A 113,899-nucleotide genomic window follows, 5' to 3' on the forward strand; every position below is an offset into this window, starting at 1 on the left:
CCTCATCTGTTAAATGGCGGGGCGTGGGGGGGGGGTGCGGAGGCAGGCCCTCAGGCCCACATAGTTAATATTTTGAGAGGCCCAAAGGAGAAGACAGCAGGCTCAGTCCTTTCCCTGCCTGGCCAGCAGGTGCAGCCTGAGTTGGGGCCTGGGTCCACAGCGGTGGGATGCGGGGAGATCGTGCCCACCAGTCTGAGGCCAGGCTGTGGACCCCTGTCTCAGGAGTCTCTCTTTCTGGGCCCTCCTCCCTCCCAGCCCCTTTGGATGGGGATTAAAAAAAGAAACGGGGCTTCCCTGGTGGCGCAGTGGTTGAGAGTCTGCCTGCCGATGCAGGGGACACGGGTTCGTGCCCCAGTCTGGGAAGATCCCACATGCCGCGGAGCGGCTGGGCCCGTGAGTGCCCGCTGAGCGCATCTGGAGCCTGTGCTCCGCAACGGGAGAGGCCACGACAGTGAGAGGTCCACGTACCGCAAAAAAAAAAAAAAAGAAAGAAACGAAAGAAATGGTCCTCCCACCACCTGGCAGGCGTGCCCACGATGAGAAATGCCTCTCTGCTGAGCCCTCGCTACCACTCAACCCTACCTGTCCTGATCTTCTGGCTGCCCGCCCCCTGCCTGACTGCGGGAGGGGTGGAAAAGGCATCCCTCACGGTGGGCTGGGGACTCGGAGCCTAGGTGTCAGGGCAAGGAGGACAGAGCGGGGAGAGGGGAGCCCTAGGACCAGCTTGACGCCGGTCCTTCTTCCCTTCCTGGTTTATAGGGAGAGCGTGGGGAGGGAGTGGAGTCCACGACCAGCAGACACACCGAGCCTGGCTCAATTCCCGGAAAGCCTGGGCCCCCATGAAGGGCTTAACAAGCTTATGGAATCAGACTGGCAGGGTCAGGGGGGACATCAGAAATGGTCTCATCCAATAAATGGGAAACCTGAGGCCCAGAGAGAGGCCAGGGCTTCTCCAAGGCAACACAGCAAGTTAAAGGAGGCAGATACAGGACTAGAACTTGGGGCTTCTGAGTCCTGTCCCAGGGCTGGGACCAGCGGCGGGGAAGGAAAGCAGGGTCACCTTGAGGACTGTGACAAAGCCAGGCCAAGCTGCTGCAGGGTCAGGATCCAAGCCTGACCATGGCTTCAATGCCTCCCCTATGCTGAAAAGGTTTGTCCATAGGTGGGCTGGGTTCCTGTCCCACCAACTGGGTTGCAATAGGAGGGAGATAAGGAATTCGTGCTTAGATCTTCCGAGAAGCCAAACTTCCAGACCTTTTGACATTCCAGAATTACAGAAATGCTGGAAGGAACCTTCTGGATCACCTATGGATGAGGGAGCTGAGGCCCAGGGAGGGGAAAACTGTCCCAAAGCCCAGACCCCAATGAGTGGCCAATGCATGTCTTCTGACTTCTAGTCCAGCCTCTCCTGGTATATCAGTGGTTAAGAGGCCAGGCTGTGGGTGGAGTGTGACAGACCTGGGCTCGAACGCCTGCTCTGCCACTCACTGGCTGTGGGACCTCCCTTCAATCCCTAGTCTCTCTGAGCCTCAGTTTCTCCATCTGTAAACTGGGGATAGCAGTACTGACCACATAGGGTGCTCTAAGGATTTAATGCAATGACACGAGCCACACAAGGGTAGACCTGGCCTCATTCGCCACTGTGTTCCCAGCACCCAGAACGATACCTGACCCACAGCAGGCCCTCGGGAAAAGGGAACGCTTATCATCACTGTGCGCCATGCTACTTCTGGCTGACGCCTTCAACTCCCAAGTCCCCGGAAGGAAAGTGGAGGAATCTGGCTGCTGTAGAGGGAAGCAGCCAGCGTCCTAGAAAGAACGGCAGTGCGTCCTTAGGCAAGTCCCATGCTCTTTCTGTTTGGTTTCTCCCCACGGTACAGGGTGGGCATTGCCAAGTGATGACTGAAGTCCTCCAGGTCCAGGAACTGTTCCTGCACCTTGTGCCATGGCCTTGCCTAAGGGCACTGACCCTTACCCTCTGGGGTACCTGGAGGGGGCGCCGAGGGGCAGGGCTGGACACGAGGGATGGGAATGAGGCAGTAGCCCATCTGCGAGGCTCCTGGGAGCCTGGGCTCTATTAGGCTGCCTGCTTGCAGGACACGTGAGTGATCAGGACAGCCAGGCATCAGCCCGGCCTGAGAGCCAAGCTGATGGTGGATGCCGCCTGGTTCATTACAGGGGTGAGGGGCAGGGCCAGGGCCTTGCTGAGCACCTCATAGGCTCCCACTCCCACGTCAGCCTTACCAGCACCTGGCACTCAGCAGCTCCCTTCCCACCAGGCATTGGGGAACGTAAGGAACATTGGGGATCTCATAACAGACTACAGAGTCCACTCTGGAGATTAGCACTCGCTCCGTGCAGGCCCCCGTGAGGGTGTCTACCTCCGGATTACAGGGGGTTGGGAGGATGAGTGAAATTCCAGGAGCAAGAGGCCCCAGCTGGGCATGGCGGAGCAGGTCCCCATGCCAGGGCTGTGAGCCCCCGCCTAGGGATGCCAGCTCCCATCCCAAGGTCTTTCCCTAGGGTGTTACCCCCATGAATCCTCCTATCCCCTCCCTCCATACACACACACATACACACACACACACACACACACACACACACACACACACACCCATGCCCTTAGCAGAATGCCCTGCATCACAGCCTCAGAGGAGGGGCTAGCCAGTGGGCTATTTTCTAGGGGTCCCAAAGGCCCACATCTGGAAGTCTGCAAGTCTAGAAAACTCTGGGCTCTGGAGAGAGAAAGCAACGTTCTGTCCTGACCCCTTGGAGGAAATGGCCTCCAGGGGCCAGGGAGGAAAAACAGGAAGGGCCAGGCTGGGCAGGAAGTCCTGGGGGTGGTGCCAGGCCAGAGGAAGAGGCGCCAGGAAATGGCCAGTGTGGCCCTGGCTGAGGGCTGAGTTAGGGACTGTCATGGGCTGCGCTGACGGCGGGGGGGGGGGGGGTCCGTCCCCAGTTGGCCGCCGCCCACCTGAGAGCTGCGTCAGGGCCCCCAGCTCACATGGTGGGAGCTGGCCACAGGATGGGGGGTGGAGTCCTCTGTCAGCAGGGGGACACAGACCTGACAGCTGCCCTCTTCTCCCCACTCCTTGGCAGGCAGGGGGCCAGAGCAAACTCCCCTCCCATCAGTCACGCCTTCACTCTTCATCCACTGAGCCCTCCTTTGTGCCAATCAACAACTCTTACTATTGCCCCTAATTCACAGATGAGAAAACTGAGGCACGGGGACAAGAAAACACTTGTCCAAGTTTACACAGCAAGTGAGTCATGGAAGAGAATTCAAACGCTGGCTGCCTGATTGCACAGCCCCTGCTGGAAACGGGAATGCTTAGGAAGAGACCCTCTCCTGGCGGAAACAGGGCAGTAAACTCCTAAAATTCAGTGGAGCTGGGGAGCCCGAGGAGCCGGGAGGTTGGCAGCTGACCTGGGCGGGCGGCAGGAAGGCTCTCTGCCGAAGATCCCTTCACAACTACCACCCCCTGCTCGAGGGGGAATATTTCTCACGATCTCCTCTCCTCACACCCACCCCTGCCTCCCCCACCCTCACTCTCAGCTGTGACCTTGTTTCCCACTCCCCGAAGACAATCCAGCCTCTCAGAAGTGCTTCCAGATCCACAGGGGCACATCCGCCCCCACCAGCATCTGTACCCACTCGCCCGGCCTCCCTCGTCCTGGGAGACACGACTACCCACGCTCCCGCCGCCACTGCCGCTCGGAGCCCAGCCTCTGCTCCGCTCAAGGACGTCACTCCAGCAAGTCTCCCCGGCCTTCGAGCTCGCTGCTCTCCCTCGCTCCCGCATCACCAGTTTTGCCCTCCCCACCAGATCTTTCCGGTCGGTCGGTGGACAAACTCGCTGTTCTTCCTCCCATCTTTTTTTTTTTTGTCATTTATTTATTTTTTTAACATCTTTATTGGAGTATAATTGCTTTACAATGGTGTGTTAGTTTCTGCTTTATAACAAAGTGAATCAGCTATACATATACATATGTTCCCATATCTCCTCCCTCTTGCGTCTCCCTCCCTCCCACCCTCCCTATCCCACCCCTCTAGGTGGTCACAAAGCACCGAGCTGATCTCCTGTGCCATGCGGCTGCTTCCCACCAGCTATCTATTTTACGTTTGGTAGTGTATATATGTCCATGCCACTCTCTCACTTTGACCCAGCTTACCCCATCTGAAACAAACCTGTCTTGATACCACTCCCCCGCCGCCAGCTACCACCATTCCCCTGCTCCCCTCTGCAGGGGAACCCCTCAGAGTTGTCCGTATCCACTATCATCCATGTCTCTCTTCCTGTTTCTCTCAGAGCCACCTCAATCTGGCCTTCCCGCACCCCACTGCATCGGAAGTGCTCCTGTCCAGATCGCCAGTGGCCTCCCCATGGCAAAATCCAGGGGTCAGTTCAGTGTGTGCACTGGCGCTCCTCGCAGCACCGGACGGTTGGGCACCACTCCCCCTGCTGTTGTGCTCCCCTGTTTTCTTCCAGCTTCTCTGGACCGTTCTTCCTTGGTCTCCTCTGCTGGTTCTTTCTCTTCTCCCAGACCTTGGTACCCCAAGCCCAGCCTCCAGTCCTGGTCTCTCTCAGTACTCACTCCCCTGGGCCATCCTACCCAACTCACTGCTTTACACCAACCACCTCTATGCCGATGACTCCCAAACCCATTCCTCCAGCCTGGACCTCAAATGCCCAACTGTCTCTTGGACAACCCCCCGCCCCCCACCGGCAGAGACAGCTTGAACCCATCAGGTGCCAGTGCCATTCTCACTCATGCAACTTGCTTTAACACACACATTCTGCCTGGGGGCGCCATCTCCCCTAAGAGGGCGAAAATTGCTTTTGGGGGGGTGGGGGGCAAAAACTTTTAGCTATTGCAATGGGGAACTATTTCTCACCATCTCCTCTCCTCACACTTAGCTATTGCAATGGTTTGTGACTCTCCAAAGGGCCAAAGTACATAAACGTATATACCCCACAGCTGTGGAATTAAAATTTCATAGGGAGGGGGTGATAGACGAAAAAAGTCTAAAAAGGCTCCTTGGGGGTGGGTGATAATTTTTAAAAAGGCTGAGAAGCAGTGTTGCTCTAACACAGATTTCTCATTCCAGTGGATGGCAAGCTTCCTTCCATCGCTCAGGCCAAAACCTTGGAAGTGATGTTGCCTGTTCCCTTTTTGTCACAACCCACATCCAATCCATCAGGAAATCCGGTTGCTTCTGCCTTCAAAATAGATCCAGAATCCAACCACTTCCCTCCCTGCTACCCCCACAGAATCTACCCTGGTCTGAGCTGCCTCATTTCTCGCCTGGATTATTTCTCGTCTCCCTGCCGCTCCTCCCTTGACACACAGCCAGAGCGATCCTTTTACAGTGTAAGTCAGCTCACGTCCCTCCTCACCTAACACTGCAGAAGCTCCCATCTCCCAAAGTTCTCACAATGGTCCTCCCTCCCCACTCCCCGTTCCTCTCCTGAGCCCTCTGCTATCCCTCTCTCCCTCACTCACTTTGCTCCAGCCCCACAAGCCTCCTAGCAAAGCCTCCAGGCACAGTTCCACCTCAGGGCCTTTGCACTAGCTGTACCCGATCCCCGGTACACTGTTACCCAGACAGCCACAACCCTCACCTCTCACCAGCCTTTGCTCTGATGCAACCTTGTCAACAAGGCCCGCCCCGACCACCCTGTCTCAAGGTTGCAATCCGTCCCCAGCGTTCCAGATCACCCTTAGTTCTCCAGACCCTTCATTTTCCCACAGCACACGTCACCTTATAGCATCCCATGACATTCACTTGCTCTGCTGATTGCTGATTGCCCGTCTCCCCCTGCTAGATGCCAGCTCCCCAGGGGGCTCTCTGTTTGGTCACTGCTGTCCACTAGCATGAGGTGAGGGTTGGCACATAGTAGGAGTGTCTGATACCCCCTGGACACCCACCCCAGGAGGGTTTCGGACTTTTCCCCCACTGGGCTCCATCACATCTCCCACCTTTGCACTTGTTTGCTTTCTCTGAAATGTACCCTCCCCTATACCCATCCACACACACACACACACACACACACACACACACACACACAGACACACCCCCCGAGACACTATCCGTTACTCAGAACCCTCTCAAAGAGCACTTTATCTCTTGTTAGGTCAGGAAGGGCCCTGCCTGTCAGGCAGGGAGTGAGCTTTTCTCCAAGAGCAATGGGAATTCATGGAAGGGATTTGAGCTTCATGGTCACATATGGGCTTTGATGCCCATAGATGGTGGGTGGGAGGGGAACCAGCTGGAGGCAGAGGAGGGGACCCAGGGAGGAAGCTGGTGAGAGGCGAGAGGACCCGCTGGCAGTGGAGGAGGGACGGGGGGGAGGCCAAGGAGGACTGGAGAGGTAGCCAGGAGCAGGGAAAGACCAGGCCTTGCCACCAATTCGGGGTGATAGGAACACAGCCGAGGTGTCTGATCCACAGGGCTGGATGGGGTGACGAGCTGGCCAAGCACAGGGAATGGGCAGGGATCACACTTCGCAGGGCAAAGGAGGTTCACAGAACAAGCTTCTCTCTCCCCCAGCTCCAGCCTCCATGCCGTTTCACTGGGGCATCTTGTACCCCAACACTTCTGGCCATCAAGGGGGCAGCCCATGGGGATTTGGAGACGGATGGGGTTTCCCCAGAGGAATCCAGACCTTGGACCTGGGATGACAGGGAGGGCCCCACAAAGGGGGCTTTTTCAGAACACAGGCCTGAAGCCTGTGCCCCTAAATTTACAGGAGAACGTCCGGCCAGAAAGTCCACACTTGCCTCACTTTCTGCCTGGCCTTGTTTGAGCAGACAGACAAATAGGACAGGCAGTGGCCTTTGTGACATCACAGGGACCCTTGAGCTCTCAGCCCAGCGTGTGGAGGATAGCAGAGGCCAGAGGGCATCTCCTGGTCAGACACAGCTGTCCGACAGAGCATCTCCTTGGAGGAGCCAGATATTCAAAACCACCTCATCTCACATCCTCATGTTGCAGATGGGGAAACTGAGGCCCAGAGGGAGAAGCGAGTTGTTGTAGGGTACGTCTGGTTTTCCCAGAGGGAAACTGAGGCTTCCTGGAGAGAAGGACTTACTGCTCTGATGGGGATAGACTAATAATATCGACATATATATAACTCATTTCTTCCCGAGAGTTCAGAGTGGGGCATATCTGTGATCTCATTTGTCCGCAAGACATCCCACTGGGACGGGTCGCAGGGCCACTCCGTGCAGATGTTGCGAAAATGCTCCGTCATCGCCCTCCCCCCCATAGCCTTCCTTTTCTTCTTCAGCCTCTATTATTTCCTTTCTTCTCCGATCCAATTTAATTCAGCAAAGATTTAAGAGGCCCCCCACTTGGTGCAAGGACTGGGCATTTGAGAAGCTTCTGGATTTCCCCAGGGCCAAAGTCATTGCTCTGTTTTCTGTGGTCTCAGAGCACTTTGTTCAAACCTGCATCTGTGCACATGTCATCGTCTTTCTATAGATCAACAGTCCTGGAGGGCGGGCTTGGTCTTATTCAAGCTTGCTTTCTCCCATAGTGTCTAGGCCAGGGCCTGGCATTCGGGAGCCTGGAGACATTCTTGCCCAGGGCATGCTTGCCCGAAGCATCTCTCCATTAGTGTACTTGTCCCACTGAATGCCAGTTACCCAGGGGATGAGTCCAGGTGGGGGTTGTGAATATGCAGAACCCAGCATACAGTAGCATAATGTCGGCTGAAGGGATCAATTAAAAAATGAAAGAAGGAAGACGAAGATGGATAGGAATGGGCTCTCCTTGCCGCATCTGTTCCATGGGTGGGGAAGGTGGGTAGACAGCAGGGCTGGAGAGGTGTACAAACACTAATAAAGTAGACAATTCCAGCGGAGTAGAGATGAAGAAGTACCGTGGGCCTACAGAGGAGGAGAATCACCTGGAAGAATCAGGGACGGCTCCCTGGAGGAAGTGGAATTTGAGATGGGCCTTGAAGGGTGGAAACACAGGGCAGAAACTCAGGAACAGTTTTTAGCTGAAGGCAGGGCACTGGGCAAGACAAGGACGGCAAGGTCCTCAGACGGGGGCTACTCTGTGTCAGGCAAAGTTGCTCGTACCTGACTCTGCAGGCAGTGGGGAGCCATTGAAGTCCTCGGGGTCAGAGGTCAGCATGATCAGATGACCAGAAAATCAGTGAGGAGGACCCTGGACTGGAATGGAGGAGGCAGTCAACGGATCAGGAGCCACTGCTGAGGCGGGGGGTGAGGGGATGAGTGTCTGACTTAGGCAGGCAGCCACCAAGTTTGCAATGAGGGTGTGAGAGGCTCCACAGAGAAAGGGTCTGAAGGATCTGGAAGCCCATTAGATGTGAGGGCAGGGCAGGTGAGGCTCTGGGGAAGTGATCTGGAGTTTGGGAGAGTGATGGGGCCTTAACAGGCATGGTGTGATCCCAGGGAGGGGCTGCTTCCCGAGGAGGTAATGGGTGGAGATCCTTCATTAGGAAGGCAGATGCCAGCTTGGGAGGGAGGTCAGGGCCCCAGAGACAGGGCTGGGAGTCGGGCTGAAGCAAAAGCCGAGGCCCTGGGAGTGGATGAGCTCATGCAGGAGAGAGTGTGGAGTGAGAAAGAAAATGGGGCTGAGAACAGAGCCTTGGAGGACTCTCACAGTTGTGGGAGGACAGCAGCAGGAAGAGAAGGGAGCCAGGAGGAAACGGAGCCGCCAGAGAGATGGGGGTGGTTCCCCCATCTTCTCTCTCTTTTCCAGGGCTGCCCCACCTCTGCTCCCCCCTCACCTCTCAAGAGCGGGGCTGGAGGGACCCTGGTGCCTGCCCAGCCTCCGGAAGGCTCCAAGGTGAAAGGCGGTGAAGCCAGCGATTGGAGTACTTGGGCTCTAGAACTGGTCGGAGCCAGGGAGGTGGGGGAGGGGGGAATGTCCCCTCCCTCACCCTTCCTGGCTGTGTGACCTCAGACGTGCGCCACACCCCCTCTGTTCCTCAGCCTCTTGGCCTTCCCGAGGGGATCACAACAGGACTTCTTCATCGGGCTATTAAGTGGGATACTGCATGTTATGCACTTGGCACTTGGGCCTGGCAGGCCCTCAGAGCTCAATAAACGGTGGCTGCTGCTATAATGATTATTACAGGGCCGGGACTGGATTCTGGCGCTCGGTCTGGCCGGGCCAAGGAGCCCAGCAGCCCCCGGAGCCTTTAGCGAGGAAGGGAGCCTGGCAACGTTAACTCTCCCAGCTCCCGGAGCGCTGAGGCCCCTTCTGTTACCCTCCCAAGCGCAGAGCCAGGCATCGTGGAACTGGGGCAGTCACAGCTCTCTGGGCGCGGATAACCCTTTCACCTGCTGAGAAAGGGGACCCCACACCCACTGCAGTCTTCAACTCCAGATGGGGCGCGGGGTTGGGGGCCTCAGACCCCGGGCGGGCGTATCGTGTCCCCAGCTCGGCGCACCCGCGTCTCCGGCGCCTCCTCCTTCGGGGCGGACGCGGACGGCGGACGCCTCCTCTCCCGTACGCGGTAATCCACCAGCTCACGCGGGCTCCGCGGCGCCCCCTCCGCGCACGCGCATCCCCGCCTCGGCCCCCGCCCGGCCCGAGACTCAGCTCCGGGCGCTCCGGGTGGGTCCGTCCAAGTTGACGAGAAGGACAGCCGCGCTGGGGGCGCCCGTCGCGGGGGCTGATGGCCCTGATCCTGATGCCTCGTCCCCCGCCCCTCACGGATTCCGCAGCCGGGGCCCACCCCCAGCGCGCCTTCTGCGCAGCCCTGCAGGAACCGGAGCGCGGAGGGGCGAGTGGCGCCGGCTGTGCTGGGGGCTTGCAGAGCGGGCGAAGGTCTTGAGTCGGTGGGTGCCGGCTCTTGTCCCCTCACGCACCGAGACCCGTACCTGAGACTTTTCAAAGCCTCATTTTCCCCTTCTCAGCTTCAGGCTAAGGGATCTCTTACTGGACCCTGGAAACAGGTTAATCGATCCCTTGGGCCGCGTGCCCGTCTATGCAGCCTCAGTAGGGAGGGGAGAAGAGGCGTGTTCCGCCGGAGTCTGGGGGATACTTACTCCGACCCCAGCCTTATCTGGACCGGGTGGGGGCTCCCTGGGAGGGGCGGGGGTTGACTGAACTGGCCCCTCTACCAGCGGGGCTCGGGTCTGGGGTCCCACCGCTGCAGGCAGAGCCGTCTAACGCTGGGTAGCCCCCATTAACTAGGCCACTGCTGGGGGTGGGCGGTGGCGGCTGGAGCTGACAGGCTTGGGTCTCTGGGGGAGGTGGCCCCAAGGGCCAGGACTTTGAACAAACCACAGAAGGTTTCTGCAATATCAAAAGAGCTCTTAGTCACTAATCTATGGTGGGGAGGGGGGCCGTTGGTGAAAGCGCCTCTCCTTGGTTCCCATCAGCGGAGGATCAAAAAGCATTTGGTCAAAAAACCTTTAAATACCTTGAAAGGCAGGTGAAGCCTGTTCGGTAGGCTCCAGGAGGTACTGAAATATTAGTCTGAGCTGCCGGCAAGCTGGCTCCAGCCACAGCGAGTGCTGGGGGAGGGGCCGCTGAGGCAGGAGGGAGAAATGGTGGGGATAGACCACCAGCCCTGCCCCACCATGACCCAGGAATCACCGTGGGGAGGGTGAGTAGGGCAGAGAACTGGGCTCAGACTCTCAGAGCTGGAAGAGACCTTGTAAATCTCTGGGTCAGGGTTTTTGTTTGTTTGTTTGGGGTTTTATTTGCCAAGCTGCGCTGCACGTGGGATCTTAGTTCCCAGACATGGGACCCAATCCGTGCCCCCTGCAGTGGGAGCACAGAGTCTTAACCACTGGACTGCCAGGGAAGTTCTGGGTCTGGGATTTTTATCTGGAACCTGTAGGACTCTCTCTCACCCAATTATGGACAGAATGTTGTGTCTGTATTTGAATATGTGTTTTTCTAGGGAACAGAGGTCCCTGGGGTTCACTAGATTCCCAGAGGAGTCCAAGGCTAAATTAAGACTAAAAATCAACATCCTTGTTGTACAGACTGGTAAACTGAGGCTTGGAAGGATGGAATCACTTACCTCAGGTCACTCAGCTTGTCATCGGCAAGCCAAGGTGATTCCACAATGCACCCTGATAAGGGCATCTCACTAGCCCCCATATCTCTGTCTGTCTCAGGGGCCCAGAGTTGCCTGAAACTAAGGTAGGGGTGTCTCAAAACAGAGGCCTAAGGCCAAGATTCTGACTGAGGGCGGGGCTGTGACCAGCAGGAACTGGCAAGGAGAAAAGGCAATAGCTTCCATCTTTTGGGGTGATGGGGGTTTGAGCTGCTGAGCCCAGCCCTCAAGGGTGTCAGGGTGACCATGGAGAGAGAGAGAGACTCAGAGCCAGAATCTGGAAGGGGAGGAGGTTACGGGGAGAAAGGATGTGGATGGGGCTGGGAGTGGGGAAGGGGTTTCTGGCAAGAGAATGTTTCAGGCCCTACGACATGACCCGAGGATGTGGAATGGGGACCCAGGGCTATGAGAGGTCAGTTTGGAGCAGGGTCTTTGGTCCCTGGGGCACCCCCCAGGGAACTAAGAAAAACACCTAGCCCTTGCCTTGCCATCTCCCCAGTGTATTCTCACAGACCTACATGGTGCAACTATTAGCCCCATTTTATGGATGAGAAAAGTGAGGCCCAAAGGTGTCAAGTAACTGGCCGAGGCCAAACAGCTGGGTAGTGGCAGAGGCAGGACCAGAATTTAAGTCTAGGACTCTTCCCTGGATGCTGTGGGCCAGACCCTGCCTCTTTAGTATCAGGCCTCCAAAGCAGGACCCAGCAGAAGTGTGGGCCCCCGGGTAGACCTCTGAGATGCGCGGGTTACTGGGTCTCCACTGTGAGGAGGTGGGCAGAGAGAGGGCTGCAGCTGCCTTCTAGGGGTTTGCCGTCGCGTCCTTTCTGGGGAGATAACGTCGGTTAATGTGCTTTTACCTTGTCCAGACTCTTGTCCTCTGTCGATGAGGAAGGGGAAGCCTGGGGCGGGGGTAGCTGCGGGGTTGGGGGCAGGGTGGCAGGACAGGTTGCTCCTGGTCTGGCCCATCCGCAGGCTCTGCTGCTGCCCTGCACGGCTGCCTACTGGCCCATCTCTGAGCCTGCCCCTCCTACATCAAGAGGATGCTGAGCCTGAGTCTCTTGCTACATGGATGGTGGCGAGGAGAGAGGTGTGTTTGTTCTGTCACGTGAGCTGCACAATCAGCTTCCTCAGCATTTTATTAATAATTCAGCCCATGTCCAAGGAAGCGGGGTAGGGGGGACAGGAGCTGTGGGGAGATAGCAGCACTGGAGACCATGGCAGATGGAGGCCAGAGGGGAACCCAGGAGCCCTGCCTGCTGCCGTGACCTAGCAACAGAGCCAGGTGGCCTCAGGGGCCCTGTTTAGGAGAGTGCAGGCCTGGCATCTGCTTCTGTGGGACAGAACGTCCCTCCCTGCTTCGCACCCCTCCCAAAGCGGACCCAGGACACCTGGACCCTGAAGACAGCACCAGATCAGAAGCAGGCCTGAGGGGTCCACAGCAAGCACCGTGACAGTCCTTGGAGAACCAGGTGCTGCCAACATTTCCTGCCACGACATGGAACCCAGGACACAGGGGCCAGCAGCGTCAGAGAATGAGAGTGGGATGGGAAGGGGAGAGGGCAAATCCCCAGGCCCTCCTCTGGGAGGGACCGGGCAGAACAGGGGTGATTCACACGCTCTGATCTCCTTTCTCAGAGGGACCTGTTCACTCCCCCAGGCTTCATTTCCTGCTTGTGCCCAGCCCTTTGTGAGTGCTCAGAAGACAGGAACTCACAGCTGGCTTGGCTGTCAATGATGCTCCAGCAGGAGAGAAGAGCCTTCAAATTCAAGAGAATGGTTCAAGGTTAGACATCTAGAAGAACTTCCCTGACAGGCGAAACATGGGAATTGGGCGTGTCCCTGTTAAGGGTAAAGTAATGACAGTAAATGGCATTCAAAATCGATCAGGGATAAGTTCTGTGCTCCAAGTACAGAACTTGGTGGGGGGGGAGGGATGAACTAGCTGCTCTTCACTAGGGCAGGGAGAGAGGCAGCTGGGGGTACAAGCAAGAGCAAGGCGAGCCTGGGGACCCTGGAGTCCCAGCCTGTTGGCCTGGCTCTCTGGGGTTTGCCAAAAAGGGGTGTGTGGATAGTGCCTGAACTCTTGGCTACTCGTGGATGAGACTGGCTGCAGGGCGTGTGAAACATAATGGCCCTTGACCAGGGGATGAGGAGCTGAGATTTCTGGCCACTGAGGAATTATGGGCTAGAACCCACAGTTGACTTTTTCCCTTCCCTATTTAATTAGAACATTCAATCCAAGGAAATCTGTCCTCCACCGGAACAGTCTACATGGAGGTTTGCTTGGGGGAATTTCCTTGTCTGTTTCTCAACCAGAAAAGCTGTGGGTGGAGGTGAATGTGTGTGTGTGTGCGTGTGTGTGTGTGTAAGAGGCTCCATGTGAGTTCAAGGCGATGGTTTGTGTATGTCAGTGTGTTGAGGGAGACTTGAGATGGAGGCTTGCCCCTGTGGAGGCTGTGGGAAGGTGGAGGTGTGGCTGGGTGTGAGCTGAGCAGTACAGAGTCTGCTTCTCGAGGTGACAGTAAGAACCCTTGACTCTGGAAAGCCTGGTTCACCTGTGAACTGCATTCTCAGTGGAGGGGAGGGGAGGATGCTGTGGCAGGCCCAGGGCTTTTGCCCCCCTGCTTATTCCCTTCAGTTCAGGGTAGGGGCATGCCCTGTATTGTGTGAGCCTTCAGCGTCCGTATCTCGTTGTGTAGGAGGTTTATTTGTGTACCTGTGTGTGTGTGTGTGTGTGTGAGGAGGGGGTGTACCTGAAACCACCAATGGTTCAGTTCCAGGCTTTTAAAAGCCCTGGGATACGGGCCCCTTCTCCTCCCTCCCCCAGAATCAAACAGTTCCAATTCTGTAGAGGAAGGAGAATTAGGGTTCACCTGATTTGGACTGTGCTGAGCTGACAGAGGGACAGAGAGGGCCAAGTGAGCCCCAGGGTTGGAAGGGGAAGGAGGCCTTTCTTTCTTACCCCCTGAAGTTCTGAGGTCAAGGAAAAGGAGGGGGGCACTGGAGGAGTGGAGCGCGAGAAGCAGGGGCAGAGGCTAAAAGGTCTGTTTTCTTCTATTGTGCGGCTGGGTTAAGTGGGGAGGGTCACTAGGCCTAGTCCCTCATAGAGGGTGGAGCTCCTAGACTCCAGCTGTGCGCAAGCTCTGGGGATGGCCAGAGTGGTGGACCCAGGCTCAGCGCTGGCAAAATTCCACTCCTGGTTTTTACACACGCCAGCTCCCCTTCCCGGGACGCCGCGCTGTCGAGTCCGGGGCTGACGCCCTGCAGCCGCCACCGAGCGGAAAACCCGGAGTGGATTTCCACGCCTTTTGGAACGGAGTCAAAGGGCACCTCGGAGGAGGTGGCCGGCTCCGCCGCCCTGCGGGGTTCGAAGCCGCTGCCATCAGGGGCGCACAGGCGGGGTGGGTCGATCAGTGCGGCGGGACCCGCAGGCCCAAAGAGCCCAGCCGGCGGGCTCCGTGCCCTCCCTGCGGGGGCTGCGGGCGGGGCGTGGGGCGGCGGTGGTGCCCTCGGGGCGGCGGCGGGCGCGGGCTGCAGTGCGGCGCGCGGCCAGCAGCGGGCAGCAGGCGGTGGCTGAGGCGCTCGACAGCGGGCGGGCGGCGCCGGCGGTGCCCAGGGCGCGCTCACACACGAGCTCACACACACATACACACGGCCTCGTACACACTCACACACGCTCCGGCGCGCACACGCGGCGCGCAGGCAGGAGGGAGGAGGCTCGGCGCGGCTCGGCGGCGGCTGCAGCGTGCTCGGCGGGCGGGCGGGAGGGCTGGCGGGCGGCCCCCGCTACCCGGCTCGGCGGCTCGGTGCAGCCCGCGCGGCCCCCGCCCTCGGACCCGCCCCCGGGGGTCGCCCGGCCCCATGTCCTGCAGCGGCGGCGGAGCAGCGCGCGGCCACGGGCGGCTCTGAAGAGCCCGGAGGGAGCCGGCGACGAGGGGACCATGTACCGGGACCCGGAGGCGGCCAGCCCAGGTAAGCGCGGCCCCGCGCGGGCTGGGGCGACCCGAACCGGCGGGCAGGACGGCGGCAGCGCCGGGAGCCGTCTCGGAGCCCCAGCCCGGGGCTACTGTCCGCCGGAGCCGCACGGACTCCCCCCGCCCAGGGTCATCCCACACCGGGGGCGCGGGCTTGAGCGGCAGCAGCTCGGACCCCGGCCCCCCGCAGTTCGGGCACTGCCGAGCTTGATGCCGGGCGCCGGCTTTGCAGTGTCCCCACAAGGACCTCCCCCCCCACCCCCAGCAGCCCAAGGACAACGTGTGTGGCGGAGCGAGGAGCCGCTGCCCCCGCAGTGCCCTCAGAGGCACCCCCGGGTCCCCAGCCCCAGTGCCTCCCGGGTGCCAGTGCTAGGGGACCCCAGAACAAGGATCCCGGGCAGCTTTTAGCCAAGGTTGTGGGCACCGGGAAGCAGAGTGACATCGGCGGTGCCAACTGTGAATTGAGAGGGTGCCAGGGGGCAAGTGGGCATCTGGTGCAGCAGCAGGGGAGGGGGGCTTCTAGAGGGTGGTGAGCCACAGGAGCGTTGAGGAGGGAGGTAGGGGTACCTGAAGGGAAAGAGAGCACGGATTGATGAGAATAGGGGTACCAGGGGAATGTTCTCCTGGGCTTGGGGAGGGGGGAAGCAAAGAACCCCAAACTCACTCCCGTCCTGTCAGGGTTGGCAGGGGGAGGGGCCGTGCTCCCTTGCATTTCTCCTGAGCCCAAGCCGGGGAGTGGCCTGGGAGCCCACGTCTGCCTGGTATCCTGGAAGCCAGGCCAAGGAATCCTTCCACCTTCCCCGGGAAATTGCTCTGCCATTTCCTCCTTGGCTCCGGACGCCTCCTCACACAGCGCCCACCTGTAGGCAGGTCCCCTGCAGCTCCTGCCCAGTCGCAGGCTCAGCTCCCACCTGGGGTGCCCCACCCCTGACCCAGCACCCGCAGTCTGCCAGTTCTGGTAGCAGGGTCTCCGCTTCTGGGTTTCTGTCTGATGCTGAAAGCACGACACCTCAGCCTGAGGACTTGCTCCCAGACGAAGAGCCTCTAGGCTTACTCCTGCTAACCTCTGGGGGTTGGCTGGGCGTCCTGGGGGAAGGGAGAGCTCTAAGGCCCTCCCCAGAAGGGGCCTAGGGCCCCAAGGCTTTCGAAGGCAGTCCAGTGGGCGCCGGCTTTGTCCACTCTTGCCCCAGCCCCACATCTGCTCTTTCCCTCTAGGGGCAGCCTCAGCCTGTCCCTGCATCCATTCTTACCCTCATCAAGCCATGGCAGCCCGAGCCCCCTGAGGAGGACCTCCTGGGTGCCAGGCATTGCACTCATTCAGCGCTTGCGTATATGGGTGAAAGAGACTCAGTCTCCCTCTCTGGAACCTCATGCCCATCTATGAATGTCCTCTAGGTAATGGCAGAAGGGACATTGCCTTTGGAGACCCCTCCCTTCATCTCTCTGGACCCAGGTCACCTACCCTGGCATCTTTCCCCAAGACACTGCCAGCTTCCAGCACTTGGACCAAAGACAGAGGTGTTCTCTTGCTTGGATCACCCTCTCAGAATTAGTTCAGAGACCAGCTCCAGGGTATGAAGATGGAAGGGGGGATGCAGTGAGGACACTCCCCTCCCCTGCCCTGCCAGGCTGGCAGCCTCCCCTTTCCTGTTGTTAGGCCAGTGACCTGGGGCCCTGCCCTCGTCCCCTCTCCCTCCCTCCGTTTTCCTCCCACGCCTGGGCACCATGACATCACCACTCCTCCAAGCACCTCTGCCCTCTCCATGGAGGCCAACTTGATGTGCTTGGCATCTTCTGGGCAAAGGGCCTGGAACCCAGTGCTGCCCCTGGTGTGCTGGCGGCCCCCAGACTTTTCCCTCTCCCCCTTGAATGGGCCTTGCTGTCTGGGCTGGAGACCTGTCTTGCCCACTCTGGCTGCAGGACCCACTAGTCCTGTGGCAGGGGCAATTCTGACCGGGAAACAGACCAGCCTTACGTTTACTTCTCTCTGATGTGGACAGTGGCTGGATGGGGTCAGACATAGGCTGGAGAGGGCAGAATTTGCTTTTAATCCTAGTCCACTGGGGATCTCTGAGGGGCCGGGGGGTTGGGGGGCCTCAATCTGGCCTCTGTGCCCTCTGGCATCCCTGCCCACCTCCTATAATCCCTACAGCTTCAAGCCAGACTTCCCACCACCACCCCTCCACCCCAGCTCACCCCAGGCTCCCCAGACCCTGCTCCCCTAGGCAGGGTATATGTCCCCCAAGGCAGGCACCAGGTGGGAGTAAGATATGCAAATTAATTCCCGTGTGATTCAGGCCCATCCATCTGGTCCCCCAAAGGCCAGTACCATTTACATCCTCATCCCCTCATCCCACTGCCTGGAACACCTGTGGCCCAGTCCTTTAAAAAAAATCTTAATCTCCTGTCTTCTTGTCCCAGGATGGTTCCAGAAGGTCCCTGTGTACCCCCTCCTTCAGCCCATGCGCTCTGCAAGTCCCCACAGGGCTCAGTCTGCTGCTAAGACCCTTATCCTGACAGGGGACAGGAGCAGTTCCCTCCCCTTGTGGGCCCCTAGCCTCCAGGCAATTCTCTTCCTGATCTTTTGTGGCTGAAGCAAGGGACTGTGGGGAAAAGCCACAGCCCAGTGAAGAACGAAGACCAGCCCCCCCCCCACCGCCCTCGCTTCTGCTCCAAACTCTGCCTCGCCTCCCCCCAGCCATGCCTGCAATCTCCCCTCTGTCCCCTCCAATAGACATGCGGCCCTCTCCCCGCCCTCAGCCTCCATCCTCTGTCCATCCCAAAGCTGGCCTGGCCAGGCCTCCCTGTGTCCCTGTCCCCCGGCAGGGCAGGACCTCGGTAGGCCCGCAGGGGTCAGTGTTGCAGTGGGCAGGCAGGACGGCAGCAGGGAGAGAGGGAGGGAGAGGTGACCTTGCGGGTGAGCAAGGCCAGAGAGGCAAAGTCTGGGCTGGTGCAGCGGCTCTGGGAGAGGGTTCAGGTCCTGAGGACTGCCAGCCCTGCCCCCAGCCCTCTATGAACTTGTCCTTGGGGATAGCAGTGCTTGACGTCTTCTCTGTCTGTCCCACCTGTTAGTGGGCTCTGCCCCCTACAGCAACTCTTCCAGGCAGGTCGTTCCTAGGGAGTGTGGGGGACCCTCTGCATGGGCCAGGGGGCCTTGGCACATAGGGTCTTCTCTCTCAATGCAGGAGGATCCACACGATTGTCCAGGCCAACCCTCCACCCACTGGGCACAGGTTAGGGACAGAGGCTGTTGCGTGGCGTGTGGCGCAGGAATCGGGGCTGAAAGGGCAGATCAGCGGTGTACGCTGTGAGGGCCGTCAAGTTTAGGGAGAGGGGCTGGGGTGTGGGACTGTCCAAGGAGGCCTGACTGACCATTTCACTGACAAACCCTGCCCCCACCCCCAGCTCCCCCACCTGCACGGGCCCAGACCTCCCTGGCCTGCCTCCTGGGCTTGGCTCACAGGCTGGGACTGAAGATCAAGTGACCTCCCAGCGGGCCATGGCTGTGAGGGGGACTTGGGACAGAATAGGTCCAAACGCAGGGCTGGGCATATGACTTCTGCCGGGTTTGGGTCAGGGTAGCCAGTGCCCCCAAGCTGTAGCGTTTCCAGGGAGACAGGACTTCCCCCTGCCCCTTGGCCTCCGATCATGCTGTCCAGTGGCCTTGTGGGGACAGTTTGACTGATAGGCTGGGTGCTCAGGACTGGGGGATGGTGGAGAGGGAGAGAGCCTCAAAGCGCCTCCTGGTTGGGGAAGAGGGGCTAGAGCAGGCTGGACTGGGGTGGGAACCCACAGGCCAGCAGGTGACAGGTGAGGGACAGCTGGAAGGCAGAGGAACAGGTGGGTGTCAGGCGAACAAAGACAGGCCCCGGACAGCTGGGCCCTGCCCCTGGCTGACCCCAAGCTCAGGCCCAGGGGGCACTGCAGGTAACATCGAGTGACAGTGGAGGACTGTCCCCTTCTTACCCCCTCCAGCCCTGCCTGAGGGGCAGGCAGAGGAGGAGTGTGTGGGCCCCCCCTTCCCACTCCTCCGTTCCCCACCCGCACTCCCCGCCCACCCACCCCCATTCTCTCAGGGGCTTTGAATCTTTATTGAATCTGATGGACCGTTCTCAGTAACTGCTTCCCGCAGGGGAGTGAGGCTGGGATCAGCAGGGAGAGGAGTGGTAAGGGGGGCCTCGTGGTGTGTGGGGGGGGGGCTCGGGGTCGGGGGGGGGCGTGCGGGAGGCAGGATCCTGAGCGGAGGACTCTTGGCTGGACAGGCTTCTCGGAGGCACGGAGGCATCTCAGGTAGGTGCCCTGCGTGGAGCCGGCGCCCTGTCCCCTGGGCCGTGCCGGGCAGGTGGAACATGCCGCCAGTAAGGTCAGTGCTCTCTGTAGAGGCTGTCACTGGTCTGGCCAGGTGCCAGAGCCAGCCTGCGCCAGGCCAGCCCGGGAGCCCACCTGCCTTGCCAGGGGACCCCAGCCAGTGCTGCCAGGTGGACCTTGCCAGTTCCACGGACGTGGATGTCCCTGACCTTCCGGGCAGCAGGGGCAGGCTTGCTGGGCCCTGTCCAACTTGTGTCTGGAGGGCAGGACTTCAGTCTCACCCAGCAGAATTCCCCAGGGGTTGGAATGGAGTTGGCAGGCAGCATGGGACCTGTGGAAGGGGCTGGACGGCGCCCAGAGCCTGTGCCTGGGACTCTGGGCCCGGTTGGTCAGAACGTGGGCTGGCATGTCGGGCCTGCCCTGGGGGGCTCTGCAGCTTCTGGTTGGAGGAGCCCCTTGGAAGAGGTGTGTCGCCTGTGAGGCTGGGCTGGGGGCCGACTACTATGGTGAGCTGGGACATCTGGGGAGTTGACATGTCCGAGGGGTTGAGTGTGTGGGGCTGCAGCACCCGGGGAGCGGGAGGGCGGGGCCGGTGCCCAGAAGCGCTGCGCTGCGTGTGTACCTGTGCGCGCGCGGGTAGCAGCTGGACGGCCGTACTCGCTGTGCTCGCCTGAGCTCTGTACCCGCTGTAAACAGCAGCTAATGAGTGGACTTGTAGCGAGGTGCGTCGAGGTGCCCAGGGAGCTGTGACGGAAAGCGTTGGGGGACGGCAGCTCCCCTGGCCCTGTACCCAGCCAGGCGGGGCCTGTGCCCTCCAGGGGCCCTGCCTGCCCCCTGCCACACCCTCCCACCTGCCAGCTTGGCCACCTCTGAGGGCTCCATCTGCTGGGAGCAGGGCCTCACCTGGCTGTGTGGCGTGCATGGGCATGGATGGGGGTGGTGGGGGGGGTGGAGCTTTGGCCTGTACAGATACAGGCATGTCCACAATAGCATGTGGGTCTGTCCGTGTGTGTGTGTGTGTGTGTGTGTGTGTGTGTGTGTGTGTGTAACTGGGCATGCATGTGTCTGATTCAGTGTGTGTGTGTGTGTGTGTGTGTGTGTGCGCGTGTGTGTGTGTGCACCCCTTCCCAGAGCCCTAAGAGAACTGCCCACCCAACCCCAATCTTGGTAGTGGCCCTGCTTCTTCGATGCCCTTCCTGGAGTGCAGGAAGTTGGAGTTCTCCAGCTGGCTCGGGGAGAAAAGGGGTGACTCTTTCTGCCCATCGGAGGAGGCAGGCGGGAGAGGTCTGAGCCCCAGCTGGGAGTTGCTGGTTGCATCAGAGAAAGGGGAGAACTTTGGGCCTAGAGAACCCCCAAACCCCAGCCCTGTGGTTCTAGGTCCCTCAGGAAGCCCCCAAAATGAGAGAGGTGGGGTGCCAGGGGGTCCGTCCTAGCAGGTCCGTCTCACAGTGCTAGCTGGCGAAGCGAGCACCCTGCTTCCAGCCAGGTGGGGCGGTGGGTGTGGGAGGCCCCGAGGGGTGGCTGCTTGAGTCCCTCCACGAGGGGAGCAGAGGACAGAGCTGTGTGGCTAATGTGTCCAATTAAATTACTTCAAACCCTGCCGTGGCAGATGCTCCCGGCGGGGCCCTGGGTACAAATTGGATCCGTCTTGTTACCACGGGGTGGTGTCAGTGGAGCCAGAGAGTGGTGTCCAGATCAACCAGTAGCGCGGCAGGCCCTCTCCTGCTCTGCCCAACCTGGGCCTGCCGTGAACCCCTCGCGCACTCACTCACTCCAGCCTCCCTCAGGTTCCTCAGGTCCACCGGGTCCAGGTATCGGGGCTCCCTGTACAAATCCTTGCCATCCCAACCCCAGTCCCTGGCAGCCCAAGGGTCCCTCTGAGCCCTCACTTTCTTTCTCCAGGAAAACGGGAGTCCCCTGCTTTATAGGGGGTTCAGCCTAAGGAAGCCCCTCTTAGGTCACCCAGCATACCCTGTTCCCTCCCCTGATAATAACGATAGGACAATAATAACAAGTCCTCATTTGTGGAGCACGCAGTACGTGCTGCGCACTTTACCTCCGCGAAGCAGGGGACGGCTTGCTTCAGCTAGGTCTCCGGGGTCAAAGAGCCTCTGGCAGAGACATTTGCGGCTGTGTCCCTGAAGCAAGTTACTCACCACCCTGGCCTCCGTTTCCTCCTCTGTTAAATGGGTATGAGGATGGTTCTTACCTCCCATGGGATTGGAGGATGAGATAAGGCAGAAAACATCTTTAGCAGAAAGCCCTGCACGTAGTAAACACTCAGTCAACGGCAGCTGTTATCAACATCGCCCTGCACCGAGCGATCGATGTGTGGGACGAGGGTTCCGGAAGCTCCGAGGAGGATAGGCCTGCCTCAGCCCTGGTGGAGGAGGCCTGGGGAGGGCTTCACCGAGGCAGAGTCTGTCAGTTACCATCAAGACAGCAAAGGTGTGTGGCGCGTTCCATAGGTGCCACGACGTACGTTAGCTCTTCCATCCTCAGACCACCCTGGGACGGGGGCATTTGCGGGTAGAAGTTGATTTGGGATTCCAGCCACACCACCAGACCCAGGAGCGTGAGCGTTGGGTCCGGGGCTTTGGGTGTTGCAGGAAGAATAAGAGCTTGCCATGTGAGCAGGCAGGGAGGAGGCATTCTGCGTGATGGGGACAGCACATGCAATGGCCCGGAGGTGTGACGGGTCTTGGCCAGTCGAGGCAGCAGTGAGTGTCTGAGCGTGGGGGGCTGGAAGGGAGTCCTTTGGGGGGCAATAGCAGGAGTTGAGGGTTGGGAAAGGTGGGCTGGGCCAGATTATGAAGGTCCTGGCATTCTGAAATAGGAAGGCTGGGCTTTATTTATTTATTTTTTTAAATTAGGGCAATGGTGGGCCGTGGATGGCTTTCAAGCATATCTCTATAAAGAACTTTAACTCGGTGGCAGTGTGGAGGGTGGAAGCCTGGAGACAGGCCCATATCTGGAGCTGGAGGCCCAGCCATTAACATATCTGTTCCCACCTCTGCCCAGACCCTCCTCAGTCCCTCACCTGCACAGGACTGTGTCCCAAGCAATCATACCAGGTGGTCTGGGACCCTGGCCTTCGAAAGCTTGTGGTGTGTAATGGGCAGTCAAGGGGACAGCCTGGCGCAGGTGGGCACGGATTTCCCCTCCCCACCGGGGGCTTACCTAGGGGGCTGGGGTATCAGAGAAAGCCTCCCAGAGGTGGACAGGCCCAAGGCCCAGCGAACGCGGTTACGGTTCCAGAGAACCGCTCTGCACCCGCCGCCCCCACCGTGGGCATCAGGGTCCAGCCCTGGAGGAGCCGCACAGCTCAGGTTCCAGCTGCCAGGCCTGAGCTCCAGAGCCCCGCCGGAGGCAACCCGTCTCCACAGCAACTAGGCAGGCCACCCCGCTCCCCGTGCCCACGGCCCCTGGCACAGGGGCCCATTCACAGCAGGGCCTGGGTACATCTTCCCACTTCCTAGGGGGCCACCCCAGAGCAAACGCTCTCACACCCAGGCACTGGCAGCGTGCGAGCATGTTGGCGTTTGGGTCCGTGTGTGCACGTGGTGTGTATGTGTGCCCCGCGGCAGGACGCGGCGGGGTGGGGATGGTCTACGTTTTCTAACCACCTTAGCTGGGGATATATTCCCCTGCGGGAGAGGGTCCAGCAGGCGCCAAAGGGCCAGGCTGAACTGTGGGCTCTCAGGGATCATGGCAAGGAGGCAGCCCAGAGAAGAGACAGTTAGGAGGATTTGCCGCTAAGGGAAAGCAGCGAAGGAGACTCTCTTAGCAGTGCCTGGTGGGTCCACAGACCGTCTTGTTCTTCACCTACATCTTCCATTTAATCTTCACGGCAGTCCCTCAGGGAGAGCTCATTACCACTGTTGGACAGATAAGGAAACTGAGGCCCAGAGAGGTGGAGTGTCTCACCACGTCACTCAGCAGAGCAGGGATGAGATTGCAAGTCAGCCTCACTCCCAAACCTAGGTCTTAACCACTGGGCGACACTGTCCAGTGCCTCCCTTATCCCACTAGGATCTGAGCCAGCCTGTCTCTCGGCCCATCCCTCGGAAGGGAGGGCTGGGAATCGGTACTGGCCCCAGCGCCTGCTTTAGCACTCCGTGTCCCCTAAAGCTTTGTTCTCAGGTCCCTGGAGTGGGGCGGAGCCTCCTTCCCATCCTGTCTCCTCTCCCTCTCTCCAGGCCCCATGGAAGGATCCTCTCACTCAAGGGGAGGCACCCCTTACTCCCTGCTTGGCACCTGCCAGCCCTGGAGGAGCCTGATGAATCGGCTGGGTGTGTACCCCCCGCACACAGAACCCCATTCCTCCCTCTCCAGCCCCCGCCTGGTTAGGGAGGTGTGAAGGGAGCGATTTCACAGCCTGTCAGCTGGGGCCTAAAAATACCCAGAACTCTGAGATGCCTGGGCAGAGGGAGGAGAGAGCAGGGACCAGGGATGGGGTTGCAGGGGCGCAGCGGTAACATGGGCAGAGAAGCCCTCTCGGCACCACAGTCCTGCTCGGGAGCGATGGGCAGAGCCACTGCCCCCGGGTCCCCCGTCTGGCTCCGTGTCTGGCGATGCAGAGGGGAGCTGGCATCTCTAGGGTCTTGAGAGCTCAGCTCTGGCGCTCAGACCTAAGGGAGGGCTTAGTCTCAGACAGGAACCGTGAACCTCGGGCCCCCAGAGCCTCCGATCGATGCCTCTTTCTCCCTCTCCGCCCCCAGGTTGGCTGGCATCTTTGGGCTGTGGGAGCCAGGCTGGGCGTGTGCCTGCTTCCTTCCTGGAGAAGGTGCCCGCTTCTGTTGGGGAGCCGTGTGAGGAAGGCACCGTGGATGGGGGTGCCGGCAGGTGCGGGATGTGACGTGCGAGCCACCCAGGCACCGGAGGGGGGCAGAGGAGAAGGGGCGTGGCGGCCCACATCGCTACCGCGTGGCCATATGCTGCAGCCTGGCACACGGCTTCCGCGAGTCAGCCCAGAAAAGGGGGCCGTCCGTGTGTATGCGTGCATGTGGGCCTGCCGGAGCTGGCCTGTTCTTGTGGACATGGATGGCCGTGTGTGGCTATTCCAGACAGAAACTGGGTGGAAGCACAGGAGCGGGCGTGGAAGCGTGAGCAAACGCGTGGCGTGTCATGCAGACACGTGACAGTGTGTGTGCTTCCCATGTGGAAATATGATGGCATGTGTGCCTGTGCAGAGGGACATAGGCAGATCTCTCTGGGGCACCAAGCAGGGGCTGAGAGAGTCCTTAGGGAAACAGTGCAGAGTAGCAGGCAGAGCAGGGGCTCTGTGTCAAAAGCAATGGGGTGCGAATCCCAGATCGGCCACGTATTGATTAGCTTTGTGGCCTCGGGCAAGTTACTTAACCTTTCGTTGCCTCATTTCCCCGTCTGTAAAGTGGAGACAGTAATAGCTCCTGCTTCAGAGGGCTGCTGGGAGGTTCACTGAGTTAATGTCCATACATTGCCTGGAACGGTGCCTGTCACAGAGTTAGCACAGTGCATACTAGCTCTTGTTATCTGGTCCTACCCTTTGATGATATAGGTGGGAGCGCCAGGCCAGAGAGGGCAAATGACATGCCCAAGGTCACACCGTATGTTAGTGGCAGAGCCAGGACTAGAACCCAGACTCCAGCACCTTAAGACAGGGCTTGTTCAAGTCTGAGACCTCCTTTGGGCCACAAGAAGCCTCCACAACACAGAACTGTAACCCCATTGGCATTTGGGGCCTAGATTCCGCCAGGGCTGGGCTGGGATCTTGGGAACTCTGGGATCTGAGCATCTTCAGATAGCGCTGGGGTAGAGAGGTCCTCAAAGTAGTGGCCAGCCACCTGAGTTAGAACCAGGCCACTGGTTAGTCTGCGGACTTTGCCAATTACTCAACCCTGAGTCTCAGTTTCTTCCCTGTAATAGAATAATAGTAATACATACTCTATAGGGTTACCCTGGGGATTAAATGAGATCTGCATGTAATGTCTTAAGTGGTGGGAACACTGTACCTAATAAGTGCAATAATGTTAGCTGCAGTTGTAACCCTTGCAGAACCCTCCCACCCAGTGCTCTATAAATGGTGACTTCCTTTGCTTCCCTTCCAGCCCCTGGCAACCCTCACTCCCTTCTGCCTGCCACCCCACACTCCACAGAGCTTAGACTGATCAGGGGCTGACTTGCTGGCGACCAAGACCTGTGTTGTCTCCCGTTATTGGCTTTGCCGAGGAGGGAACAGGACCCACCACTGCAGCTTAGCCCCTGCTCCCTTTTCACCTGGCCTTAGCACTCACTTGCTCTGTGACCTTGGACAAGCAGTCTTTCCTCTCTGGACCTTGATCCTGCCTCTGTAAAGCGGAGGGGCTAGACCACACGGCCCCAGAGCCCCTTGGCCATGCTGTTTTGTGACACCCAGGAGGGTCCTGGCTTAGCCTGCTGGAGGGGGTGGCAGGTTGGCAGGAAGGGAAGTCGGCTGGCTGCCTTGGGCGAGTGGAGCATCTGGGGCCTGAGCCGGCTGGTGGCCTGCCATCATGCCCGCCCACACCTGTGGCTGCGTAGGAGGGCGTGCAGGCCCGACGGGCTGGGCACTGACATTGGGGGAGGCTCAAGGACAATGATGTAGAGAGAGCCCTTCTTGGGGCCCTGGGAGCTGCCACTCCAGCTGTCCTCCCCCCCCCCTCCCCTTCTCCCCAGGGATTTCCTTTAGCAATTCCTCCTTCCTGTCTCCTTCCCCTTTCTGGAGTCTCCCAGTATCTCCCCGCCTCTACCTCTTCCACTTCTGTAATCTTGACCATTTTCCGGGGTGCCTTCTTTCCTCCCTCTGCAGAAGGGAGATCTCTCCCTCCTCTTCTGTCTCCCTGCTTCCTGAGATGCCTCCTTTTGCCTCCCTATGATGTGTCCCCGTTTCTCTGGATCCTCCCGGCTCCCCCTGCTTCTCCTGAGCCTAGGTCTCTCTCTTACTCTGCATGGCACGTCCAGGCTCCTTCCAGCTTCTTGTCCCCTGGCTCTCTTCCACTGCAGAGTCCCTCCCCCCTCAGCATCCCCAGCTCCCTTCTTCCCGTTCCTTGGAGCCTCTGACTCCACCACCAGTCCCCCTGCGCTCAGAAGTTTCCTGGCCTCCTTCCAATGATGGGGCCGATGCAGGCAGTTCCTGTGGATGCTGCTGCTACCCAGCACCTCAAGAACCCCCCACCCCTGTGAGTTGAGTAAAGGGGTCAGCCCAGGGCCCAGGGACTGTCAATCTTGCCTCCTAATTAGCAGGAAGTAATTGCCTGGAAAAAAATTTCATTTAGAATGAGACTTGGAGACTCCAAGTTAGAGCTGAGCCAACTGATGCTCCCCTAGGGAGCAGGAGAAGGGAAGCGGCTCAGGTCAGGGCCTCAGGAAGCCTGACCGGAGACGAAAGCCCTTAAGACCCACTTCCGGCTTGCCTGCAGGACCTCAGCCTTGAAGAAGTGGCAAGAGAGAGCTCTGGGCTGGGAGTCCCACCATCTTCATCTGACTTGTGGCTCCACTGCTCATCGTGTGACTTGGGACAAAACTTATTCCTTTGAGCCTTAGTTTTTTCTCTCCTGTAAAATCAAAGGAGGGCCTCCGCGCCATGAGGGCTGATTTGGACGGTGGCTATGAAAGCAATGTGCAGGCTGCAAAGTGCTGTGGGAGTGTGAGGTGCTACTGTCTTCCTCCGTGTGGCTCTCAGCTGAGACGTGAGGATCGTGGAGTGGTGGGGTAGCCCTGGAAACACGTAAGTGGCACTGAGGTTTCCCGAAGAACATGGAAGGATGGTGAGGTAGACCCAGCTGAGCTGCAAGATTAAGGGCAGACGGATGTGGTTTCCCATGCCAGTCTCAATACTTGCACCACCCTGAGTGGTCACCTCACCTCTCTGAGCTCCACTTTCCTGATCTGTAGGATGCGGATCCTGATGCTTTCCTGGGAGAGGGAGGTTGGTAAGGCTAAATGTGATAATGTTCGCAGAGCTCTTAGCACAGTGCTTGGCCTACAGTACGTGCTCAGCATTTGATATTAGCAATATCTACTGTAATTAAAGGATATTATCTTTACTCCATGCCTGGATCCAGAGAAGCTGATTTGGGGTGTTGTCTTCAGGTGGTTTTGTTTTGCTGTTTGTTTTTGGAAGAGGGGAATTTCTACACCCGTTGAGGCTAACCAAGCAGATCTTCTCAAAGTGCCCCTACCCGTGGGGTGCGAGGAGAGGAGTGGGCTGCAGCTGTGGGCTTCTCCCCCAACGCACACTTCTTCCTAGGCAAGAGCCGTGGGCAAGTTTCTTATGTGGGTGGGTGTGAGGTAGAGAGCCTCTGCCCTGGTGGAGGGGTGTTACGGGTCTGTGTGTTCATCTCGTTAGGACTGGCCCAGCAGCGGGAGAAAAGGTTGTGTTTGTTTAAACAGGTCTACCCCACCCACCTTGGAGGAGGGAACAGGAAGTTCCACCTGGTAGGGTCCAGCAATGTGGGTTGAGTCTTTGCTGTGAATGGGGCAGCATGGTACCCCAGGGTGGCTGGAAAACAGTCAGACAGCCTGGAGCTTTTGGGTGTTGGGCAGCACTGCAAGCTCAGAGCTCCAGATTGCCCCGGGAGGGTTGAGGGGGCGGCGAGGGCCCGGCGGTCTGCCGCTCCTTCCCCACACGCCCAGCGCCACCGCTGGGGACCTTCTGTGTTCCTGATCTGAGCGCAGTACCCGCGCCAGCCGCCAGGAGGCAGTGCGGCGGGGTCCCCTGAGGGAATGGGTTGCGGCATTTACATTAGAGGGGGAATTCTTTTTGTCTGGAGTAGGGCTGCTGACTGGAGTTCTTGGTATCTGCGGACCTCATCCAAGAAAGGGGGTTCTTGAGGTCGGGCTGCTCACTGCTGTGGCTTCAACTTCGGACTTATCACGGAGTGATTAGCAGAGTAAGGTAGGACCGCTACGCTGCAGTCCTGAAAAAGCTTCTGGTTTCCTGAATTCCGCTCGCCCGGGGCAATGCACGGGGTGGCCTGGAGGAGGGGGCAGTCTCGGGACTGAGTTTCTGTTTCAGAACCAAGGACAGAGGCCGTGGGCCGATCGTTGTTTCAGCACCGCGGACAGAGTTCAGAGCAGCGGGCTCTGTGGATCCATCCAAATATTTGCGGTGCAAACGATACCCCCAGAATATGGAAGAATGGCACCTCCAAGAGGGAGTCTCGGATACCTTATATTCCAACGAGGAGACTTGGGGCCAGGCAGTTGAGTTAGTGGACTAAGGTCACACAGCCAGTGACAGTGGGTGGCAGAACTGGGTTCAGATCCACAGTGGTCTCTCTCCAGCCACCTCTCCCACACCTGGATTCCCACTGGTTATATCCCTCCTTCCTGACCATCTCTGAGAGCAGCTTCACATTATGTTGCGTCCCCGAGAGCCCTTGAGCTGGTGAAGATTAAGTGGACCCCCCGCCACCACCAAAAGCTCAAGAATCTGAATCCCAGGATAGAAGATTCCTAGACCCTGTGGCTTTCATGGCTCCAAGCTTCAGATGGGAGGGTGTCAGGGCAGGACAGGTGCCCCGTCCTGTAAGGAAGCCTGTGACTTGGGGAGGTAGTGTTGAGTCATCAGCATGAGGGACTCTTAAGTGCTCTGAGATCCTCAGATAAAATGCCGCACACCATTCCAACCCCGGCTTCTTTGCAGCCGTGTATTATTAATAACAGTAAGATGCTGATTTAGGCCAAAGCACAACAATGCATTATTCATAAGAGTAACTAGTGGTCAAGGCCTGCGCTTAATCATCACACGTCCCTAATCCTGCCGCCGCTCCACAGTCCTGGTGGAGAGACCCTCCGACTGAGCTCCTCCTTTTCCTGGGGTCCTGCTGCCCTGATGGACATGATCATTTTCATGGCTGCCCAGGCAGCTCATCAACTTTGGGATCAGGGTGGGTGGCATGTTCCGGGCTAACTTCTGGCTGGACACCCTTCAGTCTGGGCTCCCTGCTCAGAGCTGGCACCTGGCCCTGTCTGTCCTGAATGGCTTTGACCCTGATGACTTCCATACTCTGCAGCTCTCTGGGGTCTACAGATGGCCTATTACCCCGCACCCCCTCTTTTGAGGCTGAAGACTGAAGGCAGATGCACCAGGCTTTCCTAAGCCAGGAATTGTGGGAGTTGTTTTTGGGGGGGTGGCTGTGGTGAGAGGAGGGGCTCACCGGGCAGAAGATACCCCCACCACCTCCATTAAATATGACCATGGATTCAAAACCCTCGGTAGACGCTGGAGTACTTTGTAAACTGTTGTGCACTGAACAAGCCTGAGCCATTATTACCAAGGCCACACTCTCTGCTGGAAGAGACAGCAGAGGTGGAGAAGGTGTGGGTGAGACCCTCGCAGCTCACCAGGCCCCGCTCCCTGGTGAGAAGTCGGAGTGCTTGTGGATCCTGACATGTCCCCGGCCAATGTCTTGCTGGAACGGCTCCTGGCCCATCCGGATAATCCTTCATTCGCTGTTTACTCACTTGGCATCTCCTCTGAATTCTAAACCGTCTGCATCCAGGCGGCCTCTGCGGCCCCTGCCAGCACCCTCTCCCTAGCTCACTCACACATTATCTGTTTTTGTTACAGTCAAGGTTGAGGAGGCTTGCTCTCCCTAAGCCCCTATTTTCAGCTACTTGTAACTTTCCGAAACAGTTCCCCGCAGGCCTCCTCTTTTGCCAGCCTTGTTCCCGCCCCAGGTGAGGCCGACATTGCTTTCGAGGCCTGGAGCTTTGCCTAGCTGTCTGGGGTTCAGAGTTTAGCTCATTGGTTTTCTGTTGCTTTCTCCCACACGCTGCCTTTTTCTGGCTTTCTTGTGTGTGTCAGGTTGAGAAGAGGAAGGGAGGTGGGATAGGCACCAGAAATGTTCCCTTCCGGTGCTCAAATAGCCCTGGGGCTGGTAGGCTCTGCCCTTGCCCTCCCACCTTCCCCCATTTCCATCTGCTCTCCGTGCACGTGGAGGGGTGCTTCCTGTGGAAACCTGTGACTCCAGCTTTCGCTGTTTTCCACCTCGAACGTCATCCCGCAGCCACCGGAGGATGGTGGGGGGAGGCGCTGGGGCATGATGCACTGTCGTGCGGAATCAAGTGGGAGGAGGCAGGACCAGGATGGGGATGTGATCCGCAGCAACACTGCTTTATCTCTGGAATAGTGGTTGCACCCTAGTCCGTACCAGAGACACGGCCCTGGGAAAGTCCTCAGGTACCCCACCTGCCCCTTCTTCCTGCTCCTGCCCGGCCCCAGGCACCCAACCCCCAACCTGTTCTGAGACTTTGAGAACATCTGAGCATCTGTCCAATGAGGCTGCTTTACTGAAGCCAAGGGCTGGGGCAGTGGAGGTGGGAAGGAGCCGTGGCAAAGGTGTGTGGGTAAGAGGGGTCGTTGAAGTGCTTGCGGGAGTTCGTGGGGAAGTGGAAGCCCTTTCCCCGGCTGCTCTTTGTTTTGTGTTCACTCCATTTCTTTCTTCCCTTCCGTCTATACTCGGAGCAACTTGTTTTAAGGCTTAGTGCCCGTGGGGCACAGAGTTGAGGTCTTCCAGACTCCAGGCTCAATCCAGGCTTTGTCTCTCTTCTGCTGTGTGGGCAAGTGCTGACCCCTTCTGAGCCTCAGTTTCCTTCTTTGGAAAATGAGGATAAGAGGATTTACCTTCAGAGGGTGCTAAGGACTGTGAACATGATTCAGTTCTGAGCATACCTTAGTTACTATGGCTAAAGGCACTTGGTGAGGAAAGCAAGGGCCTGGGATCTGAGGATGACTCCAGGACGTTAGGAGGGTGTGGGGGTGATGGGACAACTTTGGACTGGCTAGATGTGGGGAGTGTGTGTGTCACCATCTGAGAGTGTCAGAGCAAGTGAATTCTGGGGAAAAGAGCCTATGTGCTCAGATCTCCAGCATGTCCGATGGCTCCTCTATATCGTGTCCTGGACTATGGGCTGTCGGAGACACCGAGCAATGAGGAGAACCTCTTAGCCCTGCTTGGAGGACAGGCCTACTCCCAAGAAAAGGAGGCTGGACAGAAGGCAGTTCATTCAAGTTTGGAGACTGCTGTGAACGCTTGTCATCAGGGAGGGCTTCCTGGAGGAGGAAGGCTCACGTGGACCTTGAATAATTTCATGCATTTGTTTAGCACATATTTATCCAGCCTCTCCAGTGTACCAGACCTTGGGCTACAGAGATGAGTGATCTGGGGGGTCTCAGCCCTCCAAGTGTTCCCAGTGGGGGAAAGACATACAAAATGCTAATTATTAACCCACAGTGATGAATTGTCATAGTTACGGGGGCAACAGAAAGGAATGTGTGAGGGAATGAAGACCATCTTTGTCTAGGGATCTTGAGAATAGAAAGAAGAGAATAGAAGGGAGGGCATTCCAGGCAGAGGGGAGAGCTTACGTGAAGTCTCAAGTGTGAAAGAGGTTGGCCTTCTTGAAGGAAGGAGGGAAGTGGGGTGTGGCTGGGTCACGCAGTGTAGCATGTTACAGAGTGCTGTCACGTGCTTCACCTCAGAGGGGGACAGCCATAGCAGGGTCAAGGACAAGTTCAAGTTGCCTTAATTCCCCACACCTGTTTTTTCCTCTGCGAAATGGGAATAATAATTTTAAAGGTTGCAGAGAGCGCATGAGATGGTGCCTATAGACTTCCTGGCACGGTGTCTACCACAAAAGGCACGTGCTCAATGAACGTTAGCTATTATTTGATCCTGACAACACCCCAGCAGGGCAGGGCAGGGGTTCTTATCATCGTTTGAAGGTAAAACACTGAGGCCCAGAATGGGACTCGCCCTGGGTCACTGGCTGGGAGCAGAGGTGGGACTTGAACCCAAGTCATTTGCAAGTCTACTGCCTGTCCCACTGCTCTGCTCCAGAGGACAGATATGCATGGGGGGAGAATTCCAGGCCAGAGGAAGTGCATGAACATTTAGACCTCGTGGACAGCAGAGTGGTCCAGGCATCTGTTCGTGACCGTGACCGTGACCGTGACCGTGGGTGTGTGTGCGTGTTTGTGTGTGAGTGTGAGCATGGGTGTCCATTCAAGGGGTGAGTCAGCATGGCTTGTGTGTGTGTGCACGCACGCGCGTGTTTATATGCGGGAGGCGGGCATAGGCGTCTGTGCCGAGGGTGAGTCTCCGTGGCTCGTGTGTGTGAGCCATGGGTGTCCACGGCTCTGGCCTGTAGGTGCGCACCTGCTCCCCCTCCCCTCCTGCTCCACCCTGGGCAGCTGGTGAGCTTGCCCTCAGAAGTCCGTTCCCTCTCTGGCAGCTCCTCAGCAGCCAGCGGCCCTGTTTGATTCTGTTCATCTATAAATCATGGCTTGCTGAGGAGATGAGAAGGAGTTGGGAGTGGGAGCAGAGCCCTGGCAAGGGACGGGGTCATTTCTGCAGTTCACACCTGAAGCCCAGCCTGGCTTCCAGCTGTTGCCCACCCTCACCCCCCAGCCCCATGCCTCAGCCCTCCCCATTCCTTGCCATAGGTGTTCACTGATACTTGCTCTTGGTTAAGCCCTGGGCCAGGTCCTGGGGCAGGGATCAGGGGTGCACGAGATCGAATAAGACGTGACCCCTGGCTTCCACTATCCTGTGGGGAAAACTGAATGTGTATTCAGTATTTCACACAACACATTGAGGGCCAACTCCCTGCCTCAGATGTCTCTAATGCAGGGTTCGACGTGGTAATGCTACGATAATAGCTAGCATTTACTGCCTACTTATTCCGTGTCAGGCACTGTGCTAAGTGCATTCTTTGTGCTAATTCCTTTCAACCTCACAGTAGGGCTACGGGGCCTGTACTATCCCTGTTTACAGATGGGGAAACCAAGGCACACAGAGATGAGGTCACACAGCTTGGAAGAATAAGAATCCGAATTGCCTGACAGTCTGGCTCCAGAGCCCTGGCACTTAGTCACTGCACCTTAAAAGAAGGGTGCAGGCACAGTGTGATGGGAGCTCTGTGAAATTAATTCCCACTGGGGAGATTATGGAGGGCTTCCTGGAGGAGGTGCTTTTCATCTGGGTCTAGAAAAATCAGGACTTGTCAGTCAAAGATGGGCATGGGGGAAGACCAGAAGGGATCCTGGGGTGTGTGTGTGTGTGTGTGTGTGTGTGTGTGTGTGTGTGTGTGTGTGTGTGTGTGTGTGTGTGTGTGTGTGTGTGTGTGTGTGTGTTTAAAGGAGAGAGGCTCTCAAACTCTGTCACTGCAGCCCGTCCCATCTTTTCTATCCCGTCTTGTTTGGGTGACAAGTGAGATAACGTATGCAAGCACTGGACAGTCAACAAATATTTACTGAGCACCTCCTGTGGGTTTGCCTGTCACAGAGGTTATCAGAATGAACAAAGCAGGTACAGCCCCTACCTTCATAGTCTGGTACACAGTAGGCACTTAATAAATGGTAGCCTCTATTACTATCATTCCTAGAGGCTTGGGATTCCTCCTCATTCATTCAACAAGCATTTATTGGACACCTACTATATGCCTGGCTCTGTCCTTGGTGCTGAGAAGACAACGGTGAACACGAGATTGAGCCATGCCCTCATGGAGTTGATGTTCTAGAAGGGAAGGCTGTGTGTGGGCATCTTGTCCACCTGCAAAATGGGTCCACCTCCTCAAGCACACAGGTTTTATTTACCCTGAGAGCTCCCGGTGGGGTGGCATGGTCAGAACCATGGGCTATGCCCACAGCACCTGGCAAAGCCTACAGGACTCTACTGGATTGTCATTAATCCTGGGCTCTAATTGGTTGACATGGCCACCAAAGGCCTGGGCAGAAGGTCAGGGACATGCCTGAGTTTACATCTCACATCCTGGCACTCTTGGGACTGGACCCCAGAGGCCTAGCTCTCCTTGTTCCTGGCTCACCCAGCCTCCCAAGTCTCCCGATGTCATCTGTCTGCCCTTGTCTGTGTCTCATCCCTGGGACCCAGATGTCTCCTCTGCCCACGGATAGGTCGTGGAACTCAGCTCTGTCAAAAGGCTGACTAGGGCTGCAATATTTTCTTTCCCCAAATGTTAATATGCTGACGCTAAGGGGACTTGAAACCATGTATGTCATCGGAGGAAGGGTTAGAAGGGCTGGGGCAGCTTTGCCTGGAGAAGACTGGAAGGGGACATGAGAGCTGTCAGCAGGGATTTGGAGGCCTGTCATGTGGCAGTGGGAGCTGGTTCGTTCCCGGCAGCTCCAGAGGACAAGCTTAGGACCTTGGGGGGAAGTTCCAGGGAGCCAGATTGAGCTCAGCTCAAGACACAGCAGCCCTAGCTACCAACGCCCATTTGTGGAGGGTCTGCATCCTGCAGAAGCAGCTTCCTGCCCCTGACAGGGCTGCCCAGGGCGTGCGTTCATTGATGAGGCCTGACTTCCAAGGTCCCTTGCAGCCCGAGACATAGTGACTCCGTGTTCTGGGAATGGTTTCGCCCTGGCTGGCAGGCAAGAACAGGCTTGCCCCCCTTGATGGCAATGTCACGTGCAGGCCGAGGACATCGGGTCACTTTTGTTCACAGCATCGATGCAATTTGCACTGGCAAGGATTTGTTTTACCGTGGATTCAAGGGCTGTCCAAGGGTTGCTTGGGGTGGGGGGCAGGGAATCTTTGGGAATCTTTGGGGGAGGGGTCAGCTGCCTGGAAGATGACAGCATCCGTTCATGCTGCAGGGGTTCCTAGGGTCACTGATCCAGGAGGGTTCAACTTTCCTTAGTAACACATCCCTTTCCTCAAATGGAACTTTCTGTGGAAGCCCAAGATGTGAAACAGGGAAACCATGCTGCTTTCGTTGAACAGGGCTTGAGGGGACACAGCCCCATCTACTCAGCATCCATCTCTGTGGCCCCTGAGAAATTCCTGGGAACCCTAGGTGTTCCAAAGGACACACCTGGAAAACCACTGGCCACTCGCCTCTGTAGTGGGTGTGATGTCAAGACAAAGAATGTAGACTGTGAGTCAGACTGCCTGGGTTCGAACCCTGGCTCCACCGCCTACTAGCTGAATGACCTTGGGCAAAGTACTTGGCCCCTCCGTACCTCAGTTTCCCCATCTGTAAGATGGGGACAGTCTTAATGCTCACCTCGGTTATTGTTGTGAAGACGAATTTGTTGCTGCATGTGGAACACCTAGAACCCCTGCTTCTCATCAGAGTGAGGAAGGATCAGCTCTCCACACATGAAGGCACCGATTCCAAGAGGTCGCCTTGCTCGTGGCCACACAGCTGGTTAGTGGCCAGAATAAGGCCTCAGCCTCATTCTCCTAGACTCCAATTAGCCCAGTGCTAATTCTCCATGCCCACAGAATACTCATTGCTTAAGATGGGCATTCCCTGGGTCTCTGGGGACCACTGGCTTTTGGGATTGACAGCCTCTGTCCTCAGGGGCTCTCCAGCCTAGAGCAGGGCTTGAAGAGCAGTTTTTGATAAGGACCTTGTTTGGCAAAGAGAGGAAGAGGCTCCAGGGAGGTAATCCCTTGGAGAATTGCCCCATGGCCAGAGATACGTGGGGGAGGGTTCATGCAGAAAGGGCACGGGGGCAGAGGAATCACCTGGACTCTGGCCTCCTGCCACAGCTCCCAGCTCGTGAGCTCGCTGACTCGCCCTCTGATCCTGCCCCTCCCCTGCTCAAAAACCTTCCATGGCTCCTACGGCCTACTAACACAGGAAGCCCCTCGGCCTGGAAGACAAAGCCCCTCGCCATCGGGCCCTACTCTCATTCCCAGCCTGGTTCGCCACTTCACTCCCCATAACCTAGTCCAGCTCCTCAAGCAACACGCCTGACCCTTCTTCCCCTCTCATGCCTTTGCTCTCGCCGTTCCCTCTGCCCAGATTGTCCTACCCTCACCTCACATCCCTCTCCCAGACCACACCAAATACCGCCTCCTCAGGAAAGCCTTCCCAGATAGCTCCCTAGTCCAGCAACCACTTCATCTGTGTTTCCAGAGCTCTCTGTACACCTGAGTGGGAACTAACCCAACAACCTTAATAATAATCCGTATCTACTGAGTACTACCACGGGGTGACTGCCATTATTATCTTCACTTTGTTTCTTTTAATGTAGGGTTTGTTTGTTTTTTATAAATTTATGTATATTTTATTTATTTATTTTTGGCTGCGTTGAGTCTCTGTTGCTGCGTGGGGGCTTCCTCTAGCTGCGGCGAGTGGGGGGTCAGGGGTGGGGGGCTACTCTTCGTTGCGGTGCGCGGGCTTCTCACTGCGGTGGCTTCTCTTGTTGCGGAGCACAGGCTCTAGGCATGCGGGCTTCAGTAGTTGTGGCTCTCGGGCTCTAGAGCGCAGGCTCAGTAGTTGTGGCGCACGGGTTTAGGTGCTCCGTGGCATGTGGGATCTTCCCGGACCAGGGATCGATAGCGCCCCGCCCCCCAGACCCTCCCCGTGGGGCAGGGGCAGCTTCCATGAAGAGAGTTAGAAAAAGCCCGGCCTCATTCTCAGAAGGTGTGTTCGCACACCTCTTTACCACAGGCCTGGGTCTGGGGGCCCTGGTGGTGTGCCCTGTGGTATTATGCACCCCCCATCCCCAGAAGCCTGGAGGTTAAAGATGGAGGCCTCCCATTTGGCCTGAGAACTGTGACAAATGTGGCCCCTTCAGCCTTGCAGAGCTGCGCTCCTCCACCCGAGGGAGGGAAAGGCAGGACCAGTTCCTCGGTGTCTGTGGGCTGTCCGGATCAGAGCTCCCTGGTGCTGTGGGCCCTGAGGTTGACAGTGAACTGGTGCAGTGGCTTCCTGGGGACCAAGGCTGTGGACCTGGGATGGGAGGAAGCTTAGTTGGCCTGGCAGGTGGACAGGAGGCGCCCAGCAAGGGTGGCTTTTTCCCACAGCTCGGCGGCTCCGGAGGTTGGGGAGGGAGGGGTGGGGCCCAATCAGGATTCTGGGGAGAGCGGGCAGCAGACTGGCTGCCCAGGGCACTGGAGTGGTGGTGGGAGGCGGCCCGAGGGCCCTGAGAACAGGGGATGACCGCCTGGCCCTCCTTCATGAGGCCCCGCAGCAAAGCATGAGACACCGGACGCCAGAAGCTAAAACCAAAGGAACCGGGACCAGACAGATCTTGTCAACTCTTAATTACCACCATCGCTGAAACCGAAAGCCTAAGCAGGCTCCTCTGTAAATAAACAGCATCCCCTTGACTTTTAGACGCGTCCCCGCCGTACACACATTTACAGAGCACGAGTGATCTATGCCGGTCTCTGTCGACTCACTCCCCCACAGGACGATTTCTGGTCAAGTTTTGCCTTCCTTACCTTTGCTCTGGGCTCGTGTTTACGAGCCACCTGTGAGGAGGGAGGGAGGAGGTTTAATCCGCATTTCCAGGGGCGGGGGGAGGAACTGAGCTGTTAGGTGACTAAAGCCACACAGCTAGCAAGTGGTGGGATTTACACAGAAACCCGGGGTTTTGCTCCCAGGGCAAGTCCATCAAGGTTTCCACTCTGAAAGCACAGGACCCCTAGCTGTTAGAATGGAAGCTGTGGGGCAGCCCCTGGGGAACATTAAGGACATTGCCAGCCAACAAAGCGGGGGCTGAGCCGATGGGGTGGGAGGACTGGAGGCGAGCTCAGGGGCTAGGGCATGGGAGGACAGGGTGTGCAGAGGCCAGCTGGGTAGACTTGCAGCCCAGAAAAAGCTGAGCCAAAGGGGATGAGGATGGGTCAGAGCGTTCCAGAGATTCCCTCTTTGACTATACATGTAGCTGTTGAGTCTTGGGCAACACTTAAGAGGGTCTGTCAGTGCCTGTGGGGCAGATGTCGTCAGAGGGACTACGGGAACTAACGCTTTGGGCAAATTCCGCTGGAGCTGTGGCTCCGGGTATGGGGGGGCGGCGGGCGGGGGTGGAATCATGCCACACAGAAGCGGTGGCTCTTTTAGAGGCATTTGAAAGCCCGGTGGGTGAGGCCTGGCCAGGCCAAGGGCACACTTGGCCTCTCCCTTCGAGGGTGCGAAGTTTGGGGGATGGTGCGGACCCCATGCAGGGCTCGTGCCGTGAGGGACTGGGAGAGACCTGCCCGGAGACTCCCATTTTACAGATGAGGAAAGTGAGATGCAGAGAGAGGAAGAGACTTCCCAGGGTCAGCCAGCAAGGCAGAGCTGGGAGGAGAACTTGGGGCACAGAGCTCCCAGCGTGGCTAGGGTGGTTGTTCCGGGGGGCTCTGGGCTGAGGGAGGGTAGCTGGCCCTGGCCAGTGAGGGTCTGACCTGTGTGTGTCCTCTCCAGGGGCGCCCACCCGCGATGTCCTGCTGGTCTCGGCCATCATCACCGTCAGCCTTAGCGTCACTGTCGTCCTCTGCGGCCTCTGCCACTGGTGTCAACGCAAACTGGTGAGGCTCCCAAGGGCCCCGGGGACGGGGCCTGGCCCTGCCCCCACCCCCACTCAATTACAGGCTCGTGAACGCTCTCAAGGGCGCGTGCAGATGACCCACTTGCCCACATAGGCACACTTCCGTGGAAACTCACACCACACGCACGCACGCGCAGACTGAGAATCGAGGCCCCCTCCCACACAGCTCTGAGCGCCCCGTGCCCTCCGCCCACGGCCCCCAGCACAGGGCTGGGCGTGGCCGAGCTGGGCCTCCTGTCCAATGAGGAGGCTCCGCCTGACCCGGCCCGCCCCCCCCCCGCCCCCCTGGGCGCCCGCACATCCATCCTGGTTCTGGGGGTTTGTACAAGCACAAACGGCTTCTTTTCATTTTTAACGAGGGCTGGGAAATTAACGAGCAGGATTAGGCCATCAGTAAGTAACGAGACCATCAGGAGGGACATTCATCACCGGAGGGCGCCGGGAGGAGGAGGAGCCAGGCTGAGCCGCCCTCCCTGCGCCCCGGCCGCTCCCAGAGTGGGGCTGAGCCTCGAGAACCCTACTCATGCCCCGTCCTGCTGCCCCAGCTCAGAAGTGCGATGGGGACTTTGGGGACTGCAGGGAGGACCCCCGAAGGTGGGCCCAGAGGTGTCCCAGGTGTGGGGCCTTTCCAGGCTTAGGTGAAGAAGGGTCCCTGGCAGGCACCTTCCATGCCCCACGGTGGGAGGGAGGGCAGGGTGCCGCATCTGGGAGCCCCATTCTCTCCCTGCCCGCCACAGAGGGGCGGGGGGCACGGTGGGGGGAAGGGCTGTGGCCACGGGTGCTGTGTGGGCGGGGGCTCAATGCCTTAGTCCTAACGAAGAGAAGGGGCAGATGCTCCTGGGGAGGGCCCAAGAGGCCCATAACCCAGCGTGCTTCCTTCAGGAAAGGCGAACCCGGGAGATGGGAGTCATTCTTCATCCCGGGATGTTCAGCTTCAGGAAGCTCCTTTCCCTGGAGAGGAGCCAGGGAGAAGGCCAGCCCTGCCCCACGTGTGAGTGTGTGCGAGTGTGTGTGTGACTCGGGCCCACTCCTTGCATGCAGGTGCCAGACTGGCTGCCCTGCATTGTTCCTGGATTTCCTGTCTCTCTGTCTGTCTCAGAATTTCAGGGGAGGTGGAGGAGGGGCTTGGCCACGTGCTCGGGTGTGCGAACGTCCTCCGAGGCTGGGGAGTGGCTCGCACGCACTGCAGCCCTGTGCGCCTCGCTGCAGGGCCCGTCCGGCTGTCTGTCTGTCTGTCTGTATTTGAAGGCAGGGGAGGGTTGTATGAACAGGCGCTGCTGGTGACCTTGAGCGGGGGTCTTTTGTGCTAAGGGTGTCGACTTTGAGGGCATTGGTACAGTGTGTGTGTGTGTGTGTGTGTGTGTGTTTCTCTGTGTTCGTTAAGAGCCCTACCCCCACTCACCTGGAGACAGGAGTTCAGAGATGACAGCTTTTGTAGCAGGTGGGGGCCTGTCAGTGCAGTAAGTGCCTCGGGAAGCTGAGAGCTGTGGAACCTTCCCTGGCCCAGCCCCTCCTCCCAGCCTCCAGCCAGAGCTTCCTCAGGGGTCTCAGGGGTCCGGACCGCAGTGTGTCCCTCTTGACTTGTCCCTCTGAGCTGCTGATAGAACGTTCCTTCGCCTAGGACCCCCCAATCCTGCCACCCCCTTCCAACCCCTGGTCTCAGAAGCCAGGGAGCTTTTTGTCCAGGCTGTCTCCATGCTCCATGGAAGGGGCTTTACAATGCTCCCCCTGCACAGTTGCTGGGCTCTCCTTGCCTGCCTGTCCCCTCAGCAGCAGTGACGTGATACCTGACAGCCCAGATCCCATTTCCAAACATTAATAACTTCCTTAATCTCCAACTGGCTTTTTCCGGATCAGCCTGGCCAACCCCCTCCCTGATAAGCAGGCTTGGGGGATTGGGCTCCTTTGGAGCTGTTTTATGTCTCCTGTACCCACCTGGGGTTCCTATCGTCGCCCCATTAACTTCCCCTGACCCCCAAGGCAAGTCCTGCCCTGGTTTCTGTCCCCCATGTGCCCCAGCTCCTCTGCAAAAGGGTCCTTGCAGCTGGAGGGGAAGCCTCTCTGAGCTGTGGAAGGAAGAGGGACAGGCAGAAGCTCCCAGAGTGCCTTGGGTGAACCAGGTGCCGGGCCTTGGGGAAGGGGCAACGGACCAGCCTTCGAAGAGGGTGCGGACCAGAGCAAGTTCCCTGAAGACTAGGAAGAAAGGGGAGAAGGGGTGAGGGGTGGGACGGGGGGGCTCTCGGCAGGGTGCTGCCTGCCCCACGCTGCCGCAACTGCTGGAGAACGGGGGGCGGGGCTCCTGCCTGAGGGTCCTGCCCAAGAAGGGCCCTTGGCCACCAGGGAGGGGCTCCAGGCTCCTGATCTGCCCAGTTGGAACTAGGAATTGTTTGGGATTTGAACTTCTGGGTAATGATGGGAGGGACCGGAGTTGAGCTGAGAGAGGGCAGCTTTTGTGGACCCAGGGGATCCAGCAGCTCTGTTTTTTAACTCTTAAAGTTCTGGCTCAGAGGCAACGGCCTGAGGCTTGGACCCCTGGGTGGGTGGGGCTTCCAGTTAATGGATTTGGGGAACTGCCGGGTACCAGGTTCCACACCAAGTACCAGAGCCCATACAGTCCCTGCCACTGGGGACTATGTTCCCTGGGGTGGGAGCTGAAGTAGGTAAACAGAGTAATAATGATAATCATAATATCTGTGATGAGAAGCTTGAAGGGTGAGGGACCCAGGGCTGATCCAGTGACATCACACCATTTCAGACAGGAGGGGAAAGGGGGGCTGGAGAGGGCACGGGACGTGAGCAGGGTGACATGAAGAATGTGGGGCACTGCTGGGACAGGACCCTGGCACCCCTGAGGCATAGGCATACTGGAGGTGGCGTGAGGGCCCTCCCCCCACCTCCACCCCCTTCCTGGGAGCTCCGCTGTCGTTCTCCCAAAGCAGGCGGCTCCAGTCCCCGGAAGGGGCTGCAGCTGGCGGGAGCGTCGGGGAACGCGGCCGTGTGGCTTTTATTTTGCTTCAGGGAGGATGCAGTAATTGACTGATGTGGCTGTGGTCTTGGCTCACATGACGGGATGTTGGAGGAATGTGTGCCTGCGTGTGCGTGTGCGTGTGCGTGTGCGTGTGCGTGTGTCCCCGACCCCACTCGGCTGGGCAGGGGCAGGCCGGTGCCCAGTGGGAGACAGCTCCGGCCCCTGCACAGCCCCCCTCCCCCGCCCAGGCCCGTGGCCCCTGGGTGTGCGTGAGGACATTTGGTGGCAGCCAGGAATGTTAATGGTGCCGGGCTCTGTGTGAGCTAAATTTAGAAACCCAAACCAAAGAGGTGAACGGTGCTCACCTTCCTGGCAGCAGGCCCTGTCACCGCTGCAGCCCTTCCTCTAGCCAGGGGACCTGGCATGCCCACCCCGTCATCCTGCCCTGCCCCTCCCTCCACCCGTGCTGGCTGAGGAAGAGCCAGGCTGCCCCCGGCCCCAGCGTCAGTGGGCAGCCTCGCTTCCCAAGGCTGCCTTCCTGTGAAGGAGGGTGCTCAGGCCCTGCCCTGCCTCACAGGCCCGGGGCAGGAGGGACCCCCAGGGAGCCCCCAGACAGTGACGGACATGGCCCCGGCAGGACTGGGCACGGGCCCTCTCCCTGCCCCTGCCACTCACGTCACTGGCCACTGCCAACCTTGCCCTGCAGGATGCCACCCCACCATCTGGGGGCAGTGACGTGGCCAGTGGGACGTGGCCAGGCGCCTGAGAGCCGTCTGTCCACGGCAGAGGGAGATATGCTTCTGGGAGCCGAGCCAGAGCCCCAGGAGACAGGCAGATGGGAGGGACCTCATCCCTAGGGGTCAGGGATGGGGTGCAGGTCAAGGGGGCGGGCCAAGTCCTAGAGCCCGATGGGGCCCAGGAGTTGCCCACCAGGGATCAGGGATTGGTAGGGCTGGCACCCCAAGGTGGTGACACCCTCACACGTTGGCCCCAGACCTTGTTGCCGAGGCTGGGCTCCAGTGTACTCCCCTCCCCCCAGGGCCCCGTTCTGGGGAGGCAGGGAGAGTCCAGCCCTGTCTCCCAGGAGTGACCCTGGTGCTGTCTCCACAGGGCAAACGCTACAAGAACTCCTTGGAGACGGTGGGCACGCCAGACTCAGGGCGTGGGCGCAGTGAGAAGAAGGCCATCAAGTAGGTGCCAGGCTTCGAGTTTGGGGTGGGGCACGCAGGCAGCCCAAGTGGGAGGACCACCCCCCCAGATCTGGCCACACACACATTCAGTTTCCCCCTCACAACCTGGTGCCTTGCTCTCTCCCCAGCCCAGTCCCATACACCCACTCCCAGCACCTCAGGGTGGCCCGGGGCTCCGCCTTTCCTGCCTGTGCCTCCCAGACCCTCAGTGTTCCAGGGCCCCCAGCCCCGTGTTCTGGCTGGTCTCCCTCCCAGCACTGTCCGCCTCTTCCCTCGACCCCAGGCGCTGCTTCCTCCTTCCAACCCTCACGTCACACACACGCTGTCCCCAAGCCCTGCCTAACTCCCCTGCACCTCCAAGCTCCTCCCCCAGCCCTGGGGCTGGGGAGCCCCTCTCTGGGGGTGGGTGGTGGCGGCTCAGACTCTTTCCTCAGACCCCACCAATGTTCTGAGGGTAACCTGGAAGAAGGACGGACAAAAACCCTGGGGACCCCAGCAGGACCCAGTGTTGGTCTGCTCAGGGAAAGCAGAGCGATGGGGAGAGACTCTCCCCTCCCCCGTCACGCCCGGTCCCCACTGCACATCTTGCTGCCTCTGGCTCACCCCAGTTTCCGCATTTGGCTCTGAGATCCGTCTTCAAGTCGGCAGGTCTGCCGTGCACTGCAGACCCTCTGCAGACCCCTGCTGAGGGTCACTGGGAGACGCTGGGAGAAGGTTCTCACCTGGTTGGGGGCTCTGGGAACAGGGCAGTAGGGGTGGGGCTCTCCCTAGAGGGCTCTGTACCCTTTGGCCAGTGCCTGGCCCTTTCCTCTCTGCTTCTTGGCCTAGGCCTTCACGGGGAGGCTGCGGGACGCCCCTCCATCTTAGCCTGCCAGCCAATGGCTCCACCTGGAAGCGGGGCCTCCCCCAGCCCTTCCTGCCCCACCCTGCCTCCTTCAACTCAAGGCCCCAGCCGCGCCTGCCCACGCCTTCCCTCCTGCCCTTCCCCTGGTCTATCTTCCTGTCTTCCTACTTCCCTCCTTCCTCTCCCCTTCTCCTGAGGGCTTCTTCCCTGCCCCTCGTCGGCCCCCCTCCTCTTTTTGCATCTCTTGCTCTGACCCTGTTTGGGGCCTTCGCAGAAGCTGTGGGTGTGTGTCTGCTGGGGGGCGGGTAAGTGAAGGGGTGGGCCAGGCCGAGGCTGGGCTTGGGAGGAGGCCGCGGGGAGCCTTTGAAGCTGGGTTTGGTTGCATGCTCTCCAGTCTTCAAAGCCGAGAGCTGGCAGAGCCCAGGCCCCAGGCTTTCTGAAGAGGGGAGGGACCACATGGCGGGAGCACGGGGCCAGCCCGGCACCTGCCACCTCCAGGCCAGGCCTCTAACCGAGTTTGCAGCCACGGTCTGGGCCAGAGAGCTTGTCTCTGCCAGCTGACCATCAGCTTCCTGGGCAAGGCTGTGTGTGTACTAGATGGACCTAAAAAGGGCCCACAAGAGAAGCGGAGAGGGGGCAGTGGGGCGGGGAGCAGGCTCTGCGGGCTCTCTAAGGCAAAGTGAGGGCAACAGTGGGTCGTCCCCTGCCTCTCTGTGGCCCTGCAGTCCCTGCCCCCTCCCACCCGGCTGAGCTCTCAGACCCTCTGCCCCAGGGGGAGGAAGCCACCTTTCTTGTCTACATGCCCCCAGGTTCCTAGGCCTTTGCCTCTTTCCTGGGCCCAAAGCCAGTTGAGTGGCAGGAAGCAGGGTTTACCTGCTGCACAATCTCCCCCTGGGCTGAGGACCTCCTCCCAAAGGATCGTGTTATCAAGGATTCTGGGAAGCTGCATTCTTTAATACTGTTTCTCAAACTGTGTTCCTCAGAGCGCTTGTGCCCCATAAAAGATTAATAGTGATCCCATGCATCAAGGGTTCCATGACCAACTAAGTTTGGGAAACACTGCTATTCACTGGCACATTAAAGGCTCTGAGAAGTCCTGCAGTACAGGAATCAGTGTTTCATAAACTTCTTTAAAGATCCTCTTTTCTGGTACCACAGTGCACAACCCAAAGGGCCCTGGAGCTCCTTGGAGCACAGGGTGGGAGACCAGCCTGGCAGTGATGACCCTGGGTGGATCCTTCTCTCCAGGACCTAGGGTTGGATGGCCCTCGATTTTGGAGATCTGGAGGGGGCAGGGGGAGCGAGGCCTTCCAACTGCTCCATCTCTCTGTTACACTAGGGGAGGGGGCCAAAGGATGTCTCTGGTGGGAATAGGGAATAGGCTCTTCTGTGGAGGGAGACTCCCCCCCCCCGCCGGTCGGGTTCCATCCCAGTGGACTGTTCTGCCTCTCCCACCTCCGGCACCCACTGCCCCTGTGAGCTGGCTCAGGGCTTTGGCCTTGGACCCTGTGCACAGAGTCTCCTGTGAGATGTTTCCAAGGTGTTCTCTGGACTGGCAGAGACTGACCACACCAGGGAGGCCCAAGGAGGCCCTGCCCACCCTCAGCCCAGGGCCACTGTCTCCTCCTGGCCTGTGGGGACAGCTCAGCTTCTCTCCCTCTTTCTCTCCTTTGTTCCCGAGGCTAAGGTTGAGAACCAAGGTTAAGAACCAAGGTTGAGGTCAAACTCTGGGGGTGGTGTGGGGGAGAAGCAGGTCCCCCAAGAACACGTTTCCTCCATCCTCAGGGGGTGTGCCTCCCGACAGTGCCCTCCCTGCAGCGGGGCTCTCACCTCGGCCTGGAGCAGTGGCGTGGCCTCAGCACATGCCAGGCCCACCCCTGACTCTCCTCCCCGAGCCCCTTCCCGTAGACACATTCCTGAGGGCTCAGGCATGGCTCCTTTCCGGAATGTTCCTTTGGCCTGGGAGTTGCCCTCCTTTCCCTGTGCTCCCAGTTCTGCTCTTTGGGGTCCCAGGAGCCTGACGAGCTGGTGAAGCCCCTGGTCCTCCTGGGGTTTCCAGGCCATGCCTTCTGCTGAGGCTTCTGTTGCCCTCCTCCAGGGGAGGTCCCTGCCTTCTCTGTGCTTCTAGCATATCTGCTTCTTCGGTAGGACATGTCACAGCACAGGAGCGGGTGGGGAGACTGGGGTACACGTTCCCTTCCAGACCCAGGAGCTCCAGTTTGGAAAAGGACAGGGGCAGGCCAGGTACATGCCAAGGGCTGGAGGCTGAGTCTGCCCATCTGTCCCCCCATAGAAGGGCAGGCTTCCTCCGCACAGGCCCAGGCCTCCACGTGAAGGGCCCCACTGCAGGGTGACCTGCAGACAACCACCATGTCAGAGGCCTGGAGACGCTTCCCTTTGCTGGGGTGACCCAGCCACCACTTTTGCAATGAGCAGAGAATGCCTTCCGTTCAGCTGAGATCTGGCCGGTCTCCTGTGAAGCCTGCATCCCAGGCTTTCCCGAGGCCGGGAGAGAACAGAGGAGGCCATGGGGACCTCAGGCCAGTGGGAGGAGGAGAGACTGGCAGAGAGCTGGGCCTGTCCCAAGAGTGGCTCCGTTAGGTAGCTGGAAGGGGGGAGAACTCCCGGTCTTCCAGAACTGGGGCCTCAACCCCGGCATGGGAGAGCGGATGGCTCAGCGGTTACAGCCAGCCTTAGAGTTCGACAGGCAGGGAGACTGAGGCCCAGCACGTGGGCAGCAGGGTTTGATCTACCTTTCAGCAATCTCCAGCCAGAAGCCAGCACCCTGTCCTCCGCCCACTGCCCACGCCATCGCCATCCCAGCCCAGGCCGTGTCCCCGGCCCCCCCTCCCCCTTCCCTCCCCTTCCCCTCCCCCTCCCCTCCTCTCTCACCATCTTTCTCTCTCCCACCAGCTTCCCGGGTGCGAGGCTCCAGTCTGCCCGCCTGCGGCTCGCCTCCTTGCACGCGGCTTCTCCCGCCCTGGAGCGTGTGCGGGTGTGTGTGTGCGCGTGCGCCTGTGCGTGTGCCACCCGCCTCTCTTCCCCTCACAGGAGCCGACCCCGGCCCGCCCCACCCTCCCCCTCTGCCCGCCGCACAGGACTTGCAGTTCTTGTTTCTTCTTGTATCTCCCTGTTTTCTCCCCTCTCTCTCTGCCCCTCCAGTGATCTAGACAGAGACTTTTGGAATAACAATGAGAGCACAGTGCAGCAGAAATGGAGCTCCTACCCTCCCAAGGAGTTTATTCTAAACATTTCACCCTACGCCCCTTATGGCGACCCACGACTGTCCCTCAAGTGAGTGACTTTACCTGGTTTGATCATATGTACCGAGTATCCGAGTATCCGCGCACGCCCTCCTTCCCCCCGTCCCCCCCGGCCCCTCACTTCTCCTGCTCCTGCCCCCTCCCCACCCGTGCACCCCATGGGCAGGCTGACCATGGAGACGAGCAACCCCTCCTGACCCCCCGGCCTGCCTGCCCCTCCCCGTCCCCGCCCCCAGGGCTAGCCCCCAGCTGGTCCCCGCGGCCCCGGCCCCCTCTGTGCAGTCAGGATGGGGTTGCCCGTTTTTGGTCCCTCCCTCTCGGTGTGGCTGCTTCCTCCTCCCTGCTGTGTGCCGCTGCCCTGGCTGCTCTGGCGGTGGTCGGTGGTCGGTGGTCGTGGCGGTGGTGGCGGTGATGGTGGTGGTGCTGATGAACTCTGACTAACACGGCTTTCTCTCTCTCCCTGCCTTGGGGCCTCCTGGCCTGGACAGCCCGCTCTTCCTCCGTCGTTAACCCTTCGTTGTCCTGTGGGATAGACTTGGAGGTGGCTGTCCTCCCCCCACCCCCGCCGCCCCAGCCCCAGGCGGTGGGGAGGGGCCCCCCTCCACTGTCGTGGTGCGTTGTTCTCCGACCCAGCCCGCCCGGTCCCCTCTCTCCTCTCTGCAGGCTCCGCTGGTGACCCATCTGCAGTGCTGATGTCTCTCTCTCTCTCTCTCCCTCTCTCTCTCTCTCTGTCGTCTCTTGTCCGTCTGTCTCTCTCCTCCTCCTCTCTCACTGTCTCTTTCTTCCTTTTATCTGTCGTTGTTTTTCCCCCTCTTACCACCCCATCCCCACCCCCACGTGTGGCCTGCCCTCTGTCCCCCCACCGCCACCCCCGGTGCCCCTCTGGACCGGCTGCCTCCTGGTGCCTCCAGTGGCACCCTCCTGGCTGGCGCCAAAGTGGCCGCCGCTGCGGGGCTGGCAGTGGAGCGGGAAGGCCGGCTGGGGGAGAAGCCAGCGCCGGCGCCGCCACCCGGAGAGGACGCCTTGAGAAGCGGCGGCGCTGCCCCCAGCGAGCCGGGCAGCGGCGGCAAGGCGGGGAGAGGCCGCTGGCGGACGGTGCAGAGCCACCTGGCCGCCGGGAAGCTCAACTTGTCCAAGTGAGTGATGGCCCCACGGCCGCCGGAGCCGTGAGCTCAGGCCTGCCCCCGCCAGTGTGGACAGCAGGACCCCTGGCATGCCCGCTGCTGCCCCCAGAGGCGCCGTCCTCGGCCCCTGGCTCATCCCATCCCTTCATGAGACCCCCATCATCCTTGCCATCGGGCACGACTAACTCAGCCATGCACTGTGCATCTCAGCCTCCGGCTGCTGCCCCATCAGTTTCTTTCTTTGCCGGTGACCAGGTCATTCCATTTTCTGCCCCCGGGGCAGCTTCATTTCAGTCCTTGGGTCATCCCATCCTCTTTGATTGGCCGCTCCATCTCAGCCTCCATGGGCATCAGGCTGCAGCTGTTAGCCATTGGACCATCCATCCCTGGGGAGCTGGCCCGCTCTCAGCCTGTTTCCTGCCACTCATCTGCCACCGGGCTTTCCCTCTTGCAGCCAGCAGGTGGCTCTAGACCCAGGGGTTAAGCCATTTCATTCTGACTCTCAGGCGACTCCATTGGCTTGTCCCAGTCTTGCTTGCACTGTGACACCATCTGTTCCACAGGCCAGCCCTGAGCAGCCGGGACGTCCCCACTGGCTCATCCTCATCTCGGCCATCCCCATCGGCTGTCCCAGTCTTGGTCAGTGCGCGGTCCCACTCTCAGCTGTTGGGATTGTGTGTTCTTGGAGGTTGGGTTGTTGAGCCCTAGCTAACTTCTCTTTTCTGACGAAGGTGGTCTGGACATCAGACAGAAGAGCTGTTTCCTTTTTAATAACTGTCTGAGCCGGCCAGTCAGTCCCTCCCTGGGAGCAGCAGACATAGGGCTAGCTCCTGTTCTCAGCAGACAGTATGTTCTCCCCTCCCACCATGGGGCAGCCTTATTCTCATCTTGGCTCTTAGAACCTTCTATTTCCCCATAGCTGAGCCTTCCGGGCTCTAAATCCTTTGAACTACGACCGTTCTCACCCATTGGGATATAGGTTCCATTTTCAGCTTTTAGAACTGCCTCGTTCCCAGCTAATGGAGCAGCCTCTCACTTAGAAGGCCAACAGCCCTGACCCCTTCTTAGCGGCTGGGCTGGTTCTCTTAGAAAGCCTGTGGTTCCCGCCATTGGGACCACGGAGGGCCACCACGCTGAGACCCCATTTGCTCGTTGGCCTGAGGGAGCACGAGCGGATTTCTCCCCGACACTGAGCCTCCGGAGAACCCCAGAGGGAAGCCCCACACCCCCTCAGAGAGCCAGGCCCAGTGCCCCACCCACGCCAGGACACCCCCTCAGAGAGCCAGGCCCAGTGCCCCACCCACGCCAGGACACCCCCTCAGAGAGCCAGGCCCAGCGCCCCACCCACGCCAGGTTGCTTTGGCCACAGACTCCAGGCTGGTTGAGGCCTCTGAGCCATCCACTGGCTCCAGGCCTGGAGGAACCGATTTTACTTTCCTGTGACTGAGAGGTTGTAAGTTGGACTAATTTGGGCTGTGACAGAAAACCAAAATGAGGTCAAACACAGAGGAGGAGGCGGCTGCCCGGGTGCCGTCCACCCGCTTCCTCGGCCTGCCCCCCGGGAGCTGTGGGCCTCCCTGGCCAGCCAGGCCTGCACCTGCCTCTGGTGGTCGCCCTGATTCCAGACCTGAGCCAGGCAAGGCTGCCGCTCCTTCCAAGACCCCAGCTAAAGCCCTGTTTTGCTTTTCTCTCTTTCTTCCTTCCTTCCGTCTTTCCTTCTTTTCTTTTCTTTCCTTCTTTCTTTCTTTCCTTCTTTCTTCCTTCCTTCCTTCCTTCCTTTCTTTCTTTCTTTCTCTCTCTCTCTCTCTTTCTTTCTTTCTTTCTTTTTCTCTTTACTATTCTCTGACTTTCTCTCCCTCTTTTGCTCTCACTCTTCTTGTCTCTTTCTCTCTCTCAGCGCACAGGGGCAGCCTAACTGTTGTCCTTTTGATTCCCAGGATAGGCTCAGGGGGTGAGCCAGGCTGAGGTCTGGTTGCAGTGGTGAAAGTGGCTCCAAGGGCCCTGAGGCCTCCCTCGGGCAGCTCGGGGGTACCACGGCTACCCTGTGGCTCTAGTCCAGGAGGTGGCAAGCTATCTCTATAAGAGGCCTGATAGGGAAGAGGCTTTGCGAGTCACATACCCTCTTTTATGACTACTCAACCCCAGCCTTGTAGCCCCAAAGCGGCCACAGACAGGATGTAAATTAATGACAATGGCTGTATTCCAGTAAAACTTTATTTACAAAAACAAGTGGCAGGCCAGATTTGGCCCACAGGCCATAGCTTGCCAACCCCTGCCCTAGACAACTGGAATGGAAGATGGAGGGAAGGAACAGAAGAAGTGGAGGTTGGGCCCTCTGAGGCTGTGGCCCTGCATGCGCTGAAATCTCTGGCCAGGAGACAAAGCAGACAGGTTGCCTGGGGAGGCCAGGGGTCTCTGACTCCTGTCTCCACCTCCCAAGACATCTGCAGCTTCCACTGTCGAGGGAGCATGCTTCCCTGGGCCTGACCTCATTGGTCCCCATGGCAACCGCGTGACGGAGGCAACTCAGGAATTTTTACCCCGTTTTACAGAAGAGGAAACTGAGAGGTGGACTCCCTTTTCCAAAGTCCCACAGTTAAGAAGCGGCAGAGATGGGCTTTGAACGCTGGGTCTCTCTGACCCCAGACCACCTCTGATGAGCCGTGTCCTGTCTCCTGTCTGTCCTTGCCCTGTTCCCAGCGTGTTTCAGAGATGCTGGTGGCCCATGAGGCAGGTACCATCTTACAGGTGCACAGAGGACAGGATAATTACCCTGTTCTTCGTCAGAACTGTGGTAAAGTGGCCAGCCAAGTGGTTTCCTGCGTCCCGTCCTCTGACTGGGCGTCATTCCCAAGATCCCGGGAATTGACCCTAAGCCTCAGAAACAAGGAACCCCAGAAGGAGGGCAAAGATCTGCGCCAGAGCCTGAATCTGAGTCAGCGCCAGCCACAGGGCAGAGGTCCGGGAGCCCGAGGACGCGCCCCAGCGTCCGAGGACAAAGCACGAGAATCCTTGGCTTCCGCTGACTCACCACGCATTACTAGGCCAGCGCTGCGCTGGCCTGGATTTCCTCGCGTCTCCAAACGCCAGTAGTACTTAGAATGCAGAGGCAGACTTTCCCGGGGTCCCCCAGTGAGACGACGGGAGGGGGTGGCCCCGCTCCCTCCACCCCGTCCCAGGCCAACATGACAGGCAGCCGCAGGGCCCTGGGACCTGCCTTCACCACGCAGCCTCCGCAGCTCCCGCGGCCCCACCCAGACCATCAGACAGGAGGTATCGGGCACTAGCTGAGCCAGGGCCAGGGCGGGGGGGCTGCTGGGCGGGGCCGGCCTGGGGGCCTCAGAGTGGGCGCGGGGCTCAGCGGCCGCCTGGCTGAGGGGTGGCAGCGACGACGGCAGTGGCGACAACTCCGATGGAGGCCCGGCGAGGGCCGGCAGAGCGCGCCCCTTACTGGGGCCTCCTCGTCCTGGCCCTAGGCTTCTTTCTCCTCCACTGTGATCCCTTCACCTGCTTCTCCTTTCTCTCCTCTCCTCCACCCGCCCCAAGTTTCGAGGACTCCACCCTGTCCACGACCACTACCCTTGAGTCTATCCCCAGCTCCACGGGAGAGCCGAAATGCCAGCGACCCTGCACTCTGATGCGGCAGCAGAGCCTGCAGCAGCCGCTGAGCCAGCACCAGCGGGGCCGGCAGACCAGCCAGCCCACCACCAGCCAGAGCCTGGGCCAGCTGCAGGCCCACGCGGCCTCCGTGCCGGGCCCCAACTCTCGGGCCTACGGCCGGGGCCAGGCTCGGCAGGGCTCCTCGGCCGGCTCCAAGTACCGGCCGGCCGGCGGCCGCAGCCGCTCCAACCCAGGCAGCTGGGACCACGTGGTGGGGCAGATTCGAAACCGAGGCTTGGACATGAAATCCTTCCTGTAAGTCCCCCCCTTGCGTGGCCCGGCCCGCCCCCCTCCCCGACCCAGCCTCTTTCCTCCCTGTCTCCTTGGGAGTGGCTGGCCCAGAATGATCTTAGCCCTCCATCTACGAGGCAGGGGGCCCAGCAGACTCCGCCGCCCCCTCCCCAGCCTCCTGTGGCTTGCGGCTCGTGCCTAAAACCCCCCGTGGAAGGACTCGTATCTGAGCCACCCCTCTGAGGACTCCAGCCCCGCTCGGTGCCCCCAGGCCTTGGAGAAGGTCCTCCCTGAAAGTCAGTGGAGACGCTAGGGGATGTTGCTGGGGTCCCTGCATCTGTCTCTCCCCTTCCCAGCCAGTCCCAGGCTCTCCTGGCCTCCCTCCCCTCCCTGCTCTCCTGTGACCTCTCTCCTCCCCTCCCAAACCTGGCCTCCCTCACTCCACGGGTCAGGCCTCGCCTCCTCCCCTCCAGTTTCCTTCTCCCTGTAACCCAACTCTGCTCACCTTCCTGCTGCCACTTCCTCCCTCCCTCCCACTTCCTCCCTCCCTCCCACTTCCTCCCCCCTCCCACTTCCTCCCCCTCCCACTTCCTCCCCCTCCCACTTCCTCCCCCTCCCACTTCCTCCCCCTCCCACTTCCTCCCCCCTCCCACTTCCTCCCCCCTCCCACTTCCTCCCCCCTCCCACTTCCTCCCCCCTCCCACTTCCCCTGTCCTCTGCCTCTCTGACCTTCTGTAGCCACCTGCCCTCCAGCTCTCTCCCTGGCTCCCGCCACGACCCATTCCCTGAGGACAAACCTCCGATGTTCCCCCGAAGCTTTAGAAAATGTTTCTGAATCAGAGCCCTCTTTCGCGCGTACAGGTCAGAGAAGTAACGAGACACCATCGGTGTCCGGCCTTAGCCGTTCCCCTCTGCTGTGTGTGTCCCCCCAGCCCCCCACCGTGTGCCCCCCTGGCCCCGCCCTCACTGGTAGAGCCCTGCCCGGGGTGCCCTCTGCCTCGTGTCCCTCTGAGCATCTATACTCACTCTCAGAGCCCAGGGCAGGCCTGGGCTTCAGTCCCTGACGTCACCTCCTTCCTCTGGCCTAACGTGACCTTCCTTCCAGGCTCTGGGGATTATTCTCATCACCCAGGTCTTTCCTGGGAGCACTTTTCATGGAGCAGGAGACCAGCACACTAAGCCTGGGAGAGGAGAAAGGGAGGAGGAAGGGGAAGGCCAAGGTGAAGGCCCAGCTCATTGGCACGATGTGGGGATTCTGAAGGCGAACAAGTCCTCAGAGCATCCTGCCTCTCTGGCTGAGACCCCAGCCCGAAAGGGCGGTCGGGAGTGCTGCCCCTGGAAGGAGCACCCCCATGGAAGACACCCCACCACGCCAGCTTCCCATACCCATGCAAGTGGCCCGTGGCCCTGGCCAGGCAGGACACGCTGCCTGTGACTCTAGTTGGCAAGACCAGGAGGCGCACCTGTTGGGGCTTCCCCCCACCCAAGGACCCTTGGGAATCCAGCTGGATGCCTGCGTGAGACAAGATGCCCAGCAGAGCCTCCTGGCCTCCAGGAGGCGGTGTCTCCTGGGACGGACGCCGTGGCACCAGTGGATTAGGAGAGTGGTGGGAATTGAACAGCGCCGAGAACCAGCCAGAAGCCGGCAGCCCTCTGCCCCTCCCGACTGCAGGCTGCTCTCTGCACAGCCATCTGCCCCTCCTGACCGCAGGCTGCTCTCTGCACAGCCACCCCCTGCCTTGCATTCCAGCAGCCATCACAGGGGGGCACGGGCTACGCCCGGGCTCTGGGAAGAAAACCAGCGGCAGAAAGCCCCCAGGGTGCCCACTCTTCCCCGCCTCTCTAGCTGGCGAAGATTTGATGAGCATCACTCAGCACCTTTGTCTGCGCTGCTTCTGCCCACCGCAGCTTTCGTGCCCCTCACCTGCCGGCCACCCCCAGAGCTCTCCTCATCCCCCCGCCTCTTCCACTTGTCGTCCCTCACAGCAGGGGCCAGCAAACTTTTTCTGTAAAGGACCCGATTATACACAATTTAGGCTCTGAGGGACACGTGTGGTCTCGATCACATTTTTTTTTTAAACAATCCTTTAAAAATGTACAAACCATTCTTAGCCTGTGGGCTGTATAAAAACAGGCCACCAGCTGCAGTTTGCCGGCCCCCGACCCCTGCCGTACAGCTTCGCTGGCGTGCTTCTGACGCCCTTCTCTTGCCCCAAATGCTGGTGGCCCGGGTAGAGTCGGGGTGAGAAGGCTGACCAGGCGCCCCCGGGGTCCCACCCCCCTTTGCGGGGAGAAGGCATTCCTCCTGCTTCGTGGATTGGCTCCTCCCAACCCCACTAGCTTCTCCCCCAAATCTCCACCTCTCGCCCTTCATTCTCGCCCCTGCGCCCCGTGATACCACGGAGAACGACAGATCGGGGACTTATGCAGAGGAGCCGTTTTGTTTTTAAGAAGAGCACAAGGAATATCCGGAAAATGAATTAACCAGGGGAAAACCTGCTGCTTCTGTCGGGTTTGCCTTCCCCCAGCACAACCGGCTCCCAAGGAGCCAGATGGAATTTTACCAAATCTGAAACAGTACCGGTGGGCAGGGAACAAAGAAAATGAGGATTCGTCCTGAGGGAAGGGGGGAGTTGTTTCCCAAAAGTTAGATGCGGCTGCAAGTGTCAGCCTGGAGCAACCGTGCCCAGGAGAAAGATGCAAAGACGGGGCAGCGTCCACCTAGCTTCGGCCCCTCCTCGGCCCCCACGGCCATCTCCCATTTTCCAAGACCCCCGGACCTCCGCCCCTCCCCTCGCTTGTCACTTCTCAAGGTAGAGTTCCCTTTTTGACAACTTCTCTGGAAAACAGCCGTAGCCAGCGGTTCCTCTCTGAACCTCGCCCTCTTGGATGGTGGTTGAAGTTGTAGACTTCCTAACCCAGGATCTCCCACCTTCCAGAACCTTCCATCAGGCTTACCATCTCTCCCTTGGCCCTTCCTGAGACATGCTTTCATGTCTGCCCCATCCAAGAATCCCCTCTCCCCTTGTTCAGATGAGAGCTCAACACTGGAGGAGGTCAGCAAAGCACCCAGAAAACACCCACCAACTCAGATGGTTTTGAGAGGCAGAGGGTCACTTTTCACCCCCGGAAAGTGCAGGCAGCCCTGCAGTTGCCCAGCGGTTCTCCGACAGAGCCTCACACTAGAGACGTCTCACCTTGACCTCTGGCCGCACACTGCTGCCTACATGGCGACTCCACGTCCACCTGGACTGAGCCTCCCTCAGAGCAGGATCCCTCCAGCCTCCTCCAGACTGTCCTCACCGCAGACACAGGCTACCTCGAGTCCTCCCGGGACGTCTCCAGACCTTGCCAGCTTTCTGCACTTTCTCTCTCTCCGCCTTTGCCTTTTTTTTTTGCGGTACGCGGGCCTCTCACTGTTGTGGCCTCTCCCATTGCGGAGCACAGGCTCCGGACGCGCAGGCTCAGCGGCCATGGCTCACGGGCCCAGCCGCTCCGCGGCATGTGGGATCTTCCCGGACCTGGGCACGAACCCGTGTCCCCTGCATCGGCAGGCGGACTCTCAACCACTGCGCCACCAGGGAAGCCCCCGCCTTTGCCTTTTGATGACTTCTGGACTGCTTCTCTAAGGAGAGGCCCCTGAACTGGCCCCAAAAGCCTTGGTGGTTACTCCCCGGATCTCCAGGAAGGGGGACGCAGGAGAAGACCCGCGACGGCCAGCACGCCATACGCCGAAAGAGACTCGCATTCTCCTCCCACGGGCCATGTGTCCAGGGACCTGGGGGAGGGAGCTCCTGAGACGCCCCTCCTGGCATCAAGCACACCTGGCTGACCAAAGGACCCAGAGATGTCTTTATGAGGGGATTAACTGGGTGCAGTGCCCATTGGATTTCCAAACCTTCTGAGAACCTCCTGCCTGGGAGCCCAAACCTACCCGCGCGGTCCCCAAGCAAGATGGCAGCACAGCCCTCCCTCTTCTCCCAGGGGCCCAGATGGTCTGAGCGAGTAGCCCCTGGCCTTTGTTCCGCCAGAGGTGAACCAACCTTGGAAAGGGACCATGTCCCAGGGCCTGGGCCCCACTCCCCGCAGCCTTCCCCGTGTGTTTCCTGGGGATGTCCCGGTCGCGGGCCACCTCGCAGGCCTCTGCCCAGCCCCTTCCCCGCGGCTAGCTGGGTCTCAGGCCGTGGACACCTCCCCTCACCCCTGCCGCCTCCTGCTCTGCTCTGCAACTGTTGACAGTGCTGAAGTTTGGTTTCTCTTCTGCAGGGCCAGTTTCTTACACTTGTTTCTTCTCTCTCTTTGTCTCTGTCTCTGTCTCTGTCTCTCTCTCCTTCCCCTCCCCGCCTCCGCCCCTGGGGCCTCCTCCTTTCACCCTGGCTGGTGGGCTGCCCACCCCTGGCAGGGAAGGCCGGATGGTGGTGCTATCCTTGGTCTTAGGGCTTTCGGAACAGGATGACTTTGCCAATATCCCTGACCTGCAAAACCCAGGAACCCAGCAGAACCAGAACGCTCAGGGGGACAAGAGGTACGAGCACAGGCGAGGGCCTGCGGCGGCGGCAGCAGAGAAGGAGGCGTGGAGAGGCCACCAGCCTCGACCGCTGGTTGCTGGACGAGGCGGCGGCGCCTTCAGCGGATGCTGGAGCAGGACAGCCCCCTCCCCAGCCGGTGCCCTCACACAGGCCACCCTGGTGGTGTCCCTCGGGTCTGAGGCCCGTGTGGCTGTCCTGGGGCCATTCTGGATCAAGCCTGCTCCCCGGGCATGCCTGCCCTCGCCCGGAGCAAGCCAGCCTTTCTGCCCCATCTTCCCGCTTGGCTCCCCTCTGCTGCACCCTCATCTTTCATCTCTGCCCCACCCCGACCCAGAAATCCCAGTTTCTCCGGTGGTTGGTGGGCGGCGGGGATGTTAGGGAAGGGGCGCCAGCCTGTTCTCCCTCATCCCCGCCACCTCAACCTCCCTCTTGCCTGGAGGTCCCGCTGGGGTGATGGTCACACACACACACACACACACACACACACACACACACACACACACACCTGCAGAGATGTGATACGGCTGCTCTCGGCTGATGGAAGAGGAGCCCCTGGTGGGAAGGGTCTGGGGCCTGGGAGAGGCCTGGTGACCAGAAAGGCAGCCCCTGAGCCCGAGGTACCAGGAGGAGGAAATGGGATGGGGGTGGGGGGGTGAGAGCAGCCGGCAGGTGCTGGTCAGGCTCTCTGTCACCGGGAACCCCGCTGCTGGCCCTCAGGAGTAGCCTGTGTGACCACAGCACAGGCTGAGCCAAGGCCTTGGCATCCAACCGTCCGTGGCCCCGGCCACCAGGAATGCAGGGAGGCATCTTCGGATGCCCCCGTTAGAAGCGCTCTCACGGAGAAGGGGACGGGGAAAGATCAGAGGTCCCAGGGTTCAGGCAGCATCACTAAGGTGGGGTGATCCTGCACCTGGCCTGGCTGCTTTCTCCCACCTGGCCTTGGGCTGGGCCAGCCACACACCTGTGATCGTGGGAGGAGGCCTCATCACCTTGGCCAGGTGTGCTTTTCATCAGAAAAGGCCCACAGGAGAGTGTGGCCTGGCAGCCAGGTTGCCTCCTCATTGCTCTGCTACCAGAGCCTCGTTCTGCAACTTTGGGCAAGTCACAGCCCTTCTCTGGGCCTCTGTTTCCTCACCTGTCCAATGAAGGATTGGACAGGGTGACCCTTCGAGCTCGGACATGCTAAGACTCTAATGAGGGAGCAGACCCTCGGACTGGGGCGCTTGTCAGAGCCTGTCAGCCAGGCGGAGACCCTGACGCCTGCTTATTAAGAGGCCTGAAGGTGCAGGAAGGGACTGTCCCGGGCTGCTGCCAGGGGCCTGTGTGTTAGGGGAGGACAGGCCAAGTTAGCTGACTTGCCTGTCCGTCTGGTGGCTTCTGGAAACCAACTCTCTTATTTTCTTCCCATCCCGAGTTCCCAGTTGCATGTCTATGGTGGACAAAGCCAGAAGTCCCCAGAGAGTGGGAGGGGAGAGTGGGACCAGCTCTTTCACTCGGTGGTACAGATGGTGTCACACCCTGAGCCCAAGTCCTGGGGTGCGGGAGGAACGGAGTCTGCCACCTCCAACCCCCTGGAGCCACCGGGGTCCTGGCTTCCTGAGCTCAGAGCTCAGAGCTGGGCTGCAGGCGGGCCAGAGGGCCATGGGGAGAGGGCCAGGGGCCATGGGCCAGAGGCTGCAGGAGCAGGGCTGCAGCCCTCTGAAAACTTGCTAAGGACCCCCTTGTCGAGAAGGGTGAGAAGCGTGAGGGAGCAGATGCAGGCTGGAAACGAGATTTCATGTCACCCATGTGTTACTGAACTGGTTCCATTTTCACCCACAGCCTGTTTTTACCTCCTCGCCACTTCGGTCTCACTCCATATAACACACTCACCCCTTCTGATCATTACATCAGTTGTCCCCTGCCTCCCTGGGAAAGGTGGGTGTGGAGCTGGAGGCCCTGGGCCCACGCCCCAACCCAGCCCGACTTTCCCAGTGGACACAGGCCATTCCCACCTGGTCACGCCCACCCCATCCTGGAAGCTCATTTCTCGAGGCTCTTGGGGGGTTTCCCAGGTGATCGGCCACTGCAAGGGTGCTTCCTGCCCGGCACTCTCCCATCCCCAAGCTTGGCGTTAGCACCACCCACAAGGCGCTTTAGGGCTCCACCCCTCTGGGTTCCTGGCTGCATGAATCTTGGAATGGTGGGCTTGGGCCAGCTGTCCCTTCCTCCTCAGCTTCTGCCTCCAGACCCAGGGTCTGCCCTTCGGCCCCAGTGCCCCCTTCTCCACCCAGCTGACCCCTTGGCCGGATGTCACCGGGGTAATGGGTGGGTGGCCCTTGGCTGTTGTGTTGGGGAGGACATTCTGCCCCCGAGGTCTGTTAGCAGCAGGCTCCTGGGAGACAGGAGGGCCCTGGGAGGAGGAGTGGCCACTCCAGGTCCCAAGCAAGGTGGGGTGCATCTAGCAAGTCGCTGCCCCCCACTCCCAGGGTCCTTGGTGGCCCTGAAGCCCCGCATCCAGGATCCCCCAAGCCCCTGGGCCTCAGCGCCGGGGCCCCAATAACTTCGGAATGCTGCTGGGCCCAGGAGGGAGGGAAGGAGGCCAAGGCCGCCCCTGGCTCCCACGCCCTGCTGTGCCCGCTCCACCTCGCCCATGCTGTCCTGCACCCATGCGCACCTCATGCTCTCAGCCACCTGCTCACCCTTGCTCCTTGGGATCCGAATGGTTTCCCCCGTGGCCCCACCCCCACCGGAGTCGGGGGCGGGGCCGGGCGGGACCTGGCCACCCCCACGCTGCCCTCGCTCCGAAGCCACCATGTTTCTTCTGTCCCGGTGTGTGTCCCCCGCCTCCTCTCTGCCTCTACTCTCCTCCTTGTCCCCTCGTCGCCCCGCAGCCTCTTCACTCGCCTCCGACTAACCTTTCTCGGCCTCTCTTTCTCCCCCTCCCTCCCGGTCTCCTTCCTCCCATCTGCTCCTCGCAGGGATGTCCCTGGGCCAGTGACGGGCCCTCCGCCTCTCCCTCTGCCTCTGTGCTCCTGTCTCTCTGTCCCTTTCTGTCCTGTGACCTCCAATAGCTTCAGTGGCGCTGACCATCTCTCCCCAGGCTGCTTTGCAGCTGTGCTGACGCTGTGGTGTGGCCAAAATAACTCCGACTTTCTCATACCTTCAGCAGTCAATCTCGGCTCTCTCCTCCTCTCCCACTCTATTTTTAACCTGACTTTACCTCTCCAGCTATTTCAGTCTCCTCCTCCCTGTGCCTGTCTGTGTGAGCACGTGTCCGTGTGTGTATATGTGCGTGTGCTCTGCTCTGGCCGCACCTCTGGGAGGGTGCCCCGCGCCTCCCGGGTGGGGTGGGGCGTTTCCGTGTCGTCCAGGCAAGGCCAGGCCCTCACAGCAGGTGCGCCGTGCCTCTGATTCTCAGAGCGTCTGTCCCCGAAACCGCTCCCTGCTTTTTTGTTTCAGCGTTTCCCAATTCACATGCGCACCTTGGCATGCCGGGGCCTCCCTGAATGTGTGTCCTCTCAGGATCTAAGTGTGCACATCGCTGTATGTCTGTCATCTTGCTGCTCTGGTTGACCTGCCTGGTTGCCCCTGCCATTCTCTCCGTGTTGCCCTGGGTGTCTGTCAGGCTTGTGTGCACTCGTGTGTGTGTGTGTGTGTGTGTGTGTGAGCGTGTGCACACCCTGCTGTTGGGTCCTGGTGTCTCTCCTCCAGGGCCTGGCATATCCTGTGCATGTCTGTCTGCCTGTCGTAGTCAACGGTGTGCTGGCGGCTGGTCCATTCCGAGGGCCACGGCTTGTGTCCAGCCTGTGTGTGTGTCTGAGTCTGTGGCTCTGGTACTCTCGAAGCTGTTCTATTGTAGCCCATCTCGAGCCCTGTGCTCCCATCACCCTGTCTTCCTCGCTGCCTGCCGCCATCTCTCCTCCTCATGGGGTGTTCCAGCCTGGTCCCTGGGCAGGCTTTTAATGCCCCCTTCCTGAACCCCAGCTAGACGGAGACTGGGCTCACCACCCAGCCTCTGGACCAGAGAGCCCAGCTTGCCGGGGGCAGTGTGGAGCCGGGGTGCACACAAGACCTGGAGTGGAGCCGTCAGATCTGGGGTTTTTCGGTGGGACCCTGTCTTTCTCTGACCCTGGGCGAGAGCCTTATCAAACGTGTAGCCCTCGGAGTGGGAGAAGGGTCGGGTTTGGGCAAGGGGGTGTAGATTTGCCCTGTCCAATAGGTGACTATTTAAATCTAAATTAGTTTAAGTCAAACAATCGTGAAAATTCAGTTCTCAGTCATACTGGCCACATTTCAAATGCTCAATAACCATGGGTGGACATAGAAAGTTCTATCGGACAGAGCTGTGCGGACAGTGGTCCTGAGCTTACCTGGTCAGTCTCGTGTCTAAAGGGCATCTGTGTTCCCGCTGAGCCTGAGCAAACAGGTGGGGCCTCCAGGAGACAGGTGCTCTGGGCGTGTTTGCCTAGGGTAATGACACGGAGAGAGGACACGCCGTCTTGGGAACCTCCCAGGCTGGGGCAAGCAGGGATGGATGGAGCCTCTGGGGAGGGAGGATGCTCAGAGACCACCATGCAAGCAGGGGCTGAAGGGTAGGGGATTTTCTGGGAAACAGCAGGAGTGGGAACACTGGCCGAAAAGGCACCTGCCGGGGAAGTCAAAGCCGGATCGCGCTGGGGCAGAGGCGAGGGGGACGGCCCTGCCCCCATGGACAAAAGCGTAGCTCCTGCTGGCCCGCAGGAGGTGGCAGCGACTTGGGTCTCAGGAGGCTCTGCTGCCACCCAGACCTGTGGCGCCCAGCCCAGCCCGCCTCTAGGTCCATGCTCATCCGGATTCCTCCCACCCCCAGGTTGCCTACCGGAGGGAAGGCAGTGAACACAGCCCCAGTGCCGGGCCAGACGCCCCACGATGAGTCTGACCGTCGGACTGAGCCTCACTCCTCCGTCTCGGATCTCGTCAACTCCCTCACCAGTGAGATGCTCATGGTGAGACGGGCAGGAGGCCCGGGGCCGGGGGAGGGGCAGGCGTGGAGATCGGTGACAGCGTGGGAGTCACGCAGGGGAACCAGCATGGTCCTCTGTCAAGAGAGACTAAGAATTCCCACCCTCCTCCAGTCTCTGGATTGAGCTGGGGCCCAAGAAACCTGCTGTGTGATCCTAGAAGGAGAGGCTAGTGGAGCGAGGGCTTGGAGGCGGAAGGTGTCCCCTCTCTTGGGGTGGCATCCCACTGAGTAGCGGTCTCGGGTGGCGCTCCCAGTGGAGCGGGTCTCATATCCCCATCCCAGGGACCATCCCCAATCCCCATGGCTGGGGGGCCAGCTGAGGCCCAAAGAGAACAGGAGAGCAGAACCCCTCTGGTCCTAGTTCCTATGAGGGAACAGCTGTGCTGGGGTTCTCCTGTCCACACCCCAGCCTCCCGGGATCCCTGTCTTCTGGATCTGGGGTGTTTTCACCACGGGAGAGGTTGTGGCTTCACATGGCGCCCCCTGGTGGCAGCAGTGAGTCACAGCCGTTTGCCTCATCTGTACTTTCCAAAGAGCTCCTGGAGGGACCAAGGCCCCAGGGGGATAGAGCACACTGTGATCTGGCAGCTGGAGATTTCAGGCGGGAGTCAGTCACAGGCTTGGCAGCCCAGAGTTTCCAGGAAGGCTGGGCGAGGACGTGAGGGTGGGAACCCGGTGCCTGCTAGGTTCCTACTGGGACCTGGGCCACGCTTCCTCTTCCCCCTTCCCTCCTCCCTGTCTCCCCCCTTCCTCCCAAAGAGGGAGGGAAGGGGGCTTGGTGGTATCTCAGGCCCTCGCCAGACCTGACGTCATTCAGTTCAGAGGCCCCTTGCCCACTGCTCTGACACCGCAGCCCCCAGCCTCCCCGGGGCCCCCGGAGCCCCCAGGCCCCACCCTCCTGCCATTCAGGGCTCGGCCGGCTCTAACCATCCATCCACACTCTTCTTTTCTAGCCCAGCGCCTCTCAAATTGTGATAGGCACACGAATCACTGGGGGATCTGTTAAAATGCAGATTCCCAGTCAGCAAGCCTGCTACGGGCCCCCAAATCTGCGTTTCTCTCGATGCAGATTAGAGCATCAGATTTTCCACGTTCCGGATCTGGTCTCCCTTGGGCCTCCCCACCTCTCCCCTCTCCCTGCCCCCTGGGCCCTGAGTGCCTGGTCCTGCACCGCCTCCTCTCTGTCTTCCCCCATCCATGTAGATCAGCCCAGCCATCCTCTCCTCTGGACGGGCCATCGCCACAGTCCATCCTGCCTCTCTGTGCAGCCTCTTAATTGGCTACAGCTTCCCGGTAGCCAGGTTCCCAGAAGGGACGGCCCTTTCCCAGCCAGCTTGCCTACCCCTTGCTGCCCCCGGTTGGGGGCGGGGGTGGGGGGGGGGGAAGAGCCTCAGGCAGAAGGAGGAAGTGCAGGCCCCAGCGCCCTCTCACGTGCTCAGCAGATGCTCAGAGGTGGGCAGGCAGGGTCTAATTGCCTAGCCCTAGGCCAAAGCTGGGTCACTGGCATTAATAGTGATGATGAAGATGAACAGGGCAGAAGTAAACCATCGGCTGAACTCCCTGCCCCAGGCGTGGAGAAACAGGAGTCGGGCACCCGCAGCCTTACAGACAAAGGGACCAAGGGGACAGGGTCAGAGAGGAGTCTGGGCCGCATCCCCATCTGAGTTACTCCTGCCCTGCTTACTTCTGCCAGAGTTGGGGCTCAGGCAGCACCTCCTCCAGCCCTTGGTGGGGGTGGCTAGCCTGGTTGCCATGGAAACAGATCGAGGCCCCGCCCCAGCTGGTTAATTAAGGCTCAGGGCTGTGGTTTGGGAAGGCTGGGGGTGGGCACAGAGCCACTGCCCACTTCTGAGGTGAAGTCCACTGGCCCAGCTTGGGCCTCTCATCCAAGACTACCTTGTTTGGGAACCAAGATCCCACCTGGGCTCCAGTCACCAGGGTCTCCACCCCAACTTTAGAAGGAATGTGGAGGGGCCAGTGGTCGTGGCAGGGACTGCATGCCCAGGCTCTCAGTCCATGGCCAGCAGTGGCAGGCGCCAGGCCACAGAGCAGGACCACGAAAGTGATGTAAACCCCCCCTTAACCTTCCCTGGAACCCCGTAACATAGGTGTGTCTCATGGTCCCATTCTACAGATGCAAAAAGTGAGGTTAAAAGGGAGTGGGGCCGGTAGGAGGAGAAGGAAGGAGCGCCAGGGGAAAACTGGATCTGGGTCGGGAAGCCAGATTCTCAGCGGGCCTGGGTGGAGCTTGCAGGGCTGCCTGGATCCCGCCAAGGGGCAGGGCTTGAGGGACCCGCTTCCACTGTGAGAACAGCAAGGGAGGCAGCTCAGCCCCCCTTCCACCTCCAGGCAGGACCCGGGGTGTGGCTAGTGAAGCCTCAGATCTGAGTGTGAGAGTGAAGGCAGCTGGAAGGGCACTCGTGGTGGCTGGGCGCTGACTTGGGTTCGAACTCCGGGCTCATCTCTTAGTCACAGGCGACTTGAGGCAGTAATCTCTCTGTGCCCCCAACCAAGTTGGAGCATGGTAGTGCCTGCCTCATCAGGATGTTGTAGGGAGTAGAGGAGGGCAAAGCATACAGTACAAGGAGCAGGGTAGTTACTACCGTTAGTGTGATTTGCATCCTCCTCGCCTAGGGCAGTTGAGTCCTCACTGGCTTGCAGGAGGAAGTCTCAGGATGCCTTGGGATGTGGGCCTGTTTTGGTGGAAAGAGTGGACTTTCAAGTCAGAGAGAGTCCATACTGCTGTGCAATCTTGGACGTGTGACTTAACCCCTCTGAGCCAGTCTCCTCAGCTAGAGAGTGGTGATAGCTGCCTCTCCCGGCTGTTGTCAGGATTCAGTAAGAAGAGGTGATGTAAGAGTCTTCCGCCGCGGTTGGTGCACACTATACACATTCTTATCGTCTGTATTAGTTAGTATTTCAGAGCCTGGGGTCACCTCTCCAGGATGAAGGGGGAGGGCACAGAGAAGCCTCCTGCAGGGGAAGGAGAGAAAGCAAACCGGTACCAGCAGTTTTGTCATAAATATGGTACCCTGAGTCCTACCCTGGCTCTTACCCAATCACCTCAGGAGCGTTTTTTGTTTTTTTATTGGAGTATAGTTGAGTTACAGTGTTGTGTTAGTTTCAGGTGTACAGCAAAGTGAATCAGTTGTACGTATACATATCTCCACTCTCTTTTAGCTTCTTTTCCCATATAGGTCATTACAGAGTACTGAGTAGAGTTCCCTGTGCTATACGGTAGGTCCTTATTAGTTATCTATTAACCACCAGGTGGCTGGGGGATGGGCAAGATTCTAAAACCTAACCAGGTGTCCCCAGCGAGCAACCACAGCTGGAAACACTTGGCTGGGAGACCCTCCCCCCAATTACCTCCTATTTTTTCAACATCCTCCTGGGAATGGGACACCATGCCACCCCCCACATGTCTGTCGGTTGCTGGGTCGGCTCCAGTGCCACCCCTGGGGGATGAGGGCTGAATGCAGGTGTAGCCTCCCTTCCAGTGGTCCTCAGCCTTGGTTTGCAGTACTGTCATCTGAGGCTCCTGTTACACAATTCTGCCGCCCAGGGCCACCCCAGCCCCATCAAATGAGGCTCCCCAGGGATGGGGCCTGGGAATCTGTACTTTTAGTGTCCCTGCCTTACACAAACAGACGTTGCTTCTGAAAACTCGCCTCTCTCATTTTGTAAATCACATCATCCTCAGAACCCCAGAGTCGCTTTCTAAAGAAATATCGTGGTAAACTCTTTTGAGATGAGAACAATCTCCCTCGTCTGTTTTGTAGCCCAGGTTTTTGTGTCGGTGTATTTCGCAGGGGACCCCGCAGGGCTGTTGGAAGAGTGGAAAGATGGAGGAGGGGGCTGGGTGGGGGCGGGTCCCAGGGTGCACCAGGGGAGGCGAAGCAGACCCGGGGCTCTGAGAGGCTGGGAAGTGGGGTGCACGCTGCTCTGGGGTTCAGGGGCTGTCCCGGCTCTGCCCCTCCCTCCCTGTGTGACCCTGGTCAGGGCGCCTGCCCCCCACCTCAGCATCCTCACCCAGATCTGAATGTGGGAGGTACCACCACCAGCCCCGCGTGGTGACCAGGGGGAGGAGGCGGCTGGACTGGCCTTGGGCACGGCGAGGCCTCCCAACCCTGCTGGGCTGCAGAGGGCGCTTCAGGGAAGCAGAATCCTCCCCAGCGCTGCCTGCCTCTCCCCCGCCCCCAGCTCTCCCCAGGCTCTGAGGAGGACGAGGTCCACGAGGGCTGCAGCCGAGAGAACCTGGGCCGGATCCAGTTCAGTGTCGGCTACAACTTCCAGGAGTCCACGCTCACCGTGAAGATCATGAAGGCCCAGGAGCTGCCGGCCAAGGACTTCAGCGGCACCAGCGACCCCTTTGTCAAGATCTACCTGCTGCCAGACAAGAAGCACAAGCTGGAGACCAAGGTGAAGCGGAAGAACCTGAATCCCCACTGGAACGAGACCTTCCTCTTTGAAGGTGAGGCTGCGCTGCCCCTGCCCCCAGAGTCCCCCTCTTCCCCTCCTCCACCCCCCGCCCAACCCTCCCCCCTCCACGTGACCACATGCACAAATGCACACGTACCGGTGCGCGCACACGCGCGTCCCGACACACACGGGCGAGTAACTCGGCCCGGTTAACATGCTGCGTACCGTGTCCAGCTGGGATGAGGTTACAGGGCTGAGTGGAACCAGCATCACAGCCAGAGGCCGAGGAGGAAAGCTGGGCCCCTGCCCGGACACAGGACCCATCCTCAGGCGTGGAAGGACCCATCCTCAGGCGTGCAGGAAGGACCCATCCTCAGGCGTGCAGGGAGGAAGGAAGGCAGCCGCAGGGTCCAGAGGTGGGGCACCTGCAGTGACCGTAGTGTAGTGGGTAAGAGCCCAGGCTCTTACCATGGCCCAGGCTGCCTGAGTTTGAATCTCAGCTCTGCCACTTACTAGCTGTGTGACCAGAGGCAAGTTCCTGAACCTCTCTGGGCCATGGTTTCCCCATCTGTAAAATAAAGATACTAGTGAGGGTTAAACAACTCAGTGCATTGTAAAAGCACTTACAACACCCAGAAAACACTTTATACCGGTTTGTTAAACACACTCCATCGGCTCCCCTTCTCTGACCCCTCCCCCTATTCGGGACAGGCCCCCCCAGATGCACAGGAACAAGAGCTCTGAACCATGCCCCAGGGTCCTAGAGGCAAATATCCTTCCTCTCTCCTGCAGGCCCACCTTTATCTCTTGTCTCTGAGGAGTCAAGGTAACCAGGAAACTGGGTGCGTGATCAGGGAGTGATTTCTGTCCCAGGCCCTTTGGGTGCCTGGACCCCACTTAGAGAAACCATTACCCTTTCTTGACAGCTGTGTTCAACCAGTGAGAATAAATCCCTACAACACCAACTGCCGACTGCCTGGTGCCCTGGCTCTTCAGAACCTACAGTGTGTGCCCCAGGGAATCAGGAACTTCCCCACCTGGTGTACCAGCCACTTGATATCACACCCCTTCAGCTGGTACAGTGACAGCCCGCTCACCCACTAAATAAATCATTGAGGGTAGCTAGTGAGTGCTTGCTCGTTTCTTCCCTCCTCAGTTCTGCATGGGAACAGGTTTAGAGATGGCACGACCAGTGCGAGGCTTGGCTGTCTGTCTGCAGGTGTATGTAGCCAGCGGGTGGGGTGAAATTTATGGGCAGAGCCCCAATCCACTGATCCCTTCTGCAAACATTTACCCAGCATCTAGTATGGGCTGGGCACTGTCCTGGGTACTTGGGGTACAGAAAAGAATGAGACACCATTGTGACCCTCAAGGCCTTCCTTGGAGGACACAGATGTGTAGATAATTAAGCCATACATTGCATGACAGATGCTGCGAGAACCCAATATAAACTCCCCTTGGTGGCGCTGAAAAACGTTTCCCAGAAGAGAGGCCATTCATGATGGGTTCTGATGGATGAATAGGAGTTTGCCAGATAGGAGACTGCCTCCTCTGGTGTTGAAGAGAGCTGACTCAGGCGCAGGGACCTCTTGAAGCCTTCAACCTTTCCAGAACACTTGTCCTCATGCATTTTACCTGAATGGATGCCAAAGGTCACCTGGGGAATTCCCTGGCAGTCCAGTGGTTACGACTCCGTGCTTTTACTGCCAAGGACCTGGGTTCAATCCCTGGTCAGGGAACTAAGATCCCACAAGCCATGCAGCGTGGCAAAAAAAAAAAAGAAAAAAAGTCACCTGGACAGGTCCCTGGGGTACTCCAAGGTGAGCAAGACACGGCCCATAGCCCCCCTCAATATAAGGAAGAGGCCCTGAAGGAATTCAGAGTCTGGGGGCTGAAGGAACATAGGATTTCCTCTTCCAGTGCACCTGCCCCGGTGAGAGGTAACTCTGTGCTTCTAGCGTCTTTGGCAAAAGGTGCGAGAATCCTCCAGAACCCTTCCTCCCCCTTCATCTTCTCCACCAGTTGAGCTAAGGTAGTAAGTATCCTCTCTTCTTCCTGCGCACACCCTGGTTCAGGATCTCAGCACCTCAGGCCTCCAGGCTGGCCTGCACCCACTGCCCGCCCCAGGCCGGCCTCTCCTCTGACTAAGCCTCCCGAGGCTGTGACTCCAGCTTCAGACCTTCCCTGGCTCCCCTGTACCTACCGTCCCATCCAAGCTCCTTCCCCTGGCTCTCCGCTCTGGCCTCATCTCCTGCTCCAGCCCAGCACACTCCATGCCCTTTCGTGGGCATTTATTCATTTGTTCAATTATTGATTCACTTAACAAATATTTAATCGAGTGCCTACTGTGTTCCAGAAACAGTGTTAGATGCTGGGATCCGGTGGCTGAGGACAGAGATGCCTTCCTGGAAATGCTGGCCCAGTGGGAGAGTCAGACTCATGGAAACATAAATCTCTAGTACAGCCTGAGATAAGTGCTGCGAAAGGAAAGTGCTAGTGTATAAAACAGCGGATCTGACCCCATCTGGCACGTCAGGAAAGAAAGCTGAGACCTGGTGGAAGAGGATAGGCCAGGACAGGGCATGGTGGGGCTGGGGCAGGAAAAGCCAGGGTGGCTGGAGCTCCGTCATTGAGTGAAGAGCGGTCACAAGATGAGCAAGGAGAGGACAGCGGGCCAAGTTGTGGAAGGCCCTGAAGCCAGGGCAAGGCGCACGGCTTTTATTCTAAGTGCACTGGGAGCCTCTGAAAGGCTTTCGGCAGGAGAGCATCATAATGTGATTTCTATTTTTAAAAGATCACTCTGGCTGCCGTGTCGCAAAGGGGCTGTAAGAGAAAGTACACAAGCGGGGAGGGCTGTTTGGAAACTCTTGCTTAACTGTCTAGGCAAGAGGTGCCGGCGGCTTGGATGGGGAGGTGGCCGTGGAGACCGGGGCAGCTGCCGGTCTGATGAGGAAGGACAGGAGGACTGGCTGGTGCATCGGCAGGAGGAGGAAGAGGAAGCACAGAGTCCTAGGACAGGCGTCTACTGCTTTTTCTTTGCCTTTGCCATTTCCCTCTGCCCTGAGTCCTCCTGGGGCTTGCTTTCTGCCAGCTGTGGCCATCTCAGGCAGGGCCACTTGCCTAGGCTTGTCTCAGGATGATTGGCAGTGGCAGGGCTACCCAGAGAGCAAGGTGGCCACTGCCCAGTCGCCGAGATGGACCCGTGATGAACCAGTGAATGAATTGTCCCAGTCTGCTCTTGATTAGCTGTGGGACTTTGGGCAGGTAAGTTAAGCCATCGGAGCCTCAGTCTCCTCCTCCGTAAAATGGACAAGATACCGTCCACCTCGCAGAACTGTCAAGGGAGACAGATGAGACCACGGCAGTCCTTGCTAACATTTCAGGAGGGTCTGAACGTGGGTGTTGCCGGCTGCACCAAGGTGGGGTGGCAGCAGGAAGACACAGGGCCAGCCCTCCCCTTCCTCCCGGGGCCTTCCTGCCCAGGAGCGTTGCCCTGCCCCGGCCCCGTGTGGCCACTCTGTCCTGCTCTTCCCCTGTGCTGTCTGTCTCCCAGGTTTCCCCTACGAGAAGGTGGTGCAGAGGATCCTCTACCTCCAGGTCCTGGACTACGACCGCTTCAGCCGCAATGACCCCATCGGGGAGGTGTCCATCCCCCTCAACAAGGTGGACCTGACCCAGATGCAGACCTTCTGGAAGGATCTGAAGCCATGCAGCGATGGGAGTGTAAGGCCCCACCTGCGGGTCCTGGCTGGGAGGCTGGCAGATCCTGGCCCGGTCCTAGTCCCCTCACAAGCTCAGGGAATTGGGAAGGTTATGGGTGGGGCAGGGCAGGTGGGCAGGCCTGACAGAGCAGTTCCCACCCACAATCTCAGGGGAGGCTGGGCTGTGATAAAGAACCTGGGGAGCAGGGCCCAGACCTGCCAGATGAGGGGAGACCAGGTGTGCATCCGTGACAGACAGAGGGGGCGGGTAAGCACCCAGGTCCAAGTGGAGGGGTCCTGGGGCGGGGAGGGGGGCGGGGGGGGCGGGCTCCCCTTGTCCCCACAGCCCTCTTGTTCTCCCTCCCAGGGGAGCTGAGAGGAGTGGCCCAGCCTCACCCCTCCACTTGTCCCTCCCAGGGGAGCCGAGGGGAGCTGCTCCTGTCTCTCTGCTACAACCCCTCTGCCAACTCCATCATCGTGAACATCATCAAAGCCCGGAACCTCAAAGCCATGGACATCGGGGGCACGTCAGGTGCTGGCGGTTCTCGCAGCAGAGGGCAGACGGGCCGGGGAGCTTCTGGCGCACGGGAGTCTCACTGCATGTGGACATCAGGGTCCTGGCTGTGGCCCTCACCCTTGTCCCCTGTGCCCCACCTCCAGTCCCAGCTCCGTTGCCCTAGAGCCCTGGCGCTGTCTCCGGAGCACCCTCAGGGTCAGCGCCATCTTGGATACTGTCCTTCCCAGAATCAGGAGGAAAGCGAACATGACGGTGGGGAGGCCTGGGTTCTAGTCCCAGCTCCGACACCACTTGTCCGTGACCTCGGGTGAGACCTGGCCTCTCAGTCTTCTCCTTCGCGTTCACGGAAGGGCGCTAGGTGATGGCCGAGGCCCCTTGCGGCCCCTCCATCTGCTGACCCCCCCGATCCCCCCTCCTCCTTCCTTAGGGCGTTCCTCACCCTCTGGGGAAATCACGCAGCCCCAGCTTCCCCCCGCTGCTCCTCTGACCCTTCCCCCACCTGTCCCCCAGACCCTTACGTGAAGGTGTGGCTAATGTACAAGGACAAGCGGGTGGAGAAGAAGAAGACGGTGACGATGAAGAGGAACCTGAACCCCATCTTCAACGAGTCCTTTGCCTTCGACATCCCTACGGAGAAGCTGAGGGAGACAACCATCGTCATCACCGTCATGGACAAGGACAAGCTCAGCCGCAACGACGTCATCGGCAAGGTAGGGGGGCCCCCAGCAAGGGTCTGTTCTCCAGAGAAGCAGCCGGGGTAGTGGACGAGCACAGGGCTGGACAGCAGGAGAGAGAGCGTCAGTCCCTACCCCTGTCAGGGCCTCTGTTTCATCTCAAAATGAGAGGATTGGACGAGATTCTCCCTAAGTGTCCTACTGTGGGTCCATTCAGAACAGACCACTGGAAGAGCAGGGAAAGAAGGAGGTGGTAGGAAAAAGTGCCCTGGATCCCCAGAAGAGGGTTTTCTGGACAGGACCCTCTGACAGGGTAAGGACGTCGGAGCAACGTCACCCAGCGTCCTGGCTGTAGAGGGTGAGCTGCGTGGGCAAGTATTGAGAGCTGTAGTCAGGCTCCAAAGACCTGGCTTTGGTTCCCACCTCATCTTGGTTCCCCAAGGTCAGTTGCCCAAGTGACCTTGGGCCAGTCACTTGCCTCTGTGAGCTCCAGCGTTCTCATTTGTAAATGGAGCTACTAATGCCAACCCTACAGCTCCTCACAGGGTGGCGTAAGAATTGCCTGAGATACGTGGACATTCTCCTTGTGGAAAGTGACCTCTCCTCCTCCTATTTTAACCCCAGATCCATGCCTGGCCTTGAGTTTCTGCAGAATACGATTCTGTGACATAAACGCATCCATGTCTATTCCTGTGTTTGTTTATGGCTTAGTGTTGAGAGTACGCTCCTGATAGTCATACTACCTGGATCCAGGTGCCAGGTCCACCTCTTAACAGCCATAACCTTTGAGTCTCATTTCCTCCTCTTGAAATGAGAGCAAGACGATCCTAACCTCACAGTGTGCTGGGAGGATTAGATAACACAGGCGAGAGGCTTAGCACAGAACTTGGGATGTATATGTTAGCTACTATCATAATGAAAGTTGTTTTTGAAGAGTTCTTAGTAAGGGCATGTGTGTCCATTTAGGCTTGGAAGTTTGACCAGGAACAGTGCAGGAAGCCAGTGATCAGGGCAGGAGGAGGGGAGGGGTAGATGCCAGGAGCAAGTGAGGGGAGACCGTGGATCACCCAGGGCACAGCCCTGTATGAGGGAAGTGGGAAGGGGTGACCTGGGCGCCCACAGGGAAGGGGGCCGAGGTGGAGACACCTCTCAGACAGATAGGAATGGAGAACCTAGCTGCTGGGGGTGGAAGAGAAGCAGCTGGCCCCAAAGAGGAGAGCTGGCCCTGCCTGCCATCTAGGAAGGCCCAGGGAGTATGACTTGCCGACCTGTGGTCACAAGTGGGACAGGACTCCAGGACAGCATCACCTCCACCCCAGCGGGACTATGTGTTCTTAGCAGGACCCGCTGAGCCCTTCCTTGACGAGCTCAGGCCAAGTAACCATCCTATTTCTAAGCTCTTCTGAAGCTTAGCCTTTTGGAGTTGGGTATTCTCTGGACACCACTTATAGCTCCCTTTGAAACAGTGCTACCTTCTGTTGTCTGAACCAAGGTGGAGGTGGGTTTGTTCTCACTTTGGTCTGGGTGGCTTAGAGAGCCCTATGCTGTTAGCTAATCGTCAGTCACAAGGCTGGTGTCAGCCCGGGGATCACGCACACAGCCCTCCGAGGCTGTGAGGCCCCTAACACAGAGGCAGGTGGGCTTGGGCCGATAGGATAGAGCCCAAAAGACCTAGATTCAAATCCCTCTGCACCACTCATAAATCCTGTGACTATGGGTCAGTCTCTCTGTACCTTAGTTTCTCCATCTGTAAAATGGGGATAATAACATACCTGCCTCACAGGTAAGGATTTGATGATCTATGTATATAAAGTCCCTAGCTCAGTGTCTGGTGTGTAGTAAGTGCCCAGGAGGTGGGAGTGATTGTCAGTAAGGAGAGATAGGCCGTGCCCAACAGGTGGGGGAGGGAAGGATGTGGGAGAGAACTGCCTCCATCCCCATCAATCCCAAACCACAGAAGAGTCTGGGAGTCCAATTCGGAAGGGCCAGGCATGCCCAGGCTCCCGAGGGGAGGCACAACAAGGAAAAGAGGGGGGCCTCTGTGGGGTAGGTTGTCACTGCAGGCAGAAGCCCCTTGGTCCCCATGATCACAGGCCATTGTGGAAACGGAGTGTCACCACCATTGACACTCCGTTTCCACAATGACACAGGGGTGACGCCCCAGAGAGTGCCACTAATGTCGTCCTCTTCCCTTTCTCCCCAGATCTACCTGTCCTGGAAGAGTGGGCCCGGGGAGGTGAAACACTGGAAGGACATGATTGCGCGTCCCCGGCAGCCTGTGGCTCAGTGGCACCAGCTGAAGGCCTGAATGGGGCCACGGGAGGCCCAGGGGGCCAAGGGCCTGGGTCCCCATCATGCCCTCACCACTTTATGCACAATGCCTGGCCTGGCCCCCCTGCCATGGGTGAGGGAAGGATCCTGAGGGCTGGGACAGGGAGGGGTCCCAGGAATCCAGCCCCATTTCTCGGGAGAACCAGCCCCATTCCCCACCGGTCCAGCTCTGGTGGAGGGGCTCTGGGGGCCATTTTCCTGCTTTGCCCCTTTCCTTCCTGACTTGCCGATACTAAAGAAGTGGGGGGGCGGAGCACGAGAGCCAGACGGGCAGACGAGCAGATCCCTCCAGAGGCCCGCCAGGTGGGCACGGTCCCCCGTTTTCTTTAAGGCAGTGCCTGGAGTGGAGAAAGGCCACCCCCTCCCCAGGCCGCAACGTGGGCCCAGGAGAGGGGAGGTCGAGGCGTTTGGCCCCGGCCCGACCAAGAGAGGCGTGTTCCAGGGCAGTTTCAGGTGCCGGCTGGGCCCTGATTACCGAGGATCGTATATAGCCCGCTCCGGGGTCCTGGAGCCGCAGCCCTGTGTACTTGTGTTGTGTCCACCGTGTGTGTGTACGTGTGCGTGCGTGAGTGCGTGTGTGCGGGTGGGGGAACTCGCTCCCTGTTTCCCTGGGGTCCGCAGTGCTGAAGACGATGCAGAGAGGGTTTCGTGAAGTGAGGTAGGGCTGGAGGCTGAGAAGTCAATGCGCAGAGCTGGGGGGGCGGGGGGAGGAGAGGCAGGGATGGAGGAAGGAGGGGTGGGGAAGAGGGGGCAGACAGGAGCTGGGCTGAGAGCTGGGCTGCCTCCTCCTCCCCGACCCCACCTCCCCAAAACTCCACTAGCTCCTTCCCCAGCAATTTCGTCTCTTGAACATTAGGCACCCCCTGTGTGTATCACATTCCACCAGGACTCCCCTGCTCCCTTCTGTCTCAGGGGTCCCAAGCCCCCACTAGCTCTCTTCCCTGACACCCTCATCCAAAGGCACCCTCAGCCTTCCCAGATGTCGTATCCCAGCCGCGCTGGCAACGTTTGCCACGCCTTCCAGCTTCCTTCCCTTTCCTCGTCTCTGTGCAGACCTCCCCAGCCACGCGCCTCCACCCCTCCATCCCCTGTGCCCATAGACCTTCCCTTTCATTCCGTCGTGGTCTCTGATCTGCCATCACCTGACCTTCCCCAGGGCTTTCCTTTCACCTTCCCCACCGATCCTGGTCCCTCAGAGCAGCTCCTTCTGCCCCTCTCAGTTCCGGCAGAGGAAGCAGGGAACATTCCAGGCTTCTGTGAGTTCTGGGGTTGCCCCCACACAAAGAAGCTGTGGTTCCTCTGCCTCAGCTCCTGCAGAGACGAGAACTGGCATCCCCTTGGAGGCAGCAGATTTCGGGATGATCCCTGCTTAAGCCCACTCACCCCCACGCCGGTCCCGGTATTGATGCAAGACAGCCGGTGACAGCCTCAAATCCAGGGGTCCGCGAGCCTGGGCCTGACATTCCTGGCACACACCGCGAGGTGGCGCCCTGACACTACAGTCTGTGGACGAGGTCTGGGAGCACAGTTCAACCCCAGATGGGTCTGACACCCCAGGAAGGAGACTCTGGAAAGGGTCCCCCACTTAGCACGGCAAAAGCATAGGCAGTCGGGAACCATCTTCCTTAGGTAGATTTCCCTTTGAGATGAGCGTTCTGCTCTGTGCAGTAGACGCTCACAGTTCTGCCCGTATCAAAAGTTTCTTACCTAGAATCTCACTCCCCCCACCCCGCCCCTACTCCCTAACCCCACGGATCTAGAGGAATATCATACGAAGTAGGTGAATCATTTCGTAGAGTGAAGAGTGCTAACGTAAAGCAAATAGTCACCCACATTCCTTGTAAATCCCAATTTTTCCATATTGTAGCTTTGCTTAAAATGGGGGTCTGCCCCAACGGCACGGTCCTTATCGGACAGGCTGGGGAACCAGCCCCCAGCGGGGACGGGAGGGCAGCGACCCCGGAGACAGTGGAAGCGAAGAAAGGGTGTTGTTGGAAGCTTTGAGAAGCGGAGGGGATCTGCCATCCTCCATCCCTCGCTGGAATCCTGTGCCCCTCCGCGCCGGAGGCCGGTGGGAGAGCGAGCCTAGTCCCAGGCCCCGGTGTCTGCTACAGAGCGCTCGGGGATTGAACCAACTTGCATTGAGTGGGCGGGGCAACTGCATCCCCGTTTTCCGAGCCCGGTCCCGAAGCTCTTAGCCAATCACACACAGAGAGCGTCTCCAGGCCGTGCCTGTTCCAAATCTGACCCCACCCAGGCACGTCGATGAACCGGGCCTGGGGTTCTCCAACCGCGACGGGCACCCTGAGCTCTGGGACGCGGGGGAGGGGTGGCAAGTGGTGGGCCAAGGGCAGGGTGGGCTAGCAAGGGAAGCAGCGGGTGGTATGGGGTGAGGGCGGGGGCGGTCTAAGGCTATAGAAGAATAAGGAAAGGGGGAACTTGAGGGTGGGGGGAGGGCCCTCGTGCCCTGTCACCATCCTAGGACCTTGGACAAATCACCCACACTTCCGGGGCCTCAGTTTCCCCATCTGTAAAATGATGGTAATAATACTTCACCTACCTCATAGGGGAGGTTGTAAGGCCGCTGTCACCTGACCTGGGGGTGGAGGCAGGATTCTGAAGGTGCTACCCGTGAGTAAAGTATTATTACCGTAGCCTGAAGGCAAGGCCCGCCTTCCCCTCCCCCCACAGAGCCTCCAGGGATAGCTGAGGCCTGCCTGGGCCCATCTATCCCTTCTCCACTGTGTCCCCGATCCCTTCTCCACTGTGTCCCCGGTCCCTTCCTGAGCGGTCATCTGCCATCTTTGTGGGCGCCCTAGACTTAGTCGTTATCTTATTCAGGTATCCTTTCTTGTGACCATCTCCCCACATAACTGCTGTACAAATTCCACCTACTCCAGGGCCCCGCACCTGCCCACCGGCGCCAGACGCCAGGGAAGGGACAAGGAAAACAGCCACAAAAAAAGCCAGGGGAAGCCCCAGAGTCCCCAGCCCCTCTGGGGTCCCAAGGGTGGGGATTGGTGGTCGCTGTTTGTACTGTGTTTGAGTCCTTGAGTGCAAGCGTTTTATAAAAACAACAACAACAACAAAAACCCACTATCACAAAAAAAATGTGCAGCGAAGAGAAATGAAGGAAAACTGAAGAAAAAAAAAGGAAAAAAAGAATCATACAAAATTTTTCCACCACACGCACCCTCTAAGCCAGCAAGATTTCCTCTTTGCAAAATCATATTTTTGTGGGAATGGGCCCTGCTTTTTGTGGCAAGGCCTGTTCTGATTAATAAAGGATCGTGAAAACGTAGGGCCTTGGCTGTTTCCTCCGTGGGTCCTAGCTCTCCCTCTCCTTCCAGGGGTAGAAGCAGTGGGGTGAGGGGATGGGGAGCCTGGGGCTGCATCTCCCCTCACCTGTCACCTTTGAGATTTGGCTTCACGGGTGATAAGACCCTTCCAGCCCCTCCTCAGGTTGAGCGTATGAGCCCACCAGCTACCCAGAAATCAGAGGAGCAGCCGTACCCCCTGGATCAGGCCTAAAGCAAGGCTTATGGGGAGTGGAGTCTCCTCGGGGCCTGAGGGGGGCCCCTCTAGCTCACCCAGCCCGACATCCCCTTCCTCAGTTCCCAGGGGAACCACCCTCCAAGGCAGGTCAGACAAATCAAAGGGAGACCCTCCACCTTCCCCACCACCACCTGAACTCTGGCTGGGCCACTGTGGTTTCAGGCCAACACGTCCTCCTCCTTCTGTTCCCTGCGAAGCTCTGGGTCTGTTGGCTGGACCCGTGGCTTCTCTCCATCCTTTTCGGGTTTCATCCTTTAGGATTGCAAAAGTCCCTCCAACTCGAAAACGCCCAAGGCCGGTCCTAACCTGAGGACCTGGGAAGCTGGACCCCAGTGTCTTCCTTCTCCAGACACAGTGGCCCCGGGCAAGCTAGTTCCTTCCTCCTGGTGTCAGTTCACTCCGTCCACAGAAGAGCAATAATCATCCCAGCCCTTTCCCCTTCCCTCCCACACATAGCCCAGGAGAAGCCGAGGCCTGGCAGCTCTCGGGGTGCTTCAGAAGGAAGGTGCTACATCTGTTGCAGGCACACCAGAAATGAGTGCCCTCTGTTGTCGTGTGTCCCCTGCCCACTCCGAGTGAAGGGGCCACGGTGCCTCCCGCACTAAGTACCCCCACCCGAAGCTGCCCGCCCTCTCCCCTTCTGCCCCATGAACTTCCGGCAGCCTGGTTTAACTGTCCCGTTAAAAGGTTCTGATCTCTGGCTCAGAGATTGGAGGGAGCCCTAGGGTCTGGGAGGTAGCCTCACGATCACTCCTTGCCAGGACTTCTGTTCAGCCTCGCTCTGGAAAATCTAGGTTTGAAAGCAGGACAGCTCGGCCTGGCAGAGGCGGTAGCCCCATGCCACGGGCTCCAGGCCTCCTCCTGGCCTTTTTTAATCTCCTCCTGCCTTCACTTCGTGGGGTCTCTCTTCATCCATGCCTGCAGAGACTCCCCATCCCTCCCTGTGCCTGGGGCCAGGGGCCTCTGGTGTTCTTTCTCCTGCAAGTCCCTCCCGGATTCCGCTGCTTTCTGGAAGGCCCTCTCAGGCCGCGTCCTGCTCTCCTCTCCCTCCCCGACAAAGACAACAAGAAGGACAACGCTTGAACACGCCCCATATGCCCCAGCCCGCGTCTCCCCAACCATCTGTGTCCCTTGCCCCGCTCTCTGTGTCTGTGTCCCGTGTGTATGTGTGGTGTCACCTTTAGATTGTGAGCCCCCCTGGGCAGGGACCCCTGTCTGAATACATGTTCTGTGCAGCACACTCGGGTGTGCTAATAAACGTCCATCCTCAGAACGGGAGTGCCCAGGTGACTTAAGGAAGCTCTGGGGCGACGGCTGAGCAAGCCGATGTGGTGGCATTGGATGCGAGGGAAGGGCTTCTGGGCAGGGCCCCCAGGTCCCGAGCACCTTGTCCTCCTGCTTTCCGAAGCCCCTGAGTGTGGGTGGGAAGAGGGGGATGGCGGTAATGACGCCAGGAAAGGATCCAATGTCTGCTGCTCCGCCGGCCAGCAGGTCTGGCTGTTGGGAGGCCCCGGGAGGAAGACAGGCTACGATGCCCACTTATTCCACACCCAGACCTGACCACCAGCCATGGAGGTCCAGAGAGGATCTCCCGTGGCGCGGACTGAGCATTGGGTTAGGAGGCCTAACACCCATTTATGGGCAAGTCACTTAGCTCCCCAGGCCTGTCCCCTGCCCCATCGCTGCCTCTGCTCTGGTCTCATCACAGTCCTCGCAGCCTGCCTTCCTGGTCTGATCTGCCACCTCCCCTGGCCTCTGTCCTGCTCCCCCATGGCCCACCCACCCCTGACTGTCCCCCCAACAACGTGCGGAACTGTCGATGCGGCCACTGTTAACAAGTGCCCCTACGAAAGTCATCTCCCTTTCTCCCTGCTGCCCCCAGGCCAAGTGAGAACTCCCCAACAGGCCCTGCTCTCTTCATCACCAAGGAGAGCTGTGATGCCCAGCTTCCCTGGCAACAGCTCCTTTCCTATCCTAGTCTCCCCCATTTCTACATAGAGACAGAGACCCTCAAGAGCGCTCTCGAACCAGGCATCAGCGCCCACTTTAACCCAACCCTCTAACTTCCCGAGAGAAAGCGGCTCCTGATGTGAAGAGCAAGCAGGCAGCAGAGCTGGTTCCCGGCCCGTAAGACACTTCCCTCCTCTTTCCCTGCGGAGAAACTCAGCCTCAGCAGCCCTGCTTGGCTGGTGAGCGGCTGTGGCTAAGGGTGCCGTCCTTGACGATGCAGAAAGGCACAGCCCTGTGTGCCTCCGGAGGGCCCAGGGGGACTTATCACAGGGCCTTTGCCCGGACCTAGAGTCCTCGGGGGAGTGCAACGGGGGAAGAGGCACAGGGAAACAGACCAGAGAGAGGAAGGGAATCTGGGCTGGCAGTGATTTCAGGATAACTGTGGCTCCCCTGCACCCCCCCCACCTCTAAGATTTGCATAAAGGGAAGGCGGAAAAGCACCAGGTCGCATGGAGTGCCGAGCTGCAGCATCAGCTCTAAATAAATGCAGCTCCTTGTGTGCAGATGGAGAAACTGAGGCCTGGGGGGCAGGGAGGGGCATGACTTGCTTAAGATCTCTCGGTCAATAGTAGAACTAGGACTGAAATCCATGCTTTCTTCTTTTTTTTTTAATTAATTTTTATTTATTTATTTTTGGCTGTGTTGGGTCTTCGTTTCTGCGCACAGACTTTCTCTAGTTGTGGAAAGCAAGGGCTTCTCATTGCAGTGGTTTCTCTTATTGCACAGCACGGGATCTAGGTGCGCGGGCTTCAGTAGTTGTGGCACGCAGGCTCAGTAGTTGTGGCTCTTGTGGCGCACGGGCTTAGTTACTCCGCGGCATGTGGGACCAGGAATCGAACCCATGTCCCCTGCACTGGCAGGAAGAATCCTAACCACTGTACCACCAGGGAAGTCCCAGGACTGAAATCCATGCCTTCTGATTCTAGGCCCAGGGGAATATGCCATCATAGGAATCACGGGGCAAGAGGACAGTCTGGATGGCTGACACTCCTACCCCACCTGAGTGACTGAGAACTCAAGTTCCTTCCTGCAAGTTCCAAGACCCCAGGAGGGACCACTGGCCCTGATGGAACCTCAACAGGGGGAGCATGGGCACCTGAGGAGCCCTGGGAGGGACAAGGTCTGCAGCCAACCCCCGCACTCCTCTTCCTCCTTGAGAAGGAGGCAGCGTCCAATCTTTCCCACCCTAAGAGCACTTTCTGTCCATTGGAGGCCTTCGCTCTCCCAAGCTGCCTCCGTCAGATCTATCCCCAGCCTCCTCCTAACCCCCAGGTCCAGCCCAGTGGCCAGCAGAGCTGCTGGGCCAGGCCTGACCTTTGGGCCTTGAATGACATCATCCCTGTTGCCATGGTGATGGTGGCCTGGCAGCATCTTCTCAAGGGAGATGGGCCTCTAGGCTTGAGGTATTACAAGTTTCTCTCTTTCTTTAAATATTTATACTTTCTTTTTTTTCTGAACAGTGAGGGGAGAAAGTAATGACTGAGTTAAAAAAAAAAAAAAAAGACTAAGAGGGAGAGACAGAGAGAGGAAAATGGAGCCAGGGAGATGGAAGGAGGGAAGAATAGACTCAGACAGGGAGGATGGGGGTCAGTGCCAGTGAAAGAATAGAGAAAGGTCAGCCAAGCTTGAGATTCAGAAACATATTAAGAGTCAGGAATTTGAGGATTAAGCTGGAGAAGACCAAGGAAGGGGGACTGGGGGTGAGGGGCGGTGGCCAGGTGGCAGAGAGTAAGATACAGCCAGATGAGAGCGCAGCCAAAGCCATTTGTGACTGAAGACAAGCTCTTGTTCCCCAGACAGGATACAACAGTTGGCCAGGGCCACTGTGACACAGAGCTGGAGCACATGGACAGAGGGCAGTGCCAGAGGGAGCCCACGGTCCCCACAGCAACGGGACCCAGTGCTCCCAGGGCTTATAAATAAACAGGCATGTGGGAAACGCACATTCTTTCTCCGAGAAATATAATTTATGTTTACAGCCAGTTTTTTTTTTTCTTCCTAAAGAAAACGCTACCATGGAGGGGGCCCTGCCCCCGACAGTGTCCCTGAGCGGCCCTGGCCCTGGGCCCTCCTCCCATTATTGCTTGGATGGGAAAGATCTGGCCCTGGGAATTGCAGAGCGAGGCCTCACTCCTCACCCCCGGAGGCTGTCCTGGTGACGGAGTGGAGGCACACAGTGCTCGTCCCATGCCCCACGCCATGCCAGCCACCCCGATGGTGCCCATTTAAGGGAATGGAGAGTACAGGCAGTGGCTACACTGGAGCAGCCGCCCAGAGTAGAGAGCCTCTCTCTCCAGTGCAGGAGGCCCTAGAGGCACAGTGGCTTCTTTTCAAACTTGACAGCTGGAAGGCTCAGGCTGTGGGGAAGGGAGGGAATGTTCTCTTTCCCAGCAAGATTCCAGGCACAGGCTGGAAGAACAGAACAGAGTAAAAGGCAAGGGCAGAGACCTTGCCTTCTGAGTCCCCCCTTCCCCACACAAAATTTAGGGGACCTGGGGAGGGAGGTATGTACCATGATCCCCGGTGGAGGAACAAGGGCAGCTATGGTTAGGGCCCCAATCCCGGTTTCCCACACCTGTCTGTCCTGGGCACCAGCCCCAAATCCAACCCCTGCCCCTGGGCCAGGCCTTCTTCTGGGGGCAGTGCTTCCTCAAGCAGGCATGTGGTCCACACCAGAGGTAGCGGCTCCTGCGCCAGAAAGGGTGGACCTAGAAGACCCAGACTCCAGGAGGAGGGAGGTTGCTGGGTGCCCTGAGCCTCCAGACTCTGCCAAGGGGATGATTCCATGGTCAGTGTGACCCTGGTTCCAGGAAGAAGCTGGTGCCTTTACCACTGTGTTGTCAGTGACTCTATCAGGGACCAGAAGGAGCTATAAGAACTGGACGGAACCGGGACTTCTTGGCCTGAAGACCGCCCAGAGACCAGCCAGTAGGCAGTCTTTTCACTACCCTGGAATGTCTGAAGATGACCCCCAGGCCTGCCTGTCCCCGGCAGCTTGCCCAAAGAGACCCCTTCCCTGCCTCAAGTAGGGACCCACCGTTCCCACAAACCTTCCCAGAGGCCCTCCTCCCAGAGTGGCCGAGGCCCAAACACCTAGAGCACAGGCTCAGGTGCCCAGTCCTGGAGCTGCTTCCAGGGCGCAGAGGCTGTCCACGGGGGGCCCCAGAGCCCGGGAGCTCCCGCCGCCTATGAGCAGGTCTTCTTCCTCCTCATCCTCAAAGACCCGCGCTGGGCGCCTGGGCGGCGGCCGGGGCGTGGGTTCGTCGCGCTCGGCCATGCGCTCGACGGCGCCCTCGCCCACAAGGAAGACCGTGTCGGCGACGCGGGGGGGCCCAGTGACCGGGTTGTGGTCGTAGGAGAAGACGCGCAGGGCGCGTAGCGGGTGCAGGTCGGGGAAGCCGCCCAGGCGGTTGCGGTCTAGGTCGAGGATGTGCAGGCGGCCCATGCGCAGCAATGCGGGCGGGAACTCCTCGAAACGGTTGCCGTAGAGCCAGAGGCCGCGCAGGCCCGTCATGCGCGGCAGCTCCGCGGGCAGCGCACGCAACCGGTTGTCGCCCATCTGCAGCGACTGCAGCGCCACCAAGCGCAGAAGCGGCCGCGGGAAACGCCGCAGGAAGTTGCCCTCGATCCAGAGGCAGCGCAGGCTCTGCAGCTGCGCGAAGTCGTTGGGCAGTGCCGGCAGCCGGTTGCTGCCCAGGTAGAGGCGCGTGAGGCGCGGCAGGCGACACAGACCGTCGGGCAGGCGTTCGAGTTTGTTAAAGTCGAGAGCCAGGATGCGCAGCTCGCGCAGCTCCTCGATCTCCTCGGGCAGCTCGCGCAGCCCCGTGCCGCTCACGTACAGCTTCTGCAGGCGGCTCAGAGCGCACACGGCGCTGGGCAGCCGCCGCAGCCGCCTCCCGCTCAGCTCCAACTGCTCCTCGCCATTGCGCAGTTGCTCCTCCGCGTCCGATGGCAGCTCGTCCGGCATGGACTCGACTATGCCCATGGTCACGGGCCCCGGCAGGGGCCGCCGCCGCCGCCCGGCATCGCTCCGCCCTCGCGAACCCCCGGTCTCCTCGACGGGGCCAAGGCCGCGCCGGCTCCGGGGCCCCCCGCCCCGGCCTGCCCCTGCGCGGGGAGGGGGGCCGTGCCTGGCCGGGAGGAGGCGCCCTCCTGGGGCCCAGCCGCCGCGCGCCACGGGCCGCGCTCCGCCGTCCGCCCTCCGGCCTCCCCTGCTCCCTCCGCCGGAGGCCGACTGGCTCAGGTTAGCACTGACTCGCAACTCTGAGACCCGTTGCCCTGGCAACCCCCGACGCGCGTGCGGCTGCCAATCAGGCGGAGGGAGGGAGGGGCGGGGCCAAGGTGCCACCAGAGCGGGGTCCCGGCGCCGGGGCTCGCGCCCCGCGTTCCCACCCGACCAGCCCAGGAGCCAGCGCTCGCCGAGGGAACCCAAGATCCGCCGTTCGCAAGCCTGGCACCGTGCCAGCACAGACCCGACGACAGACGCTGTCTACGCTTCCAGCCACAGCGAGCCGTTTGGTGTGCGGTTGTGTGCGTCCAGAGCTGCAAGTCCAAGAAGAAGGAACCAAGGACCGAGGAAACGCCGGCGCGCGACCCAGGACTCTGGACAAGTGGCTCTTGAGGAGGGACTGAGGGGCGCGGTCATTGCCGGCCGTTCATGTACAGCGGCGTGCGCCCAGTCTTCCCGCTGGGGTCACTTTAAGATAGTAACTCAGACCATTGTTCCTTTCTGGGCTTTTTCAAACTGGGTCACAGCTGAGGATCTGCGGGGACCCAAGCTTGGCTCCGCCCCCCTCCCCGCCCAGTGCACCCGCAGTGCACAGCAGGTTCCTGGTTCGTGCACTCACACCCCCCTCTCCTGCCGAGTCCCTCCAGCTATGCTCAAGTTCGGTGCGTGGCTGCGGTGGACGGAGGACTGGCGCACTCGAGCGCCTTTGAGCACCACCAGTGATGACCACGCTCGTTCTGGAACTGTTCCTCTTGCACACGCTCCCACCAACAGCTTTTGGCCCATGACTTCTCCCCTCCTGCTCCGATCCCTCCTGCCAGAGCTGCCAGCAGAAACACTCCCTCTGGTTTATTGCCAGCCTGCCATGTGCCCAGCACTATGCTAAAAGCATTGCGCTGAGTCCTTGCCACAGTCTATGAGGTAGGTACCCTCGTTGCCCCAATTTTAAAGATGGAGAAACTGAGGCTCTGAGAGGTTTGATGTGAGGTGGGTGACTTGCCCAAGGTCACCCTGCTGGCTGGTGGCTGGGATATGAAACCAGGCAGTCTGACTCTCCAACTTTTGCTCCTAACCAAGTACCACTGCAATAAATGGAAACAATGACTCCGCCTCTGTCCACGAATATTCTCACAGCAGAGCCTCAGTCTAACTCTTATGACAAAGGCATTATTAATCCCATAAGAAAGATGAGGAAAGTGGCCCCAGAGGGATTAGGCAGGCAACTTGCTGAAGATCACACAGTGAGTAGAGTGTACAGCCAGGAAGTCAAGTCTGCAGGCTCCAGGCCTCCTCCATCCTGCCTTCCCACCTTGGTGGGTGTGACCATGTAATTGGCTGCAGGGACAGACCTCTAGACAGCATCTTGCCCTCTGACCCACCCCCACTCCCATCTCCACTACAGTCTGGGAAGGAGGCCAGCCCAAGGGCAGACAGCAGGGGCCAGTGCAAGGAGAGGATGAAAACTACAACCCCTGAGATGGAAGCTGCCTGGGGCAGGTAAGCTTGTCTCCTTCCCTGCTCGCACAGGGTCCGGCCCAGAGTAGCCGTTCCATGAAAATTATCAACATTTTAAAAGATGGAGGCAAACTTTACATCGAGTGAAATGCATAGATCGTAAGTATACAGTCTGGTGAGTTTTTGTTTGTTTGTGTGTTTGTTTTGTTTTTGTTTTTTCAGTCTGGTGAGTTTTGACTAATGTAAACACCCGTGTAATATTTCCGTCACTCAGAGTTCCCTCACACCTGCCTCTTCCAGTCAGTCCCAGAGGCAACCCTAACCTTGACCTCTACCATCACGGATCAGTTTTGCCTGCTCTTGAATTTCATATAAATGGAATTATTCAGTGTGTACCTTTTTATGCTCCTGGCAGCTTTTTCTCAGATACTCGCTATCTATGTGTTGGATAAATAAACGAAAGAGCAGAGCCGTAGTAGTTGTAATCAGGCAAGGGGTGTCATGGGGTGAACACAGAGACGGGTACTGCTCCGAGCCAGGAACTAGCCTTGGACCCCTGTCCTGGAACGAAGACTGATGAGGTGCAAGCTGAGGTAGAAGCCCCCGGGCAGAGAATAAGTGGGGCCCAGACACCAGATCTGGGATGTAGGAGAATCCTGAGACCCAGCCAGAGGGACTTCAAGCTCCTTCCAGACCCCACCTAAGCCCCGGTCCAACCTCCTCCCCTCTACTCATTCGGGAGAACTGGGAAAAGGTGTCACCTCAGACACCAGAAAGCTGAGGAAAACCCAGCCAGGCAGCCGGGATAAGGACGAGCACCTCCCCCCCACCCTCCTGCCCACCTTCCCCCCAGCAGTTTCCCCAAGGGAACATTTGCTGTGGAGGAGGAAGCCCAGCCAGCCCCCCTCACCACGTGCTCGGAGCTGGCGCTCCAGCACCAGGCAGCCCTCTTGGGCTCTGCCAGCGCGGGCAGGAGCTGCATGAGCCCCTGCAACGCCAGCACCAGGCTTGACGACGTTTCCTGGGTTCAAGGGTACAGGGTACCAGCTCTCTTCTTTCTCCAAGTCTTTTTCTTGCTCCGGGTAGATGCTGTACCTTCGCCTCCCACCAGGCCCTGCTCAGTGAGTAAAGGTAACGTGTACTGCCGTTCCGGGCCCACGCAGGCTGGCAGCGGGGCAATCGTGTCGGTGAATCACGCTGTCACCGCGGGCGCCCAGTCCTTGACAAGGCGTCACTAATGAATTAGCTTCACCCCCAGCACGGGGCCTCTCAGCCTTTCCCCACTCCCCAGGAAGGCAGGAAACTGAAACCCGGGAGCAGGGAGGGGCTCTGACAGCTCCAGGAATGGGCCCAGATCCTGGCCAGCCCCTCTGCCCACATGCACTGGAAAAAATGTCCAAAGAACAGGCCCCTCGGCCCCCCAAAACGGCCTCTCCGTTCCTAATCATGAGCTATAACTGTCCTGCCCACCTCCAAATCTGTATTTTTAAAATAAATTTTTGAAATATAGAAAAAGTACAAAGCTCTCTGTGATAAACACCCCTGTGCCCAGAAGCCAGTGCTGACAATTGCTCACCTTTCGTCATACTTGCTTTAAATCTATTTTCTTTTAAATAAAAGGAAGAAAACAGCACGTGTAATGTAGAAGTCTCCTTTGTCGCCCCTCCCGTGCCCCCACAGGCACCCCAGCCGCCTGACCCACTGACCCTGCCAAGGCCCCTCTGGTTCCCCACCCCCGCCCATGCCCCCTACTGATCTTTGGAGCCACTGTGGCAGCTGAGACTTGACTAAGATCATGGAATGCTGGCCTCGTAGGTTCTTAGAAAGCAAGGATTTGCAAGTATCAGAGCCAACAAGGAAATGTCAGAGCTGGGAGGGTGCTTAGCTCCTCTGGGAGATCACAGGCTCTGTTAAATGTCTGTAAGAAGCCGGTGACCCTAATCCCAGAAAAGTGCATGGAGGCTGGAACTCGCTCAGTGATGCGCACAATTCCCATGGTTCGTGATCTCCTGAGGGTCTAGTCCAACTCCCTCATCTGGCCAAAAAGGAAAGGGACACTATCCTTCGTGCCATGGCCCACTCCCCTTACCTGCACCAGCCAGAACTTGAGTCCTCACCATCATTCAGGTATTCATTCAACAAACGTTAAGCCCCTACTTGTATGCCCAGGCACTGGGGATGGCTATGAATGTGAACATCATAGACAAACAACCTGCCTTTGTGCAACTTGCATTCCTGTGAGTGGAGATAATCAAGAAAATGCATTTCGGTGTGTCAGGCGATGATCAGGCTATGGAGGAGATAAAGCAAGGAGGAGACGAGGAGGCATGAGGACCCCGTTTAAAACAGAGCAGCCAGGGAGGCCTCACCAACAGGATGGCATCTGAGCAAAGACGGGAAGAAGAGGGAACAAACCAAGCAGGCGGACATCTGGGGAAGATGCATTCCAGGCAGAGGGGGTGGCGACCCCGAGACCCCAGGGCAGAGGTGTGCCTGGGCGTTCTGGAGCCCTAGAAAGCCCGGGAGGAAGGGGAGCTTGGCAGCAGACAAGGCCAGAGAGAGCAGGGAGGGGGCGGACCACGGAAGGCCTGTGGCCTCTGTGAAGGCTTTGGCTTTGGGTGAGAGATCACTGGGGGACTGAGCAAAGGAGTGACGTGATTTGACACACATTTTAACAGGATCCCTTTGGCTGCAGCTGCAAGAACGATGTGTGCGCGCGTGTGTGTGTGCGTGTGTGTCTGTCTGTCTGTGTCTCGGGGTTTGTGCGGCTCCCACCCCTCCCATCTTGGTTCTCTTCCAAGAGGTGATGATGTTTATCATTTACTGAGCACCTACTGGTTATCTACTTTACCTTTCTCCACAGCTTTGCCAGGCAGGTACTAAATCCCCCTGCTCTACAGGTGAGGAAACAGATTCAGAGAAGTTAAGTAACTTTATCAAGGTCACACAGCTGGTCAGGGGCTAAGGCAGGATTCCAACCCAGTCCATCTTATTGAAGAGCCAGGCCTCTTCCTACTATGTCTCCTCGCCTCTCAGCTAGGGAAAATCAGAGAAACCACCTAGGATGCCGAAATGCTTGCCCGCATCCTGCAAACAGCACAAAGATTTCCAGGACGGCCCTACTTGGAGATCTTGATCCCAGGCCCTGGGGTTCAGCGTTTGCCCAACTGGGGGTGTCCTAGAACCCACAAGGCAAGCCTAGGAACCCCAAAACAGGCTGGGGAGGACAGAGCAAAGAGGTCCCCTAGGGGCTGTGATCTGGGCTCAGGGGTTTCCTATTAGCAAATCCCAGGCAGTCTCTGGCCCCCCGTTGGCCCAGAGCCCTTCATTAGACAGCCAGACTCACAAGGCTAACCCAGCCTCTGCGCATCTGCTCCCCAGACTCCCTAGAAACTGGAGCCTAGACGTACCTTGGGGATCACTGTCCCCTGAAACCAGAGCTCTGAGACTGACCTGCTTGGTCTGTTGAAAGCTGAGAGTGTCATTTTCCATTCAGTCCCCCCCACCCCCCGCCAACCCCCCTCATCTCTTCCAAGGACACCGGAGCTGGAGCAACAAGGCCAAGGGAGTGAGACTGACTCGATGGTCTGGGCCACGTCTCCACGCTGTGCATGGGAACCTGACCATCTTAATGGTTCTGGTAGGTTCCACGTTCCAGAATGGCTTCTGAGCGTGATGGCTCCTTCCTTCTGGAAGAGGCCATGGTGGTCACGGCTGGCAGCTGCCCATATGTTAATACCTTCGTAGATCTGTGGCCGAGTGCAAGTCCAGTCTTGCTCCAAGACTACAGACACAGGTCCCAATCGTGACCACCAAGGACTTGCCTGGCCTCCTCCCCCTCCCTGTGGCAGGGGCTGCTAAGGGTCACCAGCATCTGTCCCCCCACCCACCACTTCTTCCTGAGCTCTCAGGCTGATGGGGTGGGGCCCTGGAATGAGCACTGGGCCAATGGATGTGAGCAGAAGTGACACATGCCACATCCCACACAATCCTCCACTCTCTTTTATTTTCTGCAGTGTTAAAGGTGGAAAGGAACTGGATCCCTGAGTCACCACTTGGAGATGAGCTATCTGACCCACATTAGACTGTGAAGCAAATGAGAAATAAATTTTTAATATGTTTAACCACTTAGACTTAAGGGCTGTTTGTTACAGAATTGGCCTGGTCTAACGCACTTTCTCTCAGTTTCTCAAATGCACCAGCTTCTTTCTACCCCAGGACCTTTGCACATGCTAGTCCCTCTTTTTCCCATTCTACTTGGCTCACAACCTTCCTCTCTCTCGGAGAATCCTTCCAGGTCCCCCAGAGCACATGGGAGTCAAGCCCCTGTGTTACAGATTCTTGAATTCCCACATTTCTTCTTCAAATCACTTATTCCAATTATAATTAAATAAATAATTAACCATGAATTAGTTGAAGTCTGTTTCCTCTGTACCAAGATATAATCTCCATGAGAACAAGGAAAATAAAGGGAACAGTGAACAGGCTAGAGAAGAAACATAACCTGGCCTGAAAGAGTGAGTCAATCCTAGTTTTATTTTAACTGTTACTAATCTGTAGTGTCTTGTAACTAGATTTGTACTTCACAAAGCGAACCTATCACTCTTTAACACTACGTGAATTACATCCTGCACTCCCTTGTAGCAAATCACCCCTTGTTGTATTTGCATGTCACAGAGAAGGTCGCAGACGATAACCCAGAGACAGACGGACCCAATTACCAGGCTGCCTGACGCCAGATGTGACTGTTTTGAAATAATGCAGGAGGAAGAGGAATGCAAGACCTTCACTACTTTGATCTTTATCATATACCCCAGACTGCAAGCCCTACATATAAAATCTCTGATTCCCTGAGGAGGGGGGGCACAGTTCTTGAGGGGCTAGCCTGCTGTGTCTTCCCTTCTGCCTGGCAGAAAAATAAAGCCATCTCTCTCTTCCTCCAAAATCTGTTTCCGTATTTCTGTTTGGCATCGGTACACAGAGAAGCCAAGATTTCGGCAACAGCAGGGACCTTGTTCACTGATGTTCCGTGATACTCAGCCCTGTGCTTGCTGCACTGTACCTACTCAAGGAATATGTGTTGAATGAATGAATGGGAAGTCTCTCTCCCACAGGTTCCCTGGGGCCATCTGTCCCACTTGAGCTACTCACTCTCTCAGAACCTCAATTCTCAAATCTGGAAAAAGTCCCAAATAGTGGTGGAGCGGGGCTGGGGTGAGGGGGGAAGCGGGGGTGGGGGGTGCGGAGGGCGGCTAGGGTGAGGTGAGTGAGGCACTTGCCCCGGACACAAAATTTAAGGAGGTACCAAAAAGCTCCGTAGTGATCAAGAGAAATAACAGGTGAATGCAGTATAGGCAGGATTGGTCCCAGTGCTGGGATCCATTTGGAGCCTGCAGCAAGAGGAAAGGTCAGTAGTACGAATCCTGTATTTATTCTAAATTTTGATATTTTGTTCATCATGAGTTTTTTGCATTAATTTTGATTTTTTTAATTATTGCATTCAGGATTTCCCTGGCGGTCCAGTGGTTAAGACTCCTCGTTTCCACTGCAGGGGGCACAGGTTCCATCCCTGGTCAGAGAACTAAGATCCCACAGGCTGCACAGTGCGGCCAAAACAAAAAAAGTAAAAACAAACAAACAAACAAAAAACCCCACCGATGCCTGCATTGAACTACTATTGATCTACATTCCTCAGCTGGGGGTCACTTCCTTACACTTTGTGCCCAGGGAAATGCCTCACTCACCTCACCCTAGTCCCAGCCCTGGAATGGTTTGCGATCACCCTCTCCTCGAAGGATTATCGTGTCAGTGAGATTACACGGGAGCTGGGTATTATTATTTTGAGATATTAACTGCTGCTCCTCGGGAGGCAGTTTCCTTATATCCCTTCCCCTCCATTCAGACGCTAAATTAGCTTCTCCTATTCCGCTCTCCAAAGGAAACTCGGAACAGAGAGTCAATTCCTCGGCTTTGAGTTGCAAAAGAGGCTTTGGAACACAGAGCCCGTTTTAAGAGAGGAATATTTTTTGGAAGTCAAAAAACTTGGCTTTGAACTTGGAGAGCAGGGAACTGATGCTGTAAGCCCTGGAGTGGGGAAGCATGTGCCGTCACAGAAGCCAAGATTCCACCCGAAAGGAGATAAAGTTTCAACAGGCAGGTGGGAGAGCAGGGGCAGAGCAGTACTCCTAAATCTGGATGCTGGCCCTCAAAGGGGTCCCTGGCCACCTGCTCTGGGCTGAGTTTGAGGGTGCCATGAAAAGGTCCCAAGTACATTTGGGGGACACCGGGGCAGAGGGGACCTACACTTCCTTTACCAGGTATGTCCTGAGGAGGCAACAGTCCTCCCACAATGCCCTGCCCCCCTCCACGGTATGGAGAAGCCTCAGTAGAAATGGAGGAGAACTGGCCCCTCCCCAGAATCCTCTATACACCCCTGTATCATGAGGGGGAGTATCCAGAAGTTTATGCACCTCCAGTGCGGACCTGGTGTGTCTGAGAGCAAGCCGACGGACCTGGAGGAGATGCGTGTGTGGTCCAGGTAAGGCAGCTGAAGGATTGATTGCGTGACCCTGGCAACCAGAGATCAGAGTGTCACAGTTGCTTCTGGGCTGGTACGAAACCGCTAAGTGGAGTTTTGGGGGGCTCTGAGGAGCTCCGGTTCTTTACGTCTCAGTGCAGAAAGAACTCAGCGAGAGGCAAAGTGATAGCTAAGAAGTGATTTACTAAAATAGGACGCTTGTGAGGCTCACAAGTGGGCAGGCGAGACGATGCCTCGCCCCAAGGACTTAGTGGGCTACAGTTTTATAATCAAAGGAAAAGTGGCGAGGGGGAAAAGACCACCTTCTTCCTCACTCTTGAGTAGACGTCACACTTCCATCATCAGCTCCTCTTCCATGTCAGGTGGGGGAGTTTTCTTATCCCTACATGGTCAAGCCAGGAATGTCATGGCACAATGGAAATGAGCAAAAAGGTGGTAACATATGCTAAAAATGGCATTTCAGGTTTCCTTATATATATATATTTTTACTTTTGTTTTTAATGCACCCAGAGGAGCATGTCCTAGGAATCATTAACTTACTGAGCTCACCGGGCAGGAAGTGGGTCTCATGCCATAACTGTTTTAGTGTTTGGGGGAGTGTCTCATGCTTCTGTTGCATGGTTTTGTTGCTAAGCAAGCCTGCTTGGTTTTGTGGTTAAGCAAACCTGCTTTCTCGAGTGACCATTAACTTACAGGGGTCTCCCATACTCTTTTCTTTATTTACAATCCCCTAGTAGGATTAACTATTTAATTACCTACTTTGTCCCTTTACTCTGTCCCTATCAGGTACGGGGAGGACAGGTGTGGATGACCAAAGCCCACTGAGTTCCCACATCTCAGGGGGAGTCAACATGGATGGGTGCTTCTCCCCCAGCAGCGAGCTCCGTGTATACATCCTCCTGGAGAAGGAGATGAAAGGGAGGGGGCGGATCCTGACCTGATTGGATTTGAGTCCTGAATGGACAGTTTTGTCAGCTACCAATTGGCACTTGCCATCTACCTCCACAAGGATGAAATCATGAGTCACTGCAGCTGCTGACTTTCAACACCCCCTGAAAGAGTTCGGGGTGGAGATCAGGAATGAGGCGCTCTGTGCTCTGGGAGAAACTGGCAGAACAGGTGTTCAGATAGTTAGATATTTTCAGAAGATTTTATGAGCCCACTTCTTGCATCTCCTTGTATCTAGAAAAGCACTAAAATCCTTCATGGTGACGTCTGCTCCTCGGGACAAGCAGCAACCTTCACAAGACTCGCAGCAACATTCTGCAAAAAATATGCATGTACTCCCCCTTCACCAAAATCACATATATACTGACTCCCCCCCGACCTCTTCAGAGCAGTTGCTCAGAGCTATCCGAAATGCTGCCTCTTGGGCTGTAGTCCTCATTTAGCCCCAAATAAAACTTAACTCACAACTCTCACGCTGTGCATTTTTTTTCAGTCGACAGTTTCAATTCAAAGAGGACTAAGTTGAACTGGAAGCAAAGAGATGGATGCCAGTTACAGAGAGACCAAGGTACGTTTCTGAGCTCCTGAGTATATGCCTGTGAAATCCACACCTGCCGTGCACAGAGGTGAACAGGGGGTGCCCCGCACTTGGGAACCAGGTCCAAGGGGCTCCGTTTGCATCCGGAACCTCATAGATTGGTATACCATTAGGGCAAGAGAGGAAGGGTCTGTTTTCCCATGTCTCACGAAAAGTCCTTAAGGGCCAGCAGCATCCCGGCCAGGTGTGTAAGGCATCCGGCTCACAGGAGGCGCTCCGCAAATTCTTATTTCCTTCTTCTTGACGGTAACCCACATGTGAAGGACATTTGAACTCTTCGGACCTCCCAGCATTCTCCTAGGTTGGAGAACCCCAACTGCTTTACAAGGCGGAACCCACACGTCCTATTATGGAAGCTGAAAACTCTGGGAATTCCCAGCTTCCTTTGCAGGTTGGAAGCAGGCGTGTGACCTGGGAGCCACCCAGCAGAAGCACCCACCCCGGGTTTTGAATTGAAAATGAGAGCAGAGCAGAAGGGACTGTGTGGAATCCCCTCTGAGGACAGGTGGGGACGGCGGCTGCGGGAGGACCAGCATCTCGTGCCCCTGCAGCAAGACTGTCCTACCGCAGGGACTCGAGGGGACCAGAGGGGCCACACGTCACTGGGCCCAGAGCCTCCCAAAGTCTTTCCTGAGCACAGCTTTTTCAGGAGCTCGCCCAATCTCTCTCTTAGGATGCCTTTCTTAGATACCTTTCTGGCCTGTCTCTTTAACTGGGGACCTCTGACACACACACAGACACACACACACACACACACACACCCTTCTTCTTCAGCAAATGAAAATAAAGCCCCATGCTTTTCACCAGCTGCACACTTGAGACCCCCAGTGCAGTGATGTGATGGGAAAGGCCCTGTGTTCCTAACAGAGACCCAAGCGTGCTCTCACTAAGCCGTGAGCCTTTGGGAACCGGCCGCCTCTCTCTGGCTCAGGCTGACCTGGTTTTTACAAAGGTCCTTCCAGGGGTGAAGTTTTATGACTCAAAGAACTTTCTTGGCAAACCCTGTCTGTAGCAGCATCTTGAGAAGCAAGGAGTGTCAGGGCGCCTGGAAGACCCCAGCAGGCCCTCCTCTGACCTTGAATAGAGGTCCCAGGTAGGGATTTCCTGGGTCTGTCTTCTAAAATATTTGCTGTTCAGGGAACATTTCCGTGGGAATGGGTGGCCCTCCAGATGGTCAGAGAGGAAATTGGGGATGGGGTTCCGACTTTCAGGCCCTCCATCTGTCTGTGGGTAACAGACCCACTGTCCTGCAGCCTCCCCACTCAGGGCCTCCCTCCACCCCCCAGGCCTCCCGTTCCCATGAACAGATGCCTTTTCCCAGCGGACCAGTTGTCAAGCCCATGAGCTGGTGGAGCTTCAGGTCGCCACGTGACTCAGGCCAGATGGTGCCCGTCAGCATTAGCTGTCACAGCGCCACGACGGGCCTCAGCCTCACACACGTCGGCGTGCGTCACAAGTGGGCACCCAGCATCTGTCCCCATCCTGCCATCCCATCAGCCCTCTGGGCTCCGCACCCCACCCCAATGCCGTCAGCGCAGCACCCATCTGTGTCCCCAGACTTCCCCCAGAGGGAGGCCCTCCTGCGTTCCTGCTGAAACGATGGATGCCCACGGAATGTTCCCAGCCCCCGGCAGGCTGTGAGGGCTTAATAAAGGGTAATCATCATCACTGTACACCTCAGAGCTGTTTCTAAAATATCGGGGGGCAGGGCAGTCAGGAAGCTTTTGGGAACAGATTCAATAGGCACCCGCTGAAAGGAGAGACTCGCTGGTTACAGCTGAGTGGAGCAGCTTCCAGGAGGGCCTGGAAGAATTGGCCTCAGAGACAGGGCCCCCGCGGGACTTCCCTGGTGGTCCAGCGGTTAGGACTCTGCGCTCCCAACGCAGGGGGCCCAGGTTCAATCCCTGGTCAGGGAACTGGATCCCACATGCCGCAACTAAAGAGGCGGCGCAGCCAAATAAATAAATATTAAAAAAAAAAAAGGAGAGAGAGACAGGGCCCCCTCACGGGGCTTCCAGGTTAGGCGGTAAGGCTGTACAGGTGGATCGCCCACCCAAACTCTCCCAGAGAAGTGGAGGCCTGCTCCCAGAGAAGGGTCCCCAGGGGCCTGTCCACGGCCAAGCAGGAGGGGACAAAGACCAGACCCTGTGACAACTTCAAGTCCCCACTCCTATCTGGGACTCGGGTTTCCTCTGCTCCAGCATCACTGCAGCAGCTCTTGTAGCCCACAGGGCGGGCACGGCTCCTAGCTGTAGCTCAGAGGGTCAGCTGGAGGCAGGAGGCAGCCGCAGGGTGTGGGGAGCCGGGATTTGGATTCAAGCAGTCTGACTCCGGAGCTCAGGCCTGGACAGCTACCCGCTGCAGACAGCCTGGGCCCAGGCGAGGAAAGGGGGCCAGACTGATGCTGGTCGGGGCCAGACTGGAAGCTCAAATCTCAGGCGTGAGCGGACGGACCCCTGAAAATGAAGCCACATGTCCCGCTCTCCACCTGACAGCACAAAGGAGAGGGATGTGGCAAAGGCCAGTCCCTCCCACAGGGTTTCAGTAACACAAGTGGCCACAGGGTGAGACGTGCCCACCGCTCCTGCCCTGGTGACGCACAGAGGACTGCTTGGCACTGATCCGGCCGTGGTCGTGGGACCTGCCGGGGGTCAGGGTTGGAATGCAGGGCCCTCAGGCCACTGTGGGGAAGCGTGGTTGGGCTTGGTCGGAGGCTGGGCCAGAGGGGAGAGCAACAGCGCACGCGCAGGGGGAGAAGGGACGGCCTGGAGGGCAAAGCACAGGGGTCCCGGGGCCACAGCCACAGCATCCGGGCGAGGGGTCTCAGCTGCTGGGCTGCACTGATGCAGGGAGCCTGGGTGACTGACATCCCGGCACAGCGCAGGTGGCACCTAGAACCCACGTCTGGTGCCCCCACTGGCAGGCAGAGTTCATGCGTTCATGTGTTCGTTCATTCATTCCATTATTTAATATTCACTGAGCACCTGCAAAGGTACCAGCCACCACCCTGGGCTTTAGAAGTCCAGTGTGAGCAAGACAGACACGTCTGTGCCCTTTCGGAGCCTCATAACGGAGGAGGGGGACAGAGAAGGGCCCCGTAATAAGGTCAGCGACACCCCTGGAACCTGCCCAACCTGCCTCCTCCACGGGGATGCCCGCCTCTCAGCCTCACTTGCTCCCACCCCCGTGGCAGAGCCTTGGGCTGGCCCCTCCACGGGGTCCTTGCCCCTAGCCTTGCCTCCTTCGGTGCCCACTACTGGCCACTCTGCCCATTTGAGTTGAGTTCCCTCACCGAGGGGTCCTGCCCTGAGTGACTCGGTGGGAAGAGCAAAAGTCAGGAAGCCCGGAATGACTTGGAGTCCACTCACGGCCCCACCAGGAGACTTCCTTACTGGCTGTGTGACCGGTGGCGAGTCGCTCTACCTGTGTCAGCCTCCTCTCCTAGAGATAAGGAAATCTGTGTCCTGCACCAGGCAGGGGCTCTAGAACCACCTAGGTTTGATCTGGGTCCCTCCTGGACCCCCTTCCTGCCACCCCACGCCCTGGGTCACCCCGTCTTCAAACGACCCCTTGGGCTGGAGCCCAGGACCCAGACAGGGAGGCCAGGATGGTCTGCCTGGGAGAGAAGCTGCAGGGGGAGAAGGCAGGGGCTAAGGGGAGCTCAGGGGTGGGGTCCACAGCTCCAGCTCAGGAAACATCCCGGGGTGGCCCCAGGTCACCTGGCCTGGAAATTGGGTGCAGGACGATGGGGGAGGGCGGGGGAGAGATGGTGTCATCTGGCACCAGTGTCCCTGACACCATATCCCTCGTTGAGCCGGTAGAGGTAGGGTGAGCAGGAAACACGAGCTGCAGCAAGACACTGGTGGGGAAGGACATGGAGAGGTGAAACGGAGTGGGCCGCGGCGCGTTTGTGTGTGCACGCTCACGTCCGTCCTGGAGGTCTCTATACATCTGTCTTTGTGTGTCTGCATGTCTGGGTCTATGAAGTGTCTGTAGGTCTGCCTGTGTGTGTTCGTGGGTCTGCATGCACAAGCATCTTGGGTGTTTATGTGAAGGTTGTTTGTGTATGGGTCTGTTTTGTGTTTCCATATGTTTCTATGTGTGATTGTGTTAGTGAATCTACGTGTAGTTGCCTGTTGGCGTTTATGCGTCTGTATGTGTTTGTGTGTGCGTGTCTTCAGAGGTCTGTGTGCGTCTTGTGTTTGAGTGTGCTTTTGTGTGTGTGAGCCTGTGGGCAGGAGCCGCTGGTGGACCCCCTCCCTCTCCCCCAACTTCACTATGGCCAGACCACTACTGTGGCCCAGCCCTTCTGGCAAGTCCCTGGTTTGGTCACTTACCCTTGATGTTGGGGCCATGGACCAGCGGGCTGCACCCGCAGTCTGTGGGGCTGTCGGTGGGTCCTGAGTCTGGCTGGGTTCGTAGTCGAGATACTCTGTGTCCCCTCCGCCCCTCCTCCAATGCTGGAGGCACCCACATCCCACATGGAGCCCCAGCCAGGCCCTGGACAGCCCCCAGACCCGCTGCTCAAGACTGCTGGGCACAGCCAGGCCCCAGGGCCAGCAGAGCTGTTCCACAGACTCCCACTAAGGGGCAGGGGTAGAGGTGGAGGGTGGGGACCAGCTGCTGGACGACTGAGTCTGCCCTCCTGCATGCGGGGCTGGGCTGCAAGGTGCAGGGGACATCCCCGGCCAGGGGCGGCTGCTGCCTCTCTGTCCTGTGCGACTTTAAGCAGCTCATGCACCCTCCTCTCTGGGTCCAGGTTCTTCATTTATAAAATAAGGGGCTGGTGCTAGCAGGGCCACGGCGTACAGTTGTACGGTTGTGTACTGCACAAAAGCACCTGGCAGAGGTGACGGAAGGCTCTGAGAGGCAGCCCAGATTCCGCCTTGCAGGCTGAGGGCCCCTGTCTCAGGCTGCAACACCTGGAGAAAGAGAGGCTTTTCTCTTCCCGTTAAGACTTTAACTCTTTAGGTCCTGTGCTCACATGGGGGCGTCTGCCTAGAGGTAGCCTTGTTCTAATTCTCACAAAGGCACTGGGGCACCAGCCTTTGGGACCAGCTGCCACCCCTCCCAGTGTCGGTGTCCGGGGACTCCATCCACTGCAGACCCTCCTCCATCCATCTCTGGAGAGAGATCTCTGCGACTCTTCCTGCCCGGCTGTCCTCACCTCTCCTTTATTTACGTGTATATGAGTGTATGAATGTATGTGTATGTGTGTATGTGTATATATGCGTGTGTGTATATGTATGTGTGTGTATGTGTGTGTATGTGTGTGTATGTGTGTGTATATGTGTGCGTGTATGTATGTGTGTGTGTGTACGCGTGTGTGCGTGTGTGCATGTATGTGTGTGGGTGTGTATGCGTGTGTGGGTGTATATGTATGCATTTGTGTGTGTGTGTGTATGTATGCGTGTGTGTATATGTATGCGTGTGTGTGTGTGTATATGTATGCATGTGTGGGTGTATATGTATGTATGTATGTATTTAACTTCTTGGCTGTGCCGCGTGGTATGTGGGATCCTAGTTCCCCAACCAGGGATCAAACCGCGCCCCCCTGCGTTGGAAGATGGGCAGTGCAGAGACCTAACCACCAGACGGCCAGGGGAGTCTTCCCCCCCCTCCTTTAAACCCAGCTGGGCCCCCGGCTGTCCTGCTTTGATCCCCTGCCCCATGCTGTAGACCTACCTCCCGCCCGCCTCCGCCTCCCCCTCTCTGGCCCGCCTGTCCCTCCCTGGGACTTCCTCCCTTCCACACTTGATGGACCGCTTAGCACAGGTCCTCGGAGACCCCTACATGGGAGAGGAAACTGAGTCTCAAGAGCAAGGTGCCTTGTCCAGAGCATGAGAGTGAGTCCCACCAGGCCTCCCTGACTCCAGACCTGGCCCCTCCAGCCCTGCACCCACTCCCCACCCTCACCCCTCCTTTCCCAGCCCCCTCTGACCGCGCTGACACTGCTCTGCTGCACTGCTCTTTATTTCATTAGCAAAGTAGCCGGGGAGCCCCTCAGGGAATGTGGGAATAGGGACAGTAGCCAGCTCCTGTCCCCTGGGGTCGGCAAACCTGTGCAGACAGAGATGAGGCCTGAGGGGCTCCGGTGGTCTGTGCACTCTCCCCACCTCGAGATGCCCCTGATCTCCCACCCCCCGCTCTGGGGCTGGGGTCCCCGGGCAGGATTGGCCTGACCCAGGGCTTAGGATGGGGGGCTGGTCCACGATGGCCACCCCTGCCCGGGGAGCAGCTGTGGGTGGAGGTCCCCCGGCCCCTTACCCAGGCCTCAGGCTCAGAGGGGCACCGCGAAGCCGCTGCTGTGGCTGCCGGGAGGTGTGGCTCGGTAGAAGGGGTCAGCCGAGACCAGGGTCCTGCAGGAAGGAGGGGATGCAGGGGAGGGAGGGGTGGGGCAGCGAGCCCGGACCTTCTCTTTCCCCCCCACCTCCACACGGCGCCAGGGCTCAGCCGGGATGGCCAAGCCACAGAGAGTCTTTGCCGGCCAGCTCTGGGCCATTATTGGTACAAACGGGATTTCTGAGGAATTGGATTGAGCAGAAAGGAGTCAGAGAGAGGCAGAGCCACAGTCATTCCGCTTTGTCCCCACACACCCCACCCCACAGCTGGCAGGGAGCAGGTGGGAGCTGGCCAAATGCGAGGAAACACGAGCGCCCCGGGGACTGGGGCGGGGTGGGGGGCCGCCGTGCAGAGGGAGGGGTCGCTGGGCAGAGGAGGGCAGCAGCCCCGCTGGGCAGGAGAGGCAATGAACAAACCAGAGAGAGGAAATGGGCCTCTCAGATGGAAGACAGACGAAGGAGGGAGGAGAGGCCGGGGAAAGGCCTAGATGCAGCAAAGGACAGAGCAGGAGGGGGGCGTGCTACCTGCCCACATGGGGATTCAGGCGCCGCAGGCTCTCTGTGGGGTTGGAGGTGGCCTGCAGGCGGGTGACCGGCTGGTTGAGGGCATAGCCTCCGGGCTTCTGGGGCTGGAAGCCACCTCGAGTCCAGCCTTCACTGTCTAGACCCTTGGGGATGTTCTCGAAGTACCTACGACACAGAAGAGTAGCTGGCGGGAAGCTGGTCTCTGTCCTCCGCAGCCTCTCTGCGCTTCTCCAGCAGGAATCTTGGCTCCAGTGGAGCACAGACTGCTGCAGGTCCTCCAGCCTCCCGAAGGCCCTGTCCACTCACTCACCTCTTACCCTGGAAGCCTGCCCTCACGCTGCCCCTGAGCTGGGCGCCCCTCCTCGGAGCCGCCCCTGAGGCTGAGACAGCACTCTGGAGTGTAAAAGACTTTTAAGAGATGCCATGCCCCCCTCCCTGGCCTGTGAACGTCTCGGGGGATGGGAGAGGATGGGGGTTGGGGACCCCGTCGCCTCCATTTCTCTCTAGGCGTTTGACTTTTTCTTCTATTTTGCCAATTTTCACTGAGCACTGGGCCGGGTTCTGAAGGTGCCAAAATGAGCAAGATGTGGGCCCAGCCCTTGAGTTTACAAAGTGGGTGCGGAGAGATACATGAGAAAATCAGTGACTACAACCCCTGGGGCTCTGGGCCCATGAGGAAGGAGTGGTGTGCCTGACACCTGCTGAGCGCTCAGAAAACCAGACAGGCAGGCGGGGGGAAGGAGAGATGGCTGGGCCTGAGGGTCTGCGGGAGCCTGGGGAGGGGCAGGAGCACAGCTGTCCCCCAACTCCCAGAGTGAGGCCCCGCCCCTCCCCCTTGCCCTCCCCGGGAACTGGAGCTGCCACGTGCATCGCGGATCTGCTGTGAGGTTCAGGCACCACTTCCACCCTCTGAGCCTCAGCGTCCCCATTCAAAAGAGGGAGCATTTCGCTCCAATCCTCCTGGGTGATGGAGGAGCTGGGGGAGCAGTGTGGACGCGGATGACACAGGCTGACACACAGATGACAGAGGCCAGGAGGGGACGCTTTTGCCTAAGAATTACACCTCCATTATCCCACCCCTGGGATGCCCTCCGCACCCAGTCCTGGCCTGGGGAGCCTCCCCCATGACTCTAGGGCCACTTCCTCCTGGAAGCCTTCCCTGATGCCCAGGACACTCACTCCTTGCCCAGGGCTCACACAGCACAGAGCTTACCTTCTGAGAGTGCATGGAGCCCACCTGCCATGGACTGGTTGTGGTCTCTTAGCAGATGCCCTGTTGCTCCACATAGACCCCATTGTACTCCCTCATTCCTCCCCTGCCCACCAGGGGCCTGCACTGCATCTCTGGGAAAGCTGCCCTTGGGTTACTGGAGCAAGGAGGTACCTGGGCTTTAATATCACCCCTGGGGACAGCCCTTAACCAAGGATCAATGGGTGTGGGGTATGAATACCCCAGCTCTCTCGTTCCTTGGCTGGGATGATTCTGAGTTGTGTGTTTTGCACTGTTTTCTAGCGTCTCCCCATGGGATACCTGGTTTAATAACACACTGTTCTTGGCGGCCATCCCTTCCCCACCCCATTACCCCCATCCCTGACACCCTTAATAAAGGGTTCACACCCAACTCCTTGGCTCGGGGTCTGCTTCTGGGGGAACCCACATTAATCAAGTGTTGGCCTTCTTCACTCATTACTGTGAGCTCATTACTTTTCGCAGTCTCAGTCTCCCTGTCTGTAAAATGGGTCAGCTTCACAGACCCAGATGTGGGTAGGGAAGAGGGGCTCACCCTTGGTTGTAGGTGGTCAGGTAGCGATTATCCAGGTCAGGGTCATAGGGGCTCCGGACATAGCTGGGGTTGTTAAGGCTGAACCCTGTGGGCTCCTGCACCAGAGGGATAGAGAGGGGACTTCTCAGGTCAGGAGGGGGTGGGGATTTGGGGTAGGGGCTGGGTACCCCAGGCCTTACCTTTTTCCACACGGTCTCCTGGCCAAGCAGGGCAACATTTGTCTGTTGCATCCTCTGCGGGGGCTGGAATTGCCAGTGGTTCATGCTGCTGGGTTCTGGGCCGGAAGGGGGCACCTGCAAGGGACAGAATCACAAGAAGGGTGGCCAGGTGGCCAGGGTGAGGCAGCAGGATGGAGGGAAGGCAGGCAGAGGCCCATGCAGCCTCAACCGCCCCAGCCCCAGGATGCGTCCCCCTCCAGCCCCACTGAAGTCACGGCTTTGAACACACCCCTCACTTTCCAGCCCCTGGGCCTTTCCCCCTCCACCCAGAGGTCCTTCCTCCCTCCACCCAGGGGTACTTCCTCTGCATCTCCAAATATCCTGATTCTTCCCATATTGCACTGCCCGGATCGAATGCCACCGGGTCCAAGAAACCTCCCTGTCTCCTCCTCTCTGAGTGTTCCCTTCTCAGAACACACAGGGGAGCCCCCCGAGGCCACTCACTCTGGGGTTCAGAGTCCTCTCCTTCACCCGGCTGAAGCCGGTCTCCCTCTCGGAGCCTCTGGCCAGCACCGGCAGGAACTCATCCCCCTAAGGCAGCAAAGCAGCCCCTGGCATGGCTTCCGGCACCATCCCAACTGCCCCACAGGAGGACCTCAGGCTGTGGCACAGACATTCCCCTCCAGCCCTGGCTCAGCTTACGTGAGGATGGGTCATGGGGAGAAAGTCTGACTTGGTGACACTCCGGCTGGGGAGGAGGACCTGGAAAGAGGCCACAGAGGAGCATTAGGCTGCTCAACTGCTCCTTTGTCCTGAGCACAGAGAAGGGCTCAGCACAAATGGGTATAATTGGACGTACAAAGGAAAGGGGAGAGTTTGGGAAGAAGGGAGGGGAGGGCATGATGCTGAACGGGAACCAGCAGTCCAGGGTTCTTGTCTGAACTCTCAGTGACCTTGGCTATGCTGCTTTTCCTCTTTGGACCTCAGTCTTCTCATCCAGAAAATGGGGGAGTTGGACCAAAGTAGTGGTTTTCGCCCAAGCTCTTTCATCTTGTGTTTCGGCAAAGGCTTCTGCAGCTCATATATATACATTTTTAAAGCTAGAAACCCCCAGACTGGAAAGCTTCAATCACCTTGAAATTCTAGTGGGGCCCAGCCTGACTTACCGGGTCCCCAGGGAGGACCTGGGAGGGCGGCTGGAAGATGATGGGGCTCTTGTTGGAAGCTTCGGTTAAGCCAGTCTCCTCCTTGGCCCCAGCTGATTTCTTCTGCAAGAGATCTGCAAAAGACAGCCCCTCTGTGCTGGCCTGGGACAAGCAGGCCCCACCAACGTGACCACCAGTGGCTCGGTGTCCCAGTAGGTGTGGGGGGAGCTGGAGGCCAGAGCAGCCAGGATCATGGGAAACAGGGGGACTCCAGAGTCCAGGGCAGAGAGCAAGAGAGGAGAGCAAAAGGAAGGGCAAACCTCAAACAGCCCTCCTAAGGAAGGGAGTCGTCCTTTGGAGATCAGCAGACCTAAAGCACAGAGGTCAGCCCAGGGAAGGTGGTTTCCCCAAGCTGCCGATACGTCCTTCTGTCTTCCGCTGGTGCCTCCTCAGCCCTGTACCAGCTCTGGGGCCCCCGGGGGTCTCTCCCAAGGGTCGGGAATAGGGAGGTGTAGTGGGAGGCCTGAGCTTAGACTCACTCCTGCCTACCTGGCTGGTTTGAAGGCTCCTTGAGATACTTGGGATCATACTCGGAAGTCATGAAGCGGGGGCCCTGGAGCACAAAGAGTGGAGCGATGGGGGACGCAAGGTAGACCAGGGCCCAGAGGCAGTGGGGGCAGTGCTGGCTCTCCGGTTCTCTGTGCTTTGAGTAGACCTGCATGCTCCCACACACATCTCTCTCTCATCAGGCATCACAGCGCCAGAAATTCCACCAGGAGAGCACAGTTCCTCCGTGACAATGAAAACTAAGTCATATCCCGCGCTGGACTCCAGTAATGAACAACGGGACCCAGAGCCCCTGCGACCCAGAGCAGGAGGGGCCCAAAGAGAGGAGAGAGGCAGGTGGAAGGAAATGGGTGCTCACAGTACACTGGGGCCCAGGATGGGATCGGGAGAGAAGGGAACTCAGGTATTAAATCCCAAGATACATGTAAGGAAGCCTGTGAGGACCACTTTGCTGCTGCCTTGGAAATACCAAATCTCAAATCCTTGCCTCGCCCCAGTGTCTCTGAGTGTGTGTGCCCTGAGCCCACACTGAGCTGGCTGCTCGGGTGAGTCAGCACAGAACCTGTCTCGAGGAAGCCGGAGGAGGTGTGTCCGGCCCCTCTGCCCAGCCCAAGGCCCTCATCGGGGCCACCCACTCACGTGTCGGGCATCCTCCCACTCCAGCGAGCCCTTGTTCTGCTGTCGGTGGAGCAAGGGCACTTCCTTGGGCTCCAGCCCCTTGATGGCCTGGGGCCCACAGTCCTGGGTGTCAAAATGCACCTTCCTGACCTGGGAGGACGGAGCAGCCAATTACGCTCCAGGTGAGGGGATGGCAATCACGTCTTGACTCTGATTCTGCCCTTGACCCCTACAGAGTATCTGCACAGCAGCCTGGGGGGTCCCTTTACGATGAAGCTGGGCCATATCCCTCCTCTGCTCAAAGCCCTGCAGTATTCCCATTGCACTCCGGGTAGGATCCCACGTCCTGACGGCGGCCCACAAGGACCTAAGCTCCTCACTCCGCTCCAGCCACCTGCCTCCTTGCTGTCCCTCCTCCCATCAGGTGCTCCCACCTCAGGGCCTTTGCACTTGCTGTCTGCATTGCCTGGAATGCTCTTCCCTTACTTTGCTGCATCTGGAGGAATACTGACGTCCCTCAAGTTTTTGTCTAATGTCTCCATAGTAAGCTCTTTTCTGACCCTCCTGACTTGCAGGTCCAGTTCCTTCACTTCTGCTTCAGTCCTTGCCTCTTCCCTGGTATATTTTTCCCCAGCACTTATCACCTTCAGAAATCGAAGAGGTGTTTAGAACGTATTGGTTGCCTGAATGGCAGTATCCATTCTGGCGGTGGTGGTGATAAGGATGACGGTCACACAGTGATAGAGATGAAGATGACGAGGGGGATGATAATGACAAAAGTGAAAGTGACAGCCACAGTGGGGATGGTGATGTGGGCATGGACATGTGGATGAGATGGGGGAGATCATGGGGAAGTGGATGGGCTTGGGGTGCGGAGGGAACAGGACTGGAGGTGGGGATGGTAGAGATGATGATGGTGACAGGAATGGGGATGGATATGGAGGGGGAGGGGATGGGGGGATGGGGGCGAGGTCAAAGGTGATAAAGGTGAGGGGACCCCAGCCCCCTGGCTCCCCCAGGCCCAGTCATCTCAGCCTTGACCAACACTTGGCAGTGCAGCCCCACCCTCTGGAGGGATCCCCACCCTGTCCACTCTCTAGCCCTTCCTCCACCCCAGGCTAGGGTCCCCCTCCGTCCTGGTCCTGGCCCAGCACTGACCTCCCTGGTGGGGGTGGCTTCCCAGGCCTTCTCCCGAGAGGAGCCAGGGTGGGTCTGGTGCATGTTCCAGGGCAGTGGGTATTTGCCATCAGGCACCTCCAGGGGACGGGAGCTCTGACTGGTCACGGTCTGGAAATTGTTGCAGACTTGTTCCCTGAGGGCGGGGCAGGAGCGGGGGAGCTATTACCACCAGGGCCACCTCCCCTTGTCCCCTGGAGGCTTCCACCTCCCTCAGACCTCCCACAGCAGCCTCGGGAGTCTGCTTGCCTTTGGGGCCCAGGCTGAGGACCAGGCCCTGAGTCCCCCAGGATCCCGGACCCCAAGCGCGGAGCCTGGAGTTGGTCTGATGAGGTCCGATGGCCCTGAGGGCTAAGGCCCGGGTGGGCAGGGGGTGAGCAGGGGTTGGACCGACTGTACCCCACGGCCGGGTTGTCCAGGGCACTGAGATTGGGTTGACATGAGACCACGGGCCGGTAATTTGATCTGTAGCCTGTGCCGTGGTGAATGCCCATGCGGGGCTTGAAATCCTCCCGGCCTGCCAGAGGGGAAGCAGGCAGACAGGACTCAGGGTCAGCAGAGCGGCAGAGCAGTGACCAGGGCTCCCCAGGCAGGACCAGCATCCGCCCGCACCAGGGGTCTAGGAGGGCGTCCCCACTCCTGCCCCGTGCCCTGGGCGTGCCTCCTACACAAAGGTGCCCTCACCGTAGGCTATGCAGTAGCTGGTGGCGTAGAATTTCAGGGGGTCTGTGCAGCCCCCCGAACTCATCTTCACATAAGGGGATACAACCCCCAGGGGGAGTTTCCCCATCATGATGCTGTGGGGCAGGGCCCCTGGGGGACCTAGAAAGGAAGCACAAGGAGTCCCAGAGGTCTGGCAGCCCAAGGGCCCCGAGCCTGCCCCAGGCCCAGGCTGCGGAGACCACAGAGGAGGTGATGGAAGCCCACACAGCGGCCCTTCCCCCAGGTCTGTGCCTTTCCACCGACACCCACACCCCAAACTGAAGAAAGGACTAGTACTCATCAACACTTGTGTACCCTGTGTCTCATCTCACCTTCCTCACACCTTATCACCAACCCCCTCCCCCATTTTACAGCTGGGAAACTGAGGTCCCAAGTGGTGAAGGATGAGCTCATCATAGGTAGTAGAACCGGGATTCAGACCCAGGGTATCCGACCCCTCAGCCCCTCATCTTTGCCCCCACGTGCCCTCTTCTGGGAACGGAATAGCCCGACAATCGCCCACCCTGAGAACTCTTGGCCACCCCAGCTGGGAAGCTCACTCCCAGCCCCAGTCTCCTTGTCTCTCCCTAGGGTCCCTCAGCCTTGCCCACCTCCCACTAGAAGTTGGCTCAGCTCTCGTGGGGCCCAACCACCCAGCTGGCCCCACCCTTACCTGCCCTCCGCAGGGACTCTGAGGTAGGGCAAGAGGCTGCAGGAGGCAGGCGCTGCTCCACAGAAGCCTGAGCCCTCGGGCAAGTGGCCAGGCCAGAAGAAACAGTGTGTTGCCTAGCAACAGGTGCCTAGCAACAGTGTCCCCACGATTTGGAAGCCCTTCTGAAGCCAGGGCCCACTGAGGGGCTGACCTGGCCAGGAGGGGAGGCCAGGAGCTGCCCAGGCAAGGTACTGCCTCCATGGCTCCAGCCCCGATGGTGGTGTCCCTCACCACAGCCGGGCAGAATTGCCGTCTGAGTGACATGAAATAAAAGATAATCCTGAACAATCCTCCAGTTTATTGAGTACCCACTTCATCAGACACTCTACATCCTTTATCTCCAGTCTTCTGAATAGCTCTTCCAGGTAGCTATTATTATCCCTCTTTTCACACAGGGAAAAGAAGGGTTGGACAAGCAAAGTGACTTGGCTGGCCGGAGATCTCACCATCAGAAAATAGCAAAGTTGAGATTCAAATGTGGGTGGGTCCAGATCCCACTCTTAAGCCTCTGGGTAAATTAATGTTGACTCTGTTCTGCTAGAGCCAAATCTGTACCGAGCTCTTTGACACACATTACCTCACATAATCCCCCAAACCACCCTGCGAACTGGCTACTCTTATTCTAGGTCCAATAAACCACAGCAGTGAGGAGCGTGGTTCAAACCTGATCTGTCGCCCCCATTTCCTCATCTTCATCGAGGGTGGTCACTGGACCTGTCTCCTGGGGCTGTTGGAAGATTTGATGAAAGAGTGGATTCGGCACCTGGCAGGTGGTTGATGCTCGGTTTTTAAAAGCTCTTCTTAGCTTTATTTTGCGATGGGAAAGGTGGGGCCCAGGCCTCACAGCTGGCGGAAGAAGAGTCTGGATTAAACTGGCGTGAGCCGGATCCACAGGCCATGCTCCTTCTGTGAGGACTCATTCGCCGCACATCGGCTCTAAGGCTTGTGAATGTCTAACAGCTGGATCTCTGGGGACTGAGCGGTTGTGGGTGTGTTGGGGGGGGGGCGAGTGTCCTGATTTGCAGCATTTGTCCATTTCTATGGTGTAAACACACCCTGCTTTCACGGCTGCTTTCAAACTACCAACGCGATGTTACTGAAAAGGGAATTGGGTATACAAGGTCAGCAGCCCACCACGATTACAGTACTTCCACCATAGGGATTCAGTAGTTGGACGTAACCCCAAGAGCATAAATGACAGGAAAATATGGGAATGCAATGAGGAGGTGATGACTTTGAAGTATTTATTAGCTTCTTTTTAAATATAATTTAGTAATATGTAAGTTTATATCATTGAAGTGTTAACAGCGGCTGCGTTCAACGATCAGCTGGCAGATTTCCTGGAAGTTTCACCGTCAGCTCTCAGGAGCCAGTGCGCCCCTGCTCTTCGGGGAGAATGAGGTGTGAATGAAGGGGAGGCCGAGGGAAAGGGAGCTGTCCTCGCCCAGGAGACGCCCTTGCCACACTCACCTGGAGGTGACCGGCCTGCTCGTGAGGGAGCTTGTGTCTGCCCCTGAGCCCCACAGAGAGGCCCTGGACTCAGAGGTGACCAGGACCCAGCAGAGGTGTGGCAGGCACCCACCCTCCAGAGGAACGAATCTGTTCGGGGGTCAGAAGCTGCAGGGACAGAATTGAAGAGACACAGCCCGGCCCTCCAGGCAAGAGCTCCAAGTGTAATGACGGAGGTTCCCATGAGCTCCACTCAAGAAACACAAGATAGGGAAGAATGGGTGGGGCTCACCCAAGGCGGAGGGAGAGAGAGGCCCTCCTTGAAGTGTCTGCATCGCAGGGAAGGGTTACAAGCAAGGACTCAGACTCTGAAGCCAAATGGCACGGCCCCGCCTCTGACACTTAATAAGTAAAAGACTTGGTGCGTGTTACATGCGCCTCGGTTCCCCCTTCTGGAAAGTGGGGGTGATAATGGTACCTACCAGTGGGGCTGTAGGTGGCACACTGAGGTGGTAAGCGCCCTCTAAGAATTAGGGAAAGGTCTTGGCAAAGGATTCGGCTCAAGGGTTAACAACGGGAATTCCACATGGCCCTGCCCTCAGGGAGCCCACAGTCTACAGGGGTCTCAGTCAGTGCCAATGTGATGCAGCCAGCGAGAGCTCAATTCAGGACCCTGAGAGTACTGAGATCAGAACTCGCTTCTGCCACTCGCTGGCTGTGCAACTCCCGGCTTCCGGGATTCACCTCCAACCCCTATGTTGCAGGGCTGCGGGTGGATTTGAAATACACTTTGCACCGTGTCTAGCAGGCAGTAGGCCTGCACCAGGCGGAGATGAGGGAGGGCACTCCACGTGGAAGGTCCGGCGAGAACAAAGGTGAGATTACTTGGTCCCTTGCGGCTGGAGCAGTGGGTGAAGGGGAGGGGCTAGCTCAGCTGCGGGAGGCAGCTTCGAGGGAGGCTGTGGCCAGGCTTTCCTTTTCGCAGTTGATGAGGGGCAAATGGGGCTGTGAAAGGGTTGAAACTGTCCCATAACGTTGTGACGGGAGCTCTTGCGCTGCTGGGGACCCCTGGGTCGGAGCCCACGAAAGACGGGGAGGAATTCTGGGAGGCGGCGGTGATCCTCCTGGTGGCCTGTGGTTTTTTTGCTGTGTGGCGACACCCAGCGGCCATCACTCAGAACTGCAGGTGATAGACTGGTGCTGCCCTCATAAAGCTGGGGGGCTCCTGGAGGGAAGCGAGGAGAAGGCGCAGCTACTAGATCGCCCGACCACCGGCCACCAGGTTTTCCAGAACAGAGGGGCCCGGCCTGGGCAAGGAGTGTTCGGGAGACCAAGGGCCCGGAGCTCACAAGAAGCAGGAGCCTAGGGGCTGCTCACCTGGTGCTGGACCCAGTGCTGACCCCATCGCTGTGTGACTTTTGGACCTCTCACCTCTGGGCCTCAGTTTCTCTAACTCCCCATTCCCCCCTCCCCCCAGCCCTTGGCAACCCACAGGTGACGTTCTATCTCTATGAATTTAACTGCTCTAGGCACCTCATATAAGAGGAATCGTACAATATTTGTCCTTTTGTGTCGGGTTTATTTCACTTAGCATAATGTCCTTAAGCTTCATCCATACTGTAGCAGGTGTTGGAATTTCCTTCTGTTTTAAAACTGACTAATAGTCCCTCATATGTATATGCCACACGCTGTTTATCCTCTCATCTGTAGATGGACACTTGAGTTGTGTCTATCTTTTGGTTATTGTGAGTAATACTGCTAACATGGGTGTATAAGTATTTTGTTGAGTCCCTGCTTTCAATTTTTGAGGGATGCACAACCAGAAGTGGAATTGCTAGAACTTACTACACTCATACTTCTGAAGTCTGTGTGCTGGAGGCTGGGGAAGGCACAAAGGGTAATGTTCCCTGGCTTCAGGTGGGCCCCGAGGCAAGGGGGTTGCTCGGGGAGGAGAATGGAATCAGGTGTTGCCCCCAGGAAAGGCCTGGTCTGAGTCCATTTAGGTGAAAGAGGAAGAGGCAGGGATGCCAATGTCTTGGGTGAGCCGAGGTCACATCTCTGCTCCTTTCTGAGCCGCTTCTGGAACTTGAGTTTGAGGTCTGCCTCTGGCACAAATAGTGCTGTGTGACTTTCCTTAATTAACCACACTCTCTGGTCCTGCTGCCTGTGAAAGAGGGAACTAGGCCAGAACTGGAGGTTTGGCTTGCTTGTTTTTAGTTTGAGATGTGTTGTTTATTTGACCTCAAGGTCTTGGAACTCTTTCTTCAAACAGACATTAAAATGATGACTGGCTCTGTGTCTCCCTCACCCCCCTCATCTGTGAGACGGCAGGACCCCAGCCCACCCTCTTTCCAGGTCCCTCCCCTTGTTACAGGAGAGTGTGGAGGGGAGTCTGCCTCACCCTAGGCCACACTCAGCCTCACCCTCTGGGGCCGGCTGGGCCAGCACTGGCAGTGTCTCCAGCCCAGACCCTGAGGTGTGTCTATGGAGGGCACAGAGTTTGAGGAACAGAGCTCATCGAACCCTACATTCTGCCTACAGGAACACTGTTTCTGAACCCAGATTCTTCTAAGCCCACCTGACAATCCCCATCCAGGCCAGGTGCCCCCACTCTGTGATCCAGGACGGAGCAACTTGAAACTGGAACGTGGCGTCAAGGGGGTCATGACAGGAAGGGCTGGTTGGAGCAACGCCAAGCCCACGGGCCCCTCTTGTCCGTGGCATGGGGGTAGCAGGGTGGCCTGGATTCGCACAGCCACCTCTTGGTTCAGCCCTGGGTGGTGGCGCTGCCCCGCTGAAGGGCTCAGCGGTTCTGAGGCTGAGGTGACTGGTTTGGGAGAAGTGGATCCGGAGGCTCCTGGGTCTGAACGGCGTGGTGTTAGGATAGGAGCCCTGGCTTTGGGGCCTCACCGACCTGCGTTTGGATCCTGGCTCCATCTAGGACAGTGTCCCAGGCCTTGCTTTCCTCCCTGTGACAGCAGGATGCCACCTGCTCCCTGGGCTGTTGTGAGAATGAAATGAGAACTGTAAGATAGGGGCTCAGTGTGACACACGCACAGTGGGACCGGTGAGTGATGGGGGCTGTGATTATTAGGGGTGTAAACGTTGGGTCCAGGGAGCAGGCCAGCAGCTGGGCCAGGATGACTTCAGTTTTCACTATCGATTTTGCCCATTTGCAGCATCTCTGCACTGTGACTCGGGCCTCTAGGACGGCTGCTGCCTTAATGAGGCAGGAGAGGTGCCCGGGACTGGGGTCCTAAAACCCCCACCTTTAAAACGTGCCCTGGAGGCTCTGCTCACTGATCTGTTGCCACCAGGAACTGAAATAGCCCGAGTCTAACAGCCTAAGTCCAATCCCTCTCTGTCTCTGTCTTTCCTAAAAGGAAATGATTTCCTTGCTGGTTTGAGCGCTCTCTCCCCCCACCTCCCACCAAGCTAGCATAACTTCCTGTAGTTCATTTCCACTCCCATCCGTAGATGTTTCCTGGAAGAACTCTGCCGAGCATATTTGTTGGCTGTTCTGTTTCTGCCTGTTCTGTTCTTTTACTGTCTCCTCTGGGTGAACTGGTTGATCTCGCACAAGGTTTAAAAATTCATGACTCCTGGGGAAGATGGAATGAGATGGAGCAGAAAATAAGAACACAATCTCAGTTTTCCAGTGGGATAGAGATATTCTCATCAGTGAACAGCAAGAAACCGAGGACAGGGGTCAAGAGGGTGGCTTCTGGATACACAGAGATCTGGGTTTGACTCTCCAGCCCTGTTTTTCTGGGATCTGTGCTCTGGGAGTCAACTCTACTAAGCCTGTTTCCTTACCTATATGATGAGGTCATGGTAGAACTCACACAGGCTGAGGACTCCAGAAAGATAATATTTAAGGGCTTAGCACATAGCCTGGCATAGAGAAGGCACTCAATAAGTGCTTATGGTTATGTTACATTTCCCAGCCTCCCTTGCAGTTAGATAAGGACCATGTGGCCAGTTCTGGCCAATGTGCTGCAAGAGGAATTGAGGAATGCCGCTCTCAGTCTGAGGCAGTTATCAGTGGCTGTGAGTTTTCTACTCTCTGTGGGTGGAGACAGGAATGTCAGGATGGAAGAACCAACGGATGGAGGCAGCCTGGATCACTGAGTCACCTCCTGGAGGTCAGCTGCCCCAGAGAGCGGGCTTTCCCTCAGCAGACGGGGATGTGATAGAGAGAGCTTCAAGCCCCGGAGGTCTGGGATTTTGTTTGCTACTGCAGCATAAGCAAAGAACTGAAGATCTGAGGACTTTTGGGAAATAAGTTCAGATGTGATTCTGTGTATTAGTCAGGGTTCTCCAGGGAAACAGAGCCAATAGGATGTACAAGTGTTCCTAAGTGTGTATATATAGAGGAATATTATTCAGCCATAAAAAAGAAGGAAGTCATGCCATTTGCAAGAACATGCATGGACATTGAGGGCATGATGCTAAGCAAAATAAGGTGGACAGAGAAAGGCAAATACTGTATGGTCTCACTTATATGCAATCTAAGAAAAACAAACTCGAGCATTCCCTGGCGGTCCAGTGGTTAGGACTCCAAGTTTTCACTGCCAAGGGCCCGGGTTCAATCCCTGGTCAGGGAACTAGGATCCCACATGCCACACAGCGCAGCCAAAAAAAAAAAAAAAGAAAGAAAAAAGAAAAGAAAAGAAAAACTCATAGAAAGAGAGAGTAAATTGGTGGTTGCCAGAGGCAGGGCGTGGGGGCTGGGGGTGGGGAGGAAGTGAGTGAAGATGGTCCAAGGGCACAAACTTCCTGTTATAAGATGAGTAACAGGGCTTCCCTGGTGGCGCAGTGGTTGGGAATCCGCCTGCCAATGCAGAGGACACAGGTTTGAGCCCTGGTCCGGGAAGATCCCACAATGCTGCAGAGCAACTAAGCCCGTGCGCCACAACTACTGAGCCTGCACTCTAGAGCCCGCGAGCCACAGCTACTGAGCCCGAGTGCCACAACTACTGAAGCCCGTGTGCCTAGAGCCCGTGCTCCGCCACAAGAGAAGCCACCGCAATGAGAAGCCTGGGCAACGCAACGAAGAGTAGCCCCCGCTTGCTGCAACTAGAGGAAGCCCACGCACATCAACAAAGACCCAATGCAGCCAAAAAATAAATAAAACAAAGTTTTAAAAAATTATGGGCTTCCCTGGTGGTGCAGTGGTTGAAAGTCTGCCTGCCGATGCAGGGGACACGGGTTCGTGCCCCGGTCCGGGAGGATCCCACATGCCGCGGAGCGGCTGGGCCCGTGAGCCGTGGCCGCTGAGCCTGCGCGTCTGGAGCCTGTGTTCCGCAATGGGAGAGGCCACAGCAGTGAGAGGCCCGTGTACCACACAAAAAAATAAATAAATAAAAATAAAACAAAAAATTTTTAAAAATTTAAAAAAAAATTTTAAAAAGATGAATAGCTTCTGGGGATCTAATGTACAGCATGATGACTACAGTTAACAGTACTGTTTTGTGCACTTGAAAGTGGCTAAGAAAGTAGATCTTAAAAGTTCTCGCCATGTACACACAAAAGGTAACCGTAAGATGATGGATGTATTAATTAACCTTACCGTGGTACTCATTTTACAATATATGCATAGATGGAGCATGAGGGAACTTTCTGGGGTGATGGGAATTTCTGTATCTTGACAGGAGGTTGATGCAAGCATTTGTCAAAACTCAGCAAACGTAGAGTTAAGATTTGTGCATTTCACTGTATGTACATTTTACAGCAAAAGAGAAAAAAACTTTAAATACAAAATATCAAAGTCGAGTTAATGATACGCATTCTGAAGTATTTAGGGCAAGTGTTCTGATGTCTGTAATTTTCTTTGAAATGCATCCAAAAGTAGATGGATGAGTGGGTGGAAAGAGGGATGGAAAGATGGAAAGATATACAGCGAATCAAGTAGAGTGAAAAGTTAATGGTTATCTAAGTGCTGGATATATGGGTGCTTACCGTAAAACTCGTTCGACATTGCTGTATGTTTGAAATTTTTTATAATTTAGAAAAATTCAATAACATTTTACGTACTTATTTTTATAGTTACCTTTTTAATTTTGGCAAGTGACACTACTGATATGACTTTTTCCATTTACAGTGATGATGTAAGGTTTCCTTTTAAAATTAATTTGTCTAGGGAATTCCCTGGTGGTCCAGTGATTAGGACTTGGCGATTTCACAGCCAGGGCCCAGGTTCAATCGCTAGTCGGGGAACTAAGATCCCACAAGCTGCGTGGCGTGGCCAAAAGAAAAAAAAAAAAGAGTTAAGAAAGATGAAATAAAATTAATTTGTTTAAATAAAAAGGGGCTCAAC

General features: G+C 58.0%; 3 protein-coding genes and 1 non-coding gene across 12 annotated transcripts; 2 read left to right on the plus strand and 2 right to left on the minus strand.

Annotated features, from left to right (window-relative positions):
* The first annotated feature begins 9,611 nt into the window (after positions 1-9,611).
* On the plus strand, positions 9,612-73,196 carry SYT7 (synaptotagmin 7). 9 transcript variants are annotated; one of them, XM_060159000.1, is made up of 14 exons: positions 9,612-9,822; positions 38,510-38,613; positions 42,712-42,791; positions 46,549-46,630; positions 46,798-46,929; positions 47,810-48,034; positions 51,569-51,937; positions 56,316-56,438; positions 61,274-61,409; positions 65,630-65,900; positions 69,402-69,571; positions 69,967-70,081; positions 70,577-70,776; positions 72,944-73,196. In XM_060159000.1, exons 2-14 carry the CDS (start codon positions 38,525-38,527, stop codon positions 73,046-73,048), a joined length of 2,097 nt encoding a protein of 698 aa, XP_060014983.1. In that variant the 5' UTR covers positions 9,612-9,822; positions 38,510-38,524; the 3' UTR covers positions 73,049-73,196. The 9 variants fall into 9 exon arrangements, with proteins under 9 accessions (XP_060014983.1, XP_060014991.1, XP_060014985.1 ...); XM_060159002.1 differs by lacking the exon at positions 9,612-9,822 and adding an exon at positions 12,700-12,837; XM_060158999.1 differs by lacking the exon at positions 9,612-9,822 and adding an exon at positions 14,887-15,026.
* A 7,740-nt stretch (positions 73,197-80,936) lies between these two features.
* LRRC10B (leucine rich repeat containing 10B) lies at positions 80,937-82,777 on the minus strand. Its single transcript, XM_060159009.1, has one exon. The coding sequence runs from the start codon at positions 82,619-82,621 to the stop codon at positions 81,743-81,745; it is 879 nt and encodes a 292-aa protein (XP_060014992.1). The 5' UTR covers positions 82,622-82,777; the 3' UTR covers positions 80,937-81,742.
* Positions 82,778-94,246: 11,469 nt separating this feature from the next.
* On the plus strand, positions 94,247-94,319 carry TRNAG-CCC (transfer RNA glycine (anticodon CCC)). Its single transcript has one exon. It is a non-coding gene; the product is annotated as a tRNA-Gly (tRNA).
* Positions 94,320-98,426: 4,107 nt separating this feature from the next.
* SAXO4 (stabilizer of axonemal microtubules 4) lies at positions 98,427-105,510 on the minus strand. Its single transcript, XM_060157657.1, has 13 exons — positions 105,402-105,510; positions 105,117-105,234; positions 104,700-104,853; positions 103,563-103,691; positions 102,906-102,969; positions 102,378-102,490; positions 101,914-101,973; positions 101,716-101,802; positions 101,233-101,346; positions 101,054-101,148; positions 99,270-99,434; positions 98,671-98,762; positions 98,427-98,463 (listed from the first exon to the last, which is right to left on the minus strand). The coding sequence occupies exons 1-12, from the start codon at positions 105,508-105,510 to the stop codon at positions 98,684-98,686; spliced, it is 1,287 nt and encodes a 428-aa protein (XP_060013640.1). The 3' UTR covers positions 98,427-98,463; positions 98,671-98,683.
* Positions 105,511-113,899: the final 8,389 nt, after the last annotated feature.

The sequence above is a fragment of the Lagenorhynchus albirostris genome, chromosome 9 (genome assembly GCF_949774975.1).
Source record: "Lagenorhynchus albirostris chromosome 9, mLagAlb1.1, whole genome shotgun sequence".
Lineage (NCBI taxonomy): Eukaryota > Metazoa > Chordata > Mammalia > Artiodactyla > Delphinidae > Lagenorhynchus > Lagenorhynchus albirostris.

Excerpts from the sequence above, each read along its gene's own strand:
- SYT7 (XM_060159000.1), top strand. The coding sequence starts at position 38,525 with ATGTCCTGCTGGTCTCGGCCATCATCACCGTCAGCCTTAGCGTCACTG. Across the intron at positions 46,631-46,797 it reads CCGCCCTGGAGCGTGTGCGG|TGATCTAGACAGAGACTTTT; the intron begins GTGTGTGTGTGC and ends CTGCCCCTCCAG. Across the intron at positions 65,901-69,401 it reads CGAGACCTTCCTCTTTGAAG|GTTTCCCCTACGAGAAGGTG; the intron begins GTGAGGCTGCGC and ends TCTGTCTCCCAG.
- LRRC10B (XM_060159009.1), bottom strand. The coding sequence starts at position 82,621 with ATGGGCATAGTCGAGTCCATGCCGGACGAGCTGCCATCGGACGCGGAG.
- SAXO4 (XM_060157657.1), bottom strand. The coding sequence starts at position 105,510 with ATGATGGGGAAACTCCCCCTGGGGGTTGTATCCCCTTATGTGAAGATG. Across the intron at positions 104,854-105,116 it reads CTGGACAACCCGGCCGTGGG|GGAACAAGTCTGCAACAATT; the intron begins GTACAGTCGGTC and ends CCCCGCCCTCAG. Across the intron at positions 101,803-101,913 it reads TCCCCATGACCCATCCTCAC|GGGGATGAGTTCCTGCCGGT; the intron begins GTAAGCTGAGCC and ends TTGCTGCCTTAG.